The sequence below is a fragment of the Phaethon aethereus genome (assembly GCF_964289735.1).
Source record: "Phaethon aethereus genome assembly, chromosome: Z".
NCBI lineage: Eukaryota > Metazoa > Chordata > Aves > Phaethontiformes > Phaethontidae > Phaethon > Phaethon aethereus.
Genome location: NC_138577.1, coordinates 56,408,868 through 56,553,046, shown reverse-complemented (window position 1 = coordinate 56,553,046; position 144,179 = coordinate 56,408,868). Strand labels below are relative to the sequence as shown.

General features: G+C 41.8%; 1 protein-coding gene across 1 annotated transcript; it reads left to right on the top strand.

Annotated features, from left to right (window-relative positions):
* Positions 1-61,953: 61,953 nt before the first annotated feature.
* Positions 61,954-123,791, top strand: SLC44A1 (solute carrier family 44 member 1; the record flags this gene model as incomplete). Its single annotated transcript, XM_082013310.1, has 16 exons — positions 61,954-61,980; positions 79,413-79,502; positions 81,886-82,028; positions 90,134-90,270; positions 102,068-102,161; positions 106,512-106,681; positions 108,553-108,642; positions 110,699-110,826; positions 111,722-111,908; positions 114,052-114,217; positions 117,298-117,454; positions 117,706-117,789; positions 118,830-118,967; positions 120,296-120,532; positions 122,081-122,362; positions 123,696-123,791. The coding sequence occupies 16 exons, from the start codon at positions 61,954-61,956 to the stop codon at positions 123,789-123,791; spliced, it is 2,226 nt and encodes a 741-aa protein (XP_081869436.1).
* Between the last annotated feature and the right edge of the window lie 20,388 nt (positions 123,792-144,179).

The following is a 144,179-nucleotide window of genomic DNA, read 5'->3' as shown; positions in this document are numbered from 1 at the left end:
CAGGCAGAGTCGTATGAGAGGTTACATTGCTATAATGTTGAACCAATGTAAAATTACCTCCTCTGTTGTCACACCAAGCAATTCAAAGCTGTATTTGTCAGCCATCAACTAAGATGTTTCTTTTGGAGTTCCATGCACAGAGAGTCTCTACATGGCTTTTTCTCACCACATAGATGAGGTCACCGATAGGTAACTCCAGGCAGGATGTGATAAGTTCTGTTAAGCAGCCATGCGTAAGCCATGCTATACTCAAAAACTTACATGAAAAAAGTAAATACACCTTATATGTAAGGATAAGGATTTATGAATAGTATAAATGAAGTCTTAATAATCTAATCAAAGAATTATTATTAGTCCAGATCTAATTATTACAAAAAGGAAAAAAAAAAGATAAGAATGTTGCTATAAAGAGAAAAGTCTCCATAATAATATAGAGAGATATGAGATATGAAGAAGGCTGAGGTACTCAATGAGTTTTTTGCCTCGGTTCTCACCGGTAAGTACTCAAGCCATACCGCCCAAGTCACAGAAGGCAAATGCAGGGACTCGGAGAATGAAGGACTGCCCACTGTAGGAGAATCACAGAATCATCGAGGTTGGAAAGGACCTTCAAGATCATCAAGTCCAACTGTTAACCCAACACCACCATGCCCCCTAAACCATGTCCCGAAGCACCACATCCACATGTTTTTTGAATATTTCCAGTGATGGTGACTCCACCACCTCCCTGGGCAGCGTATTCCAACACTTGACCACTCTCTCGGTGAAGAAATTTTTCCTAATATCTAATCTAAACCTCCCCTGGTGCAACTTGAGACCATTTCCTCTCGTCCTATCACTAGTTACTTGGGAGAAGCAACCAACACCCATGTCACCACAACCCCCTTTCAGGTAGTTGTAGAGAGCAATAAGGTCTCCCCTCAGCCTCCTCTTCTCCAGACTAAACAACCCCAGTTCCCTCAGCCGCTCCTCATAAGATTTGTGCTCCAGACCCCTCACCAGCTTTGTTGCCCTTCTCTGGACACACCTGAGCACCTCAACATCCTTCTTGTAGTGAGGGGCCCAAAACTGAACACAATATTCAAGGTGCGGCCTCACCAGTGCCAAGTACAGGGGTACAAGCACTTCCCTACTCCTGCTGGCCACACTATTTCTGATACAGGCCAGGATGCTGTTGGCCTTCTTGGCCACCTGGGCACACTGCCGGCTCATGTTCAGCTGGCTGTCAACCAGCACTCCCAGGTCCTTTTCTGCCAAGCAGCTCTCCAGCCACTCCTCCCCAAGCCTGTAGCATTGCATGGGGTTGTTGTGACCGAAGTGCAGGGCCCGGCACTTGGCCTTATTAAACCTCATACAGTTGGCCTCAACCCATCGATCCAGCCTGTCCAGATCCCTCTGCAGAGCCCTCCTACCCTCCAGCAAATCAACACTCCCACCCAACTAGGTGTCATCTGCAAACTTACTGAGGGAGCACTCGATTCCCTCATCCAGATCATCTATAAAGATATTGAACAAGACCGGCCCCAGAACTGAGGCCTGGGGAACACCACTTGCGACCGGACACCAACTGGATTTAATGCCTTCACCACAACTCTCTGGGCTCGGCCATCCAGCCAGTTCTTTACTCAGTAAAGAGTAAACCTGTCTAAGCCACGAGCCGCCAGTTTCTGCAGGAGAATGCTGTGGGAGACGCTGTCAAAGGCTTTACTGAAGTCCAGGTAGACAACATCCACAGTCTTTTCCTCATCCACTAGGCGGGTCTCTTGGTCATAAAAGGAGATCAGGTTGGTCAAGCAGGACCTGCCTTTCATGAAGCCATGCTGGCTGGGCCTGATCCCTTGGTTGTCCTGCACATGCCCTGTGAGAACCCTCAAGATGAACCGCTCCATGATCTTCCCTGGCATGGAGGTCAGGCTGACAGGCCTGTAGTTCCCAGGATGATCTTCCCAGAAAGATCAGGTTCAAGACCATCTAAGGAACCTGAAGGTGCACAAGTCCATGGGACCTTATGAGATGCATCCGTGGGTCCTGAGGGAACTAGTGGATGAAGTTGCTAAGCCATTATCCATCATATTTCAGAAGTCGTGGCAGTCCAGTGAAGTTCCCACTGACTGGAAAAGGGGAAACATCACCCCGATTTTTGAAAAGGGAAAAAAGGAACACCTGGAGAACTACAGGTCAGTCAGTCTCACCTCTGTGCCTGGCAAAATCATGAAGCAGGTCCTCCTGAAAACTATGCTAAGACATATGGGAAATAAAGAGGTAGCTGGTGACAGCCAACATGGCTTTGCTAAGGGCAAATCATGCCTAGCAAGTTTGGTGGCCTCCTGTCATGGGTTTACAGCAAGGGATGTCATCTACCCAGTGTCATTTACCTGGACTTGTGCAAAGCATTTCACATTGCCCTACATAACATCCTTGTCTCTGAAATGGAGAGGCATGGATTTGACGGGTGGACTACTTGGTGGGTAAGGAATTGACTGGATGGTCACACTCAAAGAGTTGCGGTCAATGGCTCGACGCACAAGTGGAAACCAGTGCTGAGTGGCGTTCCTCAGGGGTTGGTATTGGGACTGGTGCTGTTTAATATCTTTGGTGACATGGACAGTGGCATTCAGTGCACCCTCAGCACGTTAGCCAATGACACCAAGCTGAGTGGTGCAGTTGACATGCTAGACGGAAAGGATGCCATCCAGAGGGACCTTGACAGACTTGAGAGGTGGGCCAGTGTAAACCTCATGAAGTTCAACAAGGCCAAGTGCAAGGTCCTGCACATGGGCTGGAACAATCCTAAGAACAAATACATTCTGGGTGGAGAATGGATTGAGAGCAGGCCTGAGGAGAAGGACTAGGGGGTGTTGGTTGATGAGGAGCTCAATATGACCCAGCAATGTGTGCTCACAGCCCGGAAAGCCAATGGTATCTTGGGCTGCATCAAAAGAATTGTGGACAGCAGGTCGAGGGGGGTGATTCTTCCCCTCTACTCCAGTCCAGTGAGACCCCACCTGGAGTACTGTGTCCAGCTCTGAGGCCTGCAACATAAGAAGGACACAGACCTGTTAGAGAGGGTCCAGAGGAGTACCACGAAGATGATCAGAGGGCTGGAGCACCTCTCCTGTGAAGACAGGCTAAGCGAGCTGGGATGGTTGAGCCTGGAGAAGAGAAGGCTCTGGGGAGACCTTATAGCAGCCTTCCATTACCCAAGCCTGAAAGAAAGCAGTGGGGAGAGAGAGTTTTTACAAGGGCATATAGTGCTAGGACAAGCGGTAACAGCTTTAAACTGAAAGGGGTAAATTTAGATGATTAGACATGAGGAAGAAATTCTTCACTCTGAGGGTGATGAGGCACTGGAACAAGTTGCCCAGAGAAGTTGTGGATGCCCCCTGCCTGGAAGCGTTCAAGGCCAGGCTGGATGGGGTTTTGAGCAACCTGCTGTAGTGGAAGGTGACCCTGCCCATGGCAGGGGGCTTGGAACTTTAAGGTCCCTTCCAAGCCAAACCATGCTATGATTCTGTGTATATAGTTTAAAATGTTAAACACACAGTTTTTAGTTTCTACCCTTTTTCCTGGTGTTACACTCTCTACTACTCCTCTAGGTCCTAATGTTGATAGTTTCCACTTAGTTGGAGGGGAAGGGGTAGAGTAAATCATCAGCATCTAAATTCCTTTGCCAGGAGGCATATGATGTTGATTTCTCCTTCTGGCTCTCTTTCCTTTTTATTTTTTTACATACATGTTTTCTATTATGCTTTCACACCTTGCTCTTTCTTTGCTGGTCTATAACTCCATATTACATCTGAGTTTACGATACATTACTTGTTTTATGTATGTGGAATACTTGTACTTTTTTTGCTTTATGACTCCTACAAAGAGCTTTGCTCACCTCCAGGTCTGTGTTTTTTTAACTGGTCATTGGTGGGCTGAGACCTTGAGAACCATCCTGTGTCTCAGCGCTTATCATTCCGTGCCCATACCCCTCCACACTGCACCCTATGTACCCCCTTCTCAAGGCCTCTGCTATCATACCATGCCTGTTATTCCTCTATGCTCCATCACTATGTTAACGTTTTACCTTGCTTTGCACAGAACAACTATTTGTTAGTGCTACCGATACAGAAACCATAGCTATACCATACAATGATAAGCAAAACTAAAAAAATTAGATATAGCCACATGGTCATTAAAAAAATTAGTGTTACAGCTAAATAAAATAAAACCAAAACTCCAGTCAGGTCAAGAAAAATTCTGGTAAAGCAAGCCTGACAAGCTTTAGTCCTGAGGCCTTGCAAACTCTGTACAAAACCTCCGACATGTTACTAGCAATGGCACTACTGCATTACACGGCTACAAAACCTGCTTCAGCTGTGAGGTGACGCTTACTCATGAGACCACTCTACTCATTCGGGACATATTAGGAGAAGTATTCCCAGTCACCTATGGAAAGTCAAAGCAAGTTTTTAGCATGGCAAAGTAATCTGACAGCGCTGATTATATTTCAAAGAAGGTACAGTCCCCATAAAAGGAAGAGTTTGAAGACCTTCCTGTAAGTTATTCCAACCTTCTTTCTCAAGCAAACAGGATATCTTTGGTGAATTCCAAGCCCTTGGACCCACGTCATCTGCAGAAGTACCATGTGTCAGACATGCATTAGACTAAAACCCAAACCTCTCAAACCATGCCGAATTCTGCAGAGATGTGACATATGCTCCAGCCTCTGAAAATCAGGGAATTGCTAGAGATTCCATGTTGGTTGCTCAGACATAGAAAACTTCTGAGTGATAACAACTGATAACTACTGAATGAATAATTTTAAATAAGTCTAGAAATCCAACTGACACCATAAATACCAGGAAAGGTCTACAGCAACCTTGGTGCAAGATTCCATGCTCACAGCTGAAGAAGGACTGGCACATACTCATCCCCAAATTTTAAATCTGTAAACACTCAACAGGTGGGCACTTTGGCATACCTCTCTGCAGAATGTCTAAAGCAACAATCTACGTTGATGATATTTTTACAGTTTCTTTAGAAAAAGAGCAAACAAAAGAAAAATCACAACAATCATAAAATTCAGCAGCTTCCACATAGGTGATTTAGTATTAACATTACTACATGAACCATTATGCATGAAGCATTATGCGAAGTTCTGAATTGGGGGTGGTTCTTCTGATTTACAAAAGGATGCCTATGAAGAAAACATGTTACAAATATAGACAAAGCTTAGTTAGGAACAATCTTTCCTTTTAAGCTTTGCTTTTTGGCTATTAGTCATTAACATTCCCATAATGACTTCCATTCTTTAACTTACTGTCTAAGGAGGTTTTGGTCTGTCTCTAAAAAGCAAATGTATAGTCTGAATGTATGCCAAAGTCTAACAAACAGCTGTGTTCTGTCTGACATAGATCAATACAAACACTGCCTCATTCTTTGCATTTAATTCTGCTCATCAACTATTTAACTTTTTCAGTTTTAGAAGTACTGCATATTCAAACTGCTTTAGTAACTCTAAGTTAAAAACTGATAATGAATACATCTATAGTAAATAATAAACTCACAGCTTTATCTTAATATTAGCTGGAAAGAATAAAGAATTTATCCACAAATAACTGGAGATTTTTAATAACTAAGTACAGTACAGAAGCTGATACATTTTGACAGGAATTTTTGGGTTTGATAATTTTTTTTCACCACAGAGTTTTCCACTAAATTATTTGACCAACTCTATTAAGAGACAATCAATCATGTAATGCCAGAAAAATGCAATTATCTTTAATCACCTGAATTGTTCATTTTACTGAGAGCAGTAAGATCAGTTCAATATTCAGTTTGTGTTTACATGTCAAATACAAATTATTTTGCAAGTGATCCATGAGGTAATGGTGGTTACTAAATTAAAAAATAAAATACAAACTTCCCCCCAAGACACACTATATTTGTGTCTTCTTACTCTCTTACAATGAAATCCAAGTTTTTAGCCTGTCTTGAACTCTTCACAGGGATGAGTCTGTCTTGAGAGGGTTATTTTGGTAAAACTTTTAAGTTTAATCATTTCTACACATGACGTTTTGAAAGTTGAATTAATTTTACTTTGATTACTTGATACAAAGGAGGAAACTTGGGTCTCCTCTACCCATAAAGGCTTTAAGTCAGGGGTGACCAGCCTAAGTCCTTGAACGGATTGTGCATTCTTGGTGCAGTTCTTGTGCCACAGATAGATAGTAATATTTTGCACAGGTGGGGACTGCTGGGTATCCAGGCTCCCACATGAAGAATGAAATGAACGAAGTGTCTCAGTGTGTCTTGGATTGCCTTGAGGTGCTAACCCCTCCTAACTCCACCTATAGTGGCATAATCAGATGCTGGTGACCAGTATTATCTCCTGCCTGCGAACAACCCTGGAAAACCCTTGATACTCCATGGTGTGTGGTGTGTTGCTTCTGGTTCTTTGCCACATGAAAACTGGTATGTGTCTCATGTTGCCAGGAGGCTGGGCTACCCTTGCTTTGAACCTTACATTAATGTCAGTGATTGATTAAAATATTCTTCTATCTATAAATCATCCCCTGGTAAAGTCTGTTCATCCACTAACTGTTCCCTTGTTTCCTCTTTCCATAAAAATATCTGGAATAACTCTCTGATGGCACACATCTACACTGAAGTACTCAGCTCCCTAGTCCATTCCTTGTACCGGTTCCCTGATGTCTCCATTAAATAAATGTTAGTTTATGTAATTCTCTGGGGTTTGGTGTTTTTTTTGTTTTGTTTTGGTGGGTGTTTTTGTTGATTGGTTGGTTTTGTTGGGGTTTTTTGTTGGTTTTTCTTTTTCTCTTGAGATAGCAAACTAATTCCCTCTTATATAAGACCTAAGTAATTTTGGAGGTAGTTCACTCTGGTCAAAAGGCAGCCTGGATAAGACAGCATCAAGTCTGCCATATAAAATCTTGTAATCATATCCCAGAAGGTTTTGAACCCTCAAAACACCTCTACATGCCCTCATGCTACAGCCCCAGGCATGCAACATATCACTTCAGTTTCATGCAAAAACAAATGTTACATTGCCACGCTGGAAAAACGCTGCCCACCGTAGAAAATAGCATCTGCCTTAAGCCAACAGGGCATCACTACACTAAGTGCTTATGCAGTGTGCATGTGAACCCCTTGGCGTAAAGTCCCCAGCAACTGTGGACATAACTCTACATCACTTGAGCTGAAGGCCAGGAGCTGGATGCAGCTAGCCAGGATATACAGCCAAGAAGTCTTCCCATTATCAACTGACTTGACACTTCATCAAGCTTATCTTAGTACTGAACTTGAGCAGCAACCACAAATGCTTTTGTAATAAAGTCAGTGGAAAACTGAGCTATGTATTGTGCCATAGCATCTCCTGAAGAGGAAGTGAAAGTCTCAGAGCACTTGAACTGTATCCTGGATAAGACAATATCAGGTTTCACCACAATCCTATGCAAGGAAGGAGAAAGGGAACTTGGACTCCAGTTTCACTCTGGGGTTATTTGCTGCAACAAAGTGAAAGCAATAAGACTCAAAGAACATTTCTTATTAGTAACTTTTCTCTTGGTATGGTTATTTCCATGCTTATTGAGGTAATAAATACTGAAATGCAGACCACAGCTGCTACTGCCAGGGTTTTTATGTATATATTCTCCTAGTTCCATCAGCTTTAGCTCAGTGTGGAATGACCTAGTGTATTGGTCTGGTCAGAAGATGGTTTATTCCTGTGACAAGTAAGTAAAATGTAACTGATGATTTGCCATTGTGCCATCATTTTTGATCAGAACTTTGAAGGTCTCCAAATCTGTGTGTTAAGAATATAAGGATGGTTGCACCAGTCAGATCAGAGCTCTCTCTCCCTCAGTGTCCAGAGGGCAGTCAGCAGGCACCTAAGGATGAATATAAAAAGAGAGCAAGCATACAGTGGTATTTCCCTGGCATACAGTGGTATTTTCCTGGCATAACTTCTCAGTCTCCAGTGACCTAAAACTCCAGGATGTCAGGGTCTCTTTAAGTTAGAAAAAAACCTCTTAAATTAATGCTTCAAAAACAGAAGAACCTCACTGGCATGATGGCTGAGTTTGAAACCAGCCCAGGGCCGTACTATTGACGGTGTACACTGCAGTCATAATTCCTATCAATCTACTTCAGCTCCTACAGGAGGAACTGGGTCATCTTCTGTGGGGATTTATGGGCTACAGCTGTAGCATTAAGGAGAATAAGCTGGCCTTGGAGTGGAGTTTAGTGGTTATAAAGAGAGTTAAAAAAAAGCATATTTACATGAAGGTGAAAAAATATGTCAGGTCTGGTTTGAACGAAAGGCCTGGCCTGCGTAAAAGTATTTTATCAGCTCTCTGATAGCTTATTTGCAAATTGGGAAGATGGCTTATGTATGGCTGCCTTCCAGGACTCTGGCTTGTGCGGTGGTCTACAATAAGGGGTGTGAAGTACATGTGAATGCAAGTGACAGCCTAGAGAGCCAGACCCTGCTCTGGGGTGCAGGGCTACAGGATGAGATGTAACAGGCACAAGCTGCAACCTGAGAACCTCTAATATGGTATTAGGAAAAACTTTTCACTATGAAGGTGGTTGGTCCCTGGAACAGGGGCCCAGAGATGCCTGTTGGGGATCTCAGTTTTTCATAACTCGACTGGGTAAGGCTCTGAGCAACCTGATGTAATGGACCTGCTTTGAGCGAGCAGTGAGACCAGAGATCTCTAGAGCTTCCTTTCAAACTCAGCTACTCTAGGAAACAATTATTCTTTCAACTTCAATAAGAAAATGTGGTTCCCTAGGAAAACAAGAACATATTATTCTCTCTGGATCAAACCAATTTGCATCAGGGCACCAAGAAAAAATAGAATTGCAATGTCTCTGTGATTTATTTTTACTTTTTTAAAGGATTATTAATGAAGTAGTGATTAACAATACCAGCAGAGACACACCCAGCAATACGGTAGCTATTGATGTGCACTTCAGCAGTGTTTTTGGTTTACGAGATTTTCACATAGGCTCTAATGCTTTCTCCATCAGAAGAGTTGGAAATACCTTCAGAAAAAAGAGTGAAAACTCTGACTGCCAGTTACATGAATCCTATTCTCCCTTTGATAACAACATATAATCCAGACATCCTACAGTGTTCTTCATCCATGTATCTCAATGCATGTTATAAAAGAGACTGTAAACATTGTCTTCATTTTAGAAGAAGAGGGTTGGATATGGAAGGAAGTGTTCAAAGTGACATTGAAAATTACTGGCAGAGGTAGGAAGTGAACCCATCTCTCCTATGTCAGGTAAAACAAATAATGAACTTTTTATTTGAAGATCACGCCAAAAGCTGGGGAAATAATCACTCTGGTTCAACCCAAACCAAAAGACATGTGGGTTAAGTTATCAAATTAGTGCTGAAATACAAAGTACAAGTTAGAACATTTCCCATTGTTTTTCTAGCCAAAACATTTTCTTGAACTCAACCCAGATTTGGAACTGTTTTCCATTTTCTACTTGGTGGCTGTAATTATTTTTGCCAGTACTAGATGAGAGCTCCAGTTCAGAGCTTGGCCTCTTACTTGGCCACAAATATCCGAAACATACTACAAGTGTAATAGCACAGAGACAGATGCTAAAAGTGAAGCCTGAACTTCTGTTTCTTTCAAAGGACACTCAGTAAAAAATGCTAGACATTAAAATAACTTGATAAATACCCTGATAAACAGAGCATTCTTTTCTTTTGCATAGAAGAGTTACTGACGTACAAAGAGAAAGCGGACTAGATCTGCCATCCGCGCAACTTTTCTGGAAAGGCCAGAAGAACAAGAAAGGTGCCAGAAGAGCACAATGCATTCAAAGATGTTGTCTAAAGAAACCATAATGAAAACTGCACCACTACAAGAGACGTGAGATGTCAACAACAATCCGACTCTTTTGTATATTAACTGCTAGATACAGCTACAAATGTCCATTGATCCAGTATCTTGTCTCAAACAGTAGCCAGAAACAAGTTTTTAGGGAAAAAAACACAAGAATAGGACAATCATATAGAAATATTTTTGCTAATATACTGTCATCTTTCAATGGTTTGAGGTTTAGGGAGAAACTGTATCCTCACCTTTGTGTTTATTAGCCCTTGACAGGCTTTGATTAATTCATCTAATGAAATTTAAACAAATTGCCATCAGTGTTTAGGGGTGATGCAGCATGACCATCGTGTGATGTAAGAACACACACTGCACTGGCAAACATTCATATGGAGAAAACCTAATATTACTATAACCCCATGTAAATCTGGAGCTGGTGCTAGACATACCTTTAAAAATAAAGGCATCACCTGTTTTGCTGATAATGTTCCAAAGCTGGGCTTTGGCTGATTGTTCTTGTTTTCAAAACAACTCACCAACTCACTCACCTACCTTTGTGACCTTTGTTTTCAGCAACACATGAAGAAGTATGGAAAGAGTATTGTCATAAGGGTGTTGGAAGCTACTGATCTGCGCCTACAGCCTTTTGCTGTGAACAATTCCTTCCCCCGCCCTGTCCCAACAGAAGATGGCTGTCATCTCCTCAGCTAAACTGGGAAGACTAAATTATCACTACACTTTGATATGGGTGCTGCTTTAGTCATCTCTGGTGTTTAATCCATGTCTTTACAATGAAGCCACTACAGGCAATACTCTGCAAGCGGTAATAAACTCTTTACAAAAAAAAAGGCCAAAACAATTAAAACAAGGAACACCTACTTATCAGCCGAGTAATTCACTTTCACACCTTCAACACTCTTTCAATGGCAAACACAGTCTACAGTTGCAGGGACACTCGCCTGTCCCTGGGCTATGCAAATGTTGGAAGAAAAGATTAGTACAATCTCCTGCACACAAGACTCTTGTTTAATCCAGTATGTGGCTGACACCATTCACATTAAATTTACATAATGCCGGAAACATTAAGCAAACCCAGCTGCTGTGCTTTCTCTCTTTTTCTTGTACATATGTTATTACATAAGATGACTGACCAAATTTTTAAATCCTTTAAAGGGCTTTAGGTGCCTGGTTCTTTTTTCTGTAATTTTAAAATTTTAAGTGCAAGAGATTTCAAACAGCAAACATTTTCACACAAATTGCCCATGTTCCTAATTCAGCACTTTAGACAATGTTTTATTGGAGGGGAGGAGCAGGAAGGGGGAAGGATTTCAGATGGATGCACCATTAATTTTAGATGCTACTGACCCAAGTACTGTACTCAAAGACACTGCAGGTTGCATGAACATATCTGATTTGTATATTTAAGTATAAGGACTTAAATATAGTGTAAATATAAAGTCCTTTTTTAAAACTCTGAATGTATGACAGGTTTCCAGAGCTGATGATCACATATAGCTGTCAGTAGCCTCCTTGGGAAATGTACATATTCAGCATCTGGAAATCAGACTACTTTTGTGAATTTTTTCAGCTTCAGGTCCTGGATGCTAGAGTTTTGCTCATTGTTCTATATGTATGAGGAACACAGAATAGTAAAGGTAAAAAAGAGAAAAGAAACCAAAAAGCCAAGCTATCATTGTGGGTTTTTTTTTCACTCAAATAATTTGTAGTCAGTCATGAAGTCCATTTTCTTTTGTTCAGCTTTAGGAACGTTGTCAACTGTTAATTTTCCAGGAAAACAAAAAATTCTGTGTTCAATGAAATATACCCCAATGAGTTTGCCTCCTATTGTCAGGAAGTACCTAATCAAAGTAAGAGAACTGAGATTTTGAACAACATATTCATTATAATGAAAGGGCCTGGGATCGTGAAAGGGTGGAACAACATCAGAAATAAGGCATCTCTTTTGTCTGTCAATTACTTTGTTCTAAACAGGATGACTCAGGGCATGAACCACAATAAAAGCTGACAATACAGAGGAAGATGTTCTACTTCCCTGTTGGCTACTGGCTAATCTTTCAGCGCCTAGGAAAGGATGGAGCTTTCATCCTGTGCCACTTGCTGTTTTTATCAGTGTTGTCTTTGGAGAATGACTTAGCACTGTCTGTTACTGTCTCAGTGCTTGTAAAATTCCCATGCCACAGATAAAGCAACCAGCAGCAATACTTGTTTCTTGCCTGCCTGATGATTAACAAGCAGGTCTGGGTCAGCCTTACTTCAAACATAAACACCCATTTGCCATTCAGTAATTTATATTAAAAAATCAGTGTCAAGGGCTCCATGCAAACTTGCAGGAGATGTATGTTATGAAAGCTTTGTTTAAAATAAAGTATAGCTTTCCCCAGTTGTGCATGAGCTTTGGGATTGTGTGGTCAGAGCTGTGTACCTGCTGTTGGTTCCTGCTTACCACCTGGCTGGGGTTGCTAGCTGTGGGCGTATTCTAATTATTGCTAATACTACAAGCCATAAGCACTTAATAAACTGCATTTCTGAAGCAGTTTGAACATACAAACCAACAGGGAAATTCTGGCTCTTTCAAAGCAAATGAGAGGGGAGGGAGCCCATTGGCACCTCCGGTATTCATCCACAGCTTAACCTATGTGTGAAGAGTTGGCAGATCTCAGCCAGGTAGCTTTGTGACATAACTCTCGAAGAAAATTCTCCACATCACTCTGCTCTCATCTTGCACCAATATCAGATGTCCTCACAGAAGGTTTCTTCTGAGAGCCGTCCCATTTCTGTGTGCAGGCAGAGGTAATGTATAGGTTGCCTTTACTGCCACTTGTGGTCACTTTCCTTCTAGCCTTAGTCAGAGCTCATCCACTCCATTTGTATTAGGGTTTTGCTGCTGGAGTACTTTTCTCTTTTTATAATGAGCCAAGTCAGTTCACAAAGGCTGTATGGCTGCCTGTGCCGGCACAAGGGGAAACTGCAGGAGTTTGCAGTCAGCAGTAGGAAGGGGAAAGATGGGAAGGGGAAGTAATATACCGTATTATCACCTACTCTTTCTAGAACCTTCCTATTTTCCCCTACTCTTGGTTACCTCAAATAATTCTGTTTTCTCAGCAGGTTTTGCTGCTTTAATGAGAAAGGGACTTTTATTTTCTAACTAGTAATCCTTCTCAAAGCTTTCTCAGCCTGTGGATTTCAGCCTTTCTTAATAGCTTCTAACAAGGCACTTCAAAAAAGCTATTTAGAAAACTTCATTTCTTTATCATGAGTGGTTTATTTCATCCCCCCTGAGCCTACGTAGCTCAGCATTACACCACTGAAGTTGGGGGACTCTGCTGTTTTATACTGGTTGGGAACCTAGCAGCCAAGAATCTGCTGCACGAGTCTTCCTAAGAATTTCACTTCAGAAGCATGATTTATCAAGGCGGGACTATTTCAAACCCTATTATACTGTTCACACCACAGTGATATATAATTCCATCTCTAATGATTTGCTTCAGAATATTTCCTTTTAACAGTTTTTCTCTGAAGAGTAGTATATCATGGGCGACTCTCCAGCCAAGCAGCTGTTCTGAACGATAAAGAGCATAATTTTTGTTACCAGCATAGCTATTTTATTCCTTGGTTCCTTAGGAACTCCCAGGCAAACGTCATCCAGTCCTGGCAAACACTCACCAATTCCTACAGCTTTTGTATCACATTTCTTTTTAATGCCTCTCTCTATGACAATGCTCCGTCAGCAGACAAATATGAGCATATCTTTTCCCTTGTTGTGAGGACCACAGCAAAATGCTCATTCTGCTGCTGCCTTTTGATGTTCTCCCTTGACAGAAAATGTGTACTTTGTCTAGATTACATTTATTTTTCTTTAGAGGATACAATAAGGAAATAACAAATGTAATGTCCAGAGAAAGAGTCCCTTTCCCTATTTCCATACTATGAGGACACTGCCAAGGAGAGGAGGAACTACAGCCCTGGCTGTGGATGGATACACAACAAATGCCAACAGTTCAATTTATCATTTAATGTAATTTATAATCAGGCAGCCCCCATTGATTCCCACTCAGAATCAGAGCCTTATTATGCAAGGTACTGCCAAACAATTAACTAAGAAGAGCAGCAGATGCTTACATGGAGCTTATTCATACCTAGAGAGCTTATGTAATTTCTGGCATTTCCTGTGTCCAGCTGGACTATAAACAATGTTAAGCATTTACATCTTCAAAGTTTTAATTGCTCTCCATAGGAATCCCAATGAGATATGTGCTGTACCTATTATTATCCATGTTATGAGGAGCAGGAGACAGGAATTTTGAGTTGTATAAACACTGATGAGAAGTTCCTGGTATCTACCTGTAAAAGAGGCCACTAGATCTTCTCTCAAACATATGCCTTCTCCCAGCTGCATCACCTATTCCACCTGAACTAGGAAATGAAGGATGTAATCACATATTGACGGTGTAAATATTCATTCTCATGCGGGCTAATGAGATACTTTCCACTTAAAAATTATTTGGAATCTCATTACAATCAAATACGTTCAAGATGCCCTTCCCTTACATTCTTGCCCAGTACCTTTTGACAGCATACCTGCTGCATGGGCATAACAACAACTTCGTGAGGAGGCTGCCTGCAGATTGAGTCTGGTAGTGCCTGTTCTGCTTGGAGATACATACCTGCAGATACCAAGGACTCCCAAGAGTTTTCCTTCCAGAAGCAGCAGCAAAATTGTGACCAAAGAGACTGCAGACAGACGGGTGTGCGAAGTGGTGGGGAAGGGATGGCTGAGTTTTAACAGCACTCAAGTCTAGAGCACGCTGCTGAGTTTACCAGGAATAGATCAAGGCATGGATGTGGAGCCCTGGAAAGACAATGGGCTGAAGTTGGAAGTGTGCCCAAATGCAAAGCATGCCACTTCGGAGTAGAAAACCCTGTTTGCCCATCTGTTGGTCTATGTGTCCTGGTGGTGTCCTACGGGAAACTGAGTTTCAACAGTCACCATGCTGCAGATGTATCTGTTTTCATTAATAACCTCTGAACCCATAGTCCAATTATGGTCAAATTTGACAGAGACAGCAATCACAAAGATATAGAATTCCTTCATGTTTTAGGAAAGTAGGTGAATGGGTGGCAGAGTGACTCAGTCAGCATGCTCACTAAGGGAAAGGCTGCACTAAACACTGATTAACAGCATAGGACAGACATAGGACAAAGATGCTACCCGTTCCCCAACCACTGGAAAGCTCTAGTCAGAGCCATACTTAATTAACCAGAAAAAACTCTGCAGTCCATTTACTGGAGTAAATAAGGAGTCTAATAAGGAGTGAGTTGACAAAGCAGCTTTGATGTAACTGTTAAAAAATCAAGCAACTATAAGATGCACAAAAAAATCAAGATTTATGAATTCTGCTAATTCTGGAACTAATTATTTTGATTCAAGAAATAGGATCTAAAAGGGGCAGCATTACATGTTCATATTTTTGTATCTATTCAGTAAACCACCTCAATTCAATGTATACAAGCACAAGCAGTTAACCCATCCCTGTTCACCTTTCTAGTCCCAAGAATAAAAACTTTAAAGACCTAAGCATCTTAGGAGCAAAAGTTACCGGGATGCCCTGGATTTCAGCACTTTTCAATCTTTTGTTTCCTGAGTACACCTACAGACATTTTTTTCAAGTGTTTGAGACTTACATGAACACAGCAAGAGCTGTGTTGTGCCACTTGCATGAGGCCTTGGAAATGAAAGTGCTAAGATAAAATGTTATCTGAACAACATAATGTGACTCCAGAGTCTCTGATGAACTTTTCAGAAGGTAGTTAACAAGACAGTAATGTCCAGCCTTGCTATTCCCATTCATTTCCATTATTTCCATTTCCATTCCCATTCCCATTTCTATTTCCATTTCCATTCCCATTCCAGTCCCAGTCCCAGTCCCATCTAAGTTCTCAGGAACCACTGACCTTTAGGTTCGTGCCAGAACTGTGCTGGCTGTTGATTAATTCCAGAAGTTTTCAAAAAGATCTAGATCCTCATCTGCAGTGTAGTTTTTCCATCCAGGTAGTCAACATGTAGTCTTTGCTATGGATTCTCTGATTTGTTAGCACATTAATACCTTACAAATGCAGAACCCCACAATATCTTTTACTCTCCACATTATTATGATCTGAATTTCATTTTAGATTTAGCAAGGGTACTCAGGAGGTGTCTGTTCTATTTTTTATCTGCTTTTCCTTAGTTGAATCCCAAACTGGAGAGAGATACAGAAAGAGCATCTCTGAATTCTCAGCCTGATAAGCCAATGTTTTGTGAGTTAGATTTTTAAATTAAGTCTCTTCCTAATGCAATATTGAAAATATATAAATACAGATTAAAACAAATTCAGCAAATATTTTTCAAATCTTCTCTGTCTGAAAAGAAACCCAAATTCCATAGACTACCATGGCAGAACTGTCCAAGATAGTCGTATTTCTCTACCCAGTCTGCAAGAGAATCCTTTGGATGGGCCTTTCTCTGGCACTGCATTCCTTGTCTCCATACAGATCATCCGAGGCAGCCAGGATAAAGGAACCCTACCTTACATCTACTTTACTTTACAAAGACCCTGCATCTTTACAATGGTCCATAGATGTCACCCAGTGCTGGTAAGGTGACTGTACCAGCAGCTCATATTCTTTCTGGAGGGTGTTCTCCCTTTGAGGCAAGTACTTCGCCCTGACTTCAATCCCTGTCTAGAATGCTGTAGATAAATAGTATAGCCCAGTTTTCTGTTTATTATGAGACAATTAGTGAGAAAAAGTAGTTGGGATTTGCAAGTCAACACAGGCTGAACATTTTAATCTCTCTCTTTCTGTGATGGTTTTGCCATCCTACAGCTCTGCAGCATGATACGAGAGAAAAAAACGTCCAGCATAATGCAGGCCTTAAATAAACTTTCCATATTCTAAGTCTGATTTCCTAAGAAAATCCAGCTAATACTAAACCACTTGCTATCCATCTGCTTATTTCTGCTGGGATGAAACTCTTAAACACAAGCTTATTGACTGGTGGTCTAAGTCGCTAAATATAAAATCTACAGGATGGTCTAGTTGGCAAGGAGAATAGTGCGGTCTGCCCATAAGATGTTCACACTGCTTTCTCAAAAAGCAGACTTAAATAAGTACTTACACTAAATAGTACTTACACATCCACAGTAGGGAAGACGAGGAGTGCAGATGCTGACATTGCTGAGTTTAAAATAGCTTATGATGGGCCAGCCTGGTGCACTGCCAGTCTGGAGCATCACTAAGGGTTATGGAGCAGGTATGCAAGGCAGAGGCAGGGAAGATCAATCCTGGGTAAGGGCTTGAGTGGCTGGCATTTCCAGACCCTCAGACTTACAGCCTCAGAAACAGGAATCTGCAGCATCAGCAAACAAATTTGCCTGCCTCTTGTTACACCTGAAGAAAGCCAAAAGGGAGGCTGCAAACAAGAAGTAATGTTAAGCAATACTCCTGACTCCCTCGAGTGCAGAGCCAGCTCCTCTTCTGTAAGAGAATTGTGCTATCTGCCTATAAGATGTTTACACTGCTTTTGTATTTTGAAAGTTGAGTGCCAAGCAGCTGGATCTTTCCAGTCTCTTACTTTTGCCAGTTTGTGGGCGAGATTTCCAGAAGCCAATAACATGTCAGGCAGGATGCAGTCACGAGGAAGCCGGAGGAGAGGGTGAAAGCTTTCTCAGCTGTCTCATGTACGTTTTAGATTCAGATTGAGCAGGGAGTGGAGGCTTTATTCGGTGCAGTGATGCTGACACTGCCAAATTGAAAACACCTCATGATAACTGGGCCAAAGTGCTGCCATGGAGGATCTTGAACATGATCTCCTCCACAACCTTTTCAGGTTTTTAATTTCCCAACAGACGCATAAGCAGTATAAAAATATAACTTGTCCTATGCACATCTAAGTAGCATAAAAAATCCGCAGTGGGAAACCGGTCTACAAATGAGATCTACAATCCTAAACAGCCTCATAGAGTTACTCAGTAAAGCATGGTCTATTCTCTGTTTGAGCAACCTGAAAAAGTAAAAACCATTCAGCTATAAACGCCCAGCCAGGAGCTGCCAAATTTCATTTGCCAGAGCATCAGTGATGGCCTGAGCTACAGAGAGAGAGAACTAGTGAGGAAATGTTAACCTGTGTATGGAAACCAGACAGCTCACAAGGAGGCTTTGCACTCACTCTAATACTGCAGTTCAGACACAAAATTTATTTTGGTTTCCTTATTTAACTCTTTAAATTGTCTGCCTTTAGTAAAATACTGTAGTCAGGATTTTGGAGTCACTGGACTCTTCCTTGAATTCCTTCCTGGGATTTATACAGATTGATATGCTGTGTTCATAGCATAGCTTAACACTGGAGACAATTTTTACTCCAAGCCAGAGCTGGTGTTAACTTGCTGACGTGAGTTTCACTTGGTAGTTGTACTACTTTAATCTGTAAAAATTATTATCAAAAGCAGTATAGCTTTGAAGAAATGTTTTCTTGATTTTATAGATAATTATTTGCATAAAATTGGTCCTAAGATTCCTTTGTAACACAAGTAACATGAGTTAAGGGCACATAGGTACTTGTGGAGGACATCAGTGATTTCATGTAAAAGCCTCACCAGTACCCTTGATTAGTCTCAGGATCTTACTCTGTCTTTTAAGAAATGCTAGCTGTTTCATTAATGCTTATAATTAAGGGGGAATATAACTCCAAAGAAATAATTTAGTATCTAAAAATAACAACTAGTTGTGCCATGAGATAAAATGTGCTTCAGCTCCCTGTGATTACACCATTGGCAAGGGGTGGGGAAAAAGACATATTCTCCCTGGGCAAATGCAAAGCTTCAAAGGCAATAAGAGCCTGTCAACCTGCTAATCTCAAGTGGTACCAGAATCGGAACTGTCAGGAAGCACTAAATACTTCCCCAAGAAATGCTTTTCCACAGTAGACTAATACCATTGAAAACGCTGAATCCTCCACATTAAAAAAAACCAAACCAAGCCATGGCACTATTATTCAGTACAATGCAAACTGAATTCCATGCTTGCCATCTTACTCTTCTTTTACTTACGTTAATGATTATATTCCACTATACAGTGAGAACAAAAGGAAGATTCTCTGTTGAAGTGTGAGGACATCTTTCAGTCACATGACTTAATCATAGAATAATTCAGGTTGGAAGGGACCTCAGGAGCTCTTGAGTCCAACCTCCTGTTCAGACCATGGTCAAGCAAGAAAGCAAAACAGAATATATGACAATGGGTGGGGAAACTGGCCCAAGTCACTCTTGAGTTAATGCACCTTTTAAAGTCAACAGCAGTACCAATATTACGCTGGAGTAAGAAGTAGTAATTAGGCAGAGGGCTTTCTTTAGCCGTAACAGTAGTATGTAGCAAGTAAGTGTTGTACCAGTCTTGTAGCAGGGGGTTACATGTGGAAGGCATTAGGGAGGGGAAGTGGAAGAATAAGGAAGTATTCTCCTTCACTTGATGGAAAGCAATAGAGTTTGCTGGGTTGCATGGTGTGGCCTGTGAAAGAACATGTGGTAGTCCAGTAAAACAGGAAGCAGTGAAATCTCTTGGTTACTGAAGTGGTAAATTACAAAAAAGGGGCAAAGAAGTTTTGTGCCATTCTACCTCAGACTAAGTCAGTAAGAAAAGTTCAGTGAAGAAAGTCATGCTGCGATGAGTTAGCCCAAAACCTCACCTGTGGGATATGTATTTTTCATCCAACTAGAAGAACTTAAATTCAAGAAAACTTCTAAACTCTTATTTTTTCCTGAGCTCTTCCCAAAGAAAGATTTAAAAAAAATAGCAAGGTCAGTATAGGACAGGGTGACATGCAGAATGAAAGTAAAGGCGAAGGAAGATGTGGTCTAAAGCAATAAACGTGTATAATAACTACAGTTAAAGACAGGTGGGTGAATCATGTTGACGCTTTTGCAGATGCCATAGTTTCATCATTATCTTCTCTGCCATATCTGTCATGCTCCACCCCCACAAAAATTAGGAATGAAACCATGAAGGACCAAAGAAGCTATCCAAGTGTATGCTAACTGAATATCTGAGCCAAAAGTCAAATATTTGACATCAACTTTGGTAAACTGTTACTTCCCATCAAGGTTGGGTTTAGTGTTGTTTATCCCCAGGAACACCCATCATACATTGTTTGTATTAGGATAGGCTCAAGAAGAGGAGAGAAACCATGTCAGAATCTCATTCTCTGTGATTATTCTTACCATAAATAGAAAAGAAAGTTTCACAGTAGAGAGTAACAGAAATTCTGTGTACAATGTTGCAAACTAGATTTGGTTAGAATCAGAAGCCTTTAACTTCTTTCAAAACAACTCTTCTATCAGTGAACCTAAATAATATGTGAACCTAAATAAATAAAGGTTTTGGGTAAGACTGCTGCTTTCTTCTATAGAGCCATAGAAATGGTGCCTGTGACTTTATGAAACCATCCTGTGGTCCCTGTGTTGAGAGCCCATGTTTTATAACAACCAGAGGATGGCTGTTGCACGTGACGGGATGAACAGCCAGATAATCCTGTAAAGCCGAACACCTTCCATCTCACTTGGAAGGCATCCTCTAAATGCAGATAACAGCTATTTATCCAACAATGTTCTCCTGTTCAACTGGCAGCAAAAGCTCTGTGAGAATTGAGTAACCCATGCTTTCTGCAGGCCTTTGGTGAACTCTAGTAACCCTTCTGCCTGCCACTACTCACTTGTCATGGACTACACAGGCAGGTTCAAAAATTCCCTTGTGGGCTGGCACTGCTCAGAGCCACAATTTTGCAAACAGTTGTTGATCTGGGTGTCTTCCATTGCACTAGAATAACCCCAGGACTGGGACAAAAACAGTCATTGATAAATGCCCTCCCAGAGAGGCCACAAACACAACAATAGCATATGTTCTGCATTTAATTATGATTTTGCAAACATGCATCAGTAGTAAACACATCAGCTAAGCAGTAACTGTACATGCAAGAACAGGCAATGCAAGAGTCCTGCTAAAGAAAGAACATCTACTGAAAATTGTACCTACTAACTTAGTGCCTTCTTGCAGATAACTACCATAACTTCCAGGGGATGTTGGGACATGTTAAATCAGTGATTTCTGTTTGTGTTTTTTTAATTGCCATTATTCAAATTCAATCTACATGAAATACCATCTGTATCTTTTTTGGTCAAATATGCAAACTGGGCAAAGTAAGAGGCAACAGGCACCAACAGTGCGACTTAGATTCAACTCCAAAGCCTCTAGCAGTTAGATAATACACCATCAATACAACTACAGTAAGAATTGGTTCAGCCAGATCTACTCTTTAAGTTAGGGCAGGCAATGCACCAGGCTTGTACTAGTGTGACCCTTGTTAAAAAGATGTAATATAACTTGTACGTGTATATATGTATATATCTGCATATTTAACTGTGCTTTTGAACACAGAAATACCACTAAAATGTTAAAGGCAGCCTAAAAGGAATTACCCTGAAGGTCATGGGATCATGGGATAATCTATTTTGGAAGGGACAACAGGAGGTCTCTAGTCCAGCCTCCTGCTCAAAGCAGGGTCAGCATGAGATCAGACCAGGGTGCTCAGTGCTTTGTCTAGTCACATTCTGAAATCCTTCAAGGAAAGAGATGGCACAACCTCTCTGAACACCTTGCTCCACTGCCTGGCTGTCCTCATGGTGGTACAGTTTCTCCTTACATGAATCTGGACCTCTCCAATTTCAAATTATGCTTGTTTCCTGCCCTCCTGCCATGCATTGCTGTCATCTCATTCAAGTTGCAGAAGTCAATCACCAGGACTCTGACATTAAACCTTTATCAGTTTGCAGACTCCCTATTTTTCCAATGAAAGTACAGATCCCTGTGTGGTAAATTTAAGCCTTCTTTCGAGGCAGTGATTTTCTGTAGTCCCCTGACAAGCTGTTGAGGACCACCAGCTGGAGAGCATTGCCAAGATACATTCCCAATTAAAGAAGAGAATGGCTTGTCAAGTTTCAGCATGGAAGACTGGGAAGCAGAAGGACAGAGCACCAGTCAAAGTGGAAAGATGAGACTTGGCAGCAGATAGCTAGCAATGGAGAAACCTTAACATAGCAGATGAAGTAATTTTATTAAGCTTGAGAGGAAAGAGATATAATAGAGAGAACATCATCTCTCTTCACTAATGAGAAAGAGCTGGCACCCAGACTGCTGTAAATCAGTTGAGCACCAGTTCATTCAGTGGAGATCTATGCCTCCTACACCACCTCAGAATTAGGCCTGAAGTATCTTATTCCCTAAGGACCTCTTCCTTGTCTCATTCTATGTATCATCTTCCATGTGCTGGCACATTATACACCAGCAGGGAGTTGCTTGTTATGTCTTTACAGTGCTGCACTGCATGGTAATTCATTGTTCACTGACATGTCAGAAATTTTTTTAATGATGTTCCTCTGCGGCTCCAAAATAGGGTGAAGTCTGAATATTAAGGCTTTTTTTACATTCAGCATTCATTTAGATCAAGTGGTAAATCCAATGTCCTCATAGCATAGCTCAAACTCCTTTTGCCATGTTCCTGCTGTTTGAGCAAATAATCATTCATTTTTCCTTCTTTGGCACAAGTCAAAGGTGGAAAAGTCACTACAAGGACAAACAGTTCTGACAAAAAGTTTGTAGGATGCTGGAAGGAGCACAGGCAGTCTACTTGTGCCACTGTTTAGTGAAACTGGATGAGGGCTACATTAAAAAGCTTTTACTTGTCTGCAGAATGGAAGGAAAAAGTGGAAGGATCACAATCAGGTTTAAAATAAGAGCTATCCCAGAGATATGGCGCTGTGTATTTACACTCTAAGTCAAGCTGAATTTGCGATCTGATGCAATTCTCTTATCAGTCACTGAGTCAAAAGTCACTCCATGATATCACTCTAGATCTTTAATTACATCCCCTGTCTAGGCAGGCACTTAAGTAAATGGTAAACTCTCACTTCAACAGGATCACTCACATGCTTCCAAGTTAAGACACATGCTTGACTGAGTGTCTTGCTTAATCGTGGCAGAGCTTGATTAATTTCTAAGTCAAACTAAGTAAAGATTGTAACAGATTAAGAGGAATTTAGATTGGCCCCTCAAACGAGGTGCAATATCGCATGCCAGGATAAGGCACAAGGGTTAAATAGAAGCATGACACAACATGATTCACATCGTATTGATTTTTAATGAGGTTGTTAGGTAGATTGTTCACTGATGTAAATCAGCATAGCACCATCAAAGTGCTAAGTGACAAAAGTTGACAAGACAATGCTGATATGCAATTGCTCAGATTTCCTAGCAGAACAGTAGGATGGCAAAGTGAGGAGCACAGAGGTCTAGTATCCCAAGGCTGCACGCCAACTCCTAGCTCTGTCGCCTCATGCCAATGTGGTACAATTGCAATACATTCTTCAATACTATAATACCTGTTCACAAATTCTCTGCATAGCAAATGACAAAGATGAACTACATTTACTGTTACGCTAGTGCTCCTGGTGTCGCCTTTGCTCATTCATCAGTTTAATATCCGACCCAGCTGCTGGACACCAAATGAGATCCAGGTTTCCTAGTGATGTCTCAGTTAACACACATGCAGTCAAGCAATTGTCAAGGCATGCAATTTAAATCTGTATGATCTGGCTAAACCAAACCACATTTTCTCCATTGAGCCAAATGGATTATCTCCATTCTAGATTTCATGTTTCCGGGGTCTCCTGTTGAGATGCTTTAGCCTACTCATGAAAAAATACACCTTACTTTGTAAGTATAGAAGCTAGAAAGAAAGTCTATACATTGCACCAAACTGTTTCTGTTCAAATTTCCTAAAATAATCATCTTCAAGCAGACTCCAGATTCAGAAAACCTCAGCTCTATAAAAAAAAAATGCAGTCATCATTTTTTTGGAAAAAGATCTTAGATCAGAAACAATTAGCTTCAATTCTAACTCACTTTAGGTTTCAGCTATAATCATTTATAATAGTGTAAATATTAAAGCACTTCAGGAGCATTATATACCGTTTGATAAAGCATTATCAACTGTTTTCCCAATATTTTACAACTATGCAGAAGAATGCATAATTACTGTACAATGAATAAAATTAAATCATAAATTAATTCCATGCTTACAGTATTAGCTTTATCTAAAGTATTCCAATTCCACTGTGATTAGATTTGGTATGTGAAATGTTGGACTTTTTTTGAGGTAGCCAGTATTGAAATAAAAATGCTTAGAGAAAAATATTAGAATATTGCTATAAGTGACAAACATGTGCCACCTCTTATAAATTCTGTCTCTCCAACACTAAACAAATATAAAACAGTTATAGAGCCTTGAGATATATTTCAAACTTATCTGGTGAGAGATGCAAAAACTGTATCTGTTTATATCAAGAATAGAAAGGGAAAAACAAAGTTCATGCTAAAGCTACATGAAGTCACAGGTAATATGCTTTAACCACCCTGAAATGAAATGAAACATTTATGATAATAAAGGCTTAACAAAAACTCCCAAAAGATACATACATTGACAAACCTGCACAGAGTTGCAAGCGTTTAAAATTAAAAGCTGTAACAAACAGGAGTTAGGCTCTGAAGAACAAGGTAAATTCCTGTCAACTCTTGTGTGTATGGACTTCCGTAGGCACTGACCATTAAAAAGAGGAGCTGCCCAAGAGAGGTAGCATTGACTCCTGAGTCACCTTAAAGAAGTAACACCATTTTAACTTTCTTTAACTCCTTAATCCCCCTGCTGTTATGTGGTGTTCATCTTCCTTCCCTCAGCCCACAATACCACAGGATCTCCATAGTTTCAACACCAAATAGAAAGTTAAATTGTATGGAATAGTTATTTTTAGGAAAGCATAAATATACACAGTTAAACACAAACCAGAAAAGGGTATGTCCCTTGACTCCAACAAAGGTGAAAACAAAAAGCCCAGTTTTTGCTTCCTTTGCACACCCTGTATAGGAATTGTCACAGAATAAACACACAGCCTACTTTGTGGATTCAGGTCTGGCAAACGCAGTTAATAGCTATAGGAGAGAACGCAGAGCAACAGAGTTCAGCCTTCCATCTATATGAATTCTGGCTTAAAAGAAAGTACTAAGGCTTATATAAATTTAGAACACATACAACTTGCTCCATGAAGGGGCCTGATATGGCAGAGCAGCATCTGCATAAAAGATATATGCATGTGGGCCTGATAACTCAGAATCTGAAGCCACGTGGCCTGAACATAGTTCTGTTCAGGACCAGTTCAGGTGGTCCATCTCTTGCTTGTGATGCTTTGTGTGCTTGACCAGCTTCCAGGCCTAGCAAGGCTTCGACACAATTTATTGTGTGAAAACTAACGATGTTTCAGGTGTCAAAAGATGCTTATTTTAATCCTCCTGTTGCAAACTGATTTATCAAGACTTACCAATAATCCAAGCCTTTCCTATTGATTTCCTGGCATGTGGTATTCAAAGAAGTAGAGAATTTATAGCTTCAGATGTTACTAATGAGAGTGCAATAGAGCAGTGTTGGTTGTTCTTTACTAAATCCTACTTTACTTCCCTTCACTGGTTTTGTCTTTATACAAGCTATTCCCCATCTGACCTGCTTCAGGGAGCACTCACCCCACTGCCTATGAAGCAATTAGGTGAATGAAGCTTGGAGGCTGACACAGTAATAGTCCTCCTCCCATTTGACAATCATTTCTGGCATCACCGAATACCTTCTCTCTAAACTGCTTTTGTTAAATAACTTGCTAAACTAGCAAATTTAAACTAAAAAGCACACGATCTTCCAGCATGGTAGTCCACCTACTGATATAATGACATGAGATCTGCCATCTGCAAAACATACTTTCTCTGAAAGTAGTTAAAGATGCAATTAAAACCTTCTTCAAGGATGCATTTTCTGCATGGTTGTTAATTCAAGGCTTGTAATATTCTTAAAATATTTTATTTCTTTAAATTGAGTTTTGGGGTACTAACAAAACTTGTCATAATACCTACTGACCTAAATCTGCTTTTGTATTTTCCTTCACAATTAGGCAAACGCTAAAAGCTCCCAGGCCTAACTCAGAGCTGGTATTCTTCCTCTGCCCTGAAAGGGTGGTTTGTTTCAAAATGGCACCAAGAAATAAAGGTTGTCAGCCTATCAAATCACCTCTTTGGCACAGGACTACACTACAGATTTCCTTTGCCCTGCCTGAGCCACATGAGCTGTCCGTCATGCAACTTTCTGTGTTGTGCTCCTTGAGCAGAGCTCACTAGGATACTGGCACCTCTCTGGGGCTTGGCTCTAAATGAACTCAAGAGAGGACACATCACTGAAGGGTTGGGAGCTGGGGTAGCACATGGGAGACTTTTGTTGCTTGATTCCAGATCACAGCAGCAAGTTCCAAACATGACATGCAAAGGGGTGAGGGGAAGACGCAAGGGGACAGGGTTAACCTCATGTACCTTTGAGCAAAGCCTGCAGAAGGGCTGCGTACCCACTGGGAGTCAAGCTAAGGAGTTTGCGGTGTGAACAATCACTAAATCTGAGCTTGAAGGCAACCTAAAGTTCATCCCACAAGAACAGTATGGACAGGACCTAAAACATGCCAAGGCCAGTGCAGGACTCACTGTTGCACAGGGATTACTTGACCTTCTAAGAGCATAAAGGTGGCGGTGCCCAGGTATTAAAGCTTGAAATGAAAATGTATCTGTCTGAAGAGAATCTATCCTGGCAGGCAGGAAACAGAACGAGCATATCCCAGGCACAAGCAATTCCCCCTCTCCCACCCACACACATTCAGACACCCCATTTTAACTTTCAACAGCCAAGCAACACCACTTGCCTGAGAGAGAGAGCAGCGACAGCCCAAGGAGCAGCAGCTGGAAAGCCCTACCAGTGCAATGCTGATTTACCTGCAGGGTGACAAGAGGAAAAAGTTAAACACTTCTGTCTTCGGGAATTAAAATGACTTACTACTTTGCCTCGGTGTGTGAAGACCAGCACATTGGGAAGCTGCAGCTCTCAGTGAAGGAGCTGCCCAGCAGTCTTCCAGATGACAGCTGGAGCTGCAGAGTTGCTGCAGCTTAGCAAGAGAACAGGCTGTCTTCAGCCATTTTTGGAGGCTACAACACCCTGCTGTATCTGCAAAAATAGGAGGCAAATCCTCAAGTGGTGTAAATCTGCAGTGCGTCAATAACTCCAAAGGATGGGTGCAAATTCATAGAAAAGGAGGAGTAATCTGAGTTTTGGCAGATACCCATAACAGTCTTAGGGCAGTAACGATCACTTTGTCCTCTATTTGCACAACTCTAACCACAGTGGTACTTTGGCCCACATGTGGCCCCTAAGCTGCTACTACCCATTCTCACAAAAATGTTACCCAACACCAAGGGGTAAATTAAGTTAAAAATTATAGCTTTACTGTCCTGTTTGCCTTCTAAGACCTACACTGTGTCCTACAGAGCAAGGAGTACTGGCAAAGCTATTAATACTTCAGCCACAAAACACTATATTGATACAGTTATTCAGCTTTTCCTTCCGCTTTACATGAGATGGTTGCTGTAGCTTAGATGGCCTCAACCGAGTTCTATGCTCTCTGGAAATCTGAGTTCATTTAGAAAACAAAGAAAGATAAGCCGGACTCTCTTTTACATGGTGTTTATAATTCAGCATGCAAAAGGTTAATGACCTCTTGAAATATGTGTATGTACATGTGACTTTAATACCTTTTTTTCTTAACTTTTACCCAATGCAGATCTCTGATCTATTTAAGACATTTATCCCAGCACAAGAGAGGGATGGAAAGCCAGGAAACATAAAACAGAGAGGAGGGAGAATACCAGAACTGGGGCCTGGGAAGGGGAGGGAAGCTTGCAATATCACAGAAGTCAAACTGCTTACGGAACAGGTTTTGTGTTTTTTTGCTGGCACCAGTCTAATAGTGTTTGTGGTATCCTAGCCTAAGACTCAACTTACCAAATTCTACACCATAAAAAGCAGACAAAATGCATAAATGCAGTGGCATGCACAGAAAAATCTGATATTTCAGAATTCTTTTCTTCCCAAATAGCAACAGTATTGGTAGACCATATTTTCTGTAAAAAATTCTGAAAAAAATCCTTTCTGGCATTACCCAAACCTGACTAGGCTGAAGTGCTTTGTTTAATCTCTGTTGTCTGACATATTACATATTGTAGCATGGCATGGCATAACACGTTACACAATATTTCAAACATATTGTAAAAACATAAAGATTAAAGGAAAGGTTCTTAAATCATCCAAACCCCCAAACATTTCACATCTTGCTACCAGTAACATTCGTTAAATGTTTCCGACTTTGCAGAACTGAAATAAAATTGCCATTAAAAATTCTGAAATTTTTATTCTGCTTTGCCTTCTACTTTTCCTAATCATTCTCAAATGCACAAAGAGGTGACAAATACATTTGACACGCTCTGAAACTGGAATGGAAGCATTTTATGCCCTGTTCACCCGGGTGTAAAGGACAGTGCGAGGTACAAGTAGACGGCCTGGCCACCCAGGTCTTCAGTGAGCTACTGGTGCTTGGAAGGGAGCAGGAGTCAGTACAACTGTTGCAACGTGCCTCCACTAGAGCAAGCTATTACTCTGCCGAAAACCGAAATGGCACAGTAGTAGAAAAAGCAAATTAGAAACATGCTCAGGTATTGGGTTTTGACACCCTGTTTGCAAGTCTGATTTAATGAAAGTTAGATGTTTTTGTTATATCTGGATAGGTTGCAGTTATGTTGTTAAGACGTGTAGGAAGTTACATCACTCTAATTCTTTCTGGCTCACTTCTTAGCTAGTATTAATACTTGTTCGACTTTGATAGCTAAGGGCAAATTTGGGCCTAAGTTCTCCAAGAAGCACTGTCAGTGGTGTGGACTGGATGCATGAAAAGAAGTGAATTCATTTTGTCACAGATGAAGCTTGCAATATTACAGAAGTCAAACTCCTTATGCAGCGGCCTTGATCTGGGATACTTTCTGGGTATCTTTTATTATCACGCTGTTTTCCAAAATTAATGAGACGTCCAGCCAGAATTGAGGTTCAACTTTAATTGCTCAGTGCTGCATCTTTTGCCTTATCACAGACAAAGATCCCCATATATTTTAGCCTTGAATTATTTCAATTTTCTTCTTATCTGCTGTTAATTCAAAGGCTTTGTTACAATAGTCACTTTCATTCTCTTTCATCACCTGGCTTCCACTCTCTCGCAGTGACAGTCTTTACCCTATTGCTTAACTGTAGGAAGAAAGAAAACCAACCTCCTCCATACCAGGGAAGAACACATTTTGAATGACCTACATATTTCCACCTTATCTTGCAGTATCTGTTTCTACAGTGACTGCAATGAATACCCACACAAATCAAGCAACTTCTTTTTTTTCACTTTACTTTTCTGTTTTGTGGAGGTGATGAATTTTAATGTCTCTGGCTCCAAGAGACCCACAACAATGCCAGCTCACATCACGGGATCAGGAGACATGAATGCTACCCCAGCTGCTCTACTCATTGCAGTCCTTGCTGTATCAGAAGCTGAGCCTCAGAGACTGGGAGCAGTGCTCTTTGGTGTGCAGGCTCTGACTAGGATTTGGGTGTTCCCACACATTGAAAGAGTCAGAAACTCTGACACCAATTTCCTCTGTTACCTTGAGAAGTCAACAAACCTCTCTACACCTTTGTAATGGGAAGTAATAATTCTTGCCTGTCCACTGCAGGATCTTTGAGATAGCAGTAATTTTTTTATTATTAGTCTCTACAATGCCAAGCACAACAGAACATTTATCTAGATCTGCAGGAATGGCTGTACTACAAACACTGGGAATAGTTGGGAATAGGCATTAATACTGTTTTGTGTTGTGGCTCATCCCAAGTAATTTCTATTGCTTTGTTGGGACCACGTTGGGGTTGGAAAGCAGATATCCAAAGCATAGTCATAAGATGGCTTCACCTAAATTCCCAGTGAGGTTTTTAAGAAACAAAAGTCCTGGAGCATCCTTGGGATTGAGTTTATAGTGCATCCGATGCTCTGTTGTTAACAGTTCTTTGCATTGACCCATACCTACACAGTGGAAATTAAAACAGACAAGACTGCAACTGTTGATTTACCACGCTAGTACTTCTGCTGAGGACAGCTGTGTAAATCAACTTAGCAGCTTCTCAACTAAGCTAAAGAGCAAATTTCCCCAGTATAACCCACTGACCAGGTAAGGATGTGAGTCTTTCACAGCCTTGTAGTGTGGAGACTGGCTGTGTCATGCAGGCTGTAGAGACTGAGAGGAAATTCCTCACTTGATCCCTCCCAGCAGCCATCACATCATCAAAGATTAACCACCAGCTATCTACATCTTCTAGAAGCTGCCTTTCTTTCAGAAGCAAATAACTCACTCAACAAATTCTCACCAACAGTAGCTGCTAGAAATATTGAGTCCTTTTAAGACAGCTTAAAAAAAATATTAGCCAACAAACAAGCAGTCCAAAATACCATAGTAGGTATTTCATGAAGAGTGGGGGCACTTTCCACATTGAGGATCTAGTTCTGCGGACTCTGTTCATCCAGTTCATGATACAGAGTACATGAAGTTACAGTGGCAGATTATGAAAGCATTGGTCAAGTTAATACGCTTGCAACAGCCTCCTCCCATCAATGTTGCATCCTGTGCAAATAAATCCACTTCAGATCTCTGAAAGTTCAGCTGACTTGAAAGAGCAGATGGCTCGTGCTGGGGAAGACTAAGGCAGCCTGCATAAAGAAGTGCTTTGAATAATTTACCATTCACCATCTACTTCCTAGGGGGTTTTATGGTCTGTGTTATACAAGCACCATGCAGTCTGCCTGTTCCAGTGAAGCAGTGGCCTGAGACTGCGCTCAATTTATCAGTTTACCTATCAAATGTCAAGAAATGCATCATTTGCCAAAGACACACAGTAAAGCTGGTACTTAACTACATGAATCATTCCTCTTCCTAACCATTGCGAGGTGCTCTTACGAGGTGCTCTCCCCTTTTGTTGAAAGGCTGACAGTTGTACTGTTTTTCTTCTTTCCTTACTCAAATGTCCATTCCCTGATGACTAGCGAGAAGCCACACCCGTCCTGTCAGAGTCAGGCTGAGCTACACTGACCCGGCACTTTTGACTGCCAAGTCTAAACAGCATCAACTGCTATGCCCGAGTGCAGAACAGATGCCCCTTAGAACAGTCGCAGCTGGTTTACTACGCAGCAGGCCATCTGCTCATGCAACACAGATGGCTAAGAACAGAGCAGCTCTGGGCTTTGCTCTTTTCCCTGGCTCCAGGTCAAAATAAGACAGGAGTTTTGATCTTCATACTATGAGAGAGCTGACCTCTCTCTGAGTGAGGAAGGCTTCTGCAACATGTAAGACAGTGTCACAGTCATCACGGAGAAGAGGCAGAGCAACTGCAGAAGGCTCCAGCAGGCTGCCCCAGCTGCCTGGAATGTTCTCCCAGAGGAGACCAATGTGTCCACACAGCACACCACTCCTCTAAGCACATGGACAGATCCAGAAAAAAAGAGCCTCCGGGGACCCTTCAGTCGTCAGATGTAAGGAGAAAGAAATCTTTTTATGATCACACTTTACAAAAGTGTGAAACATTCAGGTACCACAGCAGTCTCTAAGGAGAGAAAGAGATTTAAAAAAAGAAGGAAGCTGTGGAAAGAATGAAAAAAATTATGGCTTGACAAAGGGTACAGACTAGGCCTGAATCTAGGACTTAACAACTCTAGAGTCTCATACCTCTTCTCTTAACTCATCTGGGATGTACGCAGCTGACTGTGTTGCACTCTTTTATATTCTCCTATTCAGAAAACCAGAGAGTTTGAGCAAGCTTGAAATCTGGTTTCAGATAAATAGATAATCCAACTGAAGTAAAAAAGATTACTTACGTGCGTAAAGTGAAGCTCATGCATAAATGCCTTGTTGAATATGTATTAAAGTAATCAAGACAATTTCTACAGGTATAAGATTTGCCAGTGATACACATGCATAGTGTTCCTGAAGCACTCAGCAGCATATGAATTTTCCTTCCAGCTTTACAAAAAGACAGAAACTGACAATGACATAGAATATTGATGTATGCAAGATAGTTGTTCAGTGGCTAGAGAAAATAGTGACATATGTGCTAAATCCTTAGGATTCTTATTCAAAAATAACCTCATTGTTGCTGTGAGATAATGACAGACAAAACTGAACATGTACACTTTGCTGAAGTTCCTCCACTTAATGTATGGGGCCTACTGAGATCCTATAAAGACCAAAAATTCAAGTAGTGGCAGGAAAAGTTATTCTTATTTAAGAACCTGGTGCCTGACTTAGGGCTGGGTCTTAAAGAGTTCCCTGGAGCTCTAGATGAAATGGGATAAAACTACCTGAATGGGAATTTGAAGGGAATGGGAAGGGTAGGGCTACAGCAAAGAACCATGCTCCCAATTCCTGTTGTATACGGCAAGCAGCTCTTCCTTAGCTTCACATGAACCCTATTTCCTGTAATAGTGACTTCACTGTGTTCAACTGTCATTTCACTTAAACGGGTAAAGCAACATAACCTATTAGAAATCAATGACTTCAACTTACACTTCAAAAATGCATCCACAGAGTAGAGTTGAGTAAACTTGTAATTCACTCTTGGACTTTGATTTCCTAAACCTCAGCATGAGGCAGGGTGTGAGCTCCAGACCGAGAATTTGCCAGTACTTTACAAAAGAATGTCCCCTCTTGTTCCTTCAGGTGAATTTGGGGTCTGGATTGTTTATTCTCAGAACCCTCCATGTTCTGCACATCTTCAGAACTGTCCCTCAGCTTACTCTCAATGAATTTTAATTTTCCCCAGACCACTGTCAGCTTCTGACCTCAGGTGTAGCAAACCAAACAGTCCCAATTCAAAGCCAAAGCATCACAACAGGCGATTGAAACTAGCAGAAATGGTTCTGCAGAGCATACACAGACAGAACACCATTCTGCCTGTGAACATTTTTTCTAGAGCTAGAGGAGATTACCTGCAAAAGCCAAAAATGGCACCACCCATTGGCTTTCACTCAGCCAAGACTGGAAGTTTCTTGAGAAATGGCTGACAAAATCTTCAATCTAGTAGTCTAGAAGGCATCTGCTTCTTTTCATTACCACAGCATGTCAGCATTTCCCATACTTGCACACATGTGTCCATGCTACTTCTTAGGACGTGAGCATGGGTTCTGGAAATGGAGACTTTTCTTGGAATGCAGACATTTTGAAGCTTTAAAATAACTTGCAGCACTTTCATGCTTTGGCTGAATCTGTCTCTCATTTCCTTGTCTGTTTCTGAGAAGCTGATATAAAACCCTCCACTCTCAAGCCCTCACAGAATCAGGGCAGAAGGTCACACAACTCAGACACAGTGAGACAGACTACTAAGTAATCTCCCTCTCTAATGGCCAACAAAGATCTCATCACTCATTCTGCACTTGTCACACATAGTGTTCTTATTGGCGTCACTTTATTCTGCATCTAAACTTTACTGGAAAACTGACTGGAATGTGAAACAAGTAAAGACAGCAAAATCAAATTTACAGTTACGAGTCAAAGCACAGGGAGACTGAAGTCCAAAGCTGCGTACTCATTTGACATGGAGCTTGTCAGGATTTGCCCCATATAATCAAGGTCAATGTCTAGACAAATAGGGCAGTGACTAGAAAAAGAACCAGCACAATGAGAAGGAAAAAAAAGCATACGTATGAATTTTAGCCTATCTTCAAAGTAACACTGTACAGTTGTTGCCTGTACACAGATGTAGTGCTGCATTCAACTTTACAGATGCACACAGAATCATAGACTCTTTGGGCTGGAAGGGACCTTTAAAGGTCATCTAGTCCAACCCCTCTGCAATGAGCAGGGACATCCTCAACTAGATCAAGTTGCTCAGACCCCCGTCCAACCTCACCTTGAATATTTCCAGGGATGGGGCATCTATCACCTCTCTGGGCAACTTGTGCCAGTGTTTCACCACTCTCATTGTGAAAAATTTCTTCCCTAGATCTAGTCTGAATCTACCCTCTTTTGATTTAAAATCATTACCCTTTGTCCTATCACTAAAGGCCTTGCTAAAAAGTCTGTCCCCATCTTTCTTATAAGCCCCCTTTTAAGTATGGGAAGACTGCAATGAGGTGTCCCCAGAGCCTTCTCTTCTCTGGGCTGAACAACCCTAACTCTCTCAGCCTTTCCTCAGAGGAGAGTTGTTCCATCCTTCTGATCATTTTGGTGGCCCTCCTCTGGACCAGCTCCACAGGTCCATGTCTTTCCTGTGCTGAGGGCTCTGGAGCTGGACACAGTTCTGTGAAACACTCTCCTGTGAAATTCTGTTATCTAACGAAGTTATCATTATAACAGTGTCCTGGGAACAAGGAGAAGGATAAATGAGATTTACAGCTCCCCAGTGTGATATTTAATAACATGACAAAAAGTTGATTGGCTAGTTGTTACTTTAGCAGCAGCTCTCTGCTGCTGGACATTGATCATTCTTTGGATGACTTGGATTCATGACATTTCCACTCATTGTTGTTTGTTACATAGCTTGCAGCTCCCGAAAACAATTCACGAGCTGCAAGTCCCTGTGCTTTGGGCCTTTAACTGCACCTGTTTATATTTGCTCAAATGCAAGAACCGATGGAACTATGAAGTCACACCGCACCCGCTGGCCAGTGTTACGTCTATGAATCTTGTCAGGTAAATCTCATCCAGTGCATGAAGGCCCCTGTGCTGATAAACTGCTGGCTTTCAATGGCATTTCTCACTGTAGTCCAAGAAGAACTTATTTTACAGAGATTTCCCATATTCAGGAGTTTGCTCTTCCTTAAAAATACAAATGAGAGTAGATCTAGGATGCTTTTTTTACAAATAGGGTCTCAAAAAGGTTTCCTTTGCTGTCTCCTTGAGTAAATATATATTGTTTTGAATAAAAAGTTCTTTGGGAAACAAGTGGAGACTTTTAACATGGTATATTAGGAAACTTTATGGTCTTATATGAAATGCAGGGACAAGACTTGAGACGAAACTTATTCTGTTATGTCTCAGATCAGTGTCCTAAGCAAGAGCAGCAAGATGTAATGCACTGATGCCTTTCAATTCTGTTCTTCAAAGAGGAGACAGTCCCCATTCCTCCTTCTCTGCTAGACCAAGCTACATCTTTTTGCTCTGGCAAGAGATAACAGTTGTTGCTGTTGCAGTGTTCTTACTGTCTTTATTTGCTACTCTGGTCCTGAACGTAGAGCTAATTTCTACTCTGTGAGGGTGTTTCTCAAAGGTTCTTCTACTAAAATTTCAGAGTACTTCATGTACTAAATTATTTGCTCTCACTGAATATTTAACGAAATCTTGAAGTTTTGGATATGAAGAAAACAAGTCCACGTTCATCTCTAATGTGGTGGGAAGAGAGAAAAACACTAATAGATATTAGGTGCACGGTAACATTTGACTGACGACTGACAACTGACAAATAGGCTTGGCAGAATCCCATAGACATGCACATGGGAGGGAGGATGCACAATTCAAGTGAGCACTCACACTGCCCCAGTTGGGACTGGCAAGCAATACTGGGCAAATTGTGAGGCATTCAGTGGCAGACACCTATTTGCACGATAAACTGCAAGTGCTACTACAAAAATATATGTTCCTCGGTTCATCTGAACAGGATGACCTTCTGAGAATGACCTGCTTTTCCTGCTTTCCATTTGAGTCTATAGTTGGAAAGCCAAAGCTTTCTTTCTGAACACCGTTACCATTAAGCAGTGCAGAGAAAGTGGGATTCAGAGCAGCCAACACTTCAACGGCTGGACTGCAAGAAAGAAGCTGTGTATTGCAAGAGCATGTTGACTCAGTGGGCAAGTGGGCATATTTGGCACCAGCAGAAGCTTGCAAGTGCTTGTCAAAGTTCTGAAGCAGAGTTTTAAGTCTACAGCCAAGACTGGGCATAAATGAAAAGATGTAATAACAGGCATTTTCAGGTTGTAGAAGACGTTACAGTGTGGTGCTGTTACATACAAATACAGATGTTTGAGCTTCATAAGATACAATGAGATTCACTATTTTTAAGGATACACATCATAGGTACTCCTACTGAATTCATAATGACAATACATGGTACAGCCAAAGACTGTGGTAGAAACAGGTAGAAACAAGTAGAAATAGGTAGAAAAAGGAAAAGTGGGAAGAGCCATCCCAGGCATGGACAAGTCTCCTTCAGCCATGTGGAAGAAATGTTGCTGTCCTACGAACTACCCAACCAGTTAAGTATGTGCATCAAATAATTGGTCAATGACAAGTATACATCGCTTTGAAAAAGACTGGGAAAGCAACTGGAGGTGGATGCTTTTAAAAATGAAATGCCTAGATGGATGCTCTAATCCATCTCTCATATAGCTGTTAGTGGCTGCATTCTGTTCCCAGATGCCCATTGTCTGATGGAAACTTTACAGAAGAGCCATATGCTATGTTTCTTCACTTTCATGAAGGCACTGGGCAGGACACAGGACGCCTTCAGCTGTGTTATGCCACATTAATCTATGTAGAGATTTATGACAAGAAAAGCAAAGTAGTCAAGCATGACTCAAGGCAAAAAAAAAAAATTGTCTCTTTTTTCTTTTTGTGGTGGTTCTTCTGTTCCTGCTGGCTGAATCCACAGAGCTGATCAACATCTCTGAAGTGACCATATGAGTGGACAAGGGAAGAGCTACCGATGTCATCTATCTGGACTTCTCTAAGGCCTTTGACATGGTCCCCCACAACATCCTTCTCTCTACATTGGAAAGAGATGGATTTGATGGTGGGCAGAATTTTGAGTGCCAAATGACAGTGCCACTCAGGACCTCAATAGACCAGTATGTAAGCTACACTCCCGATGGCAGACCTTTGTAATCTGAACAGTACAGGTAACAAGTCCTCCTGCTTTGAAGCAGTATGAAACTTCAAAGAACATCAAAGCTATAGGAATCCAGTGCCAAGCATCATAATATTTACTTGCCCCCATCTTGAATGAGCACATGTATCATTGCCATGAAAATAACGCTAGACATGTTCCCTGCCCCGCTTAAGATTCATGATTCAAAGTTCCTGATGAAGAGAAAAATGCAACAAAGATCTGAAGGTGACAGCCTATTTTTAACTTTTGTGTCTCTGGGTATTTTGGCTTATTTTCTTTTCCCTAGTTCACTTTGCTGGCATTTGGACCAGGAGTAAATTTTCACTTTATTGAAACCAAAGCATATCCTGCTCATTACATAGTTTGAAAAAGAATGAGACAAGAAGGCCAGTAAAACATCCATAACCTTGTACTGATACGCTGTTGGTGGTGGAGCACTGAAGGAGGAAATGCATAGGAAGATTTAAAGAGCTAGTGATAACACTGCAAAGAAAAATTGCAAACCATTCCCAGGGACAAAGTATAAAGACACTGGCCTTGGCTTGATATTGCAATGATAAAACTACAATCAGGCTTACTTTTGAGAGTATAATTCTGGCTTTTCACCTGCAACAAGTAGGTAGCAAATTATGCCCCAAGAAATCAAGGGATATACTGTGTGCAACAGCTAGGTTTGACTGGCAAATATCAGATGAACAGACTGCAGAAAATATTAATTGCTTATCACAGAATCATAGAACCACAGGGTTGGAAGGGATCTTCAAAGGTCATCTAGTCCAACCCCTCTGCAATGAGCAGGGACATCTTCAATTAGATCAGGTTGCTCAGACCCCCGTCCAACCTCACCTTGAATGTTTCCAGGGATGGGGCATCTATCACCTCTCTGGGCAACTTGTGCCAGTGTTTCACCATTCTCATTGTGAAAAATTTCTTCCCTAGATCTAGTCTGAATCTACCCTCTTTTGATTTAAAATCATTACCCCTTGTCCTATCACTAAAGGCCTTGCTAAAAAGTCTGTCCCCATCTTTCTTATAAGCCCCCTTTAAGTACAGAAAGGCTGCAAAAAGGCGTCCCCAGAGCCTTCTCTTCTCCAGCCCCAACTCTCTCAGCCTTTCCTCAGAGGAGAGTTGTTCCAATCCTCTGATCATTTTGGTGGCCCTCCTCTGGACCCACTCCAACAGGTCCATGTCTTTCCTGTGCTGAGGACTCCAGAGCTGAAGACAGTACTGCAGGTGGGGTCTCACCAAAGCAGAGTAGAGGGGCAGAATTACCTCCCTCGACCTGCTGGCCATGCTTCTTTGGATGCAGCCCAGGATACGGTTGGCCTTCTGGGCTGCAAGCGCACATTGCCAGCTCATGTCCAGCTTTTCATCCACCAGGACCTCCAAGTCCTTCTCAGCACGGCTGCTCCCGATTCCTTCATCCTCCAGCCTCCATCGATTCCGTGGGTTGCCTGGTGCAGGACCCTGCACTTGGCCTTATTGAACCTCGTATGGTTCACACAGGCCCATTTCTCGAGCTTGTCCAGACCCCTCTGGATGGCATCCCACCCCTCAGGCGAGTCAACCGTACCATTCATCTTGGTGTTGTCTGCAAACTTGCTGAGGGTGTACTCGATCCCACTGTCTCTTTCACTGGTGAAGACATTAAAAAGTACTGGTCCCAGTACGCACCCATGAGGGACACTGCTCATCACTGATTTCCATCTGGACATTGAGCCCTTGACCACTACCCTCTGATGTGACCATCCAACCAATTCCCCATCCACCCAACAGTGCACCCATCAAATCCATCTCTTTCCAACGTAAAGAGAAGGATGTTGTGGGGGACCGTGTCAGAGGCCTTACAGAAATCCAGACAGACGACATCTGTAGCTCTTCCCTTGTGCACTGATGTGGTCACTCCACCATAGAAGGCCCCTAGGTTGGTCAGGCAGGACTTGCCCTTGGTGAAGCCATGCTGGCTGTCTCAAATCGCCTCTCTGTCCTCATGTACCTTAGCATAGCTTCTAGGAGGATCTGTTCCATGATCTCCCCAGGCACAGAGATGAGGCTGACAAGTTGGTAGTTCCCAGGGTCCTCCTTGCTACCCTTTTAAAAAATAGGTGCAATGTTTCCCTTTTTACAGTCACGGTGTCATGGAAAGACACTGTGTCTTTGGTGTTCCCCATTTTCACATCATCTGCCCTCAATACCTCTGGCCATTTTAGGAAAAGGTAAATGCTACATATATTGTGAAATGGGAGAATTGGGCCTAAAAAATGTCTGCAAGTTCTCTACATGACTATGTACTGACATCAGTGGAGCTAGCTCACTTCCAGAGTTACTCTCTCCCCATGTCAAAAGCAAAGACAAGGAGAGTCTGTTGTGTACTGACAACCCATTTCTCCATCACAGTGTGTTGTCTGTAGCCAAGAATTTGGTCCATTTGTATGGGTAGTATATAATCTACTATCCTAAAATAATTCAATAGTATGGCTGTATAAATGGTAATATTCAGCAGACCTATCCCTGAAAGATTGATTTGCATTTGAAATATGGCCTTTCTTTTACATCTCCCCAGCTTTTGCTGCTTGAGTTTCCTTCAGGCTTTTAGAATATATTCAGATTTGCTTTCAAATGTAACAACTTCCACAGCAAATGATACTTCAAGACAAAAAGGTAGAGCTTACAAATGGAAACAGGATGCAAGGTTAAAAGCAAAGAGGTTACTGTTTCTCCATTATGCTCTGTGTAGGTGCTTTTATGATATTTATCATACTACATCATATAATATCATATATTATATTATATTGGAAATAATATAGTATTTCCAGTTCCCAATACTAAAAAATGAACTTGACTCAAATATCATGATACTTTAAAAATGTTGGTTCTATTTAATCTGCCTTGTAGTTTTAAGTTTTTAGGTGTTTTCTTTTTAATGTTTCTGGCCCATTGGGGCCAGAAGTACTTTTACATTCAGAACAAAGGTGTTCACTCCAGGAAGTCCTTTCTCAGCACCTACAGGGACCCCATCGCAATTTAGGGAGGTTTTTGAGTCCCAACAGCAACAGCCTTGTTGCTTTCCTTGAAACACAAGTAGCCTAACTTCTGCTATTTCTCCTTTCCGCTGGGATGAGGCAAAAGATGTAAGCTGTCTCTACCCAGCAGCAGAAATAACTCAGGCCACACAGATAACACATAGTTAAAGATCTGTAGGAGAAAAATCTCAGTGGCCACATCAAGTCCTCTTGGTAGAATTTGGGTGTCTACTTAAAGGTGTTACACCATTCTTGCTCTGTTCTTAAACTTCTCCCTAAACACTGTGTTTTGGCTTATGTTGGAGAAAGAGACCTGGGATCTGACCAATAATGTCTCCCTTCATGGTCTTATAGAATAGGGCAGGGAGGAGAAAAATGCTGTGGTCCCTGTTTGTGAAAGGGCGGACCAGTCACTGGTTTAAAATACCCACTTTTTCACCCAGTTGCACATACTGGTTTATTCATACAGGAGTATGGAGTGCTGCTTTCTTCTGCTATAATGGCATGGAGAGATGTCCCCTTTCTTTAGCACACTGTTGAATATTTACATGCTTTGATCAGTAGCTCAGCAATGCCACCACTGCAGATAAAGAGACTGCTTGGAGGAGGAGAAGATTCTCTTCATTGCTAATTGCATGCCAGCTTCTTGCCCACCCAACACTGCTCCATTTAACTAAACACATGCAAATAGTTTCTATGTACTGATTTGCAAAAGCATTGCAAAACTACAGGAAGGAGGGGAAAGGCAGCATTATTTTGCTGACTAGACAGAGAAGGCAGAGCCATCAGTCCTGTCCCTGAGAGCTACACTAATACGCGTCACAACTGGATGCTCACAATGCAGTAAAACTGCTTTCACTGAAATGCTCATCTTCTAGTCCTGCCATGTTAAACAGCTTTGTTTTCAGACAAAATAATGGCAGCTAGCAGGAAGCAGGGCTCCTGACAAACTGTTCAGTGGCTATCTGCAATAGGGTCCTTCCACAGACAACCTCCCTCCACAGGCGGGCTGGAGTTGTCTCTTTCACTGATATTATTACAAGGTTAATTCAATTTTTCCCAAGTGGTATCAACTCTACTCATGCATTCTGAGATTACCTACTTGACAGGATGATCATCAAAAGTTCTGAAGCATCCTATTGTCTTCAAAAGCCCAGCAATCAAACAAACCAAGTCTTGTATCACTATATTCTAAAGTGGAAAACCGCCTGCTTTGCAAAACAGACAAATTATTGGGATATGAAAACTTTGTCATTGCAGAGCTATTTTTAATACAGTAGTTAAAAACATTTCTGCTGACATCCAAATGCTGGATGCTAAAAATACTTTCTGTCTTCATGCTAGTGCAGAATTTTGGTATGCACAAAGAAATAGCATCTGTCGTCTTCGAACACAGAACAGGTCTGACTTCTAAGGCTAAACACCAAAAAAAGCAGAATCCCAGTGCTGAGAGTGTACTCTTTTATTCTAAATAAGATACGCAGTTACTGCAGCTGTGTGGCAAATCAGGTCTTTGAACGTACAAAATGGCAAGATGGCCATCTTGCTGCAAATTCCAGGTGAGGGTAAGCAGTATTTTTACAAACTGTACAAATACATTGACCACAGTGTTGTAAGGGACCCTTCCATCCTCTTGAAAATAAAGTATCATGACATTTTAATAGTGAAATGATACTTAAAATACTTTTTTCATGTTAAGCAACAATAGTTATAAAATGCACATATCCTCATAGAGAGCAGAAACGGAACAATTGGATTCTCCGGTATTTCACCCAAAGAACTTGATTTCAGCAGCTTCCATATATGTCAGATTAAAAAATAAACCTTGCCTCCATTTCAAATGTATAGGGAATACTATTCCTGATTCTCAACCACAGGCACAATCACAGTATGACTTGACGCACAAAGATTGTTGCCTGTCTTGATGGAGAGAAGAGCAAACTTACTACAAGGCTGTGAGGTTTTCCTTACTCTCAGGTCTTCTTTCTTTCTGTACCAGTCCCTCCCTCCTAATAACCAGCAGTAATGGCCAGGAGTATGAACACAGAACCTTTGCCTTTGGTTCCTTGATCTGAACATGTAGAAATCTGACTATTGGGACACAATGCAAGCCTCAGGTTCCTGGCTGTGGAAGACAAGCAGAGCTGATGCCTGATGTGATCAGGGTTTAGATTTCATCTTTTGCTATGCATGTTTTGAATTTGAGGGAGGAACAATGCTGCACTTTCCTTGTGACTTTTCTTAATATATGTCAAATATGCCGCTTTCATAGAATCATAGACTCATTTAGGTTGGAAAAGACCCTTAAGATCATAAAGTCTAACTGTGAACCTAACGCTGCCAAGTCCACCACTAAACCATGCCATTAGGCACCATGTCTACAGGTCTTTTAAAGACCTCCAGGGATGGTGACTCCACTGCTCCCTGGGCAGCCTGTTCCAGTGCTTGATAACCCTTTTGACAAAGAAATTTTTCCTAATACCCAATCTAAACCTCCCCTGGCACAACTTGAGGCCATTTCCATCTCACTTGCTACTTGGGAAAACAGACTGACACCCACCTCAGTACAACCTCTTTTCATGTAGTTGTAGAGAGTAAATAAGGTCTCCCCTCAGCCTCCTTTTCTCCAGGCTAAACAACCCCAGTTCCCTCAGCTGCTCCTCACAATACTTGTTCTCCAGACCTCTCACCAGCTTCATTGCCCTTCTCTGGACATGTTCCAGCAACTCAATGTCTTTCTTGTAGTGAGGGGCCCAAAACTGAACATGGTATTTGAGGTGTGGTCTCACCAGTGCACAATCACTTCCCTGCTCCTGCTGGCCACACTATTTCTGATACAGGCCAGGATGTTCTTGGCCTTCTTGGTCACCTGGGCACACTGCTGTGTCATGTTCAGCCAGCTGTCAACCAACACCCCCAGGTCTTTTTCTACTGGGCAGCTTTCCAGCCACTCTTCCCTAAGACTGTAGCATTGCATGGGGTTGTTGTGACCCAAGTGCTGGATGCAGTACCTGGCCTTGTTGAACCTCCTACAGTTGGCCTCGGCCCATCGATCCAGCCTGTCCAGATCCCTCTATAAAGTCTTCCTATCTTCAAGTAGATCAACACTACTGCCCAACTTGGTGTTTTCTGCAAACTGACTTAGGGTGCACTTGATCCCCTCATCCAGATCATTGATAAAGATATTAAACAGAACTGGCCCAAATACTGAGCCCTGGAGAACACCACCTGTGACAGGACACCAACTGTATTTAACTTCATTCACCTCAACTCTTCGGGCATAGCCATCTAGCCAGTTTTTTACCCAGAGTATGCCCATCTGCGCCATAAGCAGCCAGTTTCTCCAGGAGGATGCTGTGGAAAACAGTGTGAAAGGCTTTACTAAAGTTCAGGTAAACAACATCCACAGCCTTTCCCTCACCCACTAAGCAGGTCACATTGTCATAGAAGGAGATCAGGTTAGTCAAGCAGGACCTGCCTTTCATAAACACGTGCTAACTGGGCCTGATCACCTGGTTGTCCTGTACATGCCGTAAGATGGCACTCAAGATGTTCCATAACCTTCCCCAGCACTGAGGTCAGGCTAACAGACCTGTAGTTCCCTGGATTCTCCTTCCAGCCCTTCTTGTAGATGGGCATCACATTTCACAGAATCACAGAATCACTAAGGTTGGAAAGGACCTTCAAGATCATCAAGTCCAACCACTAATCCAGCACCACCATGTTCCCTAAACCATGTCCTGAAGTGCCACATCCACATGTTTTTTGAACACTTCCAGAGATGGCGATTCCACCACCTCCCTGGGCAGCCTGTTCCAATGCCTGACCACCCTCTCAGTGAAGAAATTTTTCCTAATACCCAATCTAAACCTCTCCTGGTGCAACTTGAGGCCATTTCCTCTTGTCTTATCACTAGTTACTTGGGAGAAGAGACCAGCGCCCTCATCGCCACAACCCCCTTTCAGGTAGCTGTAGAGAGCGATAAGGTCTCCTCTCAGCCTCCTCTTCTCCAGACTAAACAACCCCAGTTCCCTCAGCCACTCCTCATAAGACTTGTGCTCCAGACCCCTCACCAGCTTCGTTGCCCTTCTCTGGACACACTCCAGCATCTCAATGTCCTTCTTGTAGTGAGGGGCCCAAAACTGAACACAATATTCAAGGTGCGGCCTCACCAGTGCCAAGTACAGGGGCATGATCACTTCCCCACTCCTGCTGGCCACACTATTTCTGATATGGGCCAGGACGCTGTTGGCCTTCTTGGCCACCTGGGTACACTGCCGGCTCATATTCAGTCGGCTGTCAACCAGCACCCCCAGGTCCCTTTCCGCCGGGCAGCTCTCCAGCCACTCCTCCCCAAGCCTGTAGCGTTGCATGGGGTTGTTGTGACCGAAGTGCAGGACCCTGCACTTGGCCTTATTAAACCTCATACAATTGACCTCTGCCCATTGATCCAGCCTGTCCAGATCCCACTGCAGAGCCCTCCTACCCTTCAGCAGATCAACACTCCCACCGAGCTTGGTGTCATCTGCAAACTTACTGAGGGAGCACTCGATTCCCTCATCCAGATCATCTATAAAGATATGGAACAAGACCAGCCCCAGAACCGAGCCCTGGGGAACACCACTTGTGACCGGCCGCCAGCCAGATTTAACGCCGTTCACCACAACTCTCTGGGCTCAGCCATCCAGCCAGTTCCTCACCCAGCAAAGAGTAAACCTGTCTAAGCCACGAGCCGCCAGTTTCTGCAGGAGAATGCTGTGGGAGACGCTGTCAAAGGCTTTACTAAAGTCCAGGTAGACAACATCCACAGTCTTTCCCTCATCCACTAGGCGGGTCCCTTGGTCATAGAAGGAGATCAGGTTGGTCAAGCAGGTCCTGCCTTTCATGAAGCCATGCTGGCTGCGCCTGATCCCTTGGTTGTCCTGCACATGCCCTGTGAGCACTCTCAAGACGAACCATTCCATAATCTTCCCCGGTACAGAGGTCAGGCTGACAGGCCTGTAGTTCCCAGGATCCTCCTTCTGGCCTTTCTTGTAGATGGGCGTCACATTGGCAAGCCTCCAGTCTTCTGGGACCTCTCCTGTTAACCAGGACTGCTGATAAATGATGGAGAGTGGCTTGGCAAGCTCCTTCGCCAGCTCTCTCAGTACTCTCGGGTGGATCCTATCAGGCCCCATAGACGTGTGGGTGTCCAGGTGGTTTAATATGTCCTTAACTGCTTACCTTGCCAACCTCCACTTAATTGGGACCTCCCTGATTAGCCAGGACTGCTGATAAATGACTGAAAGTGGCTTGATGGGCACTTCTGCCAACCCCCTCAGTATCCTTGGGTGGATCCTATCCAGCCCCAAAGATCTATGTGTATCAAAGAGGTGTAGCAGGTCACTACCCATTTTCCCCTTGGATCAAGGGGGCTTCATTCTGCTCCCCATCTCCGTCTTCCAGCTCAGCTGGCTGGGTACCCCAGTAACAATTGGTCTTACTATTAAAGATTGAGGCAAAGAAAGCATTGGGTACCTAAGTATTATATTTTCACAGATAATAAATATTCTTTGCTTTTGCTAAGAAAAATGAGAAAAAAACCTCACTGGAGAAGAATGGTAATAACACATTTGAGTACAAAGACCTGAGGGAAGCAAGAATAAAATATAAAATTACTTGAATCACCACAGCAAACCAATTTCCTTCAGAGCCTTCAATACTCCTAGCCAGGGGGAATACAGCTGATGAAGGTTAAAAGCATTGAATTGTGCATGCAGAGTAATTCTCAGTGGGCTCAAGGCACACAGTTGGAATCAAGTTTCACATCTGAAGACACTGAGATCTGGGAACATGGTTCAGAAGATTATGAAGCCTGTGAAATGCAAACTGGAGCTAGTTAATACTGTATTTTTTTATTGCAGTTGAATTCCCCTCAAGGTCCAAAGATTTTGTTTCAAAATCTTGAAATCTCACTCAACTTCTGTGAACACTTGAAGGGAGTTCTCATAGTAGCAAGCTCTCCTCAAATGCTGCTACTAGTTTGATGTCTTCTTACTTCGAATAAAATGCAAGGTGAGACAGACATTCCTTCATCAGTCTCTGTATTGAAATGTTGTGCTTCTTTGTGGACAAACAGAAACTTAAGTGAATGGGCAAGTTGTACTCCTTCCTCCTCTGTTCTATTGGGAGAATTATGGAAAAGTCTCTCCCTCCAACGTGTAAAGGACAGCAAAATATGCCAATTAGAGGATTAAGGGAAGTGGCAAGAGTGTTTTTTCCTCTATGCTGCACAATAGGCGTAGTGCAGAACAGTTCTTTACCCTGTCCTTCAGCCAGCAGTATTTCCAGATCTACAAGGGCAGGAAACAGCAGTCTTATTCCAGACTGGGAGATCCTGTTCTCCCCGTTCGCCACTCCTTTTGACCAACCCTTGCTATGGCCAAGCACAGAAGGTACAGCAGCTTTAAGATTAATTTGTCAAAGTAGAAGCTGATTTCTGGAGCTGCTTCATGTATCATTATGTTTACCTTTTCTGCAAGGTATCCTAAGTTTAAAACACAGAATCACAGAAACATTAAGATTGCAAAAGAACTTTAAGATCATCAAGTCCAACTGTTAGCCCAACACCACCATTCCCACTAAACCATGTCCCAAAAGTGCCACGTCTACATGTTTTTTGAACACTTGCAGTGATGGTGACTCCACCACCTCCCTGGGCAGCCTGTTCCAATGTTTGACCACTCTCTCGGTAAAGAAAATTTTCCCAAGATCCAATCTAAACCTCCCCTGGTGCAACATCAGGCCATTTCCTCTTGTTATATCACTGGTTACTTGGGAGAAGAGATCAACCTCCACCTCACCACAACTCCCTTTCAGGTAATTGTAGAGAGCGATAAGGTCTCCCCTCAGCCTCCTCTTCTCCAGACTAAACAACCCCAGTTCCCTCAGCCGCTCCTCATCAGATTGTGCTCCAGACCCCTCACCAGCTTCGTTGCCCTTCTCTGGACATGTTCCAGCAACTCAACGTCCTTCTTGTAGTGAAGGGCCCAAAGTTGAACACAATATTTGAGGTGCAGCCTCACCAGCGCCGAGTACAGGGACATGATCACTTCTCTACTCCTGCTGGCCACACTATTTCTGATACAGGTCAGGATGCTGTTGGCCTTCTTGGCCACCTGGGCACATTGCTCATGTACAGCTGGCTGTCAACCAATTCAGCTGTCTGTAAACCAAATTCAGACAGCTGTCAACCAGATGACATTTCTGTTATACATGTTTCCTGGACAGTCTGCATGTATGAGAAAGGTGTTTGGAATTAAAAACATTATTTAAATCTACTCTCTGTATTGTGTCACCTAAAGATTCAAATCAACCTAAAACACTTCGGCAGAAAGAGTTTAATGTAAAAAAAAAAGCTCTCCAAACCTGAACTTTCCAAGTGCTTTAGCTTAGCTCAAAAAATATAGACCCTATGATCCACTGTGATGTATTATGAGCTTAGATTTCCACTAGTGTTAGCTAAAAGCACAATGGGACGTGTCTCAGTGACAGATTCCTCTTGATAAAAAGTGCAAATATTTTTCTGCAAAGTCCCCTGGAATCTGGGCCGAACCTCGTGACACCAGGCAAATCAAAGCCTGAAAGATTGCATTAACAGAAGAACCTGTCAAATTTGCCCATGTCTTGAATCCCCATCAGCTGCAGGACAGATCATATCCTTGAGAGGGAGTCCTGCTTGTTCCTTTCACACAGCTCTCTCTATCAGGACTTAGCAATTCATTTACAAGGGAAAGAGCCGAAGCAGTTTGTAAGGGGGGGGGGGGGGGGGGAAGCCTGCACGGTTTAATAACGCAAATTCTGCCACCTAGTGACCAAGGAAAATGAAGCTACCGTTTATGAACAGCTGAGGGAGGATTGGCTCAAAACAGCTATAACCATGCCATAGCTGGCGGATGGGCACTGCAGTTAATGCCATCAGTACCCAGGGTTCACCCAGTCAGTTTGCCTGCACGCTCAGAGCATAAAAGGGAATGAGTGCATGCTTCTCAGCAGTGCATGAGAAGGTTGACCAATCCAGTATGTAAAAGCCCAGTCTCAAGGTTCACTGATGAGCGTACACTGGAACTGCTGATGACTCTAGACCTTGTCTACAGAAAGCTCAGTAAGTAGGTTCAGCCCTTGCCTGTGCAGAGGCAAAACACTGTCAGAGGAGAAGGGCAGACACTGATATTCTTTCCCAGTCTTTTGGCTTACTGGACAGTGAGACTGATTTGGACCCCAGATATCCAGTGTATGGATAGTAGATCAGCAGGACCTTCCTGTATTCAGAATTCACACAGGGAACCCTTAAAGTACCTGCTCAGAGCGATGCTTCACAGCATTGTTCTCCAGATGAACTGCCACTAATCAGTTCATGTGTGTCTCTGAAGGATGAGAAACTGAATGTCTCAATCATTCTCCGTTCTCTGAAGCATGTTGGCCATGGAGTGATTCAATGCAATTTCCTCAATGTCGGATGGAGTCCTCTGAGCTGGGCCATATATGAAAAGGACATCATCTGCATCCAGTGGAAATCTATGTGCTCTTTTCTGCCTGGGATCTTGTGACCTTATTTTCATTGTCCTGTGCCATGTGCACAGGTTCTAGGAGGAGATAAACCATTTAGGGTGGAAAGGTTGCTGTGTCTGCTTTTATGAAGGGAAATGGCAAATAGCATGGTGTTTAGAAATGTGTTTTCAGAGCAAAATCGTGTGGCTTAAAACACTGAATTCCTACACATCTTTCTTTAGAAGCATTTCTAGGCTAGATAGGTGTAAACTCATTACTACCTGCTGCATTTCTCAGTGCTTACCTATAGCAAAACACTTCTCAAACTTTTGTAAAGGGGATGGCAAATGGATAGAAAACTACAGTTGAAAGACTAAAGACGCAAAAAGTAGAGCTGCTTACAAGCCTGTATTACTAATTAATAAAGTCTGCAATTAATCATTAAAAACTTGGCAGGGCCAGAGCTGCAAACAGAATCCAGGCTTGCCATCTCCATCATCCTTGCTCTAATGACTTGAAAATTCTTTGTCCCTAGGTAGTTGTGCATCTGTTTTACATCCTTATTAAGACTGCTATGAAAAAAGTAACTGATAGTAAAGCTAGTTACAGGGCTTTGGTTTGTTCTTTCTTATGCATCTGTAACTCAGAAAATTTAATCAGAATCCATGGAACCAAAACAAGGTGAGAGGAGAGTCCAGTCCCGTGTCTTCAGAATCCCATTATCTCATACAGCTATTCAGTCTTGTTCCAGGAAAATAAGGGTAGCTACTCAGGAAGGCATTTCTATTGCACTTCAGTATATACTTAGTTTTATCTAGTTTCCTGATTGAAGCTATAGCATTTAAGCAGTGCTTTTTCAACTGTGAGCTGGGAAAAAGAAAGGAAGTAAACCAAAAAGTATTTACTCTCTCTGATGAGTGACAGACTTCATATCATGCAGCTATTTCTAAAGTCTTTGCAAGGCATTCCCTCCTATTGTACAGCATGTATTTACCACATGGAATCCAAGGCATCTGGGATTATCACAGTGATATCGTAAAATACATGTAAATTAAGAGCCACTTTGGTTTTTTTCTTCTCCATACTGTCACATAAAATAGAAATGCTACATTCTTGGTGATTAAACTGTGTATTAGAACAACTAAACACAGCAAGATTCTGGTAGAAGAGAGAAGGATGCCAGATTCTTGTTCCACAGTATACATATTTTATCCTCCAGCTCCATCTGGTTTCTCAGCCTGTCCTGTTTTGTTCAGGGAACAGGAAATTCTAGCTAATATTTGAAAGCAGAATCACTAAGGCAGTGTTTGTTTCAGTAACAAATTAGATTCAGAACATAATGGTGACAGAAAAGTGGAAAGTTTCATGGATACCAGAGGAGATCCAGAAAATGTTTTGATTCTTATCTTCTTCTAAGGAACTCAGTAGTGCACACATTACTGAAGACAGCAGCTATTTCTTAGGGGCACAGTGGAGCTGGGTGTAGAGATCTCTTAAGTGGTCCATCTAAAAGGTTCAACTCAGCTAAGATGTCTATTATATGTCTCTACTGTATCCTGACACAAATGTGTACACAGCTTTGGTTTTTTGAACCATACTGTCCTGTATGTCCAAACGAAAGATCAAAAATTCCAGTTAGCCTGGATTAATATTCCTGGATCTATACTGCAGATGATCCCTAAATGACTCATGATTTTGACTCTCCACCCTGAAATGCCATTAAGAGATCTGATTTTCAGAGCTAATACTAGGTCTTGCATGTTTGTGCACGGTGGTGGTTGTTGTTAATTTTAAATAGAAGTGAACCAAAGCGCAGACGCCTCTAGAAACCATGCAGTGAAAAGTCTTGTACACAGACAATCAGCTTGACATTCACTGTGCATCAGTACCACAGTTAAAGAGTTTGTAGCTCTTCACATGTCAGAAGAGTCACTAGGCCACAACTCAGGACTCGATGCAACTTTCCTACTCCAGAGCAGTGAGGCACACTAGAACAGAGACACAGACATGGAGATAAAAATTCTTTTCCTCCCAGAATGCATTTTTTTGTTTGGCTAGAAAGGGGACAGAACACTCCTTTGCAGATGTCACAAGTCAGCTCTGCATAAAGTGTCACTGAAATGGCTACAATACAAAACAACTATTACCCTAACAAAGAAGTGCTTTGTGCCCACCTAGAAACTCACTGGGAGGACAACTGCTGCAAGAGGTATTTAGTCAGACCTCGGTAAAAGAAAGCACAGGAACAGCAGGGGCCAATATCTTCTCTACTTATAGAGAGGGTAGCTCACCCGCCCCTCTTTCACCAATGTATCACACACACAATTCGACACCTGCTTAATGACTTCCATGATGACTCACACAACAAACCCCCCTCACAACAGAATGAACCTGCACTATAAAAACAAACATAGTGCCTCTGCAAGCTGAGTAGCTGAGGTGGAGGTTATTTATTCCTCCAAGCCTGAGAATATGTAGAAATGTGCAAGGAAAATACTCCATGTGCAATCCACTACCACAGAAGAGCTGTTCGAAAGAAGGACCAAATGCAGTCAGCTCTCCCAATTCTTTCATAGGTTAGCCTCCCCCATTGAAAAAGGTAGATCCACTCATTAGAGGGCTGGAAGAAGTCTCCTCTTCCCATACCCAGCCACCAGTGCTAAGCGTGCTTTAGAGACACTGTGGAATTGGTGTCTCTGATCAGAGAAAAGCTTCACAGTTGGATGTGAAGCTATGGATGACTTTTATTCTAGGAAAGCCTCTGAGGTTGAGCTGTTTGGCAAACGTGATGGAATAAAAACTGAAAACGAGGGCAGTTCTCTCGATCATAACTGAAGCTCTTTGAGATTTACTTTACCATCACTTTTATTGCAATTGAGTTCTCTTGTTTTAAGAAATATTTTGACTAAGCAGTTTCTCATTGAAAACCGCAAGTTTTTGAAACTGAAATTTCTTGTGGCAATGCATAAATCTTGCCCTGAAACTGTCAGAAATGAATTTTGCTACATGAAGTACAATGTCTTATCCATACTGGAGTCCGCCCTTGGTCATTAACACAAACATAACGAACTCTTAGAAGTGAGGCATTCATTTGAAAAATGAGTGGACAGCAGTGCCATACTTCTAACAGCATCAGCAATACCTTAGTAATAAGCTGATCAACTCAAAAAGCAGCATTTTTATTTTTTAAGAACAAAAAATGTGGAGCCAATTCCTTTTTTTCATACTGCAGAACAAAAAACTATTAAAATCTGTTTTGTGGGATGGTATTTACCACTGATAAGGAGGTTTTATTGTGTAAAGTCCAATGTCTAATCCAAGTCATCTGAGAGTCAGAGAACCTCTGACTCTAATAGTTTTCTCTATCTACTCACAAATCTTTCTGCCTTTCACTGTTTTCATTCATTCATTGCTCCTGTTTTGCAAACACAGACTTGCCATACCCTCGACCTGTCTCAAATGCGCAGTGCATCAGGAAGCAGTGAGGGGGGCAGGTGCTCCACAAGGGAGGTGAGCTTGCAGCTGGGAGTGTTGTTATGGCTCCCGTGAGACCTCACCAACAAGGAGCAGGATGCAGAGCGGCAAGACCACGTCAGGATCAGGGCCATTGAGAGTGACCGGGGTCAGACAGACAAGAGACAAAGCAGTCTGATGTTAAGCCAGGAAGCCCAGCCAGTAGGTCTGGTGCCTGAAGGTGAAGACCTGGTGCTGACACATCTACTTACACAGAACCTCTGCACGAGAGCAGGTACCAAGGGAGAGGAGGGGCAGGCCCTCGCCTCTGGCCTTCTCTGCAACAGTTCTTACTAGTGAAGGAGATGACCTTGGCTTCAAGCAGCTGAACTTAACTTAGCCAACTAAAGTCCTGGAAGGTGGATGTGCTTAGGGCCCTACAAAATGGAAGATCTGAAGCAAGAAGGGAGAGGTTTCCACATCCACTTCCAAAACTTGGAAGAGGCTTTCTGGTAATGAGCTATTACAAGCATCCACCTTAGACAGACTTGGTGGATAGAATCCCTCTCTATAGTATACAACATTCCCACAGCACTGTTAAAAAACCACTTCTTCCATATTTAAATGTTTGCCATCTCTCAACTTGAAAACTGTTTCACCAAATCTTCTGAATTTCAAAGTGACATACTTTTCACTCTTCCCCAATCCGTCCTACCAGAGATAGCTATAAAAGCATCATAGCATCCCTACCAGACACTGCATCCTGCCCTGGGGGTTTTCCGGTGTGCCATGGAAACTGATAAATCTGTACTATTTGTACCCAGGGTCTGTCAGAGGCTCTGTGGTCAAGAACTAGCTAGCTGCCTTGGTCAGGTTTCTGGAATCTAATCAGCAAGGTAACAAGGACAGTGACAGGAGGAATAAAGAAAACCTCTTCAGTCAGTTATTAGCACTCATCCCACCTTTCCCCATGTTCTTAGCCTACTGCCTGAGTCCCTTCACCCCAGTATCTCAGTTCTGTGTCATTAATCACATGCTCATTATTCCCACAACAGAAGTTGAACACTTCTGCTTGTCTGCCACCACTGTTATGACATGACAGCAAAAGAGCTATTTCTCAGTGTCACCTGCCCAACAGTGACGGATCTTCACGAGAAGCAACAACATGTTTGGCATGTCAGCCTATTATCTACAGGCAAATTGTATCTGCTTTTATTTTGGAAGTATTCTCCTACCTGGGAACTTAAAACCAGTGTTGACAGAAGCATTCATATCAGGAAAAACTGGTGCAGGTGGCTTGAGGCTGGAGTTTGAATGGTGTCAGGAAGAAGCAATGAGCAACCAGAACATTCTGGAGTACTGTTAAGTTAGTGGTTATGGGAAAGGCAGAGAAACAAAGAAAAACAAATTTCCCAGAGACAAATCCTGGCTTTCTACATATTATAAAACAATTTACTTGGTGGATATTATTCTAGTATTTAGGGGAATACTTTGCCAAATGAAATAGATGTAGCCAGTACAAAACAAAACAAACCTAAAAAAACATTGACTGTGATCCTGTAAAATGCTCCTGAGTTTCAATGAACAAACAGAAGCAATTGTATCTCCGCAAATTCTGCAGGTAAGCCATAGCCTCCAGGTAATCAAAGACCTAGCGATCAAAGATAAAGTGCTGACAAGAAAAAATGCTTGAAGAAGTTAATAGGGCTTGTTCTTCTGAAGAATACTGTCAGCCAGTGTTTTTTCTTTGGTGTTTATACGACAGTGAGTATTGCTACATGTGCAAAGATTTTTTTTTTCCCACTCAAGGTTTTTGTGGCCTTAGGCCCCACAGCTGTTAGTATGAAGCTCTGTCAGCCAGCTCAGGCCTAGTTCAAGGGACACAGACAGCCTGGTATCTGATACCGCTGAGCAGATGCAACCTACATGAACCAAAGCACATACATTGTTCACTGTATCATCCAGCTGTCCAGGACCAGTAAGGATGGAAACCGTATAACTAGACAGCTAGATCACACAAGCTCTATCACTTATTTTCTTAAATAAGCAATGTGTTTTTTTCAAAAAGAAAGTCAAGATTAACAGGAGCTGATGGATGCACAGAACTTCTGAAAGGCTCTATCTTTTCTGCAAGCCAGAAAAATTAACATTAACACCAGATTTTCAAATATTTTTATGATCACTTACAGACTTTTGCTAAGCAAAGCACTCATTATGAGTTTAAAGTTAAGCATGTCTACAAGTGTAGGAAACATGCAAACTAAGATCCTCAGTTTCAAATAAATCTTGAGGTCTGTTTATATATCTGTACTTATTTTTGTAATTGCAGTGGTGGGCATTGTATAAAAAGAAATCACTTTTCAAATTTTTAATACCATCATTTTAAAAGTTAATATGAGTGACTCAAAGAACAAACAAACCAATCAATCAGTGAGGCTGGGACTTTTAAAACCCACACTAGAAGGAAAACGTCCAGTGAAATTCACTTGTATCTTCTTGCTAGCTGTCACTGCCAGCTGCATTGGCTGTATGTATACCACCAACTGCAGTATGGAGCTGAATCATACCGAGCCCCATGACAGTCCCATCTCTCTATCCACCTTGCTGGTTTAACTCAGCCTTGAAGTTACAACAGACTACTTTCAAGGACTCATGCACAGGACACCCATGAATATTTTGAGGTCCATCAGTGTCTGTTGACCTACATTCAGTATACGAATTAGGGTTTGTGTCCATGATAGAGCACTGTTTGGTCTTAAGTCTTCATCTGAGTTGAATGCCAATTCTGAGCCCACTGTAGATATTCTCCACAACCAATACTCCAGACCTGTGCCGAGCTAGCAACCTCTAGTTGGCCATTACTATAACTAAGTTATAAAATCCATCACAGCCTAAGTCAGCCTCTGGAAAGTAATGTCTCTACTCCTTCTTTCTGTGGTGTGTTGACCCTGGCTGGACAACTGGTGTCCACCAAAGTTGCTCTACCACTCCCCTCCTCAGCTGGACAGGGGAGAGAAAAGTATCACAGAATCATTAAGGTCGGAAAAGACTCTTAAGATCATCAAGTCCAACCATTAACCTGACACCAGCATGCCCACTAAACCATGTCCCAGAGTGCCACATCTACACGTTTTTTGAGTACTTCCAGTGATGGTGACTCCACCACCTCCCTGGGCAGCCTGTTCCAATGTTTGACCACTCTCTCGGTAAAGAAAATTTTCCCAAGATCCAATCTAAACCTCCCCTGGTGCAACGTCAGGCCATTTCCTCTTGTTATATCACTGGTTACTTGGGAGAAGAGATCAACACCCACCTCACCACCCACCACCCCCTTTCAGGTAGTTGTAGAGAGCGATAAGGTCTCCCCTCAGCCTCCTCTTCTCCAGACTAAACAATCCCAGTTCCCTCAGCCGCTCCTCATCAGATTGTGCTCCAAAGCCCTCACCAGCTTCGTTGCCCTTCTCTGGACATGTTCCAGCAACTCAACATCCTTCTTGTAGTGAGGGGCCCAAAACTGAACACAGTATTTGAGGTGCAGCTTTAGCAGTGCTGAGTACAGGGGCACAATCACTTCCCTACTCCTGCTGGCCACGCCATTTCTGATACAGGCCAGGACGCTGTTGGCCTTCTTGGCCACCTGGGCACACTGCTGGCTCATGTTCAGCCAGCTGTCAACCAGCACCCCCAGGTCCTTTTCCGCTGGGCAGCTCTCCAGCCACTCTTCCCTAAGGCTGTAGCATTGCATGGGGTTGTTGTGACCAAAGTGCAGGACCTGGCACTTGGCCTTATTAAACCTCATACAATTGACCTCAGCCCACTGATACAGCCTGTTCAACAAAAAGCTTGTGGGTTGAGATAAGAGACATCATTCACCAATTACCATCACAGGCAAAACAGACTCAACTTGGGAAAAGTTTAATTTATTACCAATCAAATCAGAGTAGGATAATGAGAAATAAAACCAAATCATAAAAACACTTTCCCCACACCTCTCCCTTCTTCTGGGGCTTAATTTCACTCCCCATTTTCGCTACCTCCTCCCCTCCAGTGGTGCAGGGGGATGGGGAATGGGGGTTGCGGTCAGTTCATCACACATTGTCTCTGCTGCTCCTTCCTCCTCAGGGGGAAGACTCCTCACTCCCTCACTCCAGTGTGGGGTCCCTCCCACGGGAAACAGTTATCCATGAGCTTCTGCAACATGAGTCCTCTCCATGGGCTGCACTTCATGAACTGCTCCAGCCTGGGCCTCTTCCACGGGGGCAGTCCTTCAGGAACAGACTGCTCCAGTGTGGGTCCACTACGGGGTCACAAATCCTGCCAGGAGCCTGCTCAGCATGGGCTTCCCATGGGGTCACAGACTCCTTTGGGCACATCCACCTGCTCTGGCGTGGGGTCCTCCACGGACTGCAGATGGATATCTGCTCCACCATTAACCTCCATGGGCTGCAGGGAGACTACCTGCCTCACCACGGACTGGTGAGGAATCTGCAGGGGAATCTCTGCTCGGGTGGCTGGAGCACCTTCTCGTCCTCCTTCTTCACTGACCTGGGTGTCTGCAGAGCTGTTTCTCTCATATTCTCACTCCTCTCTCTGGCTGCAATTGCTGTTGTGCAGGTTTTTTTTCCCCTTCTTAAATATGTTATCCCCAAGGTGCTACCACTGTTGCTGATGGGCTCGGCCTTGGCCAGCGGCGGGTCCATATGGTGCTGGTTGGTGCTGGCTCTATCAGACATAGGGGAAGCTTCTAGCAGCTTCTCACAGAAGTCACCCCTGTAGCCCACCCCCTGTTACCAAAACCTTGCCACACAAACCCAATACACTCTCTCATGCAAAATAATACGCAGAAAGCCAGAACGACACAACACATGGAATATTGCCATGTCTCCTTTCTTGTCTTACTCTGAGAAAAAGCTGAATCTTCCTTGATGAATGCTTCCTTGCATAACATTAAGAAACATGGAATGGAACAGCACCTCTCTGCACAGCCCCTCTTCCCATCTTCCCTATGAAAACAAATGGCAGGTCCCTTTAGCATAGGTTTTTTAGGCAATGACTTTTCTCCAACAGATTTACTGCAGCAGCCTTACAAGAGATTTGTAGCAGGCAGTTCTCCATCTGTAGTCTTACATCCTCACTGTGAGAGCCATAATTCTCCTAGAGTGAAATGATAGAGATCATAATGTCTAATCATGTAATATGATGATACTGTCTCTACAGGAAGGATTGCACTTGGCTTTCTGTGTCTCCTTTGGGCAACACAAAACTTTCTTACAATGCTGAAACAAATTACATTTTTCTGGCTGCTACTGTGACATCAGTTGGACACCGCACGCCCCCACATGCAACAGCACTGTCCCAGCTATTTTAAAGAACATTTTCTAAAGAGTGGATTTCTCAGGCATTTGGATACTGGACACGGAACATTTCAACTGCAAATTGCTATCGTGATACAGGCTCAGGCTGGTAATGATGTGTGTGACATGTGTTTCACTTGTGCGGAATGATCTATTCATACAGTTCTTCATGCACAGGTGTCCAACAGGTATTAAATAGTACAAAGCAACATGTTTTAATATGGAAAGGATATCTATTTTACTTTCACAATGGCATGAATGGACTAATCTAGGCACAAAGCATATGCTTAGAAGACCATTTTGCCAACACACCATTATTCTCCTGAGTCTTGAACGTTTTTGATAGCCACAAACAGACAGGAGCTCCACTGTACACCTCTGTCCTCTCACCAGAAAGTTACAGCTCTAAGAGGTGGACCAACATTTTGATTTGGAAGTGGAGAAAGAAGATTTCACCCTCCTGATTCATCTAAAAAGCTCTCTGCTGCTTTCTCTTTCCTTGGAGTCTGCATTCTTAAATTGAAAGAGACCTAATGTGACCAATTTGTGGGGCTGCAGCACAAAGTAGAATCACAGCAGGTTTTCTGACTTTCCCAGTAAGTTGAATTGACCTGTTCCTCTGTGGGCAGACAGGCAACAAGAAGAAAATCTTAGCTTTAACTTGTGAGAGCTCAGACTTACTGAGCAATATGCAACTTTTCTTACTCAAGAGATGAAAAAATCTGCAAGAATCCTGTCATTCTAACTGCAAAGCAGGATCACTTGAATGCTTTTGCCATGACTGACTAAAATTTGTAACTGACCGAACCTTTGGTGTACAAGCTGGATTTTGTCAGATACAGCTTCAATTCTCTGCTTTTGTAACTGGTTTCCTGTGTGACTTCATGAAAGCATCCGTGCTGTAGTTCCTCAGCAGTAAAGAAGTGCAATGGCATAGTTGAACTTTTCAGGAAGATGATCAGTTTCATTTCTGATATGATCAGAATCCAATCAGGTGGATTCTGAGATATACATGATAATGGGGCCACAGAGCTCTGAGTGGGTCAGTGGCCTTTACCCCCACATTGCTCATTGAGACAGGCTGGCATCCTATTTGCCATATGTTTGCTGGAAAGCCTTTTTGTGTTGTAATTTCATCAGTATTCTACTGAAATCAGCAGAATCACTCCTAATCCTGCACTGATACACATGTATGAAAGCTAACAGTTAGTTTGTTCACTGGGCACATTATGGAGGCAATATGTGTGATTCTGTATTTCAATAGATTTAAAACAAAACAAAACAGGAATATAGAGGCTGAGCGCATGGGATAGGATTTTTAAAAATGCAGAGTGGTTGCCAAGCATTTATTGCAGATTTATCAGTAGCTGGAAGAAGTCAGCAGAATGGTAAGCTGAGTTTGTCTATTGGAAGAAGGAGGCTAACACAAGGACTGTAACCATGCCTTGCTGGTGCAATACTCAATTTTCAGTCTGGATGATGATGCAACTCTTCCCTTCCATTAACAGCAAGGCCAGGTTTTGACTGCCTCCTGTAGTGAGCCTGTTTGAAAACTCCATCCCAAAACTCATACTTAAGAACTTATTCAAATGCTCTGAATTTTATCTACTGCTATTTTAAAGTTATTTCTCTCATTAATATGGAACAAAAGCTATAGATTGTTTTGTCCCTTGGAAAATCCCTAGGTGTTTAAATATGGGTGCCTAAGGTCAGGATCCTACACCTGGTGAGAAAAGGTAAATATTATCACACAATTCATACTTTCTGGAATGATTCCTTTTTTTTTTTTTCCCTTTTGTCTTCCCCACACTTCCCAGAGTGGAAGCAATCTGGATACAACCTAAAATTTACTCAAGTACCTAAAGGCATTTTTGTCATTTTAGAGCCTTCTCTCCTTGCTGTCTCCCTTTCTCAGTATCAGATGGTACTTCAAAAACTCTAACCTGTCATTCTGAGTCTAGCAATGAAATGAAAATATGGATAAAGCTCATCCTCTTGGCTGAGGGGAGAAGGGCAGACTCAAATCTGCTGTAAAAAAAAAAAAAGCTAGATTCTTGTTAACACTAAATCTGGGCAGTCAGATTTGCACTTCAGCAGCTTGTGATGTATGCATGCCTTACAGCAGATTACAATCAGCTTCAGAAAGGAATCCATAAAGCACAATTAAAAAAATACACTTAGGCATATGCTTAAAGTTCAGCTTATTACTGAATTAAGATTCATCAATTCCCGTTTCAATCCATTCCAGTTTCTTCATGAAATACTACTATGAACAAATACAAAAGCAGGTACAATCATGAATAAGCAAGACCCTTTTAACTTTTCCTGTCCTTTGTGTGACTGGCCAAGCAAAGCACTGTTAGACTAACAAAAGCCAGACACCTGCAACTGCTGCTATTATCCAGGCATCCCTGCCAAAACCACAACTGATCTCCTTGGGTCAGAAGCAGAGATAAAGGCAATTACTCTGTAGATTATTTCTAACACTTAGATTTGTCCAAATACTTTCTACAATTGTCACATACATGCACTAAACCTCGGTTACCTATGCTACAGCTAGTACGTCTTGACAAGCTTTTCTGTAAAGGCTCCCCAAGCCAAAAAAGGAATGGCATTTTTAAATCACTATAAAACTACCATTCCCCCTACACAGATGCACAAAGCTTTTGATTATTGGTTAGAATGCCCCGCCCCCTTTTTAAGAGTCCTCAAATTTGGGGGGCAGAGACTGTGTTTTAATCCATTACCCTCTTCTGATCATCATGCTGAATGGGTTTAGTCTACATGCAAAAAATAGGAGGCAGAATTTAATTACCATGACAACACTTTGAGGTCCTAAATGAAACTATTGAAATGGCAATCCTAGATGAAATGCCTGTTTAAAAAAAATTTAATTTGGTCTATTTAACAAACTGACTAAATCACATCTATGGCACAGACATCATGCTGTTGTTACCCAGGCAAACGAAAAAGACAAACATAAATTTTATAAATGGCAAAACTGAGGAACAGAGAAACTGATGTCACTTGTCCAAAGTTACCCAAGAATTGACTACAAATTTCTTGTTATCTATTCCTGTGTCAGTCACAGAAGAAACATGCCTCCTAGAGAGTGTTCCTGCAACACAGTTCTTTGATAGTCACACCTTTGAATACAACAGAAATAGAATGAGGTAAACAATGAGAACTGCAATGTACATGTAAGTGGCAAAAACGTATTTTAACCAGGTGTTAAAAAATATGAAAATGGTGAGAAGTGATGTTACTTGCCATTAAACCGAGAAGAGCTAAAATAAAAACATATGATTCACAGTTCACCCACATGCCAGTTTTTTTTTATTTTGGAAGCCTAACGAGACTCTTCCTCTAGTCACAAGGCCTCTTTTGCCTCATTCTGCCTGTCAAAGGATCATTTAAAACTTGTCACTGCAATGTTATTTTTAATCATGGATAATCTACTACATTGATATAATTAACTACAGAGTTAATGATTCAGCAAAAAAATACATTAACGTATGACTTAATATGCTCAGGGCACATTCAAACACAACTGCTGGGCCAGTAAACTTACCTCATGAGGCTAGTTTCCAAAGAGAATTCTCTTTCATTCTGCAAAAGCTGTTGCCTTTGTTGCCATTAATGACTACAAGATGCAGCCATGTAGCTACTGGTTCTGAGGCTCTGAGGCATTTCTTGCTACCTGCATGGCTTAGGAACACGGGCCAGCCTACAGTTCCAAGAGTCAACTTGTATCACTTAACGACTCAGCAAGCATCATCCTGATGTAGTTCAGGAAACCAGTTTTTTGCAGTTACTGAGGTATACACCTCAAAAGACCACCACCTGCCTTTGTGTCTCTAGGAAGGCTGCAAACCTTGTCAAAACCAGCTGCAAAAATACGGCAATCAGCTGTGAATCCAGGTGACAGATTCACATCTTTTGCAATCACTCAAGGCTACCACTTCAGAGACTGGGTACTCTGCACCTTGCACCAATCTTAAGAGCTAGTCTGAAAAATGGGATAAACCACTGAAGAGACAGGCCTGCCGTGCTGTGGATTTCTCAAGCGTCTCCCACCAGCAAAGCAGAGGCACCTCAAGTCCTCTCTCACACAAGTAGCTCTCCCTCTCAGGGAGTACCTGCCACTTCAAAACCACCCTGACCGGAGCACGGGTTTTCCACGCAGCTAGCCCCCAGGCTGTCCGCGCACTAGGCAGCGACCCCTCCTCCCGGGCGTCGAGGGGAGAAAGAAGGAGGCATGTCTGACCATGCCCGGCTCCGGAACGGCGGCAGCCTAGGCCGCACAACCAAACCAGCCCAGCCCAGGCCAGGCCAGGCCAGGCCAGGCCGGGACGGGACCCGCGCCCGCAACGACCATCGTCCTGTGGACCAGGCAAAAGCGATTGCGCCACCGGAAGCGACCCGCGGCTCGCGGGGCGGAAGCGGGGGTGGAGCCACCCAGCCGGGCAGGTACCCCCCGCGCTGCAGTACCCTGGCCCCGCCCCGAAGGCTCCGCCTGCCGCAGGCCCCGCCCCTTCCCCTCAGCAGCGGCCGCCGCCGCCGCGGGGGGAGGATGAGGGGGTGCCGCGGCGGGACTGGTGCTGCAGCCGCGCTCGCCTGATCGGGCCCGGCCGTTCCCCGGCGGTCCTCCGCGCCGCCTCGCACCTCGCCGCCGCCCCGGGGTGGGCCGTCGCGGCGGGTGGATGCCTGGCGCCTAGCGGGCACCGCCAGGGCAGAGACCCGCGGACGCCATGGGCTGCTGCAGCTCCGCCGCGCAGGTGAGCGGCCCGCTCCCGCTGCCGGGCCCTGCTGCCCCCTACCCTCCCCTCCTTTTCCCTCCCCTCCTCCTGCTGCCCTCCTCCCCTCCCCTGGCCCTGCTGCCCCCCGCTGCGGGCCCACTGGCCTCCATGGCTGTGGGACCACTCCCCAGCTCTGCCGCCTGTGCTGTCCCACGACTGTGCACCCGCTTGTTCCCCCCATCGCCGTGCTCTGTGGTGGCCGTGCATCCCCTTTTACCCCTCCCAGCCCTGCTCTCCCATGGCTGTGCACCACTTTGCTCCCTCCCACCACCATAGCCCCGCTCTCCTGTGGCTGCGCATCCCCTCGCTACAGCTGTAGCCTCGTTCTCCCGTGGCTGACCACCCACTTGCAACCCCCGTAACCAGACTCTCCCCATGGCTATGAACAACACCCTGCTTTCCCTTGCCCCCGTCGCCCTGCCAACTGTTCTTCTCTCTCGTGTCTGTAAACCCGTTGCTCTCCCCTCCCCGAGTCCTGCTCTGAACCCCCTTGCATCCCAGCCCTGATGCACAGAACTGTGCATCGTTTTGTCCCCCGCCGTTGCTCTGCTCTTCCCCCGTATGGCTGTGCACCCGCTTGTTCACCCCCTCAGAGCCCTGCTGCCACCATGACACTGCCACCTCTGCATTGCTCTGCACACTGTTCTGTGTGCTGCTTCCTCTGTGGATCGGCATCATCTTGCCCCTTCTTCCTCCACCCCCTCTGTCCCTTTGCAGTCTTTACCATACCCGGCTCCAGTCCCCTGCCACGGCTGCAGCTGCATACCTGCGGCTCTGCCCTGCCACCCCCGTACCACCTCGCACCCCTGTCCTCTGGCTGCGCGCTCCCTCCTCCGCGCTCCCGTGCCTCGATGCACCCCCCTGTATAGCTCTGCACTCCCTCCCCTTCCCTGCAGCTTTTCCTCTGGGGTCCCTACTCCCTCCCCGCGGGGGAGAGATGCCATCTCATGGGAGGAAACTTGCCGTGTCCAGGGCCTCCCCCGGGTCCGCTGCCTCTGGGAAAGGAGACAGTCCTAATCCCAGCCCCCTTCCCCACTGCATGGCCAAAGGTTCAGGTGCCTCCCTGCATCCTTTTCGTGTGTGTGACTGGCCCCGTGCACATCTGTGATTTCCCAGCTCGGGTGCGTGTTTTTTTTTTTCCTTCCCCCTCCCCCCTTGCTCTCCTTTGCCCTTACTGACTCCTTTTTTTTCCCTAGAGTGGTGCTGCCAAGCAAGGCACAATCGGGAGCTCCACCCAGCGCTCCAGTTTGCGGCTCTGCTTCCCATTTTAACTTTACCTTTGAACAAGACGACCAGGGCTATGCTGGTTTTTGCTTGGCTCCTTTCTGAAGGCTGTAGGACGAGCGATCATGACTAATGCTATGGCTAAGCCTTGCTTGCTTGTAAATGTTAGTTTCCTTTGGCTGTGTCACTTGGCGGTGGCTGAATCCAGCTTCCAGCAGACTGCTTATGTGGGAAAGTCCGTCTCTGCTGTCCCAGATGACTCATCACAGAGATGAGTTTTTGTAGCTCATCCATTCAGGCGGACTTTTTTTTAATAAGGGCTCTGTCCTTCCAATGCAAAACACTGCAGAGAGCTGTCCAGTTGCAATAGGGAACATCCTTTCCGTACAGCAAATTTGCTGCAAAGAGGAAGGCAATCAGCTTTATGGTGCATGAAGAAATGGTTTGAATTTCAGAGAGGGAGATATGTACCAAATGTTAGGGGAAGATTTTTAAGTTGTTCGGTCACTGCAGTAGACTGCCGGAGAGGTTATGGAATCTGTATTGTTTGAGGTTTGCTAAAATACATGTTAGATAATCATCTGTCAGGAGTGGCTTAAGGAAAGCTGCTACAGACTTGGAGCACTGAGAGTGAAGTTGGTGTTTTGAAGTAATGTTTTAAAGTCTTTTCCAACCTTATTTTCTGTGATTCCCATACAAATTGCTTTTCTTAAGTGTTAAAGAGGCCCTTTCTAGCTCCTCTTTATGAATATGAATTGCTGTTTGCTGTTGTGTTCTTTTCTTAAATGAAAATGCAGGCTTATTTGTGGGTAACGTGAGACCAAAAGCAGAAGAAAATAGAGGACCAGATGGTTTAAATACCTGGCTTGTTCATAGGTTTCAACTAACTGATTTTGTCTCTCAGTGAAATTTTGTGTTCAACTGTCAGGGCGCATGATGTTAATAGTATGCTACTGAACCTTTCATGTATGGTTTCATGCTACACACCTTTCAACACTTTCCTTATGTGTGCCAAGATGTGGTACAGTGATTGAGCTTTGTCTCTCATATATCTAACTATAAGTAACTAATATAATAAGTATAGAAAACAGTTGTTTATTTAATTCCTTATCCATGAGCAATTGTGTGTCTCCTCAGGAAATCCAAATCAAAGGGTACTTGCTGAATATTTTATCAGTAACAGTTTTGTCTGGTATATTGATTTCAGAAACCTTGCTGCCATCAATACAGCATTACAGTAATGCCAAATGTCTGTCTTACCCTCTCTTTTATCATTAACAATATATGTTGTGTTCCTCATCTACCTCTGTCTTTATACTTTCCCCTCTGTTATTTCCTCTTAAGCTTTCATTGGGCAGGAGTCCCATCAGACGTTCCTTCATGTAGCCTAGTTCTTGTTTCTCTCTGTGTAGCTTCATCTTAGTCTTTGACAGTCTCTCTTCTATCGTGACTCCTCACCCTCATTCCTTATGACTTTGTTTTTCAAGTTGGTATCTCATTAAGTTTATTCTTCAGCTCTCTAGCCTATTTGATCTTCATCTGCTAATCCTCGTTTCTGTTTCTGGGAGAACTGATTACTTCTGTTTTGATTTTGCCAGCCATCTTATCGGATTACTGCATCTCCAAGTCCCTTTCTCATGACTGCCACCTCCTCATCTCATTTATGATAATGCACCTACTTGTGGCTGCTTGTTGAACCAGGCAGATTTCTTTGACGTCTTCTTCCTAACACTTATTTCATACTAAATTATCCTTTTTTTTCCCAACATATTTCGCAGTTCGTTTGCTTTGCAGGCTGCCTAGAGCTTTGCCTTAGGCGTTTCCCTGTATCTTTTCCCCTGCAGGATCTAAAGCTTTCCAGAGAAAAACTGATTAGAATTGGCATGTTTACCTTTCCTCAGCACTCTTGCCTGCTACTTACAGTGATGGATTCTCGTGTTTGCTCTCTGCTTTTTTTGCCGTTAACTGCTTAGCCTGACACCAAATCCCCATTCATTCAATTTTTCTGTTTTAACTCCAAATTTCTGGTTTTTACCTTTTGCTGCCATCTTACTTCCTTCCTAGTTTTATTCTGAGTTTCTGTCCTCCATCCTTAAAACTGACAGTCAGCTCTAGTGTGCTCCCCTTTTTTCCAGACTCCTGGAACAGAAAAATTTGTTTGTTGTTGTACATTCTCTGTTCTCTCTTCGTACTAAATTCTTTCCAATCCGGTTTCTGTGCTCTGCTGAAATTGCCTTCACTAAGATCTCTGCAGGCTCCTTCTGGCAAGTTGCAGGGATTCCCCTCCTTTCTTACCCTCCTTGACCTCTGCTGCTTTAGATACTGTCTGTAATCCTTTATAACTTGACGTCTTATTCTCCCTGGGCTTCTGTAATACTGGCCTCTTGTTATTCTTCACTGCCTTCTACTCTCCCATTATTATTTCTTCTTCTCTACTGCTGTCTGTGCTTGTACTTCCAGGTTTTTTCCCCCCTTTTGTTAACTTGCCTCCTATTCTACCAAATTTTTGAGCTTGAACTGCTATGACTAATGTTAACTTACATTTAATACAGCTATACCAGGCTGTCTTCCAGGTGTGCTTATTCTTTCCTGTTGTTCCACTGTTGTTTTGCCTGTTGAGATGCTTCAGTCTGGAATACTTCTTTTTAGTGGTTTTTGGGTTTTTTGGGTCCCTGGTCTTATTCCATGCTCCCGGTGTAGTTTATTCTGTGATCTGCACTTGCTCTTTAGTGTTAAAACCACAGTTCTTACTTACCTGTTGTTCCTTTTCAGTGTTACAACTGTGTCATTTTCTGTGTTTCTTTAGGTGATCATGCTATTTTCTACTTATTTAGGTGGACTTTGCTGTATTTTTTTGTGCTTGCTGTCTCTTGACTCTCACCATCTTGAAGCTTGAGCTTGTTGGGCAAACCTTGGGTGATGTCAACTACACTTTAGAGCAGTCTACGTACCCTTCCTTAATTATCATGACCAGATCTTCCCAACACTTCTTTGAACTCTAGTTGTTTAGCCAAAGTGTGCTGACATGTATGAGATGAAAACTAGTAAAGGACAGGAGGAAAAAAAAACAAACCACAACTCTACGTATCTCCTGTCTTGCAGTACTGCTGGTTGTCAATACCTTTGTGTGGTTTCAGCCCATTGTCCTCCTGTGCCCTATCTTTACCATGAGATTACCATTCTCAAAATGGGTGCTTCTGTGTAGGTGCATCTCTTTCATCATGGATCTGCTGTGCCACACAGCTTAAAGTTGTTACTAATTTTTGATACAGGTAGTTTTCTTGTTCTGTTTTGGAAGTTACCTTCTTTTCCGGATGTTGACATCTTTTGAGTGAATGGTGCTGAAGCTCTGAGTTGATAGAATAATTGTATTTTTTTTCAAATCTTTAGTTTCATTAAAGAAGAAGAATGGGCTTTGCAGCTGAGTGGCAATACCTTCTTCCCTTTCTTTTCATTCTTGTCCTTCATCATTGATATTTTCTGCTGTCTCACCGTATTAGTCCATTATAAAACAAGATTTGCAGGAGGTACTGTTGGAGTTTGTAGCTCCCATGTCACCATAACTGTTCAGCTGTGCTGTAAGGTCTGTTTGATTGATGCAATCCTTACAGGGTTTTTTGGGGGTTGGGTTTTTTTTTTTTTTGTGTGTGTCTTTTTTAAGCAAGCAAGCAAACTTACTTTATAGTGTAGTGTAGGCCAGATTACTCCACTGCTCTGGTTTATAGCACAGCTCCACAAAGTTTGCATTGTTATATCTGGGGGGACAGCAATTCATAGTTCATAAAGGGAACAGGATGTGGGAAGACGTGGGCCTGAAACCGCTTTCTCTTGGGTTAGTTGTAATACAGAATCCATTCTCCCTTCCTACTCTTCTGCAGTTGAAGTGGCTGACTGTAGTTAAAAGACATTTGCTTTGGCAAGATATTGTAGTAAACAAGACAAGGTATTGAGGTCTTAACGTTTGTGTTGGGTCTGTGTGTGTTTGTTTATTTTATCCTTATAAGCATTGTATGTTGCTGGCTTAATCTCAGATATGTGTAAGAGGAGCTTGAAATCTTGCTGGAAATTGGAGGCATGACTGAGATAAACCATATGTTGTTCTTGGTGGTTTTAGTGGTAGCCTTGTTTTTTACAAATTCTACAAGAACTTCCCATTATAAGATGATATGAAGACAGATCATCCATTATCCTTGCCTTACGCACCTGCTTTCAAAACAACACAAAATAAATATGGAGTTGCCAACTTTTTAAAAAAAATTTAATAGTTCTGGTGAAATGTCTCTTCTGAGCTGCTATGGACAATACAGATCATTCATTGTACTTCAGCCATATCTTCAGTTGTCAGAGGTTCTTGCAGTCAAATGTCTGAATATAGGGGGGCATCAAACCAAGCCCATTTCATTGTTGGTATGGGTGCTATCATGGAAGAAGACCAGCTGAAAAATGAGTTGTGAATTCAACTTCCAGGCCCTAGAAAGCTTGATTTCCCCGTTCAACACATTGACAGTAGATGAAGCTTCTGTTCTAGCCTCTGGCAAGCAGGTAGCATATGAAGGATGTAGTGTAGCAGGATCCAAGAACAGTGCTAATGAGTCAGGCATCTCATGAAGTTGTTGACTGCTTTTCTGTATTTCTGGTCTGTGAGCTCTATTCAGCTCCTGTGAAGTGTCAGGTAGGTGTCCTTTCACAAATGCTGTCACAAGCAACTGCACAACCTGTGCAAATAATTCCTTCTGATCTTAGCGTAGAAAGAAATATTGCAACTACATAGCTACTTGTAAGCACTCTTTCAAATTCATTGAGTTTTTCCCACTGAGGACTAGCTCCTTCTGAAGTTTAGACTATCTTTCAGTTGTGTCACATCTTAGAAGTTTAAAGTAGCACATTATTTCCTTTACTTTGTCAGGTAACTCAAAGACTGACTTTTTTTTTTGTAAACGCTTCAAGAAATTGTAGTTTGGATTAAGAACAAGCATGGGACATTGCATCCTTACAAGACTGTTTTTTTGTAAAGTGAGAACAGTTTTAGAAAAGATTAACAGTGCAAGATAACCAATAGTGAATGCTAAATCCAAAGCTTATGTTGTAATCTAATTGGCATGTAGAATGCTGTCAGCCATCAGACTTTTAGGTTAGTAACTGTAATTGTAAGGGTATATTCAGTATCATTCAACTGACCACTCTTATTTTTCATTATGAAGAAATAACAATGTTTGTTATGTAGTGAAGATGTCAACAGACCTTATGCTGTTTACAGTAAAAGTGAGCTTCCCATTAAGTGTGTATGCCTTTTTTTGTCTTGAGCTGACTATAATTTTTGCTCCTTTGAACTTACCTCAGTGGTTCCTTTTGTGAAAATCAAAACTTGCAAACCAACTTGACAGAAACTGTGTCATTATTTTTTGCATTTGAATCTTTGTCAATTGAAGGAGCTATTGGAAAATAGTGTAAATCTTATGTTTTGCTTCTAAAAAATTATTATGAAGAATGTTGCCAGGTGATTTCTACCTGTTGACTAAATGGATTATAATTTTTACCTCTATTTGATGAAACTGTACTGAGAGCTTTTTTGTGTATAAATTTCAGAGACCAGGTCTGTGTTGGTGAATATATAATAGAGTTCTTTTACGTCTTGCACCCACTTTAAAGTTTCACAGATTTATGAAGTAAAGAAATTTCATGGTGTTGATCGGTGTCCTGTCCCAAGGCCCCCTCTGTTTTGGGGTTTTTTTGTTTGGTTTTTTTTTAATCTTTTAGGTAAGCAAATTTCTAATGTGCAATAGAAGTGTACAGTTGTATGACAACAACCTGAGAACATCTGCATACATACTTAAGAAAAGGGAAGGGTCAACTTCAAAATGAAGTTCAGCTCTACAGTCCTGAGATTAATCTTCTCTGCTTTTCTATGAGTTCAACACCCAGTGTGCAATGCACTGCAAGAATAGGAGATAATTGCACTGTGTAGGAAAGTTGAGATTCCATACTGCATTTTATAAGCTAGTTTCTAGCCGTCGCTGTTTTAACCAGCAATATTGGTTATGCTGGAGAGTCATGGCAAGCAGAACGTGGTGACTTGTGCCTGATATCCTTTTTTAGTAAGTGTGATGTAGTTAAGCAGCTGTTTACAACAGAAATGAACTCTGGCCTGTTTTGTTTGGTGGGTTTTTCTTGGTTTTTGGTTTTTTTGGTGTGTTTTGTTTAAAATTGAAACGACCCTTGCTGCTTTCCAGATACCTTATTTGACTGAGGAAGTCATGGCCTGGGAATGCTTTGTCAGGCTCCCCCTAGTTTGCTGTGAAAAACTGCAGAATAATTTCCTACTTATAAGGAAGTATGCTTATATAATAAGCTAAGGGCTCGAGACTTTATTTCCCTCTCCATTCTCCTCCCACCCTTTCTTTTATAAATCAGATAGAGCCTTCTTAGCGTTAGTTCCTGTTAATCTAATACGCTTTCAATGTCCTCAAGCACTGCCCTCTTATTGTAATTCTGAGTGGTTTTCTTTCTTGTTATGCCAGAATTTTGGACCTGTAAGTCAGGGTTTTGCTTTTAAGAAACTATGTAAGCTTCCCACTCCCCTCAAAAAAAAAAAAAAAAAAAAGCTTGAAATTTGTCTGATCTTCATTGGGGGAAACGGTGGAAAAAAGATTCTGAGAAACTTTTTTTGTGCTGCTGACACCCTTTAAATGGGACTGAATATGGCTATTGGCTTCTCAATTTCCAACAAAGCTCTGTCTTACAACTTTTGTACCCAGTGATATGGAAGAATGCACATGGCCAGTGTATGCAACAGCTAGTTCATAGTGTTCAGTGTAGTGCGGCAAGGACCATGTTTGCGTTGACACAAGCAAATACGGGCATCTGACCTCGCAGAACCCTTTCAAAGGCCTTCACCTTTGAAACGTAGGAAGTTCTTCTGCAAGGTTTGTAAATGCATACAAAAATACATTATTTTATGCTTTTCAATTGACAAACTTGTTTGAATATAGGATGCATTTTGAAAGAATACTCGGCAAACTGCTATGATTGTCTAGTAAGTGGCAATGTTGTCGTTTTTCACAGCAGTACTGTGCAGGGCATGAGCTCATAAAGAGCTGTGATGTTCTTGTCTTGAGTTCTGGCTTTAGACACTTTAAAAGGGTGAAAAGATCCTTTTAGGGAAAATTACTCATCACACACAAAGAGGTTGCAAAGAACAGGGGCAGCTTTTTCTATGGAATGTCCTTCATCTTCTGTGGAGACTGCTAACTGGGGAGTTCTGTGGTTTTTTTTTTCCTTCTGCTAATGTCATGTTGTGATAAAGCTAACACGTTTGGAAGCAAAGTGTGTGTTGTAGTTGGACAATGTTTTACTAGTCCAAGGTTTGAAAATATTTTGTAATTTGGGACTTGCAGTCTTGTAGTAAGAATAAAATCTGAGAATCTGTTAAAAGCAGTTGATGTACAAGTAGAAGATTCAATGTAACTGAAGTAACTGATGAAGTAACTTGGTAGGTGCAAAATATCTTCAGAAGTGAACTGTTTTTCATGTTCTTTTTTTTTCTGCATGACTGCTTTTTATTAATTATTAAGAACCATGGAAGTACCAACCATGCTTTGAAATGGATTTTTTAATCCCCTGAAAAATATTACTGTGATACTTGTAAAGTATCGTTATTTATTGCTGCTTTCAAATAAGTACTGAACAACAGGTAACGAAAAGAAATAAGAACTAAATACTTCGGGGGTTAAAAACTGGGCTTCTGTCTGTAGATGGCCTTCTTTCTAAACTTTAAAGGCTCAGGAGGTGTACTGATCATGTCAGCTTTTTATTTAGTCAGCTGTGTTATGTTTCAAGATAAATATTTAAGTTGTAGGCTGAGTTGGAAGCATGTAATAAAGGAGTTTTAGAAGCAAGGTTTAATATGAGTTGACTGAAAAGATGAGTGGAAGATGATATACAACACAGCATATGTCAGATTCGTAAGTGGAGTCTTCCAGTATGAGTTTTCAGAGTAAACATCATTATACTACACCATCAGTAATGTTGTAAGTGCTGTCTTACGTGCTCTCAATTTTGTTTACATTATGTTGAAAACTTACAGATACTGTGTGCAGACTACAAGAGCATTAGTGAAGTAGCAGGTGTGGACACACTGAATTGGTGGTATGCTTAGTCTCTGAAGAGAAGCAAAATATAAATTCATTACCCATTGCTGGGTAACTTTAAAGCAGTATTACACCTTCAGAAAACTTCACCTAGCAGGAACTTTTTGAGTTTCATACTGGTAAAGAGCAGATGCATCTTTTCAGGGGACAAGGCCTCAGAGAGCAAGTGGTGGTGTGGAGTTATTAGGCAAATAAGGACGTGGGTGCTTCTGTGTAAAGTAATGGCATGTGGCTCTGAGTAAAATCCAACAGCATGACTAATGTCTGCTTTGCAGTAAATTGAAAAGTAGAGCATTTTGTAATGAGACTGAAGCAGAAATTCCACAAAAACAGGCATTAGATGAGTGGAAAAAAAAGGGGCAAGATCTTTTGTTAAGAAACCATTTGTTAGCCATCTATTTCAAAAATATTTTCATTTTCCTTCCAATCGGTTCACGTGATTATAGGTTAAGAAGGTATGGAGTAATAACCACATGATCACAAATGTGAAATAATTTGCTAGATTTTAATTTTATATTCTGAAGTTTTACACACTTGTTCAGATCAGTAATTATCTACTAATTTGACTGTGTATGCAGAGAAATACTCTGGGTTTTATGAAATAATTCCTGACTCATGTTTATAGTGAGACACACTTAGTCTACCCCTGTAACTGCTATCACACATGTTTTAACCACTTTGTGGTCAAAATGTAGTTCAGATGCACTATACTGGTCATTTAATTACTGCAATTTAACATTCATAATGAAAGGAGAGAAATGGCTGGTTACTTCCTTTGATGTCAAAATGGCTGCAGCTGCTTATGGAAGAGCAGACTTGTGTCATGGTTTTAGGCTCAAGGTTAGAGTGATCTAGAAACATCCTAAGCTATTAATGCTCAGGGTCAAGACTCTTTTCTTCTTTAGGCTCTAGAATTAGGACCTGTTCAGAGGTGGAGGAAGTTTCAATAGGATAATATAGAGTTGCTGTTAGTTCTTCTCCTCAACGGCTGAATAGTGAAGAAAGGTGTGCCATGTCTTGGACAGAAAAATGCCATGCTCTTTGTTAAATTGGAGAATTACATTCTTGCAGTGGAAACATTTTGTTAAACTAGTAAATTATAGTTCCTCTTTTTCATAGGTGTCGTGCTTCATGGTGAAGGCCAGCACATGACTGGGGCTGTTCTTCAGCTCATAAAGATACACAACATGAGTAAAGAATCAGCTCCTTAAATGGTCATTAGGAAATGCCAACAAATGGCTGAACAACTGTCTCTCTGGCAGTGTAGGGTGTTTCCAATACCATGTGAAGCTGTAGTTTTAAACTTGAAGGGACAGCTTCTGGACTGGATGACTCCTTAGTAGCAACCTCTTTAACCTGGCTTGTGTGTTTCCCAAGGAGAACTCAGGAGCGGACCATGCCTTGCATGACATTTTGTGGTGTACACAGTATTGCAATGGACCCACCACTTCTGAAGCACTGAACCTGCACTGTAGATGTAAAATGAGTATTGTGTACTCATTGTGCTATTGGAATAAACTGAATGCCTATTCATACAGTCAGTTGAATCTCTGGTCCTCTGTCATAACCAGCCTTACTTCCTGGAAAGGTAGGTTCTGCAGGACACAATGGCAATTTCCCCTAAAGATGCTGGTCAGGATGAGTATCCTTTTTTGCCTCTGAGAGCTGTTTATTAATGCTATGTGTACACTGTGGCTGTTTGTCTGCTATGTAGATAGGTAGCTCCACAGTAATTTCTAATTCCTTGATTTATGCATAAAAAACAGTAGTGATTTTTATTTACTCTCTTACACTGAGCTACAGTCGCATATACTCTCAATCCGGGTGTTACATCAGGGTGATAAAACAACAGAGAATTTAAAGGGGATGTAGTTAGATGAATGTGGTTCTTAGGATGAGGTTTTACAACAAATGATCTTAAGCTGCCACATCAGTAATATAATCCGTGAGGAATTTTCAAAGTACAATAAAACTCATCCTTTCATTTAAAAAGAAAAAAACCTGAAATACTTGCGAACCAAATTTTTCTGTACCTTCTTATCACTGTTGAAACCGGTTAGAAATTATAAAAATGGCTATTCCAAGTTTTTCTATAGTGACTCTCTGCAGAGCAAAAAAAAACCCACAACCAAAACTGTTTGAAAAGTTCATTTATATAATCCTTTCGTAGTAATTTGGACTGCTGGTAACTTACCTTAAAAAAAAAAAATTCTTTTGCCCAGATTACATACATCTAATTACTTCAGGAAATTACATGTTCTTCCCAAATAATTATTTAAAAGTCATTTTTCTGACTTTAGCTAACTTGGCAGTGATAGCTAATTCAGCAGTGATAGCTGATTCAAACCTATTGCGTTCCTGTGAGTTTAATGAAAGATTGAGGTCAAACTGTTGCCGCAGAGAATGAGACTGTAACAAAAGCTGAGTTCTTAAATATCAGGGAACTTAAATGAGAATGGGAAAAAAAAAAATCAGGAATTGTTTCCACTGCATGAAGAACTATGATCAGAACTTTGTTAGGTATCAGAGGATCTGATTGTACTGTGCAGAAAGTCCAAAGGAAATAAATCTTAGCTAGTTCCATGGCTCCTAGAGCTGTTGATTTGTTTTTTAGCTGGGTTTTGTGCTTAAAAAACAAAATAAACACGCGTCCTACTGAAAAGAATAGTCATAGACACCATTTTGAGGCACAAGCTGGAGTTCAGATACTTGTGAATACCAGTGTTCGTAATTGACAGCTTAACACAACAGTTCTGTGGGAGGAAGATGCATCTTAAATGTTCTTAAATGTTGTAAATGCTTATAGGGAGGAAATCTTTGTAAAGGGCATGCAGTTGCTGTGGTGATTGAGATATTAAAAACTTAGAAGGTGCATATAATATAGATGGGAGACTAAGGACCAGAAGAGGTAAAAAAAATTCAGTGTGTGTTTGAGGGGAGAGTAGTGGGTGGATTTATTTTGTGAACTTATGCAGTCTTTAAGGAAAGGTCAAACAATGAACATAAATGGTGGAAGCAGTGGTGAAGTTTACATACATTAGGTCCGTGTCTAGCAGTACTGTAACCTACCAGCTGAACCAACAAAAGTTGCCGAAATCATAAGTGGTCTGAAAAATCATATCATTAAAGCGTGGTGTGAGCTGTTAAGGGGGGAATGGGCCAAATGCTGAAGTGCCTGAGTACACTATGATCTGAAAAAAAATTTGTAAATCTAGGCTTGATTGCTTAGACAGATGAATCAAAATGCTGTGTCTTGTACTCAGTATTCAACAGGAAAAAAGTGGCCATTTCTAAGTGTAGAAAATATGAAAGCTTATTCTAAATGCCTGCAAATGGAAAACTGGGTGTTTTGCAGCAGCATCTTGTGTTAGAACCAGGCTGAAAGGAAAAAGAAACTAAAACAAAGGAACTGATTGCTTTTTAAGAGGGAATGGTAAAATTATTCATGTACATCTCTATAAAAACTTCAACCTTTCTGTCTTATCTTCTCTTATTTTTGACTTGAAGTGGAACTGACTTAAACCAAATGCTGAAGTAGATAAATACTGGATCACTATGTTTCACCTGCATGTAAGATTTCATGTAGCGTTACTTACAAGTAGGGGTAATGAACAATTTGTCCTAGCTGTGAACCTTCCAGGAGTTTGCAGTACCTGCACTTGGAAGCCTTCTGTTGAGCCAGAATAGCGTAGCTCATGTAACTGGTATCACATGAAGCTTAACTCAGTTTGGCTTTGCTGGCTGTGGACATTGCTTTAAAATTTTGTCTCCTCTTGGCTTTCTTAACACTGTGTAGGGTAGTCCTGGCGTTAGACTAGTAGTTTGGAAGTTTGCTCTTCCTCATGACTAGTGAATCTTCCTATGGGATTTTGATGGGTCATCCTTTATCCTGTGTCTTTTCTGAGACTTGTTTTGGGCTGAAAAATGTGAGGGTTGTATTTGTTTGTTCTGGTTTGGTTTTATTTTTTTGTTCTGAATTACCTGAATGAAGTGATGTCTGCATTCTTACAACCTGTGCGTTCATACGCAAATCGGAATAATCCTAAACTCTTCAGTTGCTAGATTAAACTCATTAGCCGAAGTAAAGCCTGGAGTCTAGCCTCTCCTTGCATCTCCTTTTCATTCAGTGGATGTTACTCAGGCCAGTTACTCACTGGGTTGTCCTTAATTCAGCCCATCTGTGTCGGCAGTAACATCATTTTCTTCTTCCTGAAACGTGTGATGTGATCACAAGACTTCAGGATTTCTTTCTGTTACCTTTCTCATCGTGTTGTAACATCCTCTGTTGATGGCAAATTCCATCTTTATCCTGATCTTACTCATATCTCTGCTACACACTGACAGCTTGATTATCCATATATATGATACTGCAGATGTTCTTTACTTGCCTTCTTGCTTCAGTCACATCATTCCTGAGTTGTACATTGCATAACACATTCTGTGTTTAAAAAAAATTCTCTGTAATTCCTTGCATCCGAAGTCTGCTGCTGACAGGCCATATTTTTACACTTTGTGTGCTTATGTGTCTGTTTCACTTGGGCCTGGGATGGTGAGTGCTTGTATGATAGCATCCAGTACAGCTATTATGATTAGCAGTGAAAGTGGTAACCATTGGTTCTGTCCTGTGCTGATACCTGTAAAGTGTACTACAGTATGCTGGAGACATGTAAATTCAGACCGTGGTGCTGCAAAGGTATATTTTTGGATGGTGGGGTTCTAGGTTTGTTTTGAAGTGTTTTGAATGCGGTGAATACCAAGAAAATGGCCCCTTTTTATTTTGCATTTGCATACAACTACTTAGTCTCTTGAGACCTCCCTAGGTCTGAATTCAGCTAATAAAACCCCAACAGCTAATGTGCTGGCATTCCTCACACTTCTCTTCTGCAAGAGAAAGCCTAACTTCAGACATCTAACTTTCTAGGAGTGGAATTAAGACCCACTTGTAAAATTGTGCTGCACCCAGCAGTTCTGATTTGTTTTTGAAAATTGTTGAGTTTGCTAAGTTTTTTTTGCAAAATGGACAGTTGTAACGCACCCATTTGGGTTCTTGAGTAAATAACTCTTAGGATCAGCGCAGAAGAGCTGTTATGGGCAGAAGTGTTCCCAACCTGCAGGTTTCTCTTGGAGGGACAGGCTCTTTTGCCTGCTTTCCAATCTAATTGATAGAGCTCCTGATTCTTTGCGCTGTTGTAACATAGGCAATCCTATGCTTGTTAATGGCAAGAATATCCATAGATAGCATAGCATAAATTATAAAAGCTGTGTTGTAAGAGAAAACTTAAAATTAATCAAATTGTTTAATTTTTTTTCCCCCACTCTAGCTTATCTAGCTTTCTTGCATCAGCAAATAATGAAGGCTCTTAATCTGTCTGGGAGGAAAAGCTGAAATCAGTAGAAGTGCTGACTGAGGATTGCAGGCAAAGCATGTCTGCTAAAATTTTATGGCATTTCAGTTACAACGGAGACAAAGCATAGTTTCCAGACTGCAGAACAAACAAGATTTGTTACACCTTATGTTGCCCATAGATCAACAATTTGTGTTGCCCAAGCATGAATATCAAGGTCTCAGTAAACATCTAAGGGTGTAGAGAGGGAGTAGTCACTAGAGACATATGGACACCAACATCAAAGATGAGGATGAAGGGCTGTGAAGCCATGGAAGAAGATTCAGTGGGAAACCTGGGTACAGGGAAGCAACTGAGAAGAAAATAGCAGATAGGTACTGGCACCTGTATATCTGGGTTGTAACACGATCTGCAGAGAAGAAAGACTGGACAGCCTTCTGGGAAAGGGTGTTATTCTAAAGATATGTAATTTCATACCATGTTAGTATGACAAATGGTTAAATTGAGGGTTGGTAAGTAGCTAGTGCCTTTTGAATTGCCTCCAAGGGTACTTGTTGTTTAAAATACCTTTCTTTTGTTTTTTCTTTTTTTTTTTTTCTTAATGATGTTTTGGAGCAGAGTAAAAACCATGGACACAGACTTGATTCCTCTTTGCACTACGCCATGGCATTTCAAGTTTCTTTTTGACGTGTAAATTGCAGTCCACTTAGTAAATAACATGGATTGCTTATGGTAACTGTGACTAAGTCAGACGAACTAGATCTTTACCAGAGCCATTCCAGAGGATGTCCAAGTGGCTTTTAAAAATCCTATTAAAAGATTTTATTTGCAGATGGTACAGAGAGGATAAAAATACCCAACAAAACAAACAAAACATACCATGCGGTGTATCTTACTGCTGCCTCTTTTGTCAAGGGCAGCTTACTCTTAAGGTGCAGCTATAGCTGAAATTTCTCTCTGCTGTTTGTAAATAAAAGTCAATCTCTAAAGTCCAGAGTTCTTGGAGTAGATTTAGGAATAGACAGCATGAAGCTTTACATATTTCATGCAATTATGATTATGCTAACTATAACAATAGAAATGTCACAATCTTGTTGTAAATGTTAAGTTTGAATAGTGTGTTCAATAATGTGTAGTTTAAGTGTCAACCGCCAGAATCAGAAAACCATTTTGTTGAATGAGTGTAGTAGAGTGCATAATGTGACCTTTTAGCACCTCTCACTACTGATTATTTAGTAGAATAAAAAGAAGTTTGACTGTTCGGAAATCAGAGTGAATTTGCGCAGTTTGAATTAAGAATATAACGTCTGCACGTGGAACTTCCTTAGTACAAGATTGCAAAAATATCACAGAATTCCCTGATGCAAAGCCAGACTACTTAGAAAACTGTGCTTTTTGAACCATGGTGCATGCAGGATTTCACTTATTTGTATCCAGTTTGTAGTTTTCTAATGCTATTATTTGTAAAGGTTGCTTTGTGCTTATCAATTAGCAAACAACAGTGTCATGAGTACTAGAAAAACACCGTGCTGGTATCACGCGAGTTACATACTATAGCTTTTTTGGTAAAAATCTGCAAAAACACATGCTGGAGATAAAAGCTGTTCACATTTTCCCAACCATTCCATTTTAATTCAGTACTGACATTTGCAACCTTGTCAACAAAGTCTTGAAGATGCTTCAGAGTCTTAAGAGGAAAAAGAAATTCACAGTTTGAATAGGTTACCCCTTGTCCTTGAAGAGAGCTGTTCTGTGTTCTGCCTATATCAATCTCCCTTTCATCCTCAAGTATGCAAACAATGTGTGCAGTTTTGGGTCTTGGTAGACATATGTGAATAGTTAGTACTGGGGAACTAATTGAAAAAGCTTGTCTGTGCAACTGTGTATTTTTAACAGTAGCTATAATCACTATTTTTGTTACAATAACCAAATTCCATGGTGGTTAGTTTTGTGCTACAGCCAGTGTTCATTCTTTTCTTAAAAGCATTTTGCCTGGGGGGCAAAATGACTGTTTTTAACAGACTTTTAATTATTTTGCCTCATGAGCAGCAAACTATTTGAATTGCTTACACCTGCCTCTTTATACTTTGCAATAGAGCCTCCATCATTGAATGTTTCAACCTTTAAGTACCTTCCTTTCTGACACCCGCAAAATACTGACTAGGGATTTCTTTGCTGAAATGTTAAGCTCAGCTGCCTCTTGGCAGGTAGAGAACTGTTCCTTTAACAGCCATTTATTACCTCCTTTCTACACCCACCACAGTTGTTAAACTGACCAATAGTGCTTTAAAACTTAGGAGCTTTCGAAAAGTTTAACCTTTTATCCTTCTTGCAAAGCAGATTACTGGAAAGTAGCTGTGGAAGACAGCAATAGCAGATATCGTTGATTTCATGCCATTAACTTCTCTTTTCTGTTAATAAAAAAATAAGTGAAAATATCGTGTTTTGTGGATAAGTACCTGTAAATTCCTGGATATACTGTCGATCTAGCTTCCAGTGAAGGCACTTCTTTTGAAGTGTCTTTCATGACCCTTATTCTTTAAGTTTTTCCAGCAAGTTACTTCAGTTATATCAGAGTTTAAAGATAATTATTGCTGTATGTTAATGCCCCGGAGAATGATTTTCTGCCTTTTTCTATTATGAACAGAATAATTAAATCAGTGTTGTTAACCTCATCTCTCTCTTCTCACACAAGAGCTCCAAGCGAGAGTGGAAGCCTCTGGAGGACCACAGCTGCACAGATGTACCATGGCTGCTCTTATTTATCCTCTTCTGTGTAGGAATGGTGAGTAAAACTCAAAGGATTCTGAGAATGTTACATTGTTGAAGAGTTTGCATTCATTAGAAAGAAGTTTTAAAACTTTTCATTAACTTAGTCGCTGGGTAAGGTCAGGGTATACTGGCATGGGATCTGTCAGCTGTGGAACAGAATTGAATAGTATGTACACATCAGAGGCCTTTGGTAGGGATCCATAATTTATTGTTTATGCCAGTTCTTGCTCCAGCTTCTCTTCCCCTGAAACTCCAGTTTCATTTGTAAGTGATTTCGTCATGGTGAGGTATCACTAGACTTGTGTTCCTTATGAGACTGTGGATGTCCCAGAAATTATAGCTTTGAGTCTGTGAATCACAGTGAACTTTTTGCTGAGAAACAAAGATTCTGAATATGAAACAGTTGACTGTTTTCTTCTTGAATGCTTAGTAGAAGCACCTACTGTTAACAACCGTATTACTAATGGTAAGATCTTTCTTTCCAAGTTATCCCAGCTTTGTCCTTTGTGACAGAACAGTCACTTTGCTCGAGACAGCCTCACAATGCCATGCGCTTTCTATCAAAAGCCAAACAAACCTCCAAGAGCTGCAGATTAGTGAAAACTAGAAATATGCTTCTCTTCATCTTGTGTTATTTCATGGACATACGTATGCTGTTCTTTCTAAGCAGAGAATGTCTGTCACCGTCTTGTACTGTTGTGTTGCAAGCAGTAGCCCTCAGGAGTTTGGGACACACAGTCTGTGCTGTCAGCTTTCTTTTCCACTGTCCCTTGGTCTCTGGTCTTTGGAATTATTGATATTATTGATATTGAAAAATCTCTTTCCTTTCCCAAAGTGTTTGTCACTGGCTGCACTTCAAGTGCAAGGATGATAATTTTTTGTTTAAATCATACAAGTTACATTGTCACGGTAACATGTGAATAACTTAAAAAGCACAGTACTTCCTGAAACAAGCAGGTCTTTTTTTGTGGTTATTTTTTTCCTGCCTTTGTTGATGTTCCCTGGTTACTCAGTCTATACCTACCTGTTCCCCCAGTTATAAATTAGTCTGCTGTGGGTTAGTGTCCCAGATTTTCCTATCTAAGCAATATAATATACAGAGCAATTGTCCTATTGGGTCAAATACTCTGTTCATTACTGTTCTAGGGGACTTCACTTGAAGTACCATGATGAGTCAGGAGGGCATCCCCCACTATTGTAAATCAGATTAGATAGGGGAGGAATTGCATGATTTCCCTTACCCAGTGTGTAGGAAAAAAATTCTTGAACCAGCCAAGAACCTGAGTACTATTGTATGTAAAATGCATGCTAGTATGTCCTTTACAGAGTACTAAAGGATCAGAGAAATTGAAAATGAGTGCTGAAAATCAGTTTTAATTTTTACATGTGATAGCCTTTTGCTCACTTTGCCCTTGTTTTTCACTTTGAGTATTACGTCTGTAAGTATATTAGTGCATTGGCCAGAGAAATATAATGACCAACGTGCTGTCTGGAATTTCTCTATAGTGATAGCCTGTCTGTCAGAGGAGGTCACTCTCCTGTATCTTCAGACCTTTGAAACCACCCACGTTTTAACTGTTCCATGCTGACTTCATTACCTGTTGTCATCATCTCATCTGATCCTGTCACTGCCATCTGTTGATCCACACATTTGTCTCAGCTGTTTACTCTGCTTACCCTTCTTCAAATCTTAGCTTGCCTCATCTGTAAAAACAGTTCATTGATGATAGCAGAGCGAGCTGGTGGTTCACTTCTCCCTTGTCAGCGGTGTTGCTTAGAGAACTAATGATTCTTTTGGGCCAGTCTCCTGTTCATATCATCACTGCCTTGATCTTGGTTTTGCTGATGAAATATCTCTGAAAGTTCACAGCAAGACCTGCCTGGTGTTGGATATGTTCCACATTACTCTGAGACATTTTGTGTTCTCTTGCTCTGTGTCTGTTTCTTTCCTGCATTTGAACCCAGCATCAGGAATCATGGTGACCTTGACCTGGTCGTTTCCTTTAAAGGATTTCTTTAGAAGGAACTTATGTTAGATAGGCCTCTTTGTTCTAGCTCATCTTTGAAAGCACATGATTTCGAGGAAGAAAATTAAATCTTAAAGCAAGAAAATCTGGACTGTCTGGAATCTTCTAAGTTGCGTACTAACCCTTGATAACTCCAGCTCTGCTTGTAGCTTTCCTTCACGTGTTGACAGTATGACTATGAATCCTCTTTTTGATTTGCATTTAACTTTATAATTGCACAACAGTTCTCTGTGGATGGTCCTTGTCCTTCCTTTTTCAGTCTGAAAGAATTTATTAAAAACTCTGCTTAGAAACAAATGGATTAAACTGACTTTTCCTAGCTGTCAAACAGAGTATTACTAAACTCTGGCTTTTTTTTTTCTCCTCCAGGGTTTTATCTGTGGCTTTTCAATAGCTACAGGAGCAGCTGCAAGATTGCTTTCAGGATATGACAGTTATGGAAATATTTGTGGACAGAAAAACGTCAAGGTGGAGGGAATAATCAACAGTGGTCTGGACCTCACACACAAGAAGTGAGTATGTGATTCGGTTGCTTCATTCGGTAAATCAGGAAAGGCAAAACCTTTCTTCCTTTGAGACTGGTTTTCAATAAAATGGGAAGAGGGATATGCTAACTCATTCCTACTTGTCCTTCTCCACTCTTCTCACCCAGAGAACGATGTTTTGTAACAACCAACAACAGTACTTGGAGAGTGTGTGTTGACAGATGCGCAATATAAGTACAGCTAAGTTATTGAGGAATTTTCCTTTCTTAACATCCACTTCATGTAGCCACTGAAGAATCGTGTTTGTTAGAATTTTAGATATGACTAAGTATTCTCAGTTTTGGGAACAGGCCTTTGATATCTATGTAGAAATGGTTTGCTTTTGATGTTGTATGCTCAGTTTCTGCCACTGAGTTTAGAGGGAGATGCGATATGTCCCACACATTAAAATGAGACTTTAAAATTTAAACTTTTAAGCAGAGTATATACAAGTGGCTTGTGGAGAAAATGCACAAAACTTTTAAGCAGCACACAGCTCATATTAAGCAGTGTCATGTGAAAACACATACTTACAGGTCAGAACCAGCACAGGTATTTCCTGTTGTGCAGAAAAAAATCATACTGCAGTAGTAGTAGTGAATAACAAGAATTCTGGACTGAAGGGTTGAAAACCTGTGAACATCTGCTGGGATCTGTCTGCCAGTCAATGCTCAGAGTGCATCTGTACAACTTGGATGAGTTTAGAAAGTGAACTATTTAGTCTAACATTAGAAAGTGATATTGACAATGTTTCTTTCACTGTTGATGACTTCAAAGAACTAAAAAATCTTTAATTTCTCAGGATGGTAGCCTTTTACTTCACAGCTCACTTTCAGACTACCAGAAAAATCCATAATTTGCATGAATTATTTTGGAATCTGCTTATTTTGAGTTGCTGTAGTAATGATTTCTAAATTTCTGATTTAAGATTTAATGTGGCTAGGTAACTGGTGTGTTATCAGAAGAATTTGACTTGAATAAAATAGCTTGTCTTTAAGAATAATTTCTTAGTCTAATCACAGCTTCCAGGGGTTTAAGGGCTTAAAACTTAAACAGTGTAATTTTCCTACTTTTTTATGTAAATATTTTAGCACTTTCTAAAATCAGATGTATTCAATACAAAATTGTCATTGTGTTGTGAGAGAAAATACAAAATTTAAAATTACAATTTTATGCTTGCTCACTTTCAGAAAGAAATGATGTATCATTTTGTGTGATGGCAGAGAAACTCAGACACCTTATTGAAATGTATCAACTTACTATTAGACAACTATGGTCTAATAGTCTCCTACACGTGACAGAAATCAGGCCATTGTGAGGAGAAACATCTACCACTGCTAAGTGATTTCCTTTCTTAAAGGCAAGATTGAAAGACAGCAAATAAAAATAGAGACTAGTTTTAACACAGTTGACAGACAGAACCTGTTACTTGTCAAAGTCTTAATAAGGTTCAAAAGGAGTATGTTTCCTAATAAAGGTATTGTGGCTTGAGGCATGACCTAAGCAAATGAATGAGTACAGTCATGTGAAATATCATCGTCTCTCTGTGGTTGAGAGTGAGAGAAAACCTTCTACCAAGGCAAATTATTCTGTAACTGTTCACAGTGAAGTACAATCCAGGGTGCCCAGCTTTGGAAGAGGCCAGTTCCTACATAAGTCAGTCATCCATCCCACTCTCACACCCTATGGCTTTTCAAATTTTTTTGGCAGTTTTTCAGAAGCAATGATTTGCTTTGCATCTGTCTCTAGCAGATGGAGTTCCTGCAGTGTCTGAGGTGCAGTTCATAGGAGTACTTCATGCTATTTTATAGGAATACTTTTCAGACAGACTGTAAAAATAAACTCTTCTTATTGCCTGTACATTTCAGTTTGTCTTGAGAAAGAAAGGGCTTTAAGCTCTACAAATGTGGTTCTGGAAACATGAAGTTATTCTCATTTCATTTTGCTTGCAGGGTAATTCCGTCTTCCTTTCCCAGTCCAAGGCAGAAAAGCTAAATCATCTGTAAAAATAACATTTTTTTCCTTGTAAATGACAGCAACGCATAGGCACTGTAATGAGGAAGTGAAATGGATGGGGTCTGTCTGGATATGGAAATCTGTGTGGTAAGGGTGAGGAGCAGAGGCCTCACAGGGGTATGATTTGACCCATGTGCATCAGATATGCTGAAACCAGTGCGATGTCATGTTGGGAAGGAGGATTTTACAGCCTCGTCTTGTCTACAAAGAGTGAATCAGGCATCTTTTTATTTTTACAAAGAAAACATGGTTCAGCTTTAAGAGGCTATGCTCTAGAGTCAGACATGAGATTATAGTCTAGTCTTGGCAGTGAATTCTCATTAAACCTCTCTGCATCAAATAAGCTCCTTGCTTTTCAAGTTTTGGCAGTTATAAGGGGGTTTAAAACCTGACCTTTTATTTGCAAATAAGAGATGACCATAGCGGCCAAATATAAGTCCCTGAAATGCCATTTCAGTCTGATTTTTTTGGTCACCAATACTTTGCTGCTTGGACAGAATTCAGTTTGTGCTGTTTACTTAAGTATAAGATGTGCGTGGGCCCCTATAGTGAAAAGTTAGGGTGGCATTCCACCTTAATAAATGCCTTTGACTTAACAAAATGCTTGGGTTTTAGGTTGTGGGAAAACCCAAGGAGAGTTTGCAGCACACGTGCAGAGAATTTGGTTGAGTGAAATTGTATATGCCCTACCCATAATTTGTTTAGAGTGTGTGTGATTGCTTAATTCACTTCTCCATTATTGTGATAAGATGCTTGTAGATCACAGCAAATGGTTGATCTGTAAAGTACCCATTTGCCTATAAAGAGATGCCTTGAGGGCTGACAGAAAATCAATGACACTGGCAAATGTAAGAGCGTACAAAATACTTGAAGATAAGATAGGTTTGTTCATATAATTTGCCACTGTGTTTCCAGAATAAAGGTGTAGTGTGCAAAATTAAGGTGTTCGGTTGTCCTGGTTTTGCAAGGGAAGAGGAGACTGCTGTATTTCTCATGGGCATGAATAGGTATTAGGACACTTGCCTAGTAAGCTACTAGTCAGAAACCAAAATTGTTGAGATTTTATTTTTTAACCTCCTGTCATTTTGAAATTATATTTTGAATGACTTGCCTAGAAATCTGGATTTTTATTTCAGAAGTGAAAAAAACCCCACATTGAAATGGAACCTCAAAATGGTAGTGAACCATATGGAAGGTTATCTTCTATGTCTGTAAAAAAAATTCTGATACATTTTGAAAAGCTGTACTGAAGTTTGGTTCGAATTGCATGCCTCAGGATGTACAACTTGCTATTTACCTTATTTTCAGACACCGTGGCTTTTTGAAAAGTTAAACTCTTTCATTACGTTCCTTTATGTATAGGAATCAGCTTAAAACTAAGTATAAGCTTAAAATTTCCAATTTTTATTATAGCTACAAAAGGTAATCATATTAAAATTATATTATTATAATATAATAATTGAGTTATTTTTACTCAAGTATATTTTTCATCATGCCATATTTCAGAGGTTCTTTTAACAAATTTTTGTTTTCAGAAAAGTGGGTTGTTAAGGTCAAAGAATCACAGAATCATAGAATAGGTTTGGGTCTGAAGGGACTGTTGAAGACGATCTAGTCCAAGCCCCCTGCCATGAGCAGGGTTGTCTTCCACTAGGCCAGGTTGCTTAGACCCCTGTCCAATCTGACCTTGAACACCTCCAGGGATGGGGCATCCACAACTTCTCTGGGCAACCTGTTCTAGCGTCTCACCTCCCTCATTGTAGAAGAATTTTTTTCCTTTTTCTGATCTAAATCTATCCTCTTTTAGTTTAAAATTATTACCCCTTGTCCTATTGCTACAGGCCCTCATAAAAAGCATCTCTGCATCTTTCTTACAAGCCCTCTTTAAGTACTGGAAGGCTGCAGTAAGGTCTCCCCAGAGCCTTCTCTTCTCCAGGCTGAACAACCCCAACTCTCTCATGCTGTTCTCAGAGGAGAGGTGTTCCATCCCTGATCTTTCTTGTGGCCTTTCTCTGGACCTGCTCCAACAGGTCTGTGTCTTTCCTGTGCTGAGGACTCCAGAGCTGGATGTAGGACTCCAGGTGGGGTCTCACCAGACCGGAGCAGAGGGGCAGAATCACCTCCCTCGACCTGCTGGCCACGCTGCTTTGGATGCAGCCCAGGGTATGGTTGGCCTTCTGGGCTGTGAGCGGAAATTGCCGGCTCATGTCCAATTTTTCATCCATCAGTACTCCCAAGTCCTCCTCTGCAGGGCTGATAATTCATAAAGCTACATAAAGATGCTTCCTAGGTTGTAAATCTGATACACTTGATTTCCAGTAGCAAACAAATTTTCATTTGCAGTGTTGAAGCATCTCTAACAATATGATTGCTTTGTTTACTTCAGTCTTTGTATTGCTGGTCTAAGTTACTTTCTTATCAACAAATTAGTCTATTGTTGATTCTGAATAACTGAAATTGCAGCACAAAGCATATAAGTACATTCTTCTAGTGAGAATCAGAACCTGTTGTGGTGACACTATGGAATTTTCTGCAGTAAAATCACTTACTTTCAGTAAATCATAGCTTTAAAAACAAAAACCAAACTACCTTTTCCTCTGTAATGCTCGTACCTAGAACTTTGATCCTTGTTTTAGCTGCTAGAAATTAGAAAAAAAATCTACTTCTGTCTTCCTAAACCATGGATTGAAGCCACAGATTTGCTAACTTGGAGTTTGCTTTGCAGCTGCCTTATTGCTGTCAGAACTATCTCTGAACCATGCAATGCGGTGTTTGAATTACATGGGTCTGTTTAAGGGTATGCCAACACAGCACACTTCTGTCAAAACTGCATATGGCAATATAGTTTCATTGTGTCTCTAAATTTCCAGGCTTGAGTTAAAACCATAGCATTTATTTTATAAAATATTCCTATTTCTTCTGTCCATTAGAATTATAGCTTGGTCCTTGATTTTTAAATGACTGTAGGAGTGGGCTGGATTCTAGCTTGTTAATGTCACTGTTCCTGATTTGGTTTCCTTAGGTTTCTCTCAGTAATATGTGTTAAGGGATGTTTGGTGTGGCCTCCTGCCCGGTACGCCCCGCGACCCAGGGTCTCTGCCTGGGCTGAGGGACGTGGATGGACAGCCAGACGCACGTGCAGGACACATCAAGCATGAGCACACACAGCCCCGTCCACTCCTCCTCGTGGGCTGGCAGAGCAGGAAGGTCGCTAGTGCAGGCACACACGCGACACTCTCCAAGTTCATGAGCACATGCACATTTATGGATGCCCCAAGTACCAGCACAGCCCCTTTGCCCAGCCAGCTCCTCTGCATGATCCCAGCCCCCCACTTACCTGCCCCATGAGTCCCCCCTAATCGGTAGCTGGTCCAGCTTGGTGCTCACACTCGCAAGCGTGCACACACTTATCCTGCAGGTACCCCCAAATACCAGCAGAGACCCTCCGCCCACCTGACACCCCTGGCCTGGACCCAGAGCCACCTGCACGCCAGCTTCTACAGCTGAGTTACACACGCACACCCTGCAGATGCCCTTTTTAGGGAAGGTACAGATGCTTGGCCCATGCCAACAGGCAGCGCAACGCAGGCAGGCTGTGACCCATGGTCCTGCTCCAGCCACTGGCACTGTGCCCCTCACTTACACTGCACTCCTGCACACCATCCCCATAGCTGTTTTTTTGGGATGCACACCATTACACCACCAGTGGCTGGTGGCCAGGACCCCTCCCTGAGCCAGTCGCTGGCACTGAGACCCCATTCACTTTGGTGGCTGATGCCACAGGCCTGGGGCACCCACACCCCTGGCCTAGCTCCAGTTGCTGGCACCAAATCCATCACACCGGTCCCTCCAGTAGCTGGCAGTTAGTCCTTGCAGCACCCATACACATGGGATAGAGAGTGAAGAAAGAATTTAGTAAGAAGATAGGACAGACTGCAGCGATCAGGCACCAGAGTTGGTCAGACCAGTCCCAGCTTACACCCAGCCAGCATCTTTTACACCCCTTCCTTTTTGCCCCCCTCTCTGTTCCTCCCGGAATCCTGTCCCATGCTCATGCCCTCAGCAGCTGGCACAGCCTCACTGACTCCTCCTCTTGCATCTGCCACCCTTGCGTTTGCATCCTTCTCCGTTGCAAAGTCCTGATTCTCCTGCAGTTCCTTGATAACCCACCAATTATTGTGATTGACCAGGTTTGTTGCTAGTTATTGTTTTTATTAACACTAATTGGTCAAGTTTTTTGTCTGTCATGGTTTTTGGTTTTCCTCATCATAGTTTGGCAAGGTCCTTAGCCAGATAATCTCATTGAAAGATAAGAATTCTCACACTCCGCACTCCATTACCAATTAGTGCTACTGATCAGGTTTGTTCCTGTCACAACCTCCGTTACCACGTGTTGGTCAGGTTTTACTCTGTAGGTTCTTGTTGTGTAGCTCCTTTGACTAGATATCCTCAAAGAAGAAGATGTCCTCCTTCCACGTACCCTTGCAGTATGGAATAGCGACTGCAGAAACTTGCCTGTATGAAGAGGAAGCTGTAACAGGAGTGTCCAGTTAACACAAGTATTATATGTCTTGGTATCAACTCAAGAGTATTTTCTTTGGAATAAAGGAAAAATGTGGAATTAGTGGCTTATTGCTCACAACGCAGTTACATTGGCTGTGTGGGGGGGACAGAAGTTTTTATGTTTGCACTTTCTTATTAGACTTTTATGATCTACAGAGTCCTGAGGTGTGTATTATGTCTTAAGTAAAAACCCAGAATGAGTACTAGATAATTTTTATAGAGGTATGGACAAAGAAAGGGAATGTTTTAAGAATGCAAGGAGTCTATTACCCCATTGATACAGATCACATGGGTTTTGATGGACTTTCAGGCAGTGAGACAGGAAGTGTTGAAGGACTGAAAAACTGTACTAAGTAGTAATAATTCTTGTATACTGAGGCTGGATAATAGAACAGTCTTTGTGTGTGGGAAAGTTAGTTAGCAGCAATTGGTGCATAGACTAAAAATGTTCAGGCAGGACCTAAATGCTTTCTGGGGGTAGAAGGGATTTTTATTGGTTACCGAATTAACTCCTATCATGAGGACTGCAAAAACAGAAAGAGCATTTTATATGGCGGTTAGGTGTTGTTTTCCTGTGATGATGTTAAATAATATGAAGAGAGTATTTCAATGCATAGTATATCATTAGAATTGTAGGAATTTGCAAGACTTGTTTAACTTCAGAGTAGAAGAACATTTTGCATCTGTATTATAGCATGAATGGACAATACTGTATGGTTAGCATTTGTGATGAAATGTGTATAGCCATGAGAAGATGTTGGCTGGGAAGCTATAATATGTACTACATGAATTGGGTTTTTAAATGACGGTGACTCATCGTGGAAAGCTAGCAGGTAAAATCTCTTTAAAATCCTACACTTGAACATTAGATAGTTCTACTTGAAATATCTGAACAACTTCAAAACAAATACTGTAATTATCTGCTCAGTCATATGGACCTGTGGTGTGGAAAATAAATCTAAATAAAAAAGCTGTTCTATTACTGGTATTATGTGTATTCATTAAAATGGCGATGGACTTTGCAGCATAAGAATAACCTTATGGAGTTTGTTTGGTCTTTTTGGAAAAAGTTTTAAATCTTGAAGGCAAGTTTAAGGTTGGAGTGAAGCTTTGTCAATGTTTAGACCTGCATCTGTAAAGAGGCACAGTAGAAGTGCTGCTGTTTTTATGAACAGCACCATTTGAATGGACTCAAATCTGGTAGAGTCAAACATTCTTTTTGTGACCCAGAAGTATATAAATTTCCGTATATTTGTCATGCATGTGAGCACCAGAATTCTTTTGACCCATACAATTATGATAATGTCAAATTTCCTGTGTTTCTGTGTAGACTAAAGGTTAGTCTTGGCTGAATCCTTTAGTTTGAAATGAAATCTGTAGAATCATAGACTATTTCAAGTTGGAAGGGACTCATAAAGATCATTGAGTCCAGCTCTCAACCTGAGTTTGTTCAGTGTAATTGTTACCTAGAACAGAAGTAATTTACCTTTTTTTTTTTTTTTTTCCTTCCCTAGGTATGTGTTCTTCTTGGATCCATGCAACATTGATCTAGTACATCAGAGGATCAAGTCCCTTGCCTTGTGTGTGTCTGCTTGCCCAAGGAAAGAACTGAAAACTCTTGCTGATATTCAGAAATTTGCAGAAACTAATGGTATGCAAAAAGCACATTTGGTTTTGTTCATGTACTAGATGTTTTCACAGGATTAAAAAAAGACTTGCATTAGCTGAACTAAAAATTAAATATTTATTAAGAAATATTAGTAGAAATAATGTGATATTTGTATTAAGCTAAAACTTCACTAAATCTTACAGTATAAATGTGCTTCTATTCCGTCATGTCTTCGATAGTTTTGAGAGCTCATTGTTAAAACAGGAGTGCAAAATGCAACAAGAATTTGAGGAAATGTCTAACTGTAGGGTATGTTCTCAACTCCTGCAGAAATGTTCTGACATTGCTGCTCAACAGTAACACTGTGGAAATGTCCTCATGTATATGGGGCTAGTGAGAGCAGTGCTGCTATTGAACTGTGCTTGCAGCATGGAGTATGGCCGTGAAAATATTCTGCTTTCATTCAGTGCTACAATGCAGTTCCCGGGGTTTTTTTGTTTGTTTTCTTACACTTTTCTTTTTTAAAGGAATGTAATGGAAACTAACTGTATTAACAAATGAAATACTGTACACCCCCCCCCCCAAGCAGTACTTTTTCTGTGTAGCAATAATACTAACATTATTTGCTCAATCCATATTTTAACACTGTATGGAATAAAGCGCATATGAGGTGACCAACTTTTGGATAAGCATCTTTTAAAGTACACCGAAAACCGAAAACGTGCTATGCCCTGTCCTCATGGTTCTCCGTTCTTACTTTATCTCCCTCACCATTTTAGATTTTTAAAAAATCTTTCAGATTTAAAAAAAAAATATATCAGAGTGAATTGTTTGAGTTTACTGGAAGCTTGGTCAGAAGTATGAAACCTGCTGTTACAGCAGAACAGAATCACTAATGAGTTCAAGTCCTAATTTTCACTATATGATATTGAGCTTGTCAAAAGCAGGTACCAAACTGAGCTTTCCTTTTGTAGCTGAAAACTACAAGACTGGAATCACACAGTTCAGAGAAATACTGTTGTTGTCATGGTTATGTTTCTGTTTAAATGTTTACCAATGTGTGCAGGTTCCAAAAAGCAATGGTTTGCAGCAAATGATAACAGCTTAAGTACTGATAATCTGAAATGTTACATATGTATAGTTAAAGCATGATTCAGTCTTGTAATAGAGCAAGAACAGTGAATTAATACCAAACCCATAGTATTTAGTAGAGAGAATAATTTTCCTGAGAGCCACTTTGTAACTATTATAGTGGATTTAAATTAATTAGTAGTAGAATTGTGTGTGGCAGTCTGTTTCAAGTGATCATAGACTCCACTGTAAAAAGAATAATGAGGAAATCGGAGGAGTTTGAACATGACTGCGCAGAGCTTAATTGCACTTTCTATGTTTGTGATGATACCTAGTTAGAATTTGGAGTTCATCTGTGAGGTTCTGAAGAAAGAGGGCAAGACATATGGGTTTGGTTTCTTGTGATAATCAATGCTGAATTTTCCAGGTTTGCAACTTGTAACACTCAACAAGAAAACCACCGTAGTGTTTTAAATATATAGGTAGAGAATGCGGTCAACTCTTAATTTTGCTTTGATGAGCCTTTCTGAAAGCTTTAAACTTCCTTGCAACCTGAAAATAAAAATTGTGACGGAGATAGGCTCTGTGTAGGTTGCTGCATGTGCATTTGAAGAGTTAGCCATTTTCACCTGGCTGACATGCCATCCCTGAAATCACCTTACTTGTACACGCACCGTGTAATTCTTTCATGAATCCAATCCCAAAGAAGTCTTCTCTTGTGTCTCAGCCCATCACGAGTTGGTAAGTTCTAATAAAGTTTTTTATCTAAACATCTTTATCAAAAGATTTAACATAGTAAAACAAACTACAACATCTTTATATTGATTAATGACTTTATCAGTACCAGGTATGATCTTCCATCTAGCTTAGCGTTTATGGTATCTTCCCTGAAGTGGGGCAGGCGCTTGATTGCCTGTACACAACAGGACAGAACTGCCAACCCCTAAGGTTCAAAGCAATTATGGGCAGAGCTCTTACTTATTGTGCAGTATAGCTTGTTTTTTTCTATAAGCAGGTTTATAAATAAGCATTTAGGGCAGTGAAAATGCGTGCTTGAGACTTGAAGGTAATTTCATGACAAAGCATCCTTTTGGCTTCCTGAGTCAGTAAAGATGCATTTGCTATTTTGTAATTTGGGAAAAGGAGCTGATTTGTTAAGTAATGCTGCACCATTTCAGGAGAGCAACTTCATTCCCACCCCACTTGCTCCCCCACAGTCAAAACCTGCATTTGCAGTACTTTCCCATGTAAGAAAAGGAGAGGTCCCCCTCTCTCAAAGCCTGGCTGATCTTGGGAAACAAGAAAGTGTGTGTCTTTAATCTGTTCAGAATGATTGACACCTAGAACACTGGGAACTGCTTGGCACCTTTTACAAGAGGAGAAGAAAGGGAAGGAGAAAGCTGGGCAGTTGACCACTCAGAAGTTGCAAAGCACAGGAATGTCCTGGAGCCACTCCTGGAGGTGATGCAGAAACGTGCAGTGTTGGCTGAGAACATTTTCTAATGCTGTTTTCACACAGCCATGCTGATACTTGAGTTTGTAGAGCTGTAGATTGGACACAGCTGAGAATGTTGCTTATTGTGAACTGGCTGCTGCTATCTCCCCAGGATTTTCTCACCCAGCAGAACACCTCAGGCGGGGAGTACTTGGAATTCAATGTTTTTGTTGGTCTTGACATTTTAAAAATGATGTATTTTCAGTAATGTGGCTGAAAGCTCTTCTTTCCAGAAAGCTGACTGTTGCTTCAAAACCTAACGACCAGGAAATACTGCAGTGTTCTTTTCAAGGTCTTGCCAAAGCATTTTGAAATATCCTTGAAGATATAATTCATATGACTGCCAAATGAATAATGAAGTGTGGCTATTAAAAAGAAACACTAAACAGGTGGCCACAGTTTCTGTCATATTTAATTCAGTGATAACTATACTGACTGGTCATTGTGGGAAGTAATATTCCTCTCTGTTCTGTAAATGACTGGATGCAGGTTTAGGAACTGAAAATGAAATTTCTATTTTACAGTGTGTTGGCAGACATCTCGGTTGTCAGAATTCTGTAGCTAGGCCAAGCTAGCTGAGGTCCAGGTGGACTTAGAGCCGGAGGTACAGCTACATTAAGTCTGCTATGGAGACTGACCTGAAAGAAATCAATAAAGGAAATCAAGCTGGCTAGGTCAGAGCACGTTATCTCTCTGAGCTGTGGAAAGGAACCATAGGAGAAGCAAAAAGAATTATTCTTTTGTCTGAAGATAATGATATCTTCATGTGTAGTATTCAAAGTCCATCTTTGCAGTATGCTGTTGGTACTTGCCTTAGAAATAGTTACATCAGTTATATCAGTTGCTATAATAGTTATATCAGTTTCTGCTACCTCCTGACATTTTTCTTCTGCTCCTGTCTGCCCTCCCCGCCCCTTTGTTAAAGCTTAATCCTTTGCTCATGGTTTTCCTGAAGTCTATTGTACCATATTAGTAAACAGGCGTATTATGATTAAAGAGATTCTGCACCACTAGGTCTTTGGGAACCTGGATATGTTAATTCTGAGTGTCGTTTTCTGAATGGCTGGAATGTAAGTACTCTTGTGACTGGGTTTAAGATACGGAGTCATCCACTGCTACTCTATACCTTGTTACCAGAACTGCCTGTCAGGGTTGTCTTGTGTTGGAAATGAACCCTTTAGTCAGAATTAAATCATTTTCACAACAGAAAGTGGCTGCATGTGGAGTCCTCCAGTAATGATGTGTTGTGTTATTGATTACATTACTAAACCATTTGGAAAGAGGGGAGGAACAGTGAGGTAATAAATCTTGCTGCTGCTACTGAATTATTCAGAATTACATGAAAAAAATCTGATATCAATTGCAGTGGAACAAAATGTCAAATGCAAAGGAATGCCCGCAGAATGAAGGAGGTGGGGGAAAAAAGCATTGTTATGCGCCTAGAGTTTTACTTTATTGCTGGTTGGGAAAGAGATCATGAAGCTGATGAGGATAGTGAGAGGTGGAGGCACAGCATTACCTGAAAGTTTATTATTTGTGAAGAGAAAAAAAACGGGCACCATATTTTGTGTAAACTCATGCTGTGTTGTGATCTTAAAGACTGTGTTCTGGTCCTTCCTTTGGCAAAGTCTTTTCTTAACTTTTCTCTAAACTTTTTTATATTATGTGTACGCATACTGAGAAGGCAAACAAGGATGATCACAGGAAAAGACCAATAATTCTCTTGCCTGGAAAAGAGAAAACTATCAGGAAGAATAAGGTCTTTAAACACAAGAATAGCTTAGAGAAGGTTAAAAAATTGTATTCTTTGATCTGATAACTTGAGTAACATGAAACTAGAGGTCAAAAAAGAAATTACTGGGCATTGAAGGACCAGATTTTTTTTCCACACAAGTTATAGTTAGTTTATGAAATTTATTGGTGTGAGGGTATTTTAGATACCAAAGGATAAACTGTTAGAATAATAGGTTTTGGATATTTAATAGTTTAGTACTCGCTGATGTCTTTGAGCTATGAGAGCTGGAGAGCTAACAATGCAGTAGGGGAAACATCTGCTACTGGACTAGATGGATTTTTAATTTGATTCCAGAATAGCTGATTTTATTTAGCACTGGAGGAAATATGAGTGGAGGAATGAGTAAATTAATATTTTTTTTCAGCTTTCTGTACTGTTGATAAGAATGGGAGGATAGAGAAGAGTATAGTCTGGGCTTTTTAATTACAGCTGAAAAATGCATCTATATGAGTTCTGACTCTTAAGGTTTTTTTTATTTTTAGATTTTAATGTACAGTTACTTATAACAGTAGCTGCACTTAGCTATCTCAGTAGTTCTCTTTGTGGTCTTTAATTCTGGAGACGTTTAAAGATCTAAGTAGCAGTTTTTATGAGTTGGATTGTTCTTGGAACATTCTTGCAGGCACTGGAAGATACTTTCACTTGAGTCCCACATTTATTTTGAAAAGCAAGCTGTAATTGCTCCTGCCCTCTAATTCTCACTCTTTTAAAAAAGTGATGGTATGTCTCTCTGCAAGAATGTGACATTTAAATATATGCAATCCTGACTTTCCTTCCTTTAAAACACTTGTCTGTGCTTCTGGAAGGCACCAGTGGATAGATCAAGAGAATGAAGCTTGCTTTCTTCTACTGCCAACAAATCTATAATATTAACCTGTTAAGTCCTGACTGCAAAGAGGTCTGTCCTGTGCCTTCTTCCTTGTCTCAAGGTATCACTATTTTTCTGGGCTGGGTCCCAGAAATTAGGTTTAGGTCCTAAGGTTCAGTTCCATCCTTGTTTGTCCTTCTGTCTCTATTCCTGCACCATTTGCAAAAGGAGTAGCTGTGATGTTTAGGTATGTTTGTGCAGTCCTCTGATGCTTCCACATTAAGTGCCGCTTCAGACCATATTGAAATCAATGGCCAAGAAGTGGAGTTCTTGTTTTTTCACTCATTTCCAGCTCTGATGCTAATCTGTGCACAGCTCAATGCTACTTCATTCCTAAATGAAGCATCAAATGTGAACTTACCTGCTTCTGGAGTGGTTTTGTTTTTCTAAAAAACAGCAGGCAAATAGGAAACTTACACGAGTCTAAACTTTATGTAGTCTTAGTGCTTGTATTCTGAGTAGAATTATTTCCTGTAGTTGTAGACATTCGTCAGACCTAGCAGACGAATAATGAAGAAGGTCTGGTCAGCATCATCGTATTTCCTTTCATGATGGCCTGAGCCTTTTTCTACTTGGCAGGAGTTTCTGAAGAGAGAGTCTTGTTATTACTCCCCATAGAAATGCTTTTTCTGAGGTCATGCAACATTGTTCTCTGTTACTGGCAGAAGCCAGCAATGGATAGCAACTTACCACCTTCTGTGGAAGCAGTGCTTGGCATCCTACGTCTTCTGTGGCTTTTGGCTGTGGAATTTGCAGCAGAATTCCCAGCAGGTACACAAGCCAGTGCCTTAAGCTTCCGTTTTTCTATGCCATGTTGATAGTCCATAATATGGTAAGATAATATGCAATTATTGGTAGAGTACCAAGTTGTCTCATTGCGTGAAGTTTTGGATTGGTAGTGTGGTTCAGATTAACAGTTTAGAGCTGATAGAGTTCGACAGGTACATTTCAGTCAAGCTCTGGAGTAAGCAGAGCAGAGGAGTGTTAAGAATTTCATCCTTGTGAAAGTCTGGGAGCCTTGTCCTTCCTGAATACCAGTGAACTCCACGCCTGTCAATATCCAGCTGTCAATGTCTCTTAGCTTGTATTCCGTGGCTTGGTCAAGCATAATCATCTGTGAGTCATGTATTCACAACGTTAGCTGTGTTTTAATTGGTGATACGTGCTCATAAAACACCCAGAACCCAAGAGGAATTAGCACTGCTCTGAAAGTACAGAGGCCAATAGTTGTGATTTGACAGTCTCACTCCTGCTAACATTTCTGCACATTTCTGTATCTGTGATTACCTGGAATTTGATTCCTGTGTTAGTGGACTTACATTACTGGTGGACTAATAGGATGTTGCTTGAGAAGGAGAGAGAATACTTAAAATAGAACAAGATGCTGAGGTTTTAACTATAATCTCAGCTTCATCATAGGGTCTTTTAGAGGTCAGTTATGTCACAGACGTGCACAATATGTGCATACTGTCAGTGAGATTCAGAACAGTGAGACCATACGTGGAAGATCATATAAATTGCCTTACCAAAGCTGGGCATAAATCCTTGACTCAGAATATGAGTCCATGTTTTTAGATCTGGAAGCCCTTATTTTAGTTCCTGCTAACACTGTTGAGAGATGGCTAGGTGCTGCTGAGCAGCTTAGAACAGGATCCAGAGCTCTTGGTGTGCTTTCCACCACTATCATTGGGGCAGCGTTAATGTCAGTGGTTTCCTCTGTGGGCTGGTCCTCTTAGCAGATGACTGAGGAAGTCTTACCATTTCCCAAGCTGTAAACTTTTATATTGATAGTGATGCTGATGTAGCAGAGGTTTTGTGTGTCCAGCAGACAACACAGCAAATACAGAAGGGAAAGTTGTGCTGGAGCTTTGAGCTCTAAAAAGTAGTTTTATCTGACTACCTCGGGTTCAGATAAACTTCCCATTTACTGCACTGCTGTGGGAATCACAGTGATGTGTCTTGTCGTTCTGTGCTCTGTGTCCTTTGAGCACACAAGATCTTTAATAATTTGCCTTCTCAGTTGGAAAGAATCTAAAATAAAGAGTTTGGTCCCCCATCTTTGTCCTGACTTTCCACAGCATCTTTACATAATTTGTGCTAATTGTAGTTTTTTTTAAGAATGCCAGAGATAATGGCTCTTCAGCTCCTTACTAATCCAAGCCTAGCCAAAACAGAAAGAAGACTTTTAAGGAAGTATGGCTTTCACTCCTATGTCTAGGTAAGGTTGAAAGGAAAGTTTGTCTTTCGAGATACTTTGCTCCAGTCGTGACCCCAAAATGTTCTAATGGCTGGAGCAACTCTATTCATGTAAAAGAAACATGAAATAGAAGCGGTGTTCTGTTTCCAGAATACCACTTCGTAGGTGAAAGCACCAAACACAGCACTATGGGACCAGTAACCTCTGTGTGTTTACCAGTAGCCCAGCAACTTGTTCCTCTGCATTGTTTAGAAGTATTTTTCTTTAAGGTTACAATGTGTTAGGATCTCAAATCCAATCCCTGTAGGACAGTTTGACATTGTTCACCTAATGATTTCTACAGAAGAAATATGTGCACTGCTGTAGGAAGCAAAAGGATGTATTACTCCAATGATTTCTTAGTTTGTTCTCTGAATTCTACTCATAATGTTTTTGAAACATTTACGAGTGATAATAATTTAGGAATAATAGTAGTGTCTTTGGTAAACTCAGCAAGGTAGGTGATTCATGCTCTTCTTTAAGATTTTGCAGGCCTTGCAAACTCAAACAGCAATAATAAGACTGGCTGTGCTAAGACAGTTTCTGCTAACCCAGAATAACTAGTAAGGGGTGGAAGGTTTGGTAAAGCAGTCCATTCTTTCACCTTACAAAATTCAAACTTTTATTTATTGATGCACAGGGACTCTTTTTAAGAAATCAGTTTAAGTTTGATGTAAAGTGATACATTACTCAAGCACACATTTGTAGGGCTCTCCCACATGATATTAGAGAAGTCAGAAGGTTTTCAAAATATAAAGAAATAAATATTTATGGGAATAGTAAAAATTTATTTTGCCTAATTATGTAGGACAAAAAGACAAATAAATCTCATGGACATTATTTCAGCTATTGGACTGGTAGTTTAACAGGGTTGTTAATGTCCCTTGTCTGACAAGCTCCATGAAAATATTTTTCTGCTTGGCTGTGAGTCTAAAGCAGCATACTACATGAGGTGGACAGCTGAAGGAGAGAGATCCTAAGAGATCCAAGAGCAGTTCCCAGGCAAGAGATGATAGTGGCAGCCAGAGTCACCCACTGCTCCGTTGCATGACAGGAGGGAATGTGCCACTGGGTTCCAGAGGTACCTTGCAGGGTGCCTCCAGTTCCCCCTGCAGCCAGGGGTTTGTTGGGTTACTCTAGTGTACAAGTCCTACCTGAATGGCTTGTGACCTGTGTTGCAGATCAGGATCTGCCATTCGATGTTGCTTGGCTTACATTTGTGATACAAAGAGAAGGTCTTCAGATACACATTTGTGCAAAGAACCCAGATCCTCCTTCCCTGGCCACAGCAAATCCTGCCCGTTTTCCCTCCTGCCTGAACTGCTAGAATTCACAAGGAAGCATGTGTACCACGGATCAGCAGTGTCCATTAGATTTATTTAGCTGTGGGGGCCTCTGCATAACATACTTAAACCGTAGTTCAACACAGATAGTGTTGAATGGCAAAATTACCAAGCTGGCACCGAACATCCTGTTTCATGAATCTGTATACAGTTGCCCATATATAGCCCCCCACTTCTTCCTGTAGGACTTACTATTCTAGTCATCTTTATAACTTAGCTTTTGGGCTATATTCAAAGCAAAATAAAACAAATGTAAATGTCTGCCATCTTCTTTTTCCTTCTGTTTTTAAGATAAACATGTGACTCTACTGCTGATCCTCCATCAAATTCTGGAGGTATTTGTAACCGCACTTGATCCGGAAGTTTTCATATCATAGAATCTGGGTTGGAAGGGACCTCTAAAGGTCGTCTAGTCCAATCCCCCTGCAATGAGATGGGACATCTTCAACTAGATCAGGTTGCTCAGAGCCCTGTCCAACGTGACCTTGAATGGTTCCAGGGACAGATTATCTACTACCTCTCTGGGCAACCTGTGCCAGTGTTTCACCACCCTCATTGTCAAAAATTTCTTCCTCATATCTAGTCTAAATCTACTCTCTTTTAGTTTAAAACTGTTACCTTTGTCCTTTTGCTACAGGCCCTGCTAAAATGTCTGTCCCCATCTTTCCTATAGGCCCCCTTTAAGTACTGTAAGGCTGCAGTAAGGTCTCCTCAGAGCCTTCTCTTCTCCAGGCTGAACAACCCCAACTTTCTCAGCTTGTCCTCATAGGAGAGCTGTTCCTTCCCTCTGATCATTTTTGTGTCCCTCCTCTGGACCCACTCTGGCAGGTCCCTGTCTTTCCTGTGCTGAGGACTCCAGAGCTGGATGTAGGACTCCAGGTGGGGTCTCACCAGAGCCAAGTAGAGGGGCAGAATCACCTCCCTCAGCCTGCTGGCCACGCTTCTTTGGATGCAGGCCAGGATACGGTTGGCCTTCTGGGCTGTGAGCGCACATTGCCAACTCATGTCCAGCTTTTCATCCACCAGGACCCCCAAATTCTTCTGAGCAGGGCTGCTCTCTATCCCTTCATCCCCCAACCTGCATTGATTCCGTGGGTTGCCCCAACCCTGGTGCAGGACCCTGCACTTGGCCTTGTTGAACCTCATGCAGTTCACATGGGCCCATTTCTTGAGCTTGTTCAGACCCCTCTGAATGGCATCTCGTCCCTCAGCTGTGTCAGCCGCACCACTCATCTTGGTGTCATCTGCAAACTTGCTGAGCGTGCGCTCAATCCCACTGTCTGTGTCATTGATGGAGGTGTTAAAGAGTGCCAGTCCCAATATGCACCCCTGAGGGACACCACTTGGAGATCAGTGACATCTGGACATTGAACCATTGACCACTACTCTCTGGATGTGATCATCCAACCAGTTCCTTATCCAGCAAACAGTCTACAAGATTAAAAATTTTTGCAGCAGTATAAAACCTTCTGTCCAAAAAGAATAATAATTACGTTTAGGTACTACATTTACAACTATGGTGTAGGGAAGGCAGTTTTTGTCTGATGTCTGTTTACCTGGTCCCTTGTTTTCCACCTAAGCAAGTAGAGGCATAAGGATTCATACAAACAGTATAATTGAAAATGAAGTTCAAATGTTTTAGCTGATACCTTCTTTTTGCAGGAAATCTAACTTTCTTCAGTGGTGTATTTGTTTTTTTCGGACCTCTCCCCAAAAAACCTGATTTGTAGAAGTGGTATTTTAAGTAGTGTTCCAGAGACTGCAGGGGATAGCCTGCTCAGCTGCTCTCTGTCTTCTCTTCCAGTCTATAAATAGAAGATGCCTCTTCATAGAGGTAGCAATGTCGCAATGATAAACAAGATTTCTGCAAATTGATATTCTACAATTTCTACAAATAATGCTTCTGTTTCGTGTCATGCAGGCCAAGATAAGGCTGTTTGTCAAAAGTCTTGGTTTAATTTGAGTGCAAGTGTGTACGCATTGTCCAGATCCAGTGTGTAGAACTCTGCTATGAAGTACTTCTGCAGAGGAGACCTTCATAATGGAAAGGATTGAATATTTATAGGGATGATCAAGATGTCCTTAGTTTATTACATAAGAAAAAAAGAACACCGAAGGCTGTGTGTCCAGAGCCCTTGCACTGGGGAGTAAGCAATCTGTTAGCAAACAAGCTTGGGAAGAAACTCATCTTTGGATAGGCGGCTTAGACTATTGGAGGCCACCTTACCTCTTCCTCAGGTTTCTGAGAGGCCACTGTTCCAATCTGATTAGGCAGTTTCTGTATTCCTAGATGCATTGGCTCAGATGTTCGCTATCTTGATTTAGGCAAATGGGACAAGATCTGTCTGGGTATTGTACTTCCATTAGGCAAGTGTCACGAACTGAGGAAAGCTTAGATTACATTTGAATTTGGTTATAGGCAATTTGATCTTTATTGTACTGTGCCAATTTGTTTATAAAAATTGTTCAGCTTCGGTAAAAGCTTTGGGCACCTAATGCAGTCAGAGCTTGTGTTATTTTTCAGCCAACTTTCTAAGCTCAGCAGTTCAGAGGTTCCTCTCCCTGAAGTCTATAGACCAGTTGTACTTTGACATCACAAAAAAAAAACCAACCTGAAAAAAGCACTGGAGTGTTTTCTCTCTATAATGAATGTTGTCTTATGCAATATTCATGCACTAAAAATGATCAAGAAAAAGCATGGTGGAGTAGCAGCTGAGGGTGACTTCAAAGTGCTTTGTGTCCTTTTTTACACTGCTTTGTGAATTAACCTTTTCAACTTGAATACACAAATACTGGAAGACCAACATTTGGTCTAGATGCTAGGTTGAAGAGTGTCATTCTGTTACACTGAAGCTGTGTTGGGCTTAATTCACTGTTCCATTACTTGAGGAAGTGTAGCATAACTTTGTGGTAATAACATGAGGAGCTGCATAATCAGGTCCTATATCAGTTTTAATACTGTTTGCAAAGAATAGGAATATTTGATTTTTATTTTTTTCCCCATCAATCTCTTTCTTTCTCTTCTCAACAGGATCCACTCTGTGTAGCTATGAACTACAGCCATCAGAATACACTACAGACCCAAGGGCCGCCAAGTTATGTCCTAAATATCCTGTTCCAGAGAGGTAATATTAACATCTTGTCTGATTGGGGATGAAGGGAGCCAAGATTTGTTTTGTTCATGACAGTTCTTTGGAAAATACGCAGCACAAATTTACTATGTGTTACAGGTGGATGTTTTAGTGTATTATTGCCACAAGTTTTAAAAAGACATTTTTAAAGCAACTCTCAAAGAAAAATCCAAACTATCTTTGGATGTGTTACTGAGAGTATTGAGCTGGTATCTTCAAGTTCTCTTCCGTCTCATGTAACTGACACTGTGCTGAGTATCAGCTGTTTTACTGCCTTTCACCCTATAGCCAGCTGCCTGTCAGCAGTGCAGATCAGAGGCGATTGCGGAGCACTTTGAGGGGGAAAAAGGATGTATACACATGCAGCTTTCTGCAGTGTTCACTTCTTACACCTTACCTCAGCCAGTCAGATTTAGCAAATTGCTTCATTTTTTTATTCTTTGAGTCCCCAAATGACTAATATGAGGATGGTCAAGTACCAAAAAGAGACTTATATTTTATAAACAGATCTCTTTGAGTTGTATTGTTTAAAATATTTTACTATACTGCTTTTTGTGTAGTAGAGGAAAGTTTGTAGCTCCAGAAACTCTGCTGGCTATGCTAGCTGGAACTGGGGAGATGAGCATTGCTGTGAAAAGAAGCTGTTTTTTTGCTGTTGTGCACACCCTTCTGTCAGTAGTTCCACTTGCTCAAGAAGAATCACGTGTTTTCTCAAAGTTTAGCTTCTCGAACATACTCAGTAGTGGGTTGTAACTAGTCTTGCCCTATGCATAGTTTTCTGTTATATTTCATTAAATGTTATAATTGTGTCAGGTCTGAAAACTTCGATTTTAAGTCACTTTTGTCTGCTTGGTAGCCTCTCCAGTGAATACATTTTTTATATTGCAGTGACAATAAGTAGCAGCTGGAATATTAACTTTTTTTTTTACTTTCCCCCACAGCAGATTAATATTCTATGCAGCTAACCAGCTGTTACAGCTGTAACACAAAAACAAATGAAAACTTCGGTGCCAGCTTGCATACTGAAAAGGCTTGTCAGTCTTAATTATTGCCAGAATTACACTGACTTTTCTCACTGTGTTCCCATGTCCTTCAGCCTGAATGAATATGACTTAATAAGAAAACAGGAGGATAGAACATGTGTCAGAGCTCTAATGACACTATGTAAATTCTGCACAAAAACTACCTCAAGAGTTATTTTTGAAAAGCTATTGTGTAGATGGAGCATTTCCTCCTTTTTTTTAATATTAATAAAATGCTCAATGTGTTTTAATATTTTTCTGAGATTGAAAATTCTGAACTTAAAGCCCTAAAGCAAAAAAGGCCAAAATTGTATCTGTAAACCATTCTGTTTTACAGATTTTTATAGCTAAATTATTTGAATAAATTAGTGTAATTTGGAGGGGAAATGGAATCCTGTGGCAACAAACAAATGAAAAGCCAGCAGCCTGTAGGCTCAGGGAGAACTTACCTAGCACTCTGGTTTTTAGTTTTGACCTGTCAGAAATATGAACCATCATCTGACTCGCATTAGGCACCTGTGGGATGGAGATAGCATATGTTGTAAGGAGTGTCCCTTGGTATTTTCTGTTTGATGACCAGGCTTCTTCACACCCTTCGGTTGAGGGTCCACCTCTCAATGGACTCTGATCCTCCAGCTTCAAGATCCGTCAGCTTCAACTTTGATCCTCCACTTTGACACAGCAGTGCAGCCTAGCAATGCGGCCAGGGATACGTGTCTTCCAGAAACTGTGCCTAGCACATCTCAGCCTCAGTAGAACATGACTTTGCTGTTTAGTTTTGAAATAGGGGACCCTAGAGGAAAACCTTTCCAGCTTTTCCCTGCGGTGTTTATCAAACAGTTGTGCCGAGGTGTGCCAAGGGGCTGCTCTATAGAGGTTATAAGGAGCAGGTAGCAGTGGCACTCCAGTCAGGTTCCCCACACACAGTTTGCTGTATATGCACAGGTGTAGTAGTGAGAGGAAAAAGCTCTCCTCTGAAATCTAGTACTTGAACAATCAGATGGGTCTCTTAACTTCATTTGAATATTGCTTTAAAAATACAATTTTCAACATCATCATCTGCTGGCTTGACCTTTACTTGCTCTTGTTCATAACTAAGTATCATGCTGTTATTCTCAAAAACATAATTCCATTTTGGTATGTAATATACCAAGTTATAATCAAGAGGTTATTTTACACATATAAAATAACCACATATTTTATCTGTGTAAAATAGCACAGGTCCCTGAGACTAGATCTATTATTGTGGTTTTTATTAAAGATGACACCTTACCTCACCCACTCATTCAGTCAGAACCACTGAAATAGCAGCAGATCTCAAAAGGTGGATTCTCAGGAGTCCTATTTACTCAAGAAATCTTGTAAGAACCACTAACCTCTTTTTTTATTAATTACAACAAAGTTAGAAATTAATTATTGCACATGAAAGTAGGTTACTTAGAATGTGTAGTGAAATTACTGTAGCTTTAGGGGATGTTAGATGGATAATATAAACTCTGGTGTGCAAAAAGCATTTTTTCCGCTGTTGGGGTGTATTTTGGAACAGTATTTTAATCCCATTAGCTTCTCTTTTCAAAATGGGTATTTTTGTTTTTGGATGCAGAACGACAGTCTTTTGCCTACTCCCAGCTCAGCATTTGTGCTTTGTTGATATTGACAGCTTCTAAATGCTCTAGGCTTTCTGCAAATTCAGAGCAGTTAACAATTAAACTAACCTCTTAGATTTCAGTATTTCCCAGTATTACTGCATATAATGAACTGTAGTATGCTGCATATTCCCAAATAGGCTATGTTGTAAGAGGCTGAGAGGATACACAGGCTGCCTCTTAAATAGGGCAGCCATCATTATGGGTTTAGTTTGTTTTTTAACAGTTGTAACTAATTCGCTGTACTTAACTGCTGTCTTCATCACTACCTAAAAGTAGGCCATCAATATGAGCATCTCCAAATGCATTTACCTACTCAGCACAGTAGGTTTAAAACCATGTAATTTACAATTGCCGGTCACTTCAAACAAAAACCTAGGATCTATTAATTACCTAGGTATGGCAGGTGATCATAATTTCTCCTCAATTCTGTGCAGAATAATTACACACTAATGGTTTTCAGCATCTCGTCTTTTTTTCTCCAAAAACAACGCATAGAAAGGATGTGCCTAAGGTAGCTGGTTTATTCACTATGTGTTTAAAACGACAGTTAGAATTTTGGAAATGCTTGGGCTTAACAAATAGTTATTGAGTACAAAAATTGCTGGTTTATAGGTCATTGCTGAAATGCAAAAAAAGATTTTGTACATTGCTGCTACAGTCCACTGAAATCTTTTAAGTCAGGAAGATTGGGGAGGGTGAAACAAATTTAGAGTTTAGAAGAAGAGACTGACAATATGAAGGACATTTCTTTCACTGACTACAATTACAGGGAGGAACATTGTAATTCATGGAACATGTGGCCGAGGTGTAATTGGGAAGATTGATCAAAAGATGTAATAGGCCACTTTGAGATCAGACATAGTTTATGAGCCAGAAAGGCAGCTACTTAATGGAAAACATTTGGAAAATGAAATTACCCGCTTCTAAAGTGAAGTTTTTGCTTTCTTGTGTCTTCTTCTGATGAACTTGATAATGGGTTCTGCTAAGCATTCTGCAAAGTTTAATGCATAGCATCAGGATTTTTGGGGAGGATGCTTCCAAAACAGTTCAGGAATAACGAAAGAATAGACGCATTTTTGCATGTTTTGCGAAGAATGTAGTACATAATTTTAACGAAGTTAATGAGAGAAAACACTGTGATTGTAATCTTCAATATGTGAGCAAGCTTAGTATGGGGAAAGACGAAGAATAAATCCATCGGCAGCAGTTGTTAAGTGCTGATGCCTTTTAGCACGACATGTATGCTTTTGCAAGAAGAGTATCGTCATTCTGGGATTACTTTTGCTGCAAACATGGTCCAGTATTCCATTCTAACACAAGTGAAAGGCATTGTTTCAGCTGCTGGTTCACCACCTGACACTTCAAGGAAAGATGGTTAAGCGGAAATAGGAATATGTATTTTCTGAGCCTTGCTGTTTAAGGGTGGGAGGGTAATAATTTCCTATTGGACTGTGCACTCCAGCCTCACAGGATTACTTGTAAGAACGGCATCACTTTCCATTATGATCATCCTCATTCCAGCAGCACTTGTGCATTCAACACATGGTTTCTGGTTATGATGTTATGAGGGTGGAGTGGTTGCATCTATTCACCTTTCATTTGTGTGTTGATGTGGCATTTATATTAAGTAGGAGTAATTTTTTTTTCTGATTTTTTTTTTCTTGTGTCACCAGTGCACCTATTCCATTCTTCCATCGCTGTGCTCCTGTGAACATTTCCTGCTATGCCAAGTTTGCAGAGGCCCTGATCACCTTTGTCAGTGACAGTAGTGTCTTACACAGGCTGATTAGTGGAGTTATGACCAGCAAAGAGATTATAATGGGACTTTGCTTGTTATCACTAGGTAATTGTTTTTCTCATTACTAGCTATTTCTTAGTACTGCATTAGGAGATTGTTAACACCCTCTAACCACAATATGATAAAAAAAAATGTATGATAGCAATGAGCCCTTATTCAGAATGCTTTTTTAAAATGTTATTTGACAGCTGGATAAGTTATTCAGAAGCAATATACATATGCATTCCTGTTTTTTCTTCTCTTTCACTGATTATGAGATGTAGAGGATGTGTGGCAGTTGCTTAGCCAACATTGGTTTTGGTATAGTTAACAGAACATCCCCATTATCCTAATTTTTATTCACCTTTCCCTTTTCTAATATTAATCTTCTGCTAACTCAAATCCAAATAAACCCTTTCTAAATAAAAAGGACAGGGTGAGAAGTGCACAACAGCACACTCTTCTAAAATGTAGGGGGTTTAGTTTGTTTCATTTAACGTATTTGTGCAGGGATATGGGAACTTCCAGAGGGAAAACAAGAAAATTAGGTGCCCATTTGTTGTGTTGTATGTTACCCCCTTCTTCCCCTTCCCCCAAAGTTAAAAACTTAAGGCTTTTGAAAATCTCAGCCTTGTATGAAGAGCTGGAAATTCCCAGCATCATGGTTCTGAATCATTTCTACAGTTGAGATACCCCTGGCCTATAGAGTGACAGCACTAGACTGTTTTTTTTTTTACAAATTCTTGAGAATTAAGGTGGAATGCTACTCACACACATAAATTATCTTCATAATGAGTTTATTTTACTCCTACCAAGTATAAAATCTGAAATCCTAAAATGGGAGTCTCCAGATACTATCCTATGTATACAAGTAGTGTGTGGTTTAGAAAGAAGCACTGCCAAGCTGTACCAGATAAAGAAATCCCTTGCTTTCGGTCTGCCTTTGCTGTTTCAAAAAAAAAAAAAAAAAAGAGGATGCTAGGTAACATTAAAAATAATAATCTAAATAAAACATGAAAGACCATTGAGTATCTTGTCAGCTATAACTGGAAAGCTGTTTATTCTTGTATCTGGGCAGCTGCAGTATTTGACAAGAAAAGTAGAAAGACTGTTCTGAATCTGAAAGCTGGTGGCTGATTAGCAGTGCTGCTGTTGGGTTAGAGTCAGAAGTTAGTGCTGAGTTTTACATACAGTTAATTTAAAAAATACTTTGCATACCTTCATAGTTAAACAGAATTTATTTATTTTTAAATAATGGGTAAGATTGTGTGATTCAGAAAGCCAGGTTCCAGTGGTTTTCATGTAACTGCTGTTCACAAATAAGTATATGCAAAAATATGTGCATGCACTTACACACACCACTCACCAAATCTTAGTTGGCTGAGACTGTAGAGGGCTTTTTAACATGCAGTTCCTGAATGGCAGTGGAACTACATGAACAAAGCTTGTTAAAGAACTCATTTTGAATGCTGAAAATAAAGTAGTAATTTTTTTACTTTTCACTGACATGACATTTTGGAATACACAGGTGTCACACTATCTGCACTTGTTTGACAAGTCTATTTGAGTGCAATTTCTGCTCTGTTCCTCAGGAGGTGTGCTCATGTTACCAGACTCAGAGTACTATCATGTCTTGCTGTCTGTTTTGTCATTGTCTAAATACATCTCTGTCTGTATGTACACACTATGTCTTGTATTTAATGTACCATGTAAGTGTATTTATGCTCTCTTTGTTTTAATCAACAGTATCAAAGCGGAAGGTGTAGAGGTGCATAATTTCCTTAACTGTCTGTGCAGTGAGTTTGTAAGCCTCAGAAAACAAATCTCTGTCAAAACTGCCTTCTGACAGAAGTTTATCGTAGTGCAGGGGGAGAGTTAGGAAGCCTATTTGTACTTGAAATGATTGCTCTACTTATTTTGTTTATCTTCTTTTGCAGTGTTGTCCATGATTTTGATGGTTATAATCAGGTACATTTCAAGAGTACTTGTCTGGATTTTAACAATTCTTGTCATTCTGGGATCACTTGGTAAGTCTTGTTTGTCTCCCAGCTTCTGAGTGCTGTCTCCTGGTTTTAATCTTTGTGCTCCATGTCCTTAGGCCAGCAACATCCTGCACAGATCTTGGACCATGCATTTCCCTTCGGCTTTCCTTTGAGTCACTTGCAAGACAAATGTCAAAAATGCTACCTTTGTAATTGCAGTCCTTTCCCAGAGAGTATGTTTCTCCTTAGAGATTTGGTGCACTCCCAGCTTGGCTGGCAAGCTGTCAGCCTGTCTCACTAGAGCCCACATAGGCAGTACAGTACAGGATATTCCTCACTGTACTTGTAGCATAGCCCTAAACATCGCCTACTTCTTAAACTGCCTTCCAAACATGTGAGCAAGACAGCTGGTCTCGCTCTGTCTGATGGCACACCCACCCATTGGACACACTCATGCGTGCAGGAAGAAAAGGACAACTACTGTTTATGCAGCCTCAGGGGACTCTTAGGATGTAGATGTGTCCATACAACCCTGAAAAGTTCATCAGCCCCTTCAGTCCTCCAGGTAGCTCTGGAGGTGTATTTAAGATCTGTTCTTGAATAGGGGAAGCGAAGGTGCTTTTCTAGCATTTCTAATCAAACTCTTGTATTTCCATATGACTCAAAGTCCTGCATGAGCTACGTCATGTATGAAATGCATCCAGCCATGCCATCTTGGGAATGGCCAAAGATTGTCTCACCGGAAATTATTTAGCTTGCATGCAGATAGCCTTGCTTTATCACATTAACTTTTACATTTGTAAAACTGAAGTATTCTATTATGATATTCAGTAGCAAGGCCAAAATGTATGGGCAGATGACTGTAGGGAAGGAGCAAAAATAGAATAATTAAATTAGGAAGTACTAGCAATTTAGTTCTTGCAATGCGTGACTGCAAGGGGTGGGAAAAAATCAGCAGACCATCTATGTGTTTTCATGATCACTTGTTTTTGCTCCTTACTGTTCACAGGATCTCTGACCACAGACAAGGGGGAAAAAAATAGATTTTTTTTTTTCACTTGTATTCTCTTTAGAAGCTGAGCAACTATGTTGAGTGAAAGAGTCGAATGATTTATTGTCATCTGTTATTATGTTCTAAAAAATCGTATCCATTACACAGACTGAATAAGAATATGTCTTTTGTGAGACATACTTCTTATTTGGTATTCACTGTTTGTTTAGGAGATGCCAAAAGACCATCCTCCATTTTAGACCTGAATGGAGTACTTTCAGCAAAGACTTGGGATCTCTAGATAAGCTTATGCTGCTGATTGAGAAATAACAACAGAACAGAGAAGGATACTCAAAAGAGATACTCAAAAGCCTCCCTGAGAGGCTGGAGTCCAGTATTTAAGAAATGTTCTACCTTGGAAAGGTAGTTAGAGTATGAGAATGAAAATCTGGCCATAAGGCTAGGATTTCATAACTGGGGTTAGAAGAAAGTACCTCACAAGATATTGGTCTCCTGAGACTTTCAGTGATGTTTTTTCAAGTGCCCAAAAGATATTGCCTGATGCAGGTGTAGCTATCTGTCGTTAACCTGAGGTGCTGCTCTCAGTATCAGGACTGTTCCTTCTCTTCTCGATTAGTCTTCCCAGGAGTTGTAGACCCTTCTTCTGTTCCTCTTGTTCTTTTGCATCCGAATCCAAAGGTCCCTCTCTGTTCCCCCTCCTAAATTCTTACTCCCTACCATGTTATACACACGTATAGATATGTCCTGCTGTATAACTCTTTATTCTTTTTGTTACTCTGTTGCCTGTCTAATGGGAGCTGTGATCTTCAGTGTTAGGGCTTCCCATGAACTAGTCGTCTCATGAACTTTGCCCTAAAACACAAATAGCTGCAAGTCTCTTAAGTGGTCATAGCGGGGTGAGACTGTGAAAAGAGTATATCCATTTGAGAAGAGCTCCCTTCTCCATCCTCAGAGCCCTTGAGCATTCTGTACCAGACTAGAATTAAAAGAAGAAACTGTTCAGTTCCTCTGGTACTAGGCTGTATAACTGTTACATAGAAAGAGCATCTTTCAGTTATCCCTCTTTTTTTTTTTGTTTCTAAAACATAGGTGGTACAGGAGTCCTGTGGTGGCTCTATGCTAAGCAACGAATATCTGCCAGTGCTATTGAGACTCAAATAGCCAAAGACAATCTTCAGGCTCTTTTGATCTATGCCATTTCAGCTACAGTCTTCACGGTATGCTTTGTGAATACCTATATTATTTTATTTTTCTATCATCCTGGTTGTCTCTGGTTTTTTATTCAGGTGAAAGGTTTGTATTGCATACATTTTTGAAAAGTTTATTTCTACTGCAAGCTCTGTTGCAATGACTTTTTAATGTTTTTTTGGGTTTTTTTCTTCCAGACATTGTTCTGTAATATCTGTTTTTGAGTCAGTAGAGAGTTCCTGACCCTGCAGCTACTCTCCTCTACTGTAAAATGTCCACAGGGACATCCATGAATTGGTGCAATATTAAACTCCCAATCCAGTTTCACTTAAGAGATTTTTCTTAGGTTCCTAGTTCAGAGGTACTTCATCATTTCAGTTTATTTGAAAGTCCTTAGACCATTCCTACTTCTGAAATCGGTTGTTCCCACATTTACTCCATTTAGAGAAGGATCATTGTGAACTAAAATACTAAAAACTATTACAGAACTAGTTTATCTTCATCAGGCCTTGTTGTTCTTTTCGGAGTTACTGGCTTTACTACTAAAAATTGACAGTGTTTGACTAACTTGTAAGTCCACCATACCATGCCCAAACATAAATGTTAAATTGTATTCTTTGTTAAATCTTGCTGATTTCACTGATTTGTGAAACATAATTGAGGACAGTATCTGGTCTAATCTCATAAACCGGAGGCTGATGATGATTCCAAATTCATAATTATGAGATTAGAATTTCCTAGAAGTATAATTTGGAAAACAATTTTTCAGCAGAAGAAACTGATAGAGGTTTTACATTTTGATCTTCTGATCTTACAGATAGAGCATGTGTTAATTTGCTGTGTTTGAATAGCCTACCTGTGCCAAATGAGAGCTTGCTTATTTTTCAATTATCTAAAATGTGATTTGGAAAATTCTCTCTCTAGGTTATCTTGTTCTTGATAATGTTAATTATGCGCAAACGAGTAGCTCTCACCATTGCCTTGTTCCATGTGGCCGGCAAGGTCTTCATTCACCTGCCGCTGCTAGTCTTCCAGCCATTTTGGACATTCTTTGTGCTTATCCTCTTCTGGACATACTGGATCACAGTCCTGCTTTTCCTTGGTACTACAGGTAAGCAGCTACCAGGCTTATTTTGAATAAATTCCACTTCATTTTTGTATGATTTCAGACAGAGTTGGTTAGAAAGCATGTGGGGATCTCTAGAATAAAAACAACATATATTATGCTCCTGTTGTTGTCTGCGTCAGTGACTTCAAAACACTTGTTTCAAGAAAGTTGTTGTGCATTTGAGTCTGCATTCCCAGTATGTTACTTTTTGCCTTAGGCCGGCATTTTGATTTGATGCAAGTTGGCATGTTGCAAACCACAAGGCTCCATTAATAAGACTACTATAACAGTTTTTCAAATAATTCCCTCTAATTTTAATCTCATAAGGTATTGTATTGTAGCCAGTACTCACAGAGATGAAGACAGAGCAACAAAAGGGCTGTTGTACACATTTACTGTCTCCCAAATTGTAAATGTACTTAAAGTAGTGTTAAGCTGTTCATAACTTAGGTGTCTACTATTATTTTGGCATTTTCCAGGATTATTAAGGAGATTTTTCTGCTGTTTGCCCACCATATTCTGAGAGCAGCCAATGTACTTAAATTTCTGCCTGCTGTGAAGCGCATATAAGATGAGAGCTTTGTTTGTGTTCAGGGTCTGACAAAAGCTTCTACAATTAGTCGATCCTATACGTTCAAGTCTTAGTTACTTCAGCAGAGAAACCTAGCAAGTAATATTTAAAATGGGAGATGTCTGTGTTATTTTGCAGTAAGTTGTAGGCGATAGAGACCATCATTCATTATTACAACCTTAAAATTTTGAAATTTATTGTTTACTGCTGATTCAGAAGTGGCAGTGTTTCAGGTCACAGAGCTATTTCAGGATAATACAAGATAAATATTTTTTTATTTCATAGCCTGAATTCTTAGCAAATTGGGATGGAGGTAATAGAATTGACATGTTCTTGTTCTCCTTACTATAGAAATTTTTAGTTTTCATTACATGCTGTGCCATGTGCAGAAAATGTTCACCTCTGAAAGTGAGTTAAGTCTCAGTCCCACACTTCACTCTGTGAGTTAAAGACTGCTGCAGAGGGACTAAATTCATAGCAGAATTTAGGCTGATGTTATATTTTTCTGACAGAACTGTTCGATTGGCCTTGATCCTGCGAAGACTAATTTATGCTTTTAGCTTTACATGCACTCAATATGTTCACTGATATCAGTTAAACAAAATCTTTGTGCAAATAGGGCCAGATATTTTCAATCCAAACCAGGAGAACGGAGTATGTTATCTTTGTATGAGAAGAAGCCAAGCCTATACTTATGAAGAGCTTGTTCACTAAAACCAAAATTATTTCAACAGTTCAATTTATTCACAAGAAAATACTAACTTTTTATATAAGCGTAAAAGCGTAGCTGAGAAGGTGGAGAAGGTCCTATCAATGCTAAGACTAAACAATGGTTTTCAAGGTAAGCATTTTATGCACGTCATGGTACTTTCAGTATTTTTCTGAATCTTGTCAGCTGTTCATGTAACTCTTGTATGAGATGAAACATCTCAATGGGGGTTAACACATTGAAATAGAGCTTATCCTAGGAGGGTTCTGACATGTGCTGTTAGTCTCCACACATGATACCACTATTCAGATGAGGCAAAGAGTCAGCAGATTTCTGAACATATGAAATCATGTGTTTAGAATCTCTAAAGCTGCTCCTTATGTCTGTAAATACATGCACAAACACTTACCATAAGGAAAACAAAGGTGATTGTTAATGTTGACATCCAGATGTAAGGAGTTACGAAGTTTAATATTGATTCTGACTGTATGAATGGTATCAACAGAGCAGCAGACTGAAATTAAGAATGACTAAAGCAGGCTTCTATTATGTTTAATTATTTGATGGTAGTTGGTTTTGGAAATTTTCACCAAGTGGCTATAAATTAAAAGAAGTGTTGCAGGATTTTGAGTACACTCGGAATTTTTTTTTAGTTCTTTTTTCAAATGCCAGTATACTGATTATCTCAAAAAGCTGTGTCTTATGAACAATCTCCCTAAACGTGACATTTAGTAGTGTTAGTAGAAGCTAGAGAGGTTCTGCTGTAGACAGTTATGAACTGCTAACACCATATGCACATTGATGTAAGAACTTCTTTCTGAGTTGATATAAGCACCACTTCCTTTTTTACCTTTATTTATTTCTAGGTAGTCCTGTCCCAAATGAAGAAGGAATTGTTGAATTTCGGATGGTAGGCCCTTTGAAATACATGTGGTGGTACCATGTAGTGGGACTGATCTGGATCAGCGAGTTTATCCTAGCTTGTCAGCAGATGACAGTAGCAGGAGCTGTTGTGACATACTATTTTACAAGGTAAGGACAGCTTAGACAGCTCTACTGTGAGCAGCCTAGACATGGAATTAACAGAAATAATGAGGGACACAGCTTTTGGAGAAAATACTTGCTTCCGTCCTGAAAGCTGGAGAGCAGTTGAATTGTATTGACTGTTTTATAATCATATCAAGTCCTAAAATAATCTGTTTTGCTGATTAGAGATGGTATTCTTGGTATTTAGGACTTGAAATTTTGTTTGCCTTGTAACCTGTACACATTGTATGGACATGGACGATTGTTTACACAGCAGAATGCACCTGTAAGGTCATCTGTCATGCTAATAATTAATTTTGATAAGCTCAGTAGACATAAAAAATATTGAAAGCAATTGATTATTATTTTAATTGCAAAACAGTGCCCTTTAAATTACTTACACTGCTTCATTAATCTTTCTCACACTTAAGGTGTTATTAGAGTAGATTCTGACCAGATTATGTTCAAAGAAAAAATGATACAAAATATGTGCGCAGTAAAGCTCTATGTTTCATTGTTATATTTGTGTACTAAGTTGTGTATCAGGGCATACTTTACACTGGCTATTCTGCATGTATCTGCTAGCTATTTAAGAAGACAATACTAATTATGAAGCAATGGTTTTACCAGCCTTCAGGCACAAGAATTTTGCTTCAGAGAGACAAGAAGCTGATTTCAGAATCACAAACTTAGCTTTGAGTATTTAGTCTCTAGTATTTGAAAACTTTTCTGAAATTACAATTGCTTAAAATTTTCTTTAAATAAGTGAAAATTAAAGTTATGGTTTTAGCCACTTAGGACCCAGGTTTTTCAGGGGGAAAAAAAAGGTATCAGATGCTTTGTTAGTATTTCATGAGAAGAAATGGTACTTCAGTGATCTAAAGTATTACATTTTGGTATGTAGAGCAGAACTATGGCAATATTTTTGGTAAGGAAGAGTTTGGAAAGTGTGGTTTAATGACGCTTCTTCACATGTCATCCTAGATCATGTCATCCTAGCTCATGACACATTTCTTCATCCCTGCCCCCCAAATGCCACGTCATTGTTCAAGAACTAGATGAGTAATTTTATTTTAGATGTTCTCAAAGTCTTTTTCAAACAATATAAATAAAACTCCTCTGGATAAAGAGCAGCATGAGTAGAAGATGTTGACAAAGTACTTAGCAGTGGTAGTTTACTTAATAAAGGCAAACCAGTATGTTGGAGTGATGCTAACCCCAGGAAGTATCCTAAATACACATGTAGTTCAGCTGATGGTTTTCAGTATGTGTTTTAGCCTTTCATGTGAAGAATATTTTATATAAAAATTTCTATACAGCAGCCACTGTCTACTCTTGCCCTGTGCTTTTAAGAGTCTGGTTTTTTAAAACTTTTTTTAATAATGCATGCAGAAATTTTTCAAGTGCATGATTCAGATCACAAATGTTTAATTGATTTGTCTTTTTAATCGAGACTGTTATCGGAATTACATTTGACTCCTTATCTGCCCTAGTCTTTAAAACAATATCAAAGGCAAGGAATTAATTTACTGTGCTGACAGAAATTCTGTTACTTTATTAATTATTAAGTCCTCCAGTATACCAATGAAATACATCTGTGAACTTATTACAAGACATTACAGGGATTGAGTAACGAACTAGGAAAATACAGAGGAGAGAGGATAACTTCGCATTGAAATAGATCACTTAGCAATGTGTAAGCTTCATCTGTAAGTTTATGTGTTTTCTATCACCTGAGGGTGAAAGATTTTTCTTTTAACTGTACCTTATCATTCTGTAATAGGAATTTTATTTTAAGTTAGTAAGCACCCATTTCTCCCTACTGTTATCCTTTTCTGAATTTTGAAGTACAGTTATAATCTGAAAAGTGACTTAGTAAGAAAGGAAAGGGCATTAATTTGGACTCCCCCATTATTTTGCATATTAGCAGCTTTGTACAGCAAATGAGGTGAAGTTATCTATGGAGAAATGTTTTATATATGTTCACTGTTCATTCACCTTAGCTGCATGGATTCCTTTCAACTCAGGCAATAACAGACCTCAGGGTGTTCTGCATTACAGACTCTGTCCTCAGTTACATTTACCTCAAAAGGAGGAAGTGGTTGGGTTGCATAGATGTAAGGCTCAGACTTTTTATGTGATTGTGCCCAAGAGGGAATAGAATTTGGCTTCTCCCCCCAGCCCCCAGAAGAAAATATGGGTAAACCTGTTTGAATCATTAATAGCTCAGTATTAAGTTACACAGATGTTAGTTTCATGGAATGAAAACTCTACTTTTTTTTATCTTTTTGAATTAAACTCACATGAAAATAACTTTCTCCCAAGCTGAGGAGATATTTTATGTTTGGAATGTTAGCATTTGTTCCTTTACTATGCTTAGTATTATGTTAATATTTCTAATAAAGAAGAAGAGACATTCTTTAAATGTTGAATAAAGTTGTTCTTGGAGAGAGAAATAGAAATGGCTTCCTTGGTAGAAAATATAAATAAAAACTTCAGGAGGGAGTTGCTTCAAAACTGTGAAAGTGAGTATTCATCTGATAGATTAAAAATATTCTAGCCACTTTGCAATAAAATGGCTTGTTTTAAGGCTTAATACTTGGTTACTTGAGGATATAATAGCTAAATCAGAAGTGCAAAACATCCGAGAAAAGAATTTACCTAATAAATAGCAATGGTAATATCCTCTCTAAGTCTCCACAAGGACCTCCAATAGAACAGGAGAGATAGGGAAGGCAAGTCTATCAGTAGTCTGACTGAAAAAATGTTACCTTGCTTCCTCACTTTTTGGAAGGTTTGAATTGCACACTATCAAATGTATAGAAACTGCTAGTTGGGGATAGCAGTAATGCAGCCAACTGCTAGTAAGATTATCCTTAAGACATATTGATTCCTTATCCTATTCCTATTACTGCATTAGAGTGACTTGCACAGACTGTTAGTGTGGAGTGAACAATATACACTGAAAGCTAGTACAAGGATGATACATTCCATTTGCACACCAGTTGTTGAGAATTTGTAGTACTTCCAGATGATACTAAATACATATTGGTCATTCTACTTGGTTCTTTTTCTCTTTTCAACAGGGAGAAAAGGAATCTGCCATTTACCCCTATTCTGGCATCTGTTAATCGGCTTGTTTGTTACCACCTAGGAACAGTGGCAAAGGGATCTTTCATTATCACTCTAGTGAAGATACCACGAATGATTCTTATGTATATTCATACACAACTCAAAGGAAAAGTAAGAGAAATAAATCCCATTTTATTACTGAAACTCAATGTCTGATGTGTTTACAGCTAATTTTAATTTAATCTGTGTCAGGGCTGGAAGTCTTGTTCTGGAATATTTGGTCTTTATAGGACGGTAGGACTGAGCGGGACTGCTTAAGTTACCAAGCTAAGTGTCAGTTGCTGAAACATAAAGCAGTATTTTTTCTTAACATCTGTTGGTTTTACTCTTTGTCTTTGTTTTCCCACACTGTGCTTTTGTAGGAAAATGCTTGTGCTCGCTGTATGCTCAAAGCCTGTATCTGCTGCCTTTGGTGTCTAGAAAAGTGCCTGACCTACTTAAATCAGGTGAGATTTTCAATATTCAAGTTTTATGTAAGGGCTGATAATGTGTGTGATTCCTAGAATGCAGTCTGAGGCTGAAACATAAGGTATCATACTTTGGAACTGGACTTCAATGAAGGTACATCAGTCTTGTCTCCATTACTGAAATTACACTGCAAATCACTACATTAGTCTTTGTTTACCTTGTAAGGTGAAAAATAGCTGATGTTCATCTTTGTGAACATGGTATCTGAACTTTATAACAACTTGTTTAGTGTTTGGAGATGTTCCTCTTTATGTCCACTCTTGTCAAACTACATCTGAGTTTCAAAGTAAGTTCATTGTGAAAAGAGAATGAAACTTTTCTAGGTGTAATATTTAAGGTTCACACAAATGAAAAACTGTACATAACATCAAAAGTTGTCATCATCTACAAAGTGGAAAAGGAGTTGCAAGTTGCAACACACTATCTGGTCCGGCCTCTTTGTAAAAGAGATTTTATTCGCCTGTGGTTCCACCTCTAAGTACATCTCGATATCTCTCTAATACACCTTTCACCGTTTTTTTACTTTTTTGCTTGTGGAAATACAGAACTAAAAGCAGAAGGCAGCATTTAGAAAAGTCCGGTATAATCCTTGAAAATTGTCTTGGCTGACTTTGAATGCAGTCTAGTGAAGGATCTAGAAATTGTCTTTGTGGACTTGTATGACTCTCAAACTGTCTTATATTTCCAGAATATTTTTTCAAACTATTTAATTGCTGTAGTTATGCCACTGCTCACCACCTCCTGCAGAGAAATTGCAAATTCTGTTTAATTAGGTTGTTGGAATAAACTTGTTAGTGCATAATGATGAGCAAGGGAGCAGAAGAATAGTAATTCTTTACCTCATATAGTCTTCTGTCGGCTGGTACCTACTATTCAACCTCTCAAGGGAATCTTTGTTCATTAACGTCATATGACTTCTGTGACTTATTGAGAAGTTGTATCTTCTCTCCCTTCTTGCTCCTTTCCTTCTGAAATATCTGATCATTCCATGAGTAAATCTTCAATCTGCTTTTCCCAGAATGCATATACAGCCACAGCTATCAACAGCACCAACTTCTGCACCTCAGCAAAGGATGCCTTTGTTATTCTAGTGGAAAATGCTTTGCGAGTGGCTGCTATAAACACAGTTGGGGATTTTATGCTGTTTCTAGGAAAGGTATGTCTGCTGTATACAGTTGTTACTGACCTACATAGTAGCAAGTTTTCCTTAACAATGGCTTGCGTTCCAGATAAAAAATACCTTCAAATTCCTGTTTCTTAGCATGCACTTTATTACATCGAGCTGTATCATATGAGGAAGGGACTGTCCAGGATAGGGAGGTTAAACAGCTGACCCACTTATGTTAAGTGAAAGTGATCAGAAAGGAATAGCTGAAGATGATGACACCTTTAGCATGAATTTATTTTTAGGCAGAGAAGAGAAAAGTGATTATTAGAAATTTAGAGGTTTTGATTGGTTTTGTGGTTAAGAGCTAGAATTGTAAGGAAAGGAAGCATTTCCTCTAAATTCTGTTCAGTGAGGGCTTTCCAGGTTTATGCTGAAAATTGGCACATTATTAATCACCATTTATGACAAAATTGGACTGGAAGGTAGTGTAGGAGCCTGCTATGAGAAACTTCCAGCTTGGACTGAACTGTCTTCCATATTACAGTTCTCTACTTTTATTCACTCAGAGTGCAGTGGGCTGAACTTTTAAGCCAGTAATTAAGTCAATAAGATGTGAGACAAAATAAACACATAATGAAGATACAGGTGCTTGGGAGACCATGAAATTACATAATATGGCTCTATGGAGGTGTCTGAAAGGTGCTACGAAACATCTCCCTGAAAAAACATCTTTCAAACTATTAGAGAAATGCATAGGTGACAGAAATGTTGACATGAACAGTGCAGCATATGAAAAATAGTATCGGCTAAAACAGTGCTAGGCTGCCAGCCTGTCTCCCTTATTAGTGCAACCCAGTCTTTTCATAATATAGTAAAGCTGGCCTCTTTTACATTTTTGTGTTTAGCTGCAGTTCATAATAACAGATTCAGAAATGTTAAATATGTTGAATAGCTACAACAATTGTTTTAGTCCTTTTGTTATGCCCAAGGGCCAAACTGCTACCCAATGAAATACCTGTTAGGGCCTCACACACAGTATAGTTCTGTGGAGACTGTTACATGACGTGCCTCACATGAATTCTGATGTACTTTACCTGTATGGAGACGAGACAGAGATGCGAGAAGCTTGGAAGGTGTTTCTGCTAGCAAAATAAAAACATATCATCCCCACAAGACCTGCCTTGCCCCCGCCCTCTCCCCATGTCATTTATGCTCAGGGATATTGGGGAATCCAGGAGGTAAAGATGTCACTACCACTAGCATCTGCAACCCCTAGTTCTAGCCCTGACAGAGCAAGAGTCACACAGGTTAAAAAACAACAAACCAAAACAAAACAATCAAAAGCCATTAGAGTTGTCTTCTGTTTTCTTCTTTAGGTCCTGATTGTCTGCAGTACAGGTTTGGCTGGGATTATGTTGCTGAATTACCAACGAGATTACACCATCTGGGTGCTGCCACTCATCATTGTCTGCCTCTTTGCATTCCTGGTTGCTCACTGCTTCCTTTCCATTTATGAAATGGTTGTTGATGTACTTTTCTTATGTTTTGCCATCGATACAAAATACAATGATGGGAGCCCTGGGAGGGAATTCTACATGGATAAAGTTCTCATGGTAAGTTTCCCCTTGCTCTCTAAGGCTAAGGATACGGTTTCATAAGATGGGAAGATGGGTGTTTTGAGAGTGGAGTGTACTCACTAGCTGAGTTTAATACTGTAATTTTTTCTACCTGAGTTACCTTGCTGTCCCGTTCATGGCTTGATCAGCAAACAGTGTGGTCTGATGAGCATCAGATAAGTAATGATGCATCCATCCCTTGACATCGCTGGTGTTGGCTTCTATATGCCGGCTGTGACATGAGGAGTTGTCTTGCAGAATCATACCTTTGTGTATCATTTCTTGTAAATGATACACTTCAGAATGGGAAGAAGCAAAACAGGGGGTAATGGCTTGATTTTTCTACTTTCCTAAGGAGGACCTCTTTTTGGGACATGGAAGAGGAAAAATATCAGAGTATTCTACCCCAAACACAGATAGTGACCACACTGGAGTTTTTCTTCTTTCAGACAGAAAGGAACTAAAATTTGCTTCTCAATCTGTCATGCACAGAAAGAGCAGATACTACGTTCTGTCCTGGAGCCTAGATGCAGTGTCAAGGCCGTTTGCATAGTTCAGTTCTTATTTGTTTGTCCCATTTTATTCCCTGTTCACTCTAGCTAGAGACCAAGATGTAAAAATTCTGCTCCTCAAGCCATTCAGATTGTTGTTGAGTAGGTAATTTTCTTGATAATGTTTTTAAGTGGCAGCCGTGGAATATGTCCCTGTGAAATATACCCACGTGTGTGGGCTAGAGGAAGACTCTCATGACTTCTTAGCATAATTTTTTTTTCCTAATTATTTGTTGGAAAAACATGTCAAGAATTGAATGTTAAATTTTTGGTAAAACACTACAGAATCTGGAGTATATAATAAATGGTAGCTGATGAGTTGTTTTTTAGCACAGAATAAGAGTAAAATGCAGCATGCTGTCTCAGAAGACAGCACAGATGAATCATAAAAGCATTGTGGGTTTCTGTAGTGAACAGTCAATATTAGAAAACACTAGCAGCTAAATTTTACTGAAATTTGCTGCAGAATGCTTGCCTTTAAGAGAAAAAAAAGATATAAAGTGTAATCAACACCTTTGCTAATCTTTGAGTTAGGTGACTCTGATATGGTGAAAAATTTAAGAGTTTGAATTAAGTGAAGTTAGGGTAATCACTAAGACCTTGCAAGTAATTATCTCAAAGTGCCTCTGTTTAATGGAGTTCTAACATGGCATACAGTTCACAAGTTAGGATGTAATAACTAGGATCTCTATCCTTTTTTGACAACCACCCTCCTACTTCCCTTCCCCATAAAGGAGAGCATTGTGTGGTAAATGTGAAAGCTGTAACAGCACACAAGGCAAATACCTGTCTGGCTTCCAGAATTAAATGAGGAAAACCCTTGTGCCTATTTGGCAGACTTTTTTGGTACTTTGTGGACAAATCTGGCCAAAAGAAGTGGGAGGAGCAAGTTGTGTTGACATTTTGAGCAGTTACATCTTGAAGTTTTGTATTGAGATTTGATGTTTGGAGTCTGTTCCAAGAAAGCACTTTTCACTTTATTACTATTTTTCAGGAGTTTGTGGAGAATAGTAGGAAATCTATGAAAGAAGCTGGCCGGGGAGGTGGAGCTGAGGGCAGAGAGCTAAAACCAATGGTAGGTGCAGATGAGGAGGTGGCGATCCTCCAAGAGTTTCACTTTTACTTCTTCTCCCTCTTTGTCTTTACTGACTGCACTTCTTCAGGAGAAGTTTTTGTTCTCTGTATCACTCAAGATGTTCTGCTTTTTCTGTTTGTGAGCTTGCCTATCACCTGGATGGCAGAGTTTTTGTCACAGCTGAGACCATCTCCTGTAAAAGTAAGATGAAAGGAACTGTGTCATATGAAACAAATGCAGTATCATTTCATTAGGATTAGTATGCATGCTATGTGGTATACACAGACAGACCCAACTGCTGAGTACTCTTAAAGTAAGATGACTCTAGAATTTATTGGGCTATTCTGACTTTAATCCTATTTTCAGTCCTGAACTGAACAGTTTTTGTTCATCTTATGTTCACTGTAAAAGCCTGAAGAGCACTACTGAGCACATCCATTGTTGCAAAGTAGGACCAGGCATTTTAAGCTCTCACCAAATTATTTTATACAGAGCCAAGGAATTGGTTACAGTGATTCCTTTCAACCTGCTCAAATGACATTTCTCCCAGTTGTTTGTTTTTATTGCCAACTACTTATGTTGCTTGTCTCTCGTGTGCTCTTTCCATCTCACACTGTCAGATACACAGACAGTGAACAATGCATCATTTATGCTTCTGCAGCCTGTTTTACTTATGGTGTGCGTGTTAGGAAGGCCTTGCATGTCTGAGTAGCCTGGAATAAGGAACAGCTATACATGGTACAGATAACAGATAGGAGGATGAGTTTGGAAGGTGGAGAACTGAGAGCGTATGATGGAGACCAAGGCTGGGCAAGGTATGACTTGTCATTTGTGCAGTATGACTTTGTGAAATAAAATATTTTTCCATCATTACTTTCTCAGAGTATTTGGGGCCTGATGCAGTTCCTTACCATGGGGACAAATTTTTATCCTAATGGAACCTAAATAAGTGTATGCTAACAGCAGGGTCTTTTTTAACTGATGTATGTGAGGCCATGTTGCATGAGCACTTTTTGACCTAGCTGGAATGGGTTCCTGCTGTAGAATGGATAGATGTATAGCTTTGCGTGTTTTGCTCTTTCACTATAGCATACCAGTTTCTAGACTTGCTTATGCCTAAATGCTGCTGTGTTTATACATTTTAAAAAAACTGATTCAATGCTCGTTTACTGTTTCCTTCTGGGAGTAATTCTAGCTGTTCAAACAGACACTAATGTTGGGATTTTCAGAGTGGTCTAAACACTGTAAATGTAAAGCTGCTGCTAAAATGACTGAGAATTGGGTTTGCTAACCTTCTAGTCACACGCACAAAAAATCTCAGTCCAAAAATGTATTATGTTAACCTTTAATTCAAACAACTGGTTTACCTTACGTGGATTTCCACTTACACTCTCATCAGCGCTAGCACAGACTGCTATTCAGACTTTTGTACTTGATTGCCTGAAGCTTGGCTGTTAAAACCTTTATTCATCTCCCTGCCTTGTAAAATGGCAAACCAAGTACTTGCAAGTCAAGGCTGGTCTTGTTCTTTTAGGAACTTGACTCTAGGCACTTGAGCCTGGCACTAGCTGAAAGTCCTCCTGGAGAAGGTGGTGAGCACTTGGGGCTCAGCCTGAGTGTCACCTGCTGAATTACTCCCAGTTCTGCTGCTCATGTGGTAGCCTTGTTTGGAACTGACTGGGCCTTGTTTTCTCAAGTGGTCTTTCATTTTGGCGTGTTCAGCTCCAGTTGACTAGGTTCTGAAATATTAGGATCTCGCTTCCAGACAAGGACAGGACACAGCAGTTACCGCCGTGAAATTGCTGATACCTTTCCACAAAGCATTGATAAAGGCCTCAGTTACATCCGAAATAGGATCATTCATCAGTCTATTCTGTACTAGTAGCACCTGTAGTCCCAAAATTGGGTGTTTGCAAATTACATTAATTTTTTTCTTTTTCTGCTTCTTTTTTAAAACATAGAGTCTTTAGTGTTTTATTTCAGTCTCCTTGAAATGCGGCTATTTCTTAGACATGACAATTAGTTCTAAAAGTGAAATGCCCTAAATCCAGTGGTATTTTAAATAGGTATTAATAGCAGAGATGAGGAAACATTAGGACTTTCTGTTCTCGTATCAAGGCACAAGAAAAAAAAACAACACCTTTTCACACTTCTTTCTTTATGGTTTCCAGTGACCCCCTTTGACTCAGTTTCTCCTTGTCTTTTGGCATTTGTCTAAGACTGTGCTGTATGACTTTGTTTTCTAGGCCTCTGGAGCAAGTTCATCTTGAAACTAGCCAGCCATATTGGAACCCATTGACATTCCAAAACAGTATATATATACATATATACATACATATATATATATATATAAATAAACAGCCAAAATCAGAGAAAAGGAACAGGGATTTAATACTTTTTTTAACAATTATTTTTGTGAAACATGTACTCTTTTCATACGGGTGGCTTTTACAAGCAGCTTTATCATTGTTCCATTTTTTAAATTATTCATTGTGGTCATGGAAGAGTTTATTCTTATCTGCTTGATATTTTACAATCTGGAGGAGGTATCGTTGTAAAGATAATCTGAAATGATGTTTGGTTTTAGAGACAGATTTCCCATGACATTGCTAATCTGCTGAGAGTTTTACTTGTTTAGTTTGTTTAAATTTGCATTAAATTCAGGACAGTTACATGTAACGAAAACCTTCAGATCAAGAAAAGTCTCAAATTTAGTTTTTAAAAAGGTGGTTTCAGTGAGAGTTCATTCAGGTCAAGTGGATTTGTACACAGTCATTTTACTTTACAGCCCTGGTGGGGCAGAGTTTTGTTTATCAGTATCAGATATCACAATAACCAACTCCTCAGGTATTCAGGTGTGTGGGAGCCCTTGCATCTCCTATTAAACAGAAACTAGAAAATGGGGACAGATAATTTTTATATGCAATTAACTTCCTGTGGTACCCTACTTACCCCTCTTGCCCATTGCCCACTATCTTCCCCTTGAGTTCCGTAGCCTCCTTCACACTTCAGCAGTGCTCCTTTGAAGGGTATGGATTCTCCATATGAGCAATTGAAATAACAGATTGTTAAAGCTCAGTCTTAGCCATACTCATGATTAATTCATGACTAGATGTAACGATGCTGAGGATGTGAAGAGAAATGAACTGTACTACCATACAAAAAAGTACCGTATGCTTCATTTCATTTAATGCCGGAGAGCTTTGGGAGGTGGAAGGGACCATTCCTTGCCTGTTGCTTCATGCATATTTGTGTGTACTGTAGCGGGTGGCTAAAACACGAAAGGGCAGAGAAACATTTCTCTGGAAGTGTAACTGCCAGGATAGTTATCTAAAGTTATCAAATAATGACAAGAGAACATGCTTTTTTGTTAGTATTCTTAGATATTTAAATTTCTTTTCAGTTTGGAAGTTCACCAGATACGAATGATAATATTCAATTCTTCAGCATATTGTAACGGTAAATGCTTAAAAGTGTATTTGCTAAGAATTCATGATCTGTCTGCGCTATATACTCCTTTTGTTACAATTTTTTTAAGAAAGCTATTTTTGTTAATGTAAAGTTAATATTTCAGAGCAGAATTTTTAAACTTATTGCACTAAATATAAGCTCTGTACAAATAAATAATGCCTCAATGGTTCGATCACTCCATTCAAGAAAATCTTTTGAAAGAGAAAAGCCCTTCTATGGAAGCTTTGCAATGGAGCGGAGAGGTATGTCTAAGTGGAGACATGCAGAGCTCATGTTATCAAGGTTTAATAAGTAAGCAGTTCTCTCTGCTTCCTTTCAGAGGATCAGGCTTTTAAATTGCTGTCGAAAGTTTAAAAAATATGTCGTATCACGCAGCTAACCAGTGCTCTTACCTTTTGGCAATAGTGAAATATTTCACTTTTGCTTCTAAGAAGTCATTTGATAACTTAAATTTGTTTAGTTTTCTTTCAGCAAGCCAATTAAAAGGATTTACTCTTTCCAAATCACAGAACTAAAACTAGATGAAATGTATGAAAATAAAAATACATTTAGAAATTATAGCTGCTGGGGAGGCAGGGAGACGGGATTATCCAATCCTGCAAGCACTTAGACACTTGTTTAAGCGAACCATATTGGTAACTTCACAGACACCAGGAGGGCTCTCCGAGTATGGCAGTTGTAAGTTACACATCTGTGTAAGTGCTAACTGGACTAGAGCTTCAACCTAGGGATTCAAACTGGAGCATTGGCAAGGCCTCTCAGTGCAAGCTAGAGTTCAGAAGTCAGTCAGAAGCAGCACTGGAGCTTAAGTTTGTGGAGAGCAGGCATTTCTGCTGTACCAGGGGCTAAAACAGCAAGTGGCACTGAACACTAATAGATCAGTGGAGTGTAGCAACAGAAATTTAAAAACTGGCTCAGATGAATGCTAGAAACTGGATTCCAGAGCTACGAGACTTAATCACGAACACAGTTGCTTCCAGATGAATTAATTTCCATCTTGTCTGGAAGTTATTGGAGGTGCTTTGATTGAAGCTTTGGATTCTGCACATTTTGACAACAAATTTCAGCCATGACCAGTTCCACAAGGTTGTGTTCTCTGCTCACTGGAATTCCTGTGTGGGTGCTTTTCTCTGCAATTGCAACTAGGACTGCAGTTGGAAACTAATTTTGTATTTTTTGTATGACTTGACTGTGCACCATTTTTATAGCAGTTTACCCTGTTTTAAAAAGAAATTTGGTTTATTTACATGGTGTTTAAAAGATACAGGCAACACTTTTTTCTATGGGTAGTTGTAATGTTTAAGTGACAAATCTATATCATTATAAAGTTCTTAATAAAATCGTGTGCACCATACTCGAGTGTATATCCAGCATGCAGAGCTTTTCAGTCGTGCCAAAGAGGCATTCCATCCACCCGCAGGCTTTCCAGTGGCCATTTTGAATGTCCTTTGAAGTTCATTTGCAACCAAACGTCAAGCTGTGCTCTTCCAGCTCTGTCTTGTGCAAGGAGATAAGCAGAAGACTGACGACTGAAGAGACAACTTTTCAGGACAAATTTAGACTCCGCTTTCCTTTGCCTAGCGGGGATGGCGGAGTAGGAGAACACCTGACATGTAAATCCGCAGTTGGCAGTAGAGGTGCTGGGGTCTGCCAGATGTGATGGATTAAATTTTTTTTTTTGCCACCTGGCAAAGCCAGTATATGCACGGCTTTGTGGGAACAGTCTAGACTAACTAGAGAGTGATGCTGCGCTGGGAATAACACTGCAGGAGGAGCAGGTGAGACAACTGAGACAGAGAGATCGTCTCCTTGGAAAGTCCACTGAACCAAGCAGTGCTTGAGGACTGGAGATTCAGGCTGGACAACTGGGGTTTAAAAACCAAGCCAATGGGATTACTTGGGTTCCCAGCATTTGGTTTCTGCAGATGGTCTGCCTCATACCCTCTGATCAGCTAGGTTTTAAAGACAAAAAAGCATGCCATACTTGGAAGCTGAGCAGCAGTGTGTTGTCTTTTTTGCTTCTTCCAGCCCTAGAGAATTTTTTTTTTTTTCCTTTTAGCTCTCATTTCTGTATTGCTCTTTCAGCAAAAGAGTGCCAAGTGGCAGAGTGTCAGCTCCCCTTTGTCCCACCGATCTTAGCCCATGCCTTCTCACCTTCCTGAGGCAAAGATTCAGGATATCATGTGGACTGACTGGGAGGGGGAGTAGGTGCAGAGCTAAAGTTCTGAGGTGGGTTTTTTTGTATGATACAACTCCATCGCTATGCTTGCTGTGGTTAGGAGTGCAGCCCATTGCTTCTACAGTTTCAGTGCTGCTCCACAGCTAGAGTAAACGTATGGTATGGCCAGCTTCAAATTGCGTCTTCAGCCTACCAGTAGCTTGTGTTCACACTACCAGCTGCCAAAACCAGGGTTGGGTTTTACATGTGGCCTTAGCTTGGCATGGTAACCCAACGACTTTCTGTATTAGGGGAGCATGTCTTAGAAGGGAAAACTTAAAGTGGAAAACCCAGTTACAGGTTGTAGTGGGTTGACCGTGGCTGGCAGGTAAGCCCCTACTCCATTTCTTGCTTGCTTCGCCCAGTAGGATGGCAGAAAGTGTTGGAAAGGCAAAAGCAAGAAAACTCATGCATCAAGATAAAGACAGTGCATTAAGTAAAGCGGAGGGGGAGAAAAAGAAACCCAAGTGATGCAAAGGCAATCACTCACCACCTCCCACCAGCAGGCCAATGCCGAGCCAGCCTCCGAGCAATGGCTACTTTGGAAAACTTCACCCTTCTGCCTCCCTCCCCCCTTCCAATTTTATTGCTAAGCATGGCATTATATGGTATGGAATATTTCTTCAGTCTGTTCAGGTCAGCTGTCCTGGCTGTGTGCCCTTCCACCCTCTTGCCCAACCCCATACTACTCTGCTGGGGCGGCAGAGTGAGAAACAGAAAAGGCCTGTGCAAGCACTGCTCAGCAACAGGTAAAACACTGTTGTGGTCACAAATCTAAAACACAGCACCATACAGGCTGCTGTGAAGAAAATTAACTCCATCCCAGCCTAACCTAGTACATAGGTCCACTTACCCAAGAGTTAATCCAAGACTCACTCCCTGCGTTTCTGTACAGCACCTTCTCAGGGTGGTTACTTCTTTCCGAAAGGGCTTTTTCAGCAGCAGGCGATTAGCCTGCTCCACAGTGCTCTCTTTCATGGAGGGAGCAGGGGATGCTAGCTCTTATTCTTTCAGCACAAAATGGGGATATAAAGCAGAAATGAGCCCTTTCTGTATCAGTGTTCTGGCAATTGAGCAGCCAGTGTTGGAGACAACATACTTAATGTGCCCTCAGGGCATGCACTTTAGTGGTTTGCTCTGAGTGGTTATGATGTAATCTATGAATGTATGTTATAGAGTCAGAATAAAATGCATGTAGCAGACATATACTCATCATCACCATCCAGTGATCATTTGGTTCTGAGTGCATATTACACGCTGTATTGAACATGGCACTGTCATTTTAAGAAGCACTCTTAAGATTTAAAAGTAGATACCTAAGAACATCCCTGTTTTTTAAACCATGGCTTTGCCTGTGCAGATACTGTTTACTGAATCTAAACATCACAAGTTCATTGTTTCTTGAACAGTTTGTGTGTCACATTATCACCACAGAAATCCTGTTTCATCTTTGTGGCAAAAAACCCTTGTGTTTCCCAAAACAAAACCCAACAGACTTCTTGGAAGCATTTCTTGCACTCAGATTGTTTGTTGGGATGATGGACATTTACTCTAAATATTTCATTTTTAAATGCTCTTTCAACTATTTTGTCTCTGCTGTTATTTCCATCACATCACAAGAGATTATGGAGACTAGTAAATTTGTATTTCTTGTGTTCTGTAGAAAATACTGTTCTCAAGGTATTTTTTTCTTTTATATTTAGAGAGATGAGAGAAGAGATGAATCTTGTCTCTTGTGATGTGGGTCATGTATAAAAGGCAGAATTTCTGGTCTGGGATGGAGCTGTGATGTGTCTTGCAGTGTTTGCAAGCTGATGCAATCAAGCCAAAGCTCTTCAGAGACATTAGGATTATGAAAATATTTCTAGGGACAATAGGTAGCACGAATCCATCTAAAAATACCCATTTGGAGGCTATACTACCTGGCATTCATTTGACAGAGATCAGTTAAAACAGAACTAGCAGAAAACCAGCAGACGCCATCAGATTCTATTCTCCTGCTCACTGAAGCGGTCAAGTGATGTGTGAATATGATGAGCAGAATTTGGTGGTTTAAGCATCTGGTACTTTTCTGTAGAAACATGGGACTCCCCTTAGAACCAAAGCTGCAAGAATTCAGAGCAGAAGTACCAGTGACTTCAGCAGAACTAGCCTAATTTCAGTAACTTTAAAGACAGCTCTGGCCTCTCTATATATGTGATGGAAGACGCTGGCAGCATAGCTGGCTACTATTCCTTAAAGTGCACCACCGCTCCCCTCTGGCTTGAGTGAAATAGGGGCAGCTAGGAAGTATGTCAGAAAGGTTTTGTGGGATTAGGAAGCAGATTAATTATTCCTGAAACCCCTCAGAAGCTCGGCACTAACTGGAGTTCCACAAAAGTCATGATTTTTAACTCTCAAATACATGCTGCGTGTGCTCCATTTGTTGGTAGCGGTTGGGTCCCTCCCTGCTCAAACTGAAAAAGGAGGATATCTCTCAGTAGAAAAACAGTGCTGCAGTCAATGAGGTGGTGTCTTCTAGGGGAGCACGGGAGGAGAAAGCAGAAGGGTTGTTTGGTTTCTAATGTAGGCCAGAAGGCATTTGCCAGAGGTTAGGTGGAGCCACGGAGAGCAGGATTTCACAGTAGTTAAAAAAATTCACATTCCAATTCACAGACATCTCACAGCAACATCCCCTGTGCCCTGCTTTTATTTTGCTCTGGAGGTCTTCAGAGCAAGAAAGAAGGTGGAATCCTGTACCTATAGAAAGGAATTATTTCTATACGGTGAATTGTGTTGCTGATTATAGCAACTATCCTAAGGAAAAAGGAAAATCTTCTGAACAGATTTTAAAGGCTTGAAAGTACTTGCATTGTCATGGTCCATCAAAGCTTCACCTGGAAACAAAATTTTCATCCTCTTTCACTCATACTCCTAACAGGGCAGTCAACCCCCTGAACTGGTTTAGTGATTTACATTGAATCAAGATCAACTAACAAGTGCTCCTTTTTCCAGTGGAATGCCACCTCCTTTGGGAATGGGAAAAGTAAATGTGACACTGTTTATTGTTGTCTGAGAACTTGAAATGTTTTATACTGCAAGCTGTGAATGCAGGAAGAGAAGGGAAATTAACAGTGCTGATCTAATCTTAGATTTTCTGTGTAAACTGACATTGTGCCAGAATACTGATGCAAAACTGTATTTTAGTCTAAGAAATGTATAAATTTTTTAATGTATCAAAATAAAGTTTTTCTTAAGTAAGAAAGATGTTTCTGTGTCTTCCCAGCGGGGTGCTACGCCCTGCTTTTCCTCTTAGGAATACAATCTGACGGCCCTGAAAGGAAGCGGAGTCCATCCAGATCTTTGCTCAAGCTTCGCTTAGCCCTGTGCCTGCTCGTTAGCTGAGTAGCTGCGGTAGTGCTGGGCATGCCGCCTTGGCTCTCTCACTGTCCTGCTGCCAAGAACGGTGTTGTGATGCTCGTGTTTTGTTGAGCTGGATGGGGTGAATGGGGTTTTGTAGAGCAAAGGCGGTCCCTTATACCGGCAGCTTAGGGGGAATGCGGAGTGGGGAGGGGTGAAGGAAATCCCGTTACGTATTATGCCAGTTACGCAAACTGCACGTCCCAGCGCAGCACCTCGTGTGGGGCCACCTCCTTGTTCTCCACGGTCCTGTATACCTGCTCCCCCCCTCCCAAACCAGGACCTCCATTCTAAAAAGCCTGAGTAGCTGAAGATGGGTGGTGAATAGAAGCAATCGATAACAGCGCCTGTATGATCTTACTAGCAGAGGCATGTGCAATTGCAAAGGTTCCTTGCCTTCTCTCCCTCCCACGGGCACAGCACATTTCTACTTTCTTTGCTGCCAGTTTTTTACTACACTAATAAGCCAAGCTGAACAATGTTTTCTTGCTTGTATTGCTCTTTACGGCAAACCACCTCAGTACTACATTTGCGTAAGATAATTTACATGTATCTGGGAACAATATACTTGGGATGAAAAGGACCAGCCAGCCCACCAGACAGGACCTCTGCCCACAGGCAGGGTCCCATGCTGTGGACCCAAGCGTTTTGCTGTATATCTCTTAGTGTTCTGCAGTTCCTCTCGAGGTGTGTGTGTACCCATGGCTCTGAGTGCTTTTTTCATGGTTTGTCAAGGCTGAAGCTGCTTGGATAGATGGGTTTAATTGTGTGGAGCAAAAGAGACTCAGGAGGTGCCCTTCTTCATCAGTAGAGGTGTAAGGGGCAGGAGGCATGTCCCACACAGGTTATAAAAACCTTGTCTCATTTCCACTGGGTTTTGCCCATGTCAGAGCTGCGGAACAGGAGCTTGTTGGCTCTCCTCAGCCTTGCCTGGTGAGGGGCTGATGGGGAGAGCAATGGTGTTGCCCCCAGCTCTGAAACAAAAGAGTTTTGTGGCTTCCAGGGTAAAAAATAAAAAAAGGAAGGGGCTAAAGATGAGCCGGGGAGGGCTAGTGAGAGAAGCACATAGAGGGAGAACAGAATGGGACATGGGAATTGGAGTGGAAGGGAAACTGGAGGGCACCAGGGTGGAGTGAGCAAGAAAACCCAGGAAGCTACTGGCGGGTGGGAGAGCTGGGACCTGGAGTCAGAGGACTGGCCTGCAAGAGCAGGGTTTGTCCTTCAGCCACACAGCGGCTCCCACTGCCCCGACCCTGGGCAGGCGGCGAGCACGCGCCTCTGAACGCTAGCCCCCCACCCCTGCTCCCCGAGCCGCCCCACTGCCCCACCGTGGCTGCAGGACCCATCTCCATCCCTGCAGGCCACCGCAGCTCCCTGGCTGCCAAAGGGGCTCCCCTCCCTGGCGCGGAGGACGGGGCTCGGCGTGTGGCGTGCGGCAAACTGCCTCCGAGCCAGCGAGGCCGGATCCCGCGCTGCTGAAGACTGGCGCGGCTCCTTCCTCCCACTGGGGACCACTGAGGGGCTGACCCAGTTTTGGTTGCCGGTATTTAGATGTTTAATGAAGATTAGCTAGTGCCCAGAGAGAGATTATTTAGAATTTCTAATTACTATTTAAATTATGAATGTGTGAAATGGATGGAGCTGGCACTCCCGCACACAAAGCACCTAAAACGCTGTTTTTCTGACGTCTGCTGCCATATTCTCCATCTAATGCTCAGTCCTGGTTTACCTTGGATACACTAAAAATAAAGTGGAAGAAAATCCAGCGGCAGGGCAGATTTTATGAGACCCTTGCTAGAGCAGTCAAAGCTAGAAAAGCCTGTGACAGAAGCTACTGAACTGTTTTATCTAGCCACCTCAGCTGACAGTAATCGAGTAGGAGAAAAATAAATGGGTGAGCAGGTATTTCACACTGCAATGCTTTGAAGAAGAAATCACAGGCCTGAACCCTGTGCCCTGCCAAAAAAAAAAAAGTCTGCCGCAGTCCCAGAAACGTTGATAAGATGTCCCTTGATTTTAATTACTTTTCTGACGTCTCTTAGCTGTATTCTAGTTTTAAATATTAATTCTTGGAGGAATAGAAAAATACAAATCTTGGGCAAAAACACATGCAGTAGGCATTTGCAATGTCAGACAGAGCAGGTGGTCTGGCCACCTCTGCTGTTTGCAGAACCTGCCGTGTCCCTCCGTCTTTGCTCCAGGGGCTTCCAGGTAAGAGAGGGGCAGCTCAAAAGGTGTGGACCACCTGCCTGGGGCCAACACACTGCTGCTCCACCACAGACCTCCTTGGTAGCCTGGGGCTGTCTTTGTGCCTCCCTTTCCCCGCAGGTGGGGATGCCGTGATGGTGAGCACGTTAAGGATCTGTAGGCACTCAGGTCCTGAAGGAGGAGGGACAAGTGTGTGAAACAGGGGCAGGTAAGGCTGCGGGGGAAGCTGGGGTCTGAAAACACCTCTCTGCAGCTGCAAGGGGCAGTGAAGTAGGTGGAAGCTGCAAAGCTTGAAGATGCCTCTGAAGAGGGAATTTTGGGGATCTGCAGCTCTGCAGGAGGGTGACCAGCAGGTTATGACAGGAAATGATACAGATGTGAACACCTGAGACTCATCCCTCTTCTGGTGCTTAAATAGCTAAACACTCAACCCTCCGCTAGCAAGACCCTCCAGTCCTTTAGTCATCCTGACTTCCTTTCACCACACGTCATCTACTGATTGCTTTCCAGCACTTCTGGTTTCAGTGAAAGCTCTCCTGGCACAGCATGTGATTCAATATCCCCTGGTTTTCTGTGTTGGGATTCATTGCCCTGACTTTTCATCAACAGAAGGATAGAGCGACAAGAATGGTAACAGTGTCAATCCCAGGGCAGGAGCGGGGAAGGGATCAGAAGAATATTTTGAGGGAACCCAGGGTTTTATTTTGATTTTTAAGCCTCTCATAACCATACACTGTCACTCTGTGACAGAACTGTACTGAAACAAGATGTCTCAAATCAAACCCTAATCCTAGCCCCTAACCCTAAGCCGTAACCTAAACCCTAACCCTAAATCCTAACCCTAAGGTCTTCCCAGGCCAGAAACATCACCGCAAGAGCCTGCAATAAGAAAAATTCCCTCGTTGGAAGGCACCGCTGGGTGCCTTCAAAACCACTCCAAATTGCACTAACAACAGCAGCAAAACTTGACTCGAACACCGAACATTGCAACATTGCTTGAGAAAGTAAAGAGATATCAAAGTGTGAGTTTGCTCCTGTTTCATAAAGGCTGGCAGGAGGACTGCGGAGGACGGCCTCATTCCTATGAGCACAGGAGTCCTGCTGCCTCCAGGCAACAAACACCACAGCTTGCTTTTGAAAGCTCTCTGGTGTTGCGTCTATTCATCGTGAGACAACATGAGGACAAGAAACCTCAGAAGGGCCTGTATTGCACCACGGCTGGAGACCAGCCTGCCAGAAGAGCATCTGAGATTCATGCTGTCTGTGATGAAGAGGAAGCCTGAGAGCTTTATCAAAATAGAATTTGCTCCTAAAAAAACGCAGCACAAGAGAGTGCAGGTCTGAATTTCCCAGAAGATGCACAGCTTGAAAAGCTGTTAAGCTTCAGAAAGAAATAATAAAGAAGCAAAGCTTGAATGAAGGATGTAGGAGAGCTATACACAAACTTGATGTTTATGTTCACATCATTGTGTTCACAGGCCAGGGCTCCCAACCTTTCTGTAATCATAATTTGGACTTACTTTAAGAATAGCACGTAATAAGACAAGCAAAAAGTTCCCATCAAGTTTCTGAGCCACAGGGGCAAGGAAACCGTAGTTCAAAGCGAGTTGAACATTTGATATGTGACCACAAACTCTGCTTGGGCTCCAGAAGGGCCCCAGCCATGGCAGAGTGAAGGAAGTGGGAGGAAGGAGCGATTAGACTGATGACCTGCCAAGCCAGAGGCAGCAAGTCAAGGGGGTAAGTCCCAGCAATGGCAAAGCCTTGCTCGCTGTCCCCACTGCAAAGCACCTTGTATTTGTACCGTGTACCTACACCTCCCCCACTGAGTTCTTGCAGATGTTTTCCAGCTAACCCTTCTGGGGGGGGTCTGGCTAGAAAGGCAGTAAGTAGGGAAAGGAAAGGCAATGGGAAAGCCACTAAATACGGGAAAGGCAGTAAGCAGTAAATGAGACGCCAAAATACAGAGACCCTCCTCAGAAGTGGGCTGCAGGAAAGCTCAGAGGGGATCCAAGAGCATTAACCCTGCCTCACTTATTAGAGGGGTGGCAGCAGCGTGATCCTATGCAGGGTGGGTATTTGTGCTTGCCTCTCCCAACAACAGCTACCCTGGGTGAATACAACTGCTGCTGCTGGCAATTAAAAAGAATTAGGTCGTCTCTGGCAAGAATTAAGCATTTGCATGGAAGTGTCTGGGAAAATTGTGCAAAGACAGATGAGCCACCGCAGTCTGAGGATCACTGGATTTGCAGCAGAAGGGCTTCTGGAGATACCCTCCCTTGAGTATCTTACTTTTGCAAGGGGACAAAGCTGTCCTTGCTGCCTGTTCTGGTGAGAAACCTGGTCCAGTAAGAAATGATCCACCACTGCAGGCCAAGACACAGAGCATCTTGCTGAGATACTGGTAACACAGCAGACAACTGCTATTGAGCGTGTCACATATATGCAGATATACCTATGGTGTTCTTGTGCAGGTAGAAACTACTATAAAAGATAAGCACTTCACACTGAAGTAGGCTACTCTTTAGAAAAAAGAGCAACTGCTCCTGAGCCAAAGGATTTGGGGTTTTTTTTTTTTTGCATTAAAAAAGCCTAGACAAACATAAAATTTGTGTTTTCACTCCTCCAGATGAGCCCTGCCAACTTGCTCAGCCTAAGGGCTCACTACAAGACACAGGCAGGATCGTGAGCCTACACTGTAACAGCTTCATCTGCTATTCTGTTCCTTCCTTTGCAGGCACAATAATGAAATCCAGAGGGAATTAAAAGTATTCTGGCTGCAGAGCCCATTAACCAGCCATTGCAATTTGGCCATGAAATAAACAACCATAGACAAGCAAGCGCAATTAGCTAGTAAGATCGGTGCTTTATCATAACCCCATTTCAAACAGACTGCTGACAGAGTAATTTTGACACCAAAACAGCATTGCAGGAAATGCATATTCCCTGAAACTCGCGTGTTCAATTAAGCAGCGTTACAAAGACGCCGGTGAGCCATGTCCGACACGGGCTGTCGCCGGGAGGGATTCCTCTGCAGAAAGCTCTGCTCAGATCTCTGCTGACCGGTACACTTTCTGTGCCGTACCCTTGCCCCAGGCACAGCCCGGAGCGCGTGGTTACCGACGCTAGTTGCGAAGCTTTTTGGCTGGCCAAGCTCCCCTTCCCAGACATCAGCGGGGAGAGGCTCCATGGCCGTGCAGCTGCACGCGCGGCTCTGCAATATCCTCCGTAAACAACTCCCTTCGGTTCAGCTCGGCGTGCGTTGAGCCGTGCTTGCTCCTCCGGAGCGCCACAGGCCTGCCCTTTTCCCTGGGCACATAGATCAGGAAACCGAAGCCGGCCACGCTCATTTGGCTGCAGGCTGTTTCAGCAAGCTGCTGGAAAATGGGGCTGCCGGGTCCCACTAGCAGCTCAGAGCTCACCGGGGAATCGAATTTAATGCCCCGGGAATGTGCAACTCCTTCCCACAGCCCATTCAGGTGCACGGTGCTCCCGGGGTTCGGAAGCCCCCAGCAACCGTGCTTCCACTGTCCTGACTGGAGGCTGAGCGCTGCGCTCTGAAGGGGGATTGCAACGTTTTTTTTCTCCTCTGGTTTCTCCTGTAAGACCAAATTGCTCCCTTTTATATCTATTCCAGGCCTCTGACAAACCAGCAAAGGGCAGCTCGTCTCCTCAGAGCCCCCGGCATGAAATCTCTCGCCAGAAAAATAATCCCAGTGCAATGTGGCCTCCAATCTTCAAAGGCGTCTCCTGGACCAGCTCCAGTTCGGGACAGCCCTGCCCTGAGAGGAGCTGGGGTGCTGCGGCTGGGTGGCATGGCTGCAGACCACCCGTCCTGCGACCCGTTATCTCCGTGTCCCCGCCGCCTTCTCAGCCTGCCCCGAGGGTGGGCTCGCGGCTGTGGCCAGCATTGCCCATGCGGTTTGCTGCCCTCTTGGCTAAAGGACTGTTTCCAGCTCGGTGACCTTCTGACAGATGTTAATGGTGTGTGTCCCCCAACTCCCTCCTCCTCCAAGGGACCGGCACTGCTGGTACCTGACCTCCCCCGGCTCCCATCCTGGCCTCCTCCGGCCGGTTTATCAAGCGCGACCCAAGGTGATGCACGAGAGGTTATTGCTCTCCAAGCGGTAGCACCGGATTAGCCTTTGGGGCAAAGGTGATCTGCTCCCTCTGTGTTTCCGTTACGGCAAGTGTAGGACAAGGTCAGACTGCCCATTTCACGCTCCCCAGCTTCTTGTGCTTAAGGAGACTTATGGCTCATCATGCCCAACTGTACGGTTTTTTTCCTGTCGCCAAGCTTCTTTTGCTGTGCAGCCAGACTTCCCTGCAAGATATGGGAAGTTAAAGGGTCAGAGCCGTCATCCATTGCCGCTCGCTGCCTTCACAGAGGTGCAGAAATGTAACTTTCAACCCTTTCATAATTCTTTTCTTATCCTTGAGGCTCACAACCCTTGAATCACCTTTTTGTACCTCACCTCAATCACTGCAGTCCTATTTTTTTCTTTTCTTTGAACAGAGAGGAGATCTTCATGCCACAGGTAAAACTTAGCCTGTGCTTCTGTTGTCCATATGCTCAGGCGCTTTCCTTCTCCCCGTCCACCTTACACCCTCTCTTCCCCCACACCTTCACCCAAGCACCGCCCTGATCATGCCTCCCTCTGACTCTTTGCCATTCTCTGTCATTTTCCCAGATCAAGCCCTTGGCCACAGCCTTGAACACCACGTGTGATCCTCAGCTCTCCCCCACGCAGACTTTCCCTCCATGACACCTCTGTGATCTTCCAGCTCAGACCTGAGGTGGCACACAACCGTGGCTGTTCACCCCAACTCTTGCTCCTGCAATCTGGGACAATGCTCCTCATCTTTCACCCACTATCTTCTGTCCTTTGTCGAGCTAGGTATCAAACTTGTCTGTCTCACAGTTCAAACATCCCTTGGGGGAAGAAAATGGACGCTGTCTCCATTCTGCAACTCTGGCTTGCCCCGATAACTTCAGTGAAGGTAGGCAGATGGACAACAGCTTCAAATCTCTGTCCTGCCTTTTACAAGATCAGTTGATGACCATGCAGGTCTGCTGCTATTTTAAGTTTTAATCTCCTTGCTTCATAGCTCAATGCTGGCAGCAGAGAACACGGATGGGTTGCTACCTGCTTGCACGTCCATGCTACGGTTCCTGTCTCTGTGTAGATGCGTCATTCTGTAGCCCTTGGTAAACCAGAGGTCCCACTCCAATACAAAACATAGCTGGTGGAATTTCAATTGCACTTGGCTCTGCTCCCCCTTAATCGCACTACAGGCAAAGTGGAGACCAGAAATGCACTTTCAAGTGCTTTTAAACATCTCACCTTAAAAAGATTTGAACACGGATCCAAAGGCCTTATGCATGGTGGTTTTCAACTTCATTCTTCAAGTAGCTTAAATGATACTTAAATGTGAAAGTGCTAGATGCAACGTCCCTTGTTGGCACAGCGCTCCGCGCAAGGCAACACAACCATAAATGCAAGCAGCAACCTGTTTACATTTCATTCAGAGATAGAGCCTTGACTCAGACCTAAACAACCCTAAAGCTTTGTGTTAGAGTGTGTTTTGCCTTGGGTCCAGTTAGAATTTAAACACTATAATGTATTTGAAGTGGTCACTTTGAGAAGACAGGAGGAAGTTAACGCACTCCACACCGGCCCCAGTTCAGGTAACTGAGGGAGACTCGCGTTGATTTCTCTGGATTTCACTGTACTTTTCAACTGAAACCCGAGAGCACCCTAGAGTGAGTAGTGTTTTCAGTACCTGGCATTTTTTAATTAAAATTTCCTTCAGTTACAGACAGGAGAGCATAGTGCTGCTTGTTGTTACGCACCTCTTCCCCAGGAGACCACAGCTGGCACGGGGCAGACACCCGTGATGCTGGGCACACAGACCAACACACATGCAAGGTCTTCCAATGGCAGGTGTGTCCCTGCAGTGGTCCCACGGTGTCCTCTTCTGCACAGACCCTCAGCATCCCTGGTGGGTGGGACAGGGCCAGACAGGTGCCTGCAAGAGCAGGGACTGGGGGAGCCTAGGGCATGGGTGGGGACAGGGAGCGCAGCGATGGGTGCTGCTGATACCCAGGTCTGGGAGCGTTGGTGGGGATGTGGCACAAGCCCTGGGATGATGCAGGTCACTGCGAAGCCAGCAAAGGTGCTTGCAAATTCACATCCCCCATTTCTCTGTCTTTGCTCTTCAAGTCTTCTACGAAGTTCTTCACATGTTCCCAACAACTTTGTTAGACTTGTTTTGCCTGGGCAAAAGTGCAGCCACTTCAGAAGAGCACATGCTCCCAGGAAGATCCAGTAAAAAACACGATTAATTATAAGTGCCTGTCAGTGATCAGCAAGCTACACATTTGGCCAGCTGGCCAGCAAATGGCGGGCTCTTCAAGCCAAGCAGAGTGGTGCGGTTGACACTCCTGAGGGATGGGATGCCATCCAGAGGCACCTGGACAAGCTCAAGGAATGGGCCTATGAGCCCATCACAGACAGCATGAACCTCATGAGGTTCAACAAGGCCAAATGCAGGGTCCTGCACCTGGGCCGGGGCAACCCCCAGTATCAGTACGGGGTGGGGGATGAAGGGATTGAGAGCAGCCCTGCTGAGAAGGACTTGGGGGTACTTATGGATGAAAAATTGGACATGAGCTGGCAATGTGCGCTCGCAACCCAGCAGGCCAATCGTACCCCGGGCTGCATCAAAAGCAGCGTGGCCAGCAGGTCATGGGAGGTGATTCTGCCCCTCTACTTGACTCTGATGAGACCCCACCTGCAGTACTGCGTCCAGCTCTGGAGCCCTCAGCACAGGAAAGACATGGACCTGTTGGAGTGGGTCCAGAGGAGGGCCACACAAATGACCAGGGAAATGGAACCACTCTGCTGTGAGGACAGGCTGAGAGAGTTGGGGTTGTTCAGCCTGGAGAAGAGAAGGCTCCAAGGAGACCTTATTGCAGCCTTACAGTACTTAAAGAAAGTATATAAGCTTATAGAAAGATTGGGACAGACTTTTTAGCAGGGCCTGTTGCGATAGGACAAGGGGTAACGGTTTTAAACTAAAATAGTGTAGATTTAGACTAGATATGAGGGAGAAATTTTTGACAATGAAGGTGGTGAAACACTGGCACAAGTTGCCCAGAGAGGTGGTAGATGATCCATTGCTGGAAACATTCAAGGTCTGGTTGGATGGGGCTCTGAGCAACCTGATCTAGTTGAATATGTCCCTGCTCATTGCAGGGGGATTGGACTAAATGACCTTTAGAGGTCTCTTCCAACCCAAATTATTCTATAATTCTATGATTCTGTGAAATTGCATTAGCAGCAAAAAGCTATTTCTGTGAAGAAGGGCATGCACAACACACAGACGTTTTCTCAAGGACGACAACAGCCCACTTTCCATTGCAGGTCTCTGGCAACAGCTGCAAACTTCTACAGGAGCACGTTGTGAAGCTTCACTGTGGGGCTTCACTGATCTGGACAGCCATCCCACCCTGCGGAGGGAGCTGGCAGGCCCCGATGGGCATGGAACGTCTTCAGTTGGTTGTAACATGGCTCACCCTGCCCCAGGGAGCAGGCAGGTATTGTGGGATGGGAAACAGGTCTGCTTGGCCATAGGTTGTGAATGAGGACTGGGTGCATCTCTTCCTTTCTCCACCAGGAGAGTGCTGGTGGTGGGGTGGAGTTAGCTGTCCTTGGGAGGAAGGTGTGGGGCTGTCACCAGCCCCTCCTCTGGCTTTCAGAGCATCTGCAGCCCCCAAGAGGAGAGCCAGGATTGACAACTGTGCCACGGCCTTGAGCTCCATTGCGCCCAGGCTACCACCTCTGTATGCGCAAGAGCTTCCTCCCATGCAAAGCTTTCAGACCCCACCACTCTGTTCAGCAAACAAACAGTAACTAGAGGATGAAAACAACAGGTCATGCACCATGTTTGGAGCTACAGCAGTCCTGCTAGACACTGATGATGGGCAGGTAACCCACTGCTCTCCTCCGGCCAGGCAGACAGAAGAAGACACAGTGCCATCAGCTGGGCGTTTGCAGCCGCCTGCCTTTCACTGGAGCCTAGATGACTTTCCTACTATAAGGCAGGGGCTTCATACAACCACATCTTCTGTGTTCAAGAAGCTCTTTGTGGTGGACAACACTGCACACAGAGCGTGTTGTGAGGTGGGGAGGGCAAACCAGCCTACAATGCAAAAACAGGATTAGGAGGTCTTTGAGCCCATTAAGAGGACAGTGGCTAATCCTCGCTATGAAGCAGCTTTAGGGAGCCTTGCACCCTCCATGGCACGCCCCACCATCCACCAGCACTTACTCGCTGCCTGAAGGCGGGCATGGCAGCAGTGGTGGCCCTGGCACCAGCAGCAGTCTGCCACAGGGGCGGAAGCCTTTGCCCGCGACTCGCTTTGGGAACCTCTTACGAGGAAAGCGGAGGTCCAGGTGGCAAGCTGGAAAAGCAGTATCCCTTAACTTTTAACAGCCAGAGGAGCGCAGCCGACCGTACAGCCCAGCAAAGTGCAGCCAGCCTTGAAAACCTTATTAATTGTGCTCCCTCTCTTCCAAACTGCAACTGGCGCCACCACTGGAGTATGCCAGCACATCTCTGCCTGGAGGCTAGAGCTCATATTTCCTCATGTCCTCTTACCTGCTGCTCCCTCACTTTCTCCTGGAAAAATAAGCAGCAGCAGACCCTTCTTCCCAGGTGTGCTTGCTTTTTTATGCCATGTGAAAAACTCCCTTTCTCTGCTCTTTCTCCTGCTGCTGCCTCTGCTCCTGCCTGGTTTATCTCTGCCTGTCTTCTTTTTGCTCCTGGCTGGCTGCAAGGCTTCTCAAAATCTAGTTTTAAAATGTGAAGTGACTTCTGGACCGTGTGGCTCTGGGCCAAGCCTTCATAGGCGGTGGTTAAGAAAATGTTCTTACTCACTGCTTTTCAACATGGGTCAAAGCTTATTCCAATAGGCGCTTCGGCATGAGAGGAGCAACTTCAGAAACTGACAAAATAATGTGATTTGAAGAACTCAGCCTCCATCTTCACGGATGGGTGACTCCTGAGCAATATACTTAGCTTTGTTTTCATGTAATGGGTCTTTCGTTTCTTTCGAGCAGCTCTCATTAACTCCCTTGGCTCTGCTTTATTTGAGTGGTATATATGGGTATATCCTACCTATACAGATATATCCTGTGTCGTGAAGGGTTCTTCTCTTTCTCTCTCGGGGGAAAAAAACAAAAGAAGGAAAGAAATTCACAGTAGTTAAACAAAACTGAAGGCCAAACTCAACTGAGCTGGGTTCTTTTGAAACTTACCTCACCCAACAGAATGAGTAAGTAGTAGGAGAACAAAATTTACAGTGGGGCAGGGTCCCAGAGGTGCCACAAGCTTTGTGCCATGCTGAGGCACGGATGTGCTACTGGAGAGCTCCTACCAACACTGGGCAATGGCCTACTGTTAACAGAACTGGTTTTGCTGGGCTTGAATGTTCCCTTTTATATCTCCCACAGCTTACGTCTTTTAATGTAAGGCCAGTTTCCTGGCATGGAGGAGACCTAATTTCTTTCAGTCGCAGTTATTATGAGCTCTGTCACAATTTCTGGCACGGAAGGGGTATTTTCTGTAGGCTTAAGAGTACCCAAAATGTGCACAACCTATCTCTGTTCAGTTTCCTCTGCAGCCACATAACAGGTTTTATTATCACCCTGCTGATCTGAACAAGACCCCAACCCAGGGCACAACTGCAATTGTCCTTGTGTTACTTCTGGCACCATGGCATGGGCCGGGACCCAGGGGGTTTAGGAGCCTGCCCCAAGGGGAATACGCTCTCACAGTGATGGGCAGAGGAGACGACTTAAAATACAGGTGCTCAATGGTATGAGGTATACGTGGAAGTGTCACACACCGTAGAAATATCGAGAGTAAGAAACTTACAGATAAGAATAAGAATAAGGAGTCAGAGAGAAAATAAATGTGGAAGTTAACAGTAAGAGGTACTCTGGAGAAGAACACAAGGTGCATTACTGATTAGCTTAGCTATGATTTTCTCTCGTGTCTTCAGAAATTTTTTAAAGCAGTTTTTGGAGCATGGGCAGATAACCTTTGTAAGAACACGTGGAGTGCCAGAAGCATGTACAGGCCCTTTCACTGAAAACCAGAAAATTAATCTGCGTGAGGTGGGATGTTTAGGTCTTCTGGAAGAGGCTGTGGTTCAATGGCAGGCCAGCAATACTCCCCTCCCCGAGCTACAGGACCACCTGCTGGGGAGCCCATTGTGCATCCATCGCCTTCCCAGCAAAGTCTGCTCACACAAGTCAGGTTTCTACCCAGGCAAACAGCAAAACCTCCAAATCCAAGTGCTGTGGCTGATCAAGGAGGTGCTCTGTGCCACATTGCTTCTTTTTTTTCTTATTTTTCCTCCCCCTCAGCAATATCCAAGGCTTGAACTCCAGGCTGCATGGAGCAAGGGAGAGGGAGCCAGCACAGGCACTCTGCTGTCTGGTGCAGGGTGTATCCTTAATGGATTCAGGCTCCAAGCTTCTCTGTAACAGTGATTTGGAGCTATGTGGTGAAACATGTCAAGTTGGAGCTGTGGTGAAAAAGATTTCATCCTGCCTATCCTGATTCATTGTGTACCAAGCGGTGATGGTGGTTTTTACACCGACCACACCAAACTCCTTTTTACTCTCCTCACAATTCAGTGCCACTAAAGAC